General features: G+C 47.5%; 2 protein-coding genes across 3 annotated transcripts; one reads left to right on the forward strand and one right to left on the reverse strand.

The window, feature by feature from the left end:
- Positions 1–37,193: 37,193 nt before the first annotated feature.
- Positions 37,194–60,390, reverse strand: SRD5A1 (steroid 5 alpha-reductase 1). Its single transcript, XM_081053689.1, has 5 exons — positions 59,938–60,390; positions 48,024–48,190; positions 44,860–44,961; positions 42,893–43,043; positions 37,194–41,136 (listed from the first exon to the last, which is right to left on the reverse strand). The coding sequence occupies exons 1-5, from the start codon at positions 60,216–60,218 to the stop codon at positions 41,070–41,072; spliced, it is 768 nt and encodes a 255-aa protein (XP_080909815.1). The 5' UTR covers positions 60,219–60,390; the 3' UTR covers positions 37,194–41,069.
- Positions 60,391–60,568: 178 nt separating this feature from the next.
- Positions 60,569–86,764, forward strand: NSUN2 (NOP2/Sun RNA methyltransferase 2). Of its 2 annotated transcripts, none has more exons than XM_081053746.1 (19): positions 60,569–60,926; positions 61,042–61,199; positions 61,721–61,825; positions 64,614–64,719; positions 67,191–67,262; positions 68,403–68,487; positions 70,079–70,271; positions 72,039–72,113; positions 73,248–73,378; positions 76,005–76,078; positions 76,645–76,775; positions 77,159–77,255; positions 79,776–79,936; positions 80,248–80,340; positions 81,104–81,239; positions 81,972–82,052; positions 82,378–82,516; positions 83,729–83,768; positions 85,801–86,764. In XM_081053746.1, the coding sequence occupies exons 1-19, from the start codon at positions 60,825–60,827 to the stop codon at positions 86,093–86,095; spliced, it is 2,274 nt and encodes a 757-aa protein (XP_080909872.1). In that variant the 5' UTR covers positions 60,569–60,824; the 3' UTR covers positions 86,096–86,764. The 2 variants fall into 2 exon arrangements, with proteins under 2 accessions (XP_080909872.1, XP_080909871.1); XM_081053745.1 differs by having other exon boundaries at positions 60,718–60,926; positions 81,137–81,239.
- Positions 86,765–112,233: the final 25,469 nt, after the last annotated feature.

The raw sequence follows: 112,233 nt of genomic DNA on the forward strand, positions 1-112,233 counted from the left end.
CCCCGGGACCCGCGGGAGGGCGGCCGCCGTGCGCCGGGCCCCAGTCACGCTCCCGCCGCTGGCTCCGTGCTGCTGCGGCGGCGGCGGCGGCGAAAAGACACTGTCGGCGGCGACAGGGCGCGGGGGAAGGAGGGGGCGCCACCGCCTCCGCTCCAATGAGGGGCGGGGAGGGGGCGGGGCAGGAGCGGAGGAAGCGCGGCCTCCCGGGCCGGGCCGGCCCCAGTGCGCACGCGCAGCCGATTTCAAATCCTCACTAGACTCCGCCGCCTTGGTTACCGCGCCTGCGCCCTGGGCTCTCCTCGGTGCGGGTGGGGAGCGCGCAGGGTCGGGAAGATACGCGACCGGGCGGGGCCGGAGGGGTGGCGGGGCCGGAGGGGTGGCGGGGCCGGAGGGGTGGCGGCGACGTGGGCTCTTCTCGGCCACGCTGGGTCGCGGGGAGAGGGAGAGAAGCGCAGGTCGGGTCCCGCCCTCCTCCCGGCCGCGGCCGCGGGGACCACCCCCATCGCCGCGCGCCGGCCGAGGCGTCACTTGCGCGCGGGGGCCCGGGTCCCTCTCCGCCCCCGGGCGGCGCGGCGCGTGCGCGGGCGCGAGAGGCCGCCGCCGCCGCGGGGAAGTTTCCGCGCAGCCGGGTGGGGGCCTCAGATGCTGTCCGCGACAGAGCCGGCCGGCTGGCCGCCCGCCAGCCTTACGTAAGGGCCGGGCCGGCCCGACAGCTCTCCGCCCGCTGCGCCGGGGAGAAGACAAGATGCCCAGGTCCCCTGCCGTCCCTCCTTAGGAGCGCACGTGCAGCGCTGCCCCGCGGCCACTCGGGTCCGCTCGCGCCCACGTGCTGGCCGGGCGGCTGCCCCGGGGCCGGACCTGGGGGTGGCCTGGCAGCACCCTTCCGTGGGGTCTCCTTACCGACAAGCCTTCTGTGGTTTTTTTTAAATGGTGTGTATGCACAAAACGAAGTTCAGACTTCCAGGTCAGCTCTCCAGTGCGGTTTTCCCGACAGGCAAACTTGGCAGCGTTGCGTGTCAGAGAAACAGCCGGCGTACTTGCTGCCGGGCCTCCTGGCCGTGCTTGTTCAAGCTGGCACCACGTTGGCAGGACTCCGCAGAGAATTGCCGGCTGTTTGAGGTGCTGATGTCCGGACGGTGCTGAGCCTGGGTGGAGCCATGGAGTTGCTGGGAATGCAAGGCTAACCTCGTTTTGTGGGGTCCAAAGGGAATGCCAGAATGTCCTCGTGTAAATCTTGTGCCACGCCAAGCTAGACAGCCCGAAGGGACACGGCAGCCCGTGCCTATGCCTGGCCGCAGAGGGACCTGCTCCTTACCGGTCTGAGCCTGGAGAAGGCACTCCGGGCACAGGCAACTGCACGGACCCAGCCAGGCCCCACGCTGTTTGCTTGCTCCCCCAGCGCAGGGTGCGTTCCTTAGCCAACCTGAGCAAGGCCTGCACGGCCGCGTTGTATTTGCAATGCTCTCTTCCTGTCTATCCAGTAGACATGAGTGCACATTACTAAGCGCTTGACACTTCAAACATCTGTACCAACATGCAAGTGTGTTTCACATGCTAAGGCTTTTTGGCAAATGGTGTTACTTAATAAAAATGAATATTTCAGTTCACACTTTTTTAGTACTTGTACATGCAGAAATTATGACACTGATTAGAACATGTGCATTAAATAAACTACGGAAAATCACAAATAAGTCAAACAGTCGATATTCTGGAACCTTTTGCTTCCAGTGATTGGGGCCAAAATCATGACAGTCATCTCAGTCTCCCCTCTCTCCGTCACCAACGTGTTCTTGGCTCCACCTGCAAGAAACACTCAAAACCTAACAGCTTTCCTTCCCTCTATCCCCCTCCAGCCACCACTATTTCTAGCCTATTTTAAAACACTGCCTCCTCGCTAATTTCCCACATTCCCCACATTTCATTCTTCACACCGTTGGCGTTTTCTCAACACAGCAGCTTGAGTGATCCTTTTAAAAAAAGAAGCAGCAGTACTCATTAAAACTTCAGATCATGTCACTCGTGCTGAAAACCCCCCCAGTGGCTTTCTTTCTCACGCAGCCCTACTATGACCCGCAAATCCCTACACTGTCCAGTCCTTCTCCCACCTCCGGTCCTGGCTCCTCCCCTAACCCAGACTGCACCAACCACAGCACAGCAGGCAAGCTTCCTCCTGGGGCCTTTGTAGGTAGTGTTCCATCACCTGGGCTGCTTCTCCCCCAGGTATCTGCATGGCTCCCCCTCCATACTCCCGGGTCGTAGTGAAGGCTTTCAGGTGGCTCTAAACTACAAACCCAACCACCAACACTCACTACTTCCCTTCCCTGCTTTAGTTTTTCCTCTTAGTGTTTATCTCCATCCGTTTCCTAGAGCCACATAACAAAATAGCACAAACTGGGTGGCTTAAAACAACAGAAATGTGTTCTCTCACAGTTCTAGAGGTTAAAAGTCCAAAATGAAGCTGTTGGCATGGCCACGCTGTCTCTAGGGGAGAATCTGCGCCTACTTCCTCTGAGCTTCTGGTGTTGGGGCGATACTTGGTGTTCTTGACTCCAATCTCTGCCTCCGTCATTGCATGGAATTCTCCCACATCTGTGTCTCTTCTCCTTATAAAGACGCCAGTAATACTGGATGAGGGCCCACCCTGATGACCTCATCTTAACTTGATTACCTCTGCAAATGTCCTATTTCTAAAAAAGGTTACATTCCACTGGTACCCAGGGTTAGAACTTAATCATATCTTTCGGGGGACACAACCCCTCTCCACCATCTAATATAAATTATATTTATCTTTTGCATTATCTGTGTCTTCTCACCCCGATAGAACGTGAGTTCCACAAGCAGAATTTTTATCTGTTCTTTTCCATGCGGTGGGCCAGCTCAAGGACTGTCTGCCACATGGTAAGTCCCCAGTGAACACTGCTGGGATGACCAAGGGTTGACTGTCTGGCGACCAGGGGCCTTGCCAGCTTCCAGGACCTTGTACACAGGTTGTCATATTTTACTTCTTTTCAACATTTTAAGGTTTTCCCCCCTGTGGCTTCATGCTTCATCTCCTCTGTTAGCCTCTAGCTAATCCACTTAGTTCCATTCATCAGCCACCATTCAACTTCTTGTCATTAGATCTGGGATTTTGTTATTTATGTATTTGGTCACACATCTTTTTATGTAAGTTAGAAGGAATATATTTCTTAACGTAAATCAAAAAACAATACTGAGAGTGAACTGCGGTCCCTGAGACTCTGGGCAAGGAGGTCTTTCTCATCTATTTTCACGAATGAGCATTGTCCCTTTTTGGCTAAAACCTATCTCTCCCTCTCTCTCTTTATTTCTCTCATGATAATAGAGGAGGGGTAATAGGTTTTGCTGATCTGGGTCAGACACAGCCACTATTTCTAGCCTATTTTAAAACACTGCCAATCTTGGCTTACAGGTCACTTGTATGCTGCCGTTAGCTGGCAGGTGAACTGAAGGTAGATGGTCTAAAATGGCCTCACTCCCACGGCTGGCTGGCTGGCTGGCAGCTGGGACACGTGGCTCTCATTGTCCAGCCAGCTAGCTCCAGCTTGTTCTCAGGGTGCCTGAACAGGGTTTCAGGAGAGCAAGCAGACATGCACGAGTCAGAATTGGCATGCCTTCACTTCCTCACCATTCTGTGAGCCAAAGCAAGTGACGAGGCCTACACAAGATTCAAGAGGTGGGGAAACAGCCTTTACCTCTGATGGAAGGAGCTTCGGTCGTATTGCAAGAAGAATGGGATGCTGGGAGTGGAATAATTGGGACCCCAATGTGACATGAATGAGGAGGGGCAGGGACCCTGGGGTCCTGAGAGTACCTGCCAGGACCAAAGCCACTCCTCTCCAGGCAGCAGGAATGAACTACCCACTGAAGCTGGCAGAGACATCTTGTCTCATGAGAAACTGGAAATGCAGACGTGAGCCTGAAATTTGTTCTGAATTGTCAGCTCCTAAGTAGAAACTGGCCCCCAAGTCCTTTGTCTCCGCTGCCCCCCTCTGCTCTAGCTGGCAGAGCCCCAAGTCGACCCACGTATATTCATGGCCAGGTACGCACTGGCTACCTGTGTAGGAGGACACTTTCCTCAGACCAGAGGACAAATCATGAATCTGCGTCATTCCTGGAGGTCTTGTTCTCCGTGCCAGATGTAAGCACCACACGTAACTCCATCCTAGAGGACAAGACCTGCGGGAAACTCTCCCAGGAGAATAAAAGAGACACATGAGGGGAAACGCTCTTCTTCACCACTGGACACACTCATATCTGTGGAGGATGCCGTAGCCCTTGAAGTCAGAAGAGAGATGTGACCAACACGCTGGGGACTGGGTCCCATGATAGAAAGAAGATGCCCCCGATTGCCTCGCCAAGAAGCAGAACTGACCACACCAGAGCCGCCCCTCCAGACATCTTGGCATCTGAGGTGATAAATTCCCTTACTAATAGAGGTGTATTCTGGATGGGTTCACTCTCATTTCCCTCAGAAAGCACCATGATAAGGCAACGAATTCAGAAAATGCTAACATACCAGGAAAACCAGACTAGAATAGTCAGTGGGTTGTCTAGCTTGTGGATAATCTCTGGTCATTAGGAAACAAAATAATGTGATGGAAGAGAAAGGGGGCAGGAGAGAGAGAGAGAGAGAGAGAGAGAGAGAGAGAGAGAGAGAGAGAGAAGGAGAGAGAGAGGGAGAGATCCATCCATGCTGTGTCCTAACGGTTCTGTGTTCAGGAAGGGAGGTTTCCTGCAAAGGTGGAAGCTGAACTTTCTTGGCAGTGAGTTATTCTGTAAAATAAATGCTCTTGCTTCTGTCTTTAATGATGGAAACTTTCAAATTTATATAACAGTAGAGAAAATGTATATAATGAGCCCCTATGTACCCATTACCCTGCTTCCATAATTCTCACTCAACTCATGCCCACACTCATTCACCAGTATCCTTACCCATTTCCTCCATCCCCAGTGATGTTGAAGCTAATCCCAGATAATGTATCATTCATCCATGATTATTTCAGTATGGATTTCTAAGTGATAAACACTCTTGTTCTGAAACATAACTATGATATTATCACATCAAAGTATTAATAATAATGTCAATATAATCAGATATCTGATCCATTTGAATATCTTTTAAATTTTTAATTTTTTTTTCAAAATAAAAGTCTATATTGCTATTGATTGATTTGTATCTTCTAAGGCTTGTAATCTATGGATTCTTCCTAAAAAAAAAAAAAATTTTCCTATGTTATTGAAGAACCTGGTTCCCTAGTCCAACAGCCTGGATTTTGCAAATCTGTCTGTGTGGTATCATTCAACATGTTCCCTGTTCTCTCTGTTGTCTGTGCTTTGGTCATTGGACCTAGAGCCTTGATGGAATTCGGGTTGGTCTTTTAAAGGTAGGATGACTGCAGAGGTGGTACCTCTGCAGAGGTGGTACTTCCACCTGGAGGCTCCTGGCACCTGGTGTTCTCTTGGGGTGACATTAGCACCGTGGATGAGTGTTGCTTAAAAGCCTAGGTCCACTGTTTCCTCGGGGCTGAGTCATCACCTCCAAACAGCACAAGATCCCAGGAGTACCCCCTCTCATCTCATCTGAGAAGCAGAGGCGCCCTGCACATCGTCGGGTCTGATTTTCCCAATGAGGTTTCTGAGGCTTGCCTGAAACCACAGCCCAGTCAGGATGACTAGACTGGGGGGCTGAGCAAAGCACGTCCTGTGAGTTAGATCCCATACAATAGGAACCCCGTTACGTCACACGGAGCATGGGAGGAATATTCCTGTGGGAGGAATATGTAACAGAACTGGGGAGATGGTCTGCAGGGAATCCATAAACAGGCAGTCTCCAAATTATGCTTTGACTCTCTTTGTCCAAGGACGCTCCCTGTGACGCTGGTGGGTACATGTGGACCTCCACCAGAATGTGAACTCTGTGGGAAGGGGGAGGTTTTCAATAGGCTCCACCTCAAAAAAACACACACAAAACTACGAGAGGAGATGGATACTGTACTAGTCATTTCACTAAGTGTAGGTATATCAGATTACCGTTTCATACACCTTAAATATATACCATTCTTATTTTAAGAAAATAAACAAAATTGAATTTAAAAAAATTCATACGTGTTAAAAAAAATCTTGGTTTTTGAGAAAGCAGAAAATATATATTTCAAAATGCTTCAAAATGAATATTCAAAAATATATATTAGAGAGTATTAGAAGTCTGTGAACATAAAAAATCGTAAGCCTCAGTTTTCTGTAATATGAATATGTGTGAAAAGTCTTATTTTCTCACAATGTAAGATAAATCAAGTGTTATGTATGCATGTTCTCCATTTTAAATGTCTCAATAATGCATAATAAAAAAATAAATTAGTGGTAAATGTCTGGAAACATTTTTTTTAAAGGGCTCCACCTAGACTTAGAAGAAATAAGGTCATGTCTCCCCAGAGCTTCCTTCCAACTGGCTCCTCACCTTTCCTCATCCTCAAAGGAGGGCTCTGGCACACCTGCAGTGTGGGTTCTAAGGGCCCTCGATTTATGCCTTCATGTATCAATTAATAGTTTCATCGAGAGTAACAGAAGACTTTACTAAAAGTGGCTGTGTGTGTTTCCAGGACTGCCTGTAACCAGTTACTACAAACTGAGTGTCTGAAAACAACAAAAATCCACTCATAATTAAGGAAGCCAGAAGTCCAAGATCACAGCGTCAGCAGGGCCATTCTCCCTCTGAAGGCTCTAGAGGCGGATCCTTCTTGCCTCCTCCAGCTCCGGGTGGCTCCTGGTGTCCCTTGGCTTGTGGCTGCACCATTCCCATCTCTACCTCTGTGTCCTATGGTCTTCTCTCCATGAGACTCCTTGTGGCCTCTCCTCTTCTTATAATGACACCAGTCATTAGATTTAGGGACCACCCTAAATCTAGGATGATCTCATCTCGAGATCCTTAACCAATCACATCTGCAAAGACCCTATTTCCCAATAAGATCATATTCTGAGGTTCTGTGTAGACATGGATTTGGGGCGAGGGGACACTATTCAACCTCCTGCAGGGGCTTATATAAAGCAAAGAGTTACTTTTCTCCCCAAATCAGAAATCAGGAGGTAGAGGGTCCTTACCGTGGTGGTACAGCACCCCAGGATGTCGGAGCTGACCCATGTGACTCCCCTGGCCTTTGCACTATGGCAGCACAGCCCTGGCCATACGTCCACAGCCAAGGGCAGAAGGATGTGGGTGGAGGGATGTCTACTGCTCGTGATCCTTTTCATCAGGAAAGCAAAAATTTCCAAGAAACCCTCCCACCGCACTTCCCCTTCTATCACACTGACTGCAACTGGTTATAAAACATCCCTAACTGCAAGGGAGGCTGAAGTACTGAGACACGGAATGATCACGAATGGCCTGGACCAATCACGAGACGTGCTTGTGCTGGGCTTAGGGCCACACTGAAAACACTGGGGTCTGTTAGCCCAAAGGAGGTGGTGGGTATTACGTAGGCCCAGTGTCTACCACCCCCAATCTTTTCTGAATTTGGTCCTATAAGTTGGCTTCTGAGAGCCGTTTTTGACAAAATCTGGTTTCAGGTCAACATTGACTAAGGTGATCCCACAAAGATGACGTGCCTGTGCTTTCTCATCAGGGTGAGCAGCTGGTCCCTTCTCCCACGTGACTCCAGAGCGGTGCTTCTCCCAGGGCACACTGCCAATGTCTAAAGTCAATTTTCATCGTCACCTCTGGGGTAGTTTTTGAGCCCCTGCTTGGTCAGGCACACAGACGACCAAAATTGTCTCTGCCCCAAGTTCCCTCAGTGTAGAAAACACAGTGACGGGTTTGGTGTGTAGCTTATCGAGGGGTCCGGAGCAAGGGAGCCTGAAGGAGGTGTTGCCCAGAGAAGTTAAACCAACAGAGGGAGGTAGAGAGCAGGCAAAGGAAGGATGTTGTAGGAAGAGGCAAGGTGAAAGGGCCCTGAGGACAGAAATCTCCAGCGCCGCCTGTGTCCAAGCCCCGTGGGTGGCAACAGAAATCTAACGTGAAGCCGGCACTGCAGATCACAGCCAGGTGTGGAAAGACCATGTGCCACATGACAGCACTTGGATTTGCGATTAAAAGATTCACACCGAGGTGTGCTATGGTCTGACCTGTGTTTGAAGAGGCTTTCTCTGCCTTAGTGGACGGAATTGTGATGGGCATGGTCGAAGGTAGGGATAGAGGTTGGGAGGACATGGCCTGTTGAGAGAAATTGAAAATCAGTCTTGGGCAGAGGATTAGGTTTGGAAAGGCGTATTTAGGAGGAGGTCAGTCAATTAGGGTACCGCTGTAAGACACAGCCTCAAATCTCGGTGGCGTGGCATAGCCATAAGAACAGAATAAGGGTTTATTTCTTATTCATATCCCAGTCCAATGTGGGTTTGCAATGGGGCCTGGGTGTGGGGAGGGAGGGCTCTGGTCCACGCAGTCACACTGGGATGCAGGCTCTTTTGTTTAGAAGTGCTGCCATTCCCTAGGGCCTTGCAGTCTTCTGCTGGTTCTCTGCAGAGGGTCAACAGGAGAGGGAAAACTAGAACAGAGCGTCTTGCAGGAGGCTCAGGGGCCTTGCCAGGGGGTCGCCAACACATACGTTGCACCCACAGCCCAGTGGTCAGAACTCAGGCTCATGGCTCCACACAGCGTGAGGGAGTCTGGAAAGTGTGGTTGAGCTGAGAGGCCAGAACAGGAAGGAAATGGGTCTGGTTAACAAAGCATGACTCCACCACAAAATGCTTCAGAGTTAAAATCCCAGGGGCCCCATAATGGATTCCACGTGGAGGTGGCGGGGGAGGGTCTTCCAAGGAGCTTGGGCAGGACGCAGAGCCACCGCCTTAGCAAGGAAGATGGTGGGTCTATTTTCAACGCCCACAGAACACTTAGCACTTGCTGCCTATTTTACTGTGTGACCTGCGTTCCATATGTAGGAGAAATATGTATATTTGAGAGGCTTACTCTGCCTTAGCAGATGGAATTGTGATGGACATGGTTGAAGGTAGGGATGTAATATAAAAGGTTATAATGGATCTTATATAAACGGATATAAATCTAAGATGTAAAAAGACAACCTGAACGTGAAACAGGAAAATTCTCATTTTTCAGTATTTCTGCTTATCTAGTTAAGGCCCTTTTGCTTCGTTATTTCTTCTTGCTCCATGGCATTCGCCTTTACAACAAGAAGCGCTTACTGAGTGTTTACTTCACACACCAGATCCTCCGCTGGTACTGCCATCCCAGTCACTTCCTGCTGCTGGGGTCTGTCCCCAGGCCGCTCAGTCTCCAACTGAGGTCCTCAGCAGCCCAGTCCAAACCCTACTGCCATCACCGGAGGTGTCAGTAAACTATGGCTCTGCACAGGGAAGCAGTTCTAGGTGAGTAAACCCACACTGTCTCAGGGAGTTTGCTAAAACGTCCTTGTTTTAGGACTTGAATCAGGGCACACAGCTCATTCTCCATCTCAGATCTGTTTCTTTGGTTAAGAACAGGGACTACGGAGCCAATTTACTTTGCAATCGCTCTGCCATTCCTGATTGTAAAGCCTGGGACAAGCTGATTAACTTTGATGGCCTCAGTTTCCTTATCTACAGAATGGGGACAATAGTTGTAACGTGAAGATGGAAAGAACCAATACACATAAGTGCTTACCACAGTGACCAGCACAGCACCTATTCTACCTGTGTGTTCATGATATTGTTTCTCTGAGGTTCATACAGAATGGGGAATTCTCCTTGCATCTTTACCCTCCAGCTTATGTCCTCCATTAATTAAGGGGAAGACACAGTGGAAGGCACTGCTTCCTGCTTTTTGCTCTTGGTCAGGCTCCAATGCCCGCACTGATGGAAATGATTATCTTACTGCTCCCCAGGTCTCATGAACCGATGAATTTTTCTATTTCTCTAACAATTCTCTACTCCCAGCCGAATCCTCTGGGTGTCTGTTTTGTTCTGTTGTGCAAACTGGGACATGGAGAGAAGGCTGGAGGCATCTCTGTTCCCAATCGCTGCTAAAGCGTCCCTCGGGTCATAAGCTTCTGTTACCTGACATTTAACAACCAGAACAGACTTGAGAGCAGACTCAAGACCCACAGATATGTGTGTCTCTTATCACAGACCAAGGTGAGAGGTAAAGAACTGGAGGATTCTGACCCAATCAGTCAGGATGGAATTTGCATTCCGGAGCAGATCACCCTGCATGCTGCTTGACAAGGTAACTGGGCAGGGGGAAGAATGGAATGAGTCAGGGGCTATGGCAGTGCCACAGGAAGAGATATGGGTGCAGTTCCAGGCTGGTAGGGGTTAGGGGAACCAGTAGGCAGAGCCAGCATAGACTTAGCAGGTGGAGTCCTGTGGATGGAGTGGGGAGTGAGGCAAAGGGAAGAGCAAAGGGTCCACCTAGGTTGGTGGCCTGAGTGACTGATGGAAGTCTCCTTTCCCCAGATGGAACACACTGAGGGGAGCAGGCGGCATTCCCTTTTGGAAACATTGGGTTCGAGATGTCCATGGACATCCTGGAGAGATATCCAGGAGCCCGAGGGCTGCACAAGTCCTGCATTTAGAAGAGAAGTTGGTCTGGAAAGGCACGTCTGCAAGTGAACGCTTCCCTGATGGCAGGTAACCTGTGGCACCAGTGAGCCCACCCAGGGGTGGGGGGATGATGAGAGCAGCAGAGCAGGCTGAGAACGCTGGTCATTTGTCTTTGGAATTAGTTGCATGGCAGTTTAAACCTGTTTAAATTTCGCAGTAGATTTCAGACGTGTGTTGTCATTTTTCAAGGCCCTGTTCAATAAAATATTTGGGTAATTACTGCACTCGGGAAACTGGCTCAAGTCCACTGAGGCTTAAAAATAGTGAGTTTACAGTCCTGTGGATTCTTTTCTCATGACAGCGAGGCCTCGAAGGCCCAGCCAGGCCTCTGGGAAGCACAGGCCCCCCCTAGAGCTCCAACAGAGGCTGGACACAGACTCGCTGGCAGAGACCTTTCCAGTGGATTCTGTGCAGCCAGAGAAACAGATGTAGGTGGTGACTGGGCTCTCATTTGTCCACCAATCAACTGTTTGCTGAGTAAAAGCGCTCCTCATCATGTTGCCTTCCTTCTGAACTTGAGCCAATGAAAGGACAATAGCTGGAGGCCCCCATCACCGAGGAGAGCCACAGCCGAAACAAGATGCCAGGGCAGGTGGGAGAAGCTGATGACAATGCGTGTGTGACCGAGGGAGTCCCTTTCCGAGTTCTGAGTCAGTAAATGATGTCACCGTGCTTCCTTAACAAACCGCGAGTTGTGGAAAAGGCGTGACTTTCTCCACCAGCAAAGAAATGATGACAAGCACCAATGTTTAAGGAAAAAATCATAGGGGAGGATGTTCTTTACCACTTTTGTCCCTTCACTTATTTCCTTGAAGGGGAAGAGTGTTAATTTTAGCCATGAAGTGTCTTGGTGCAGCTCAGAAAATGTGGTCCTTCCATGGGAGTTTGAGGGCCTCCACCCCTGACTTGCTGATCTGGACTCTGGTTTATAATTGCGTTTCCAGAGCTTGGCCTTCCAAGGGGTGGGCTGGGTAAACAAATCCCCCTGCACAAAGGGGCTGAAGAAGGTCTGCTCCTGTGTGCGGGCTGTCCAGGCTGCATTCATCTGTCCTCACACAGATGCTTCAAAGGACAAAGGAAAACGATCCCTCAACGTGGTGCTGGAAGGGGTCTCGGGGTCGCCCCAGGGGAGATGGATGCCTACCTGGGTCCCCGGGGAAGGTCCTCACCCCCACGAGCAAAAGGCAAATCCTTCGGAGCAGGTGTTGATGTTCTGGGTAAAAAAATCTCGGTGGGACCAACAATGTGACAGAACATGGGCCATCTCACAGGGTATGAGTGAGCAGGCTCTTCTCCACCGACTGTTGTGAAGTCAGTTTGTAAGGGAGGGAAGCCGCACCGTGGGAACTTGCTGTTATTTTCACCGTGCCAATACACTGTTTTTCATTTGAGTGTCAGGTCATTGTAAGTTTACACACTCAGGTTCCATAATAAGCTCCCTCTGGCTGGGAACAGGGAGAGTGCCAACCCTACCCACTCTTGTATGGCAGAGCTCAACAAAGACCTGGCTGACAGTTGTGTCCTAAACCCAGTGTCAGTTGAATAAAAAAACTGACATTCAAAATCCTCCCAACTGGATCTGAACTCCAGACCAGCCCCACGTCCAACCACTCATGGCCTTGCAGAAGCCCGAGGCATCAGAACTCTTTGCTCACGGCCCCTGAGTGAGCCACAGGCTTTCCTGCCTCTGCCATGTGGTTCAGTGTGCACCAATTTTCTGGAAGGTTTTCTCAATGTTGTCTTTGCCTCTCCCAGTGCAACCCAAACCTTCCAGACCCAATCCAACAAAAACCTTCATCAAGCTATCCTGGCCACATCAACCAAAAGTGATAAAATTAGAAGGCAGTGTTTGTGTACGTGGATACTAAAAATCTACCTCCGTACATGGAGAGCAGGGAAAGACAGAAGGAAGAGGCCGGGCGCTCCGGTCTGGTACATAATGGAGTTTACTAAGGGAAATTTACCTACGAGGCATGTCTGGAGAGGCTGCAAGATGAGTTAGATCCCCACACGCTTGGCAGGTGCCAGAGGATGCTATAGGGTACAGGAGGGGACCAGACATAGATGCTACTGTGGGAAAGTACATGCTTGACCAGTCAGCACAACAACAGGGAGGGGTGCTGATTTACGTCAGAAGGAACATCAGTTACAAGCCGTCTCTAAGGGGGGGTTGTGGAAAGCAACCTCCGTTCTCACCTGGGTCTAGTTCAAGGGACAGACAGCGTCATGTCAGGGAACAGTTGTCGTGCAGGGGACCCTGCTCGGTGCGCCATTTGTCATGCAGGGCGTCCAGGGGGGTCTCTGGTCCCGCTCCCCACATAAGAACTCAGGACACGGTAAGGCCAAAAAGGAACACCCACGGAGCCATAGATAGGGGAGTCAAACCAATATATTCTCGCTGGCGGCTGGGTTGGAGACACAGAAAGCAGGATCTACATAATCTGCTTAACAGCAGTCCGCACTTGCCAGCCACCATCTTCTTGCTAGCCCCCATTCCTTCTGCTAGCATAGCCACAGCCGTTATATTAGTGGCCAATGGCCTACGGGTTACAGCTGACGGCCAACTAGCCACAGCTGATGACCATCTGATCACAGTTGATGGCCATTTACTACCCGAGCCAGCACCTTTCTATGTGAGGCTGAGAGCCTGGAAACTGTTTTTTGGGGCTTTGTCCCCACAACAGTCCTTCCTCCACAGGCAGAGAGGTTCACTGTCACTGGGAAAATTACCAGAGTGATTTTGAAAATGAATAATGGGCTTCCCTCATTGCCTGCAATTAGTTACTTCTTGCTCTACTTAAACTTTCACTCATTTACTCAGTATCCCAAGCAAACCGCCAGCTGGGTCACAGCAGGAGTCTCGCCTCCTGGGAATCTGAGCTCTTCCTGGGCCCCAACCCTTGGCCTGCAGGCAGGAGGCGCTCAGTACATACTGGTGCGGCTTGTATTTGCCCTCAGGCTTGGCTGCTCCTGTGTAATCAGGCAACCCCAGGGGTGGGGTGAGGGGTGATGTGCCCAATAGCAGCTGGGTATAGATCTTTTAAAAGAACCACAGAAGCCCCAAAGTAACCCGAGACAGACACTATTTACTTCCAAATGCTCTAGAGCTAAAGGAGGAGTCTGAGGACAGACACGCATTGGAATCTGTAAATATTCAGGGAGTAACCACTCCATGTAAAGGGTGCCAGGCTCTGAGCCAGCACCTTCCAGATGACCTCAATTAGGGAGAGAGAGAGAGTGGGAGAGAGAGGTTTTGTTCACACTGGTTTGAAAATGTAAGCACTTACTGACTAGTAATTAAAAGATTTAAATGTCACTTAATTAGGTAATATTCATGAATTCAGCTCAGTTGCTGACATGTTGGATTATCTGGGCGCTAAAACTTTCTAAGAAAATGTCACTGAGAGTGAAAAAAAATACTCAATTTATTTTGTCTTCATCTTTTGATCAATCAAATATTTCTAAACTGTATTTCCATTCCTTTTGAAATGGAATATGTGTTTTTTAATTAGAACACTACGTTTTATCATAAAGTTACAGTGATCTTGGCTAAGTTTTATTTTGTTTGTTTGTTTGTTTGTTTATTTGTTTTCTTTCTTCCCCAGAGAAGCTGGCTCTTTTTAGGACAATGCACTCTTTTTTGGACAATAAGGATTCCTTAAAGTTATATATTAATTCTGAACTGAATACCTGAACAATATAGAATGACCTCTTAGGTTCCATCTTCTTTGTCTCAGATGTGAGTCAGCATTCTTTCAGAAAAACAGAGCTACTGTTAGTCTGATGAGAATAAAAGACTTCTCCTGGGACTGAGGGCTTACAGGTGTGAGAGGAGCTAAGGGAATAAAGGTGGGTAAAGGGAGGTGGAGACCAAAGCAGCAGCCACTCACCAGCTCAGGGAAGCATCAGAGCTCGTACAAACGGGAGTTTCCAGGTCTAGCCTCTGAAGTGGAACTACTAAGGCGAAGCCATGGTGAGTCTAGTAAACTTCTGCCCAAGGGAGATGCTGTCCCTGGGTAACTGCCACGTGACCACAACCAAGTGCCTGGTGTGTAACCCACTTAGTGTGGTATTTTGTTACAGCAGCCCGAGCCGGCTAAGACAGCGTCTAAGGTACTTGTTACTTCCTAATCATCAGATGCCATCTGAATAATTCCAGGAATATAAGGGGTCAGTGTGATGTTTTGTAGGGTATCAAAATAATCAAATTCTCCACAGACTGGATTATGGCAGAGAAGGAAAGTGAACATAATTCTGAGGCAAGATTGTGATGACATGTTGTTGGCCATACCAGATGAGAGAAAACTTCTTTGAGCACTAGCAAATTAGAAAAAAAAATTAAATTAAAAAAATATATACATATATATATATATATATATATATATATATATATATATATATATACATATACATATATATGGGGTCGGACAGTTAGGTTTGTGAACGCATCCTAGAAAAAGTGCCGCATACCTCATTGCTGAATATCACTGCAGTCACCTTCCAAGTCCTCCCCTTGGGAAGCTATGCACTGATGCCAGTGCCTAGTCACCCTTCAGAGCAATGTTGGAACTCTTTCTGGAATGGCCATCAGAGCTGTCGTCATAGTACACTTGACGTCCTTAATGTCATCAAAATGTCTTCCTTTCAATATTTCCTTTATCTTTGGGTAAAGAAAAAAGTCATCGGAGGCCAGATCAGGTGAGTAGGGAGGGTGTTCCAATACAGTTATTTGTTTCCTGGCTAAAAACTCCTTCAGAGACAGTGCCGTGTGAGCTGGTGCATTGTTGTGATGCAAGAGCCATGAATTGTTGGCGAAAAGTTCAGGTCATCTAACTTTTTCATGCAGCCTTTTCAGCACTTCCAAATAGTAAACTGGGTTAACTGTTTGTCCAGGTGGTACAAATTCATAATGAATAATCCCTCTGATTTCAAAGATTAGCAACATCTTTGCAACAAGTTCACGAACTTGTCAGATCTTGTGTGTATGTATCGATCTGTGTATCTATATATCTATATAGCTATATGTCTATCTATACATCTCTATATCTATATCTACATCTAATATATGATAGTCTTGGTCAAATCGATAGCTACACATCAAATGCTAGGAGCTGTGTGGATACTTTCCAGTAAAATTACCATGTCTGGAAGAGCAAATGCGTTTGGAGTCACCATGTAATTAAATTTATGGTGTCCATAGTCCCGTTACCTTCCAAGAAGCCCCAGAAGTGAAGTAGGAATGTAATACTCTTGCAGGTTACTCAAAAAGAGTAACCTGCTCGAAGCTTACTGCAGAAATACTAAATGAGCTCTCTGAAACCACCTCTGTAGCTTTCAAATCTTTAATGACCACACTGATATCTGCAATCCACCCAGAGCCATGGCATTTTGTTGTTGCTGTTGTTTCTTGTCCTAGGAAAAGTTCCAGGACCTTCCACTTGTCACTTCCTTTCACATAAGCACCAGGGACCCAATATGCAGCTCTTCCAGGTGCGGACTGTGTGCGTTCCAATTACTGTCAGGTGCTGGGAAAAAATCTGCAAAGTGGCTCCTGAACCCCACTGTGGGACTTGGACTGAACCCTATTTATTATTTGACCAATGTGAGTCTTCACTTTGGTGAAACACAGGGGTGTTATTTCCACAAATTAGCGTCCATTCAGAGCCAGGGTCTAGCGAGCCACAAATCTAAGAATTTGCCTTTCTCCACTGCACTTCCACCCTACTGAATGGATCCTGTCACTTTGGGGGAAGGCTGGGCGGGAGATTCCCAGAATATACTTGTAGCAGAGGCACGGAATCCTCAGTTCTGCAATCATTTGTTTAATAGCTGTGCTCCTTTGGACTCTAGCTCCATAAACACATGTCTGCTTGGCTCACCCAGAGCCAAGCACAGTGCTGACACAGAGCGGGCACAAGAGTGCTTTCTGAATGCACGAACCAGGCTGTGGGAAAGAAACATACACAGCACTGAGCCCAACTCACACACAGGTTTGGAACCAAAGGCCGTCAGACTGGTCCTAAAGCGTGCCCAGGACCCAAAGCTGCATCTGTCTTCTGGGGTCCCTCTTGGTGACAGCCTGACAGCACCACGTCTTAGGTGTCCAGCATACTAACTAAATCTTGGCTATCTCTCCACATCTTTTGGTCGAAAACAGCTTCTTTCCCCACTATTTACCTCACTGGTTGCCACCTGCAGGTTCAGCCATCTCAGCTCCAAAGATGAATCTTGGCTGAACACAAAAAGGGTTAGAGAAGCAGCGGCCCCTCTCTGAGACGGAGTATCAAGTCACACTTCACATTCCTTTGACTCTGCACTCACCCCTCCTACATATTCATGGGAAGCTGGTGCCGCAGAGGCTGAGGCTTTGACTTAACCTGGATGGCAGTTTGCTGGCTGACACCCTTTTTGCCTCCTTCATCGGCCCCACTGGTCCTACCAGCCCCTCCCCACCTCTTGCAAGAGGCCCTTCTAACAGAATTCCCTGATATCATGCTCTGTAACATATTTTTAAATTCTTTTACTTTTATTCTGTAAAAGGTTTAGATGATCACAGAAAAGTTACAAAGTAGTAGAGTTCCCACATATCTTTCGAGCAATTATCAAGCCAGGAAACTAACACTGGTAGAACACTCTTCACTCAACTTGAGTTCATGTTGAAATTTCACCATCTTTTCCCCAGGAATGTCCTTTTACTGTCCTTTTACTGTCCCAGGACACCATTTTTACTGTCTTTTTACTGTCCTTTTACTGTCCCAGGACACCATCTTTTCCCCAGGAATGTCCTTTTACTGTCCTTGTACTGTCCCAGGATCCCTCATTCCGTTTAGTTCCATTGTCTCCTTAGTCTCCTTCAGTTTGTAACAGGTCCTCAGTCTTCCCTTGCCTTTCATGACCTTGATATATTTGAAGAATACTAATTAGGTATTTTAGAAAGTCTCTCAATTGTGTCCTGGGAAGTATTTTAAAAAGTAATATTGCATCACCTCATTTCTGGGTTAAAAGTCCTGTTTCCATATCACTCATAGAATAACATCTTAAACTTTCTCTCTGGGCATATGGACTCTCAATCATTTGGTCTTGCTGTCACGTCATTCTCTCCCTTCTATCCATGAGAATATCCCAGTTCTGCAGCCATCCTGGCCATCCATTTATTAACCATCCTGCAGTCATCCATTTATTAGCCCTCTCCAATAAATGTGCTCCAACATCTTTATACTCACTGCACCTAAAATCCCCTTTTCCCTTCCCCTTTATCTACCATGTGAACTTCTAATCATCATTCAAGACGATATTATTCAGGTAAGTAATGCTAGAAAATACAACCTCCCTCACGTTTAGCAGCTGAACCTACTAACAGTTCATTTCGTATTCACTCAAGGTCTCATGCAGATGTCCCTGGTTGGGTGGCTGTCCTAGGAAACTCTCCTCCAAGAGGTAGAAACATCTTGAGGTACCGCCATCCTTAACAAATGGCCTCTGAGGTCACTGTGGAAGGGAAGAAAAAGGAGAAGTGCACGTGGACGTGTGCTTGTTGGTTTGCTTGTTTGTTGGTTGGTTGGTTTTAACATAGCACAAGCCAACACAATGTTACATCATTTCCACCCACATTACGTGGTCAAAACTAATCATGTGGTCACAGCCATATGCAAGAGATTAGGGAAATGTAGTTTCCTGGATCCCAGAAGGAAAATAAAGCAGTTTAATAAAGTTATGGCTTTTCTCTCAGCTGGCCACCATTCTGGTCACCACAAATTGCTTTGTTTTCCTTCCCACATAATACATCTTATTCACCTTCTTTCCATGACAGAACTCAGACACATCCAGTTACAGCACCCAGCTCAGAGCCCAGGGTCTCTGAGTGGTGCTGGCCTCTCTATGAAGAGTTCCTTTTGGTCTGGTCTTCTGTGGTCAGAGATAAGTTACCTGCTATCACGGTTTCCTGATTTCCAATGTATAGAGGTGTATCTGGACAGGAGAACTGCATGAACCCCTTCCATCTGAAGAAAGGGAAGAATGGAAGAAGTCTCACACCCATCACTGGTCGGTAGATCTACTTTATTTCTGCAGGACAGGCCTGGTAATGTTTGCTTGCTCTGGACAGTGGGAGAATTGATTAGACCCTGCATTTGTTCTCTGGGACTCAGTGTTCATGGTCACAGACTTCCGCCTCTGAGGGCTCCTTCTTGGTCATTATTATGCACAGCCATATAACGAGGGAATTTGTGTTGTGTGTTGTCCTCACAACAGTACAGCTTTGGAAGCTCACTTCCTGTTTTGGAAAGCTTGGGGACTCAAAGTTTGTTTTTACGTCTCTAACAGTCTAAGGATATTTTGATCCAGACTCATGGTATTCTCGGCAGCGTAATCATCTCAAAACTACAGTGACGTCTGATCTATTTGTCTCCAGTCAAGTCCGGGTACCAATACCCATACCCCAGGGTGTTTCCTGGACATCATTCTAGAATCGCCTGTGTTTCCTTGCCCCTCACTTCTGTGACTCTTTCTCAACAAAACGGCATCCTCTTTGAGGCCATTGAACTTGAGTGGGACATCTTACATGCTTACCCATACCTTTACCCTGAGTCACTTTATTTTGCTCAGAAAGTTCACCAGAATTTTGTCAGCTCAAATTACTTTTTATTCCCATATTTTATTGTTTGGGGACTAGAAGCCGTTACCTTCTACAACCATACAAGAACCTGGATTTCTGGACTCTCTGTTACCTTTTTATTTCTGCTTAGAAAATGGCCAGTTATTTCTCTTCCTGTATCACCTTTCCAGACAGAGCTACCTCCGATTACAACACATTCTAACATTCCATTTTGCAATGACTTCCCTTGTGAGTACATAGTCATGGGGTCTGCCTTCCAAGTCTGTGCAGGTGACCATTTTGCCAAATGTTCTGTCACAACAACACAGATGTCCAGCCACCCAGCATGCTATGTTTCTTCCCAACCTCTTGCCCAGTTGCTAAGAAAATGGCCACATGTTTTTATTACAGCAGCAACCCATTGCAAGGTACCAGTTTCCATGGCGTTAAATGAATCATGCTAGCTCTTGCAAACAACTGGCAAATTTCAGCAGCTCAACAGAATAAGTTTGTTATTTCTCACCCACCCAATGGCCAGTGAGGATTTTCCAGCTCGCGCCCTCTCCTTCAGGCAGTGAGTCAGAGATTTGGGCAGTGATTCCTCCCGTCCTGGGATGCTGCTGTTTCCACGTGGCTCCAAATTTGTCACAGGAGAAGAGACAGAGGCTCAGGTGTGCACGATATTTTATGGGCTACCCTGGAAGTTCCATACATCACTTCTGCCCGCATTATCGGTCAGAACTACTTTCATGGTCCCACTTGGGTACCAGCGGGCTGGTAAATATCATCATCCTGGCTGCCTGGGAAGATGAGTAAATGGTTGACGATAGAATTGTCTCTGCCTCAAAGACCAATTTGAAACTTCACCGGATGTCTTTGAATCAGGCATTTCCCCCTCCACTTACACATGTCTTGTACGTAATGTGTATCATCGTATATACCACATTGTATTAAAAAATATGTTATTGACTTGTCAGGTAATGAGTGTCTCGGGACTAAAAACTGTCCTGTATTCATCTCTTCAGCACCTGAGCCTGGCAGTCTGCTTGGCACAGGGCTGGTGCTCAATGATTTCTTCTCAAGACAATGTTGAGATGGGAGGGAGGCCAGGCTCACAATGGACCTGGACAGTCTGTCCTTTCTACAGAGTAGGATGGGGTTTCTCTAGTAGGAAGAGAAAATTTGGGATTTTGGCATTCCCTTGGTAATTTTGCCTTTCCCAATGGATTATTCTCAACACACACAAAAGAAGTTCTCAATAAAGGCTATCATTTATATTTCTTTGAATAATATCTCTTGTCCTGTAGTAAATTGTTACATAGAATAGAAGAAAAAAGCTGGTAAAATATGGGCATCAGACATTCTCAGGACTCACGTTGCCATTCAGTACTGGAGGATGATGTGCCTGGAGTCTGTCCCCTGTTCACTTAGCACTGTGCCACAGGCGTCTCTGTGCAAGGAGCCCGAGCTAGAAACCCTTCCTATTCAGGCAGAACCACGACCAAATAACTGCTGGCCATACATAGAAATGTGCAACAATAGCCCATTTGTTTGCTATCAATCTAAGGAACAAAGGGCTCTTGGTGAGGTTGTAAGAAGGGATTCTGAGCAGCCCTGAGATGTCTCTTGGCTCCTGAGGAAGGCGTGTAAGTGTGGAGAAGGGAGCTTCTCAGGGTCCTGTTCTGTCCTACAAGATAGAGGAAGCGAAGCTGGCCACCGGGAAGATTGGGCCAGGAGCCGAGGCAGTGGTGGCAGCGGCAGCAATTGTCTCAGGTAGAGGTGAAGTGTCTTGAAAAAGACCTTCTTCTAACTTGCTCCAGAGTGCCACCCAAGCAGCCCCAGCCTCATCCCACCAGCCCTTAACTCTCCCTCCCCAGGGCCCTGTTTGCAAAGGGGATTTAGCTGTTCAATAGGCGCCACGAGTGTCCTAGCATGTGACTCTGGGGGACGTGACTCTGCCTTTGAGAAATCTGTCCAGCAGCTCACGGTGTTCCTGGCCACCCTTAGCAGGAGGACAGTGGCACAACGCCTGGGGAAATCAGAGCTTCCGAACCTGGAGGCTTGACAACCTCCGGGATGGGAGCAGGGCCTTACCACCTCCACACATTAGACCACTGGGCTGATCCAATCACGGGGATGAACAGTCTGTCCAGTAGAAAAAACGCCCTCTCTTTTCACTTCTGTTATTTTTTCTTTCATTAATAGACCACTCTTTGGAATAGTTTTAGGTTTAACAAAAAATCGAGTGGAAAATACAGAGTTCCCTTCCTCTCCCTACACAGCTTCTGTATTTATAACGTCTCCCATTCAAGTGGAACACTTGCGACAGTTGGTGATAAGTTAATAATATAATAAATAAAATTAAAGTACAATCTAAATAGCTTCTAAATTTAATAATTAAGTTAAAATTGTAAATAATGAATTCAAATAAATAAATAGAGGAAAATAATAATATTATAATAATACATTATTATTAACAAAAGTCCACAGTTTACATTAGGGGTGACTCTTGGTTCTATACATTCCACGGGTTTGGACAAATGTGTAATGCCATGTATTCACCATTATAGTGTTATGCAGAGTGGCTTCGTTGTCCTAAAAGTCCTCTGTGCTCTGCCTGTTCATCACTCCCCACCCCCGACCCCAGACAACCACTGATCTGTTACTGTCACCATAGTTTGCACTTTCCAGAATATCATAGAATTTGGAATCATATAGTGTGCAGGCTTTTCAGATTCGCTTCTTTCACTTCATAAGATGCATTTAAGATTCTTCCTTGTCTTTTCTTGGCTTGATTTCTCATTATTTTTGATCTTTGAATAATATTGCGTTGTACGAATATACTACAATTTCTTTATCCATTTAGCTATCGGAAGACATCTTGGTTCCCTCCAAGTTTTAGCCATTATAAGTAAAGCTGCTATAAGCATTCCTGTGCAGGTTTTTGTGTGGACATAAATTTTCAACTCATTTTAACTAGGCAAATAAACACCCAGGTGAACATTGGCTGGATTGTATGGTGAGTTTGTTTAGTTTGGAAGAAACTGCCAAACTATCTTCCAAAATGGCCAGACCATCTTGAGTTCTCACCAACAATAAATGAGAGTGTCTTTGGTTCCACACACTCACCAGCATTTAATATTATCACTGTTTTGAAATTTGGCCATTCTAATACGGTAGTTGTGTCATGGTATCTCATTGTTATTTTAATTTGCAATTCCCTGCTGTCACATGATGTTGAGCGTTTTTTCATATCCATATCATTCAGTTGTTTTATTTTCCCCCATGGGCCTAATAGAGATATTTCCTAGTCAAAGCAGAAAGAATTGGCTTATCATTATGGGAGAAAAATGTTTCTAGACCGATTGGGTTAAACATTCCCTTAACATATCTTTCAAAAGTGATGGGAAACAATACTAATGCCAACTAACATTTCCTTTTTAAGATGCTTTCAAATTAGAGAGCACAATGGGAGCTGAAAACAATAGGGGATAATTAATGCCTCCTCCCCCCCACCCCCCTCTCCATCCTACTTGGGAATGGAGTTTTCTCAGCCAGAAATGGAGTTTTCTCAGCCTTGTGGAGTTTTTGAGGCCAGATTTTGTTTCTTTGCAAGGGTGGGGGGAGCAACCAATCCAGATTGTAAAATTCTTTGCAAAGAGTTAGACACTAATTAATTTGAGATATTTCTACAGTCCTTCCTCCCACGTATATTTTAGACCAGACCAGCTAGATTTTAAGAGAGAATGGAAATCAGTACTTCATTGAGAAAATCAGCTTGTTTTTAATTTACTGCAACGGAAGAAGTGAAATTCAGTGTCTGCACTTGCTCCAGCCAATTCTCCATAAGCCAATATTTGTAAGGATATTAATGTATATCTATTAAGAACCACCATGTGTGATGCAAAAAGCAGAGAGTACCGGCTCTCTCCTCACCACGATGGGAAGACAGGATTAATACACAAACAGCAGGGAGAGCAAACGTCTGCAGATGAGAATGCAGCAGCCAGGAGTTTCAACGTCCAGCATGCCCAGGATACTGCAGCTGCTGCCATCTCTAGTTTGACATTGACAGTTGGAACCGTGTGCTCTGAGGTGCACCTCTGAAGAAGGAGCTGATCCTAGTGGAACTGCGTGACAGTCCGGTGGCTTCACTCCTTGATTCCCAGTGGGAGGCTGCCATGGTCAGGCCCCCCAATTCACAGCTTCGATTCTTTTTCTGCTTAAGCATTAGGAAACAGTGACCCTTCAGGTCTCCGAAATGGCTCTTTAAGTCAGTATTTCCAGAAATCTAGGCCAGATGCTTCCTAAATACACCCAGACATATAGAGCTCGGCCATGAGCTCGGCTACTCCTCAGCCTCACCCTGGCCAAGCTCTGAAGAGCATGACTGTATGAAGCGAAATGGGAGGTACAGTGTGTTTTAATATCGTCTGGGGTTTGTCTCTGGCCCAAGGACCCTCTGATTACTATGGTTTTCACTTAGCTCTGAGAATTACATAAAAATTCTCCAAATAGTTCCTCCAAAACACAGAGTATCAACGATCGCAGTCATTCTTCCTTAGCCAGCTAATTTGTAGACATTAAAGAACCCATTCTTCCAGTGTAATCTGTACAGCAATCTGGTTTCCAGCATCTTCCTAGAGGAATATAAAGAGGTACTCTGGCCAAGGGTGCCTGTGGCAGGTTTCTTCTTTTCTCAGGAGGGCTATATGTATAGTCTTCAAGAGCTCTAGAATACCACTTCCCCCTTTCATGTGGGGCAGAAACAATGCCTCATCATGCGTGGATGAAGTAAATGCCCAGTTCTCAGCTTAATGCTGAGACTTTCCTTCAATGCTCCACACTCTGGTCCACTAGGAACTGTCTTGTTTCCACATGTTAAGATGCCCTTCCCTTTCATTTCCTGGGGGGATAGTGCCAACCATCCTTTGAGAATTCATGTTCTCCCCCGTGGACAGACAGATGTTTAGAAAGACCACTAAGTGGCCGGCCCGGTGGCTCAGGTGGTTAGAGCTCCATGCTCCTAACTCCGAAGGCTGCCAGTTAGATTCCCACATGGGCCAGTGGGCTCTCAACCACAAGGTTGCCGGTTCAACTCTCCTCGAGTCCTGCAAGGGATGGTGGGCTGTGCCCCCTGCAACTAACAACAGCAACTGGACCTGGAGCTGACCTGCGCCCTCCACAACTAAGATTGAAAGGACAACTTGACTTAGAAAAAGTCCTGGAAGTTCACACTGTTCCCCAATAAAGTCCTGTTCTCCTTCCCCCATAAAATCTTTAAAAAGAAAGAAAGAAAGAAAGAAAGAAAGAAAGAAAGAAAGAAAGAAAGAAAGACCACTAAATGCTGGAGAATGTTTATATTGCTCCCTAAAATATATACTCATTTTACATAAAAACAGACTGCTTTAGGAGAACCAAGGATTGAAGAAGTAACAACATAATATTTCTATTTGTATTGTATTTGACAGAGATGAGGTTTTTATAAATGAAAGATGAACATTCTGAAATATTACATTTGAATTCCATTAGTCAGTGGTGATATAAATATGACTTTTCAGTCCTATTTTCATCAAGAAAAAGTAGAGAATGTCATTAAAAAAATAAAACCTGGGAAAGTGGTCTACTTCCAACCTTTCTAAACTGGTTCACAGCTGATTGATTAGATTACATCCCTCTGTGGAAAAGGTCCTCGGAGGTCAGCAACACTGTTCTGCTGACTTAGCAGTTATATTTATTTTCTTCTGACAAGTCAGCTTTTGAAATGACCTAAAGCTAGTAGGACAATATGACCTGAGTGTTCCACTGCTACTGAGGTTAGAATGAACGGACAAAAGGCCGTCGGCTAATGAACGTGGTCTGGTTCATTGTGAGGTAAAGATGGCGTCCTGACACCTGGATATTTGTCCTAGCTGTTCTGAAAAGTTTTCTGTCCCTGGTCAATTGTGGTTTTTCAAAAGAGCAAATCAATATAGTCTTTATAATTGTATTAGTTATCTCTTGCTGCATAACAATAGAACCACAAGCTTAGAGGTGTAAATAAAACGATGCCTATGTGTGTGACCTCAGAGTTTCTGAGGGTGGGGAGTCTGGTCACGGCTTCATGGGCTCCTCTCTGTACGGTGTCACCAGGCTGCAATCAAGGTCAGCTGGGCTGGCGTCTCATCAGAGGCTGTGCCAGGAAAGGACCTGCTTCCAAGCACGTGAGGGTATTGGCCGCGTGCTGTTTCGGAGGTTGTAGGGCTGAGGGCTTCAGATTCTTGCTGGGTGTCTGCAGACGGCCACTCAGCTCCTTGCTCCATTGGGCAGCTTCCCACGTGGCAACTGGCTTCTTCCAGGCCAGCTGGGGAGCATGTCCTCACAAGATGGGTGGTGCCATCTGTGCATAATATTTACATACCTTCCGGCTCCTTTGCCATAAAGAGATTCAATTATTAGTCTTATGTGGTAGCTTGACTGGGACACAGGGTACCCAGGTAATTTGATTAAACAAGGTAATTTGGCCTCGTCCAATGTGTTGGAGGTTTAAACAGGACAAAAGCTGGGTGAGAATTCTTGTGCTGTCTGTTTTCCAGCTGGGACATTGGTCTTCTCCTGCCCTCAGATTGGAACATATGCTCTTGGCTGTCCTGGTTCTCAGGCCTTTGGACTCAGACTGGGAGTATGCCACCAACTTTCCTGAGTCTCAGCTTGCCAGCGGCAGATGGTGGGGCTTCTCAGCCTCCATGACTGTGTAAGCCAGTTCCATATATATATATATATATATATCCTAATATAATAGATCCCAATATCCTATTGGATATATTCATGCCCTGGATTGATTCTGTTCTCTGGAGAACGCTGACTGCTCCAGGAGGGATCACACAAGACTGAACACCAAGAAGTGGGGATCACGGGACCACTGTCGATTCAGTCTGCCACAGTAACCCATCTTATACAGTTAGTAAATGTTACACTTACACATAGAAAAATGTCACTTTAAGAGAATAAGACGTGCCACCCCGGTGGCTCTGGTGGTTGGAGCACTGTGCTCCTTACGCCGAGGTTGCGAGTTCGATTCCCACATGGGCCAGAGAGCTGGGCCCTCTCCAGCTAAGACTGTGAACAATGGCTCTCCCTGTGGCTCTCCCTGGGCCGCTCTGCTGCCATGGGCTACCATGTGCTGCCAGGAGCGGCTGGTGGCCAACGTGAGTGGCCGGCAGCTGGCGAGAGCTGCCATGAGCTGCTGTGAGCTGGCGACCGACTGCCTCAGCCCCGGGGAGTGCAAGGCTCCTAATACCAGCATGGACCAGGGAGCTGTGTCCTACACAACTAGACTAAGAAACAACGGCTTGGCCTGGAGTTGGCGGGGAGGGAGAAGAAGCGGGGAAAAAAGAGCACAAGACAAGAAGGTGAAGGTACTTGTGGACTTAAAAAGGAAACAGTGCGCTAAGACCCTGAGACAGCGGAGTAGCTTTCTCATAACTGGGTGATTTCCATAGTATTTAGGTGCAGAGTTGAGAAGGCACCATACTGATACCTCCCAATCATGCAAATATTATCCTCTAACATGTGTTAAGCACATTCATGTGCCAGTGTCGCGGAACTTTCCAAATATTATTTCGCTTAATGCTGATGACTGTGCCAGGTGGCAGTGCCATTACAGCCTATTCCAGTCACGCACCACTTCATGATGGGGATGTGGTCTGAGAAGTGCGCTGGGCAATTTTGTTGTGTGCAGACGTCGGCATGCGTGTACACACAACTGGATGGTCCAGCCTAGTCTCCTGGACTATAAGCCTGTGCAGCCCGTTACTGTATAAAACTTGACAAGACTAAATCAAGCACAAGTGAAGACCGTGCGATTGACACTCAGCAGACACAAGATGAGTGAGAGTATGCACAGTGTAACAGGGCACACCATGTTACAGCAAACTTTTATAAGCAGAAAGAACACTCTACGATAATGATAAACAGGATAGGACAGTAAGCACATAAACCAGTAACATAGTCGTTTATTATTGTTATCCAGTGTCGTGTACTGTACTGTACATGGCTGTATGTGCTAGACTTCCATATGACTGGCAGCGTATTTGGTCTGTTTACACCAACGTCACCACAAACGCATAAGTAACACACTGTGCTACAACGTTAGGGTGGCTGTGATGTCACTAGGCGATAGGAATTTTTCAGCTCCATTATAATCTTATGAGGCCACCATCATACAGGGGGTCCTTCCTTGATGGAAACCTCACTCTGTGACACATGACAATATTATCCTTGTTTTGCAAAAGAGGAAACTGAGGCACAGGATTTAAGTGACTTTTTCAAGGTCTTGTGAGTAGGAAACGGTGGAGCCAGTGCTTTTGACTACTCTGTATGTCCTCCCACTCTGTGCTCAGCTGGGATTGGAGCCACGAGTGGGTTCCTGTAACAGAGAAATCTAGAGACGTCCTCTAATGAATGTTAATTCGTGCCCCTGAAACGCAGAATCCCTGCACAGGTTGGCACGTGATGGCAATCAGGACCAGGGATCTGGTGGAAGGAATGGGGTTGCACCAGCGCTGGGAGAGAGGCAGTTGGGCCCCAGCAAGGAATAGAGTAAGGTGGTGCGACCAGTGCTAGAAGCTGGGATGGCAGCACAGCAGGTGCCCGAGGACACCTGGAGATGAAGTGGCTCTGTTAGAAGGAGAGATCAGTGTTGTCCGTGTGACAAAAATTGCTAGTCAGAGACTTGCAGAACGAAAGCTCCAGCCGATGGCTGAGGCACGACGCATGGCGTCTTCTCTTGTGATGAATTTGGCTAAAGCCACTGACAGGTGTGGCCTCAGATGACCAGCATACCCGGGTCCTCAAGAAAAGAAGAAAAGAATGTGTTTATCTCCTATGCTGTCTCCTCATTTGCATCCATTTCATTCCCCTGCCCCTACCCCCCACCATGTTTCAAAATACAATTGAGTTTCTAAACTACAATTTAAATGTTTCAATTTTGTGAAAACTTGATTCAGATGAGTGTTTTAGAGATGGAAGTCCTTTGTCCAACCCCCAGCAGTGACTGCAAATCTCAGAGCATGGTTGCAAGCGAGCGACAGAGGTGGGCTTGATGTGCAGGAGCCCTTCCTCCCGCTGGGCCAGGGGAGGGACGCTGCTGCCTGACCGGCCTTCCCCACACGAGCTGACCCATTGGCTGTCCAGCTGTGATGCCAAGAGGACCCTACCAACAGTCAGGGAGTTCTAGAGATGGAATCAATGGGGCACCGTGGTCCAAACCGCAGTGCCTCGGAACCCAGAGCAGAATCCCCCAGATGCAGCAGAAATGGAAGTTGCTGGAGGAGTCTGATAAGGGACTCACCGTGATGAAACCTGTGCATGCTGCCAACAGAGAAGGCGACAGGGAAGGGGAGGCCACACCTGAGTCCCCAAGAGGCTAATGGTGGGGGAGGGCCTGGAGCATACACTGGTCAGCATCTGGACAAAGGTGGGCAGGGCTTGGCCACCACAATGGTCTGCGTGGAGGTTCAGACACCACTGAGGGTTGGAATCCTCTTACTCGGCCTTGTGCTTATTCTTGTCACGTTTTCCTACCAGCCATGACTTTAGCTACTTATCTGATTCTTGCCTGTCACTGTACCTGGGTAGGAGTGTCCCGTGTGCCCTCTGCCCCAGAACCTCTGACTGTGCTTGGCACACACCCAGTGCTTAGAAAATAGTGCTGAGTGCACCCCAGCCCAGATAAGTGTCCACTGAGGAGAACAAGGGCACAATACATTCTCTGTCTCGCTGGGTTTCAGCTTTGGCCAAGACAGTTGGAGGTATGGCCTTCCCACAGACAAACTGAACAGGTAGCAGACAGCAGGTGACTGAGGGCAGTAGGTTTCTGAGGGCAGAGTCTGGCTCTCAGGTGGTTTGGGCGAGAAGCAGGTAAAAGATGAAGAGAGACAGGGCCAAAGGCTACCAAGTCAGGTGGGGTTAAGCCTGAGGGTTCTGAGTAATGATGGAAACGGACGGTCTGGGCTGATGGAAAATCACCTGGGTTTCAAACAAATAAGGCAGCTGTCGATTGTGAGATGACTACTTGTGGAACACTGCCTGACTTCAACCCCTTCATGCTAAGCCGGCCCTTCCATCTGCCCTGCACAGTGTAACATTAAGGTATAACCAGGAGGCTGTGGTCAGAAAAAGGCCCGACATGTGACAGAGGACAAGCATGAGAAGCCTGCCCCTTCGAGCCCTGGGGATAGTGAAAGGAGGAAGGAGATGCTCTCTGGACCCTGGCGAAGGCGGGGGTAGGGCAAGGGTCAGGTGAACCTGGAGAGCAGAGTGTAAAAGGGCTTTTGGCCACTGCAGAGTACATGGAGTACAGAAGGCTGCGTGTGGGGAAACAGAAAGGTTCACAGGACTCCGCAGACACCAAGCGGCAGCTCAGAAGGAGCAGAGCTGTGCAGGGTGGCCAGGGTTCCCTGTGCTGGGTAACGAGCTGCGGGCTGGGTGTCTGGATGCCTCTGGTTCCCTGAGGACCTCACACCATGAGGGCGAGCTGTGGATGGGCAGAGTGTGCCAGGCGTCACTGGGCTTGCCCAGATAGAGTGGCTGGACCCAGGAGCAGCAGGGCTTTATCCGTGTGAGGCAGCCTCATGCCTGGGAGTGGGTGTCAGCACCAGGGTCCCACGCTGAATCCTAGCTGAGAGCTGGTGGCAGTGCTGGTGGGCGACACATGTTCAGAAGGGAGAAACAGTGGGCCCTTCCCAGGGACGTACAAAAAGGCTAGAGGGACTGGAATTAGCCTACACTACTGGATCTAAAGTCATGATTTATCTGGCACTCTGGGACTTCATCATCACCCAACGATACCCCCAGAGCTCACCCTTGGTGAAGCGTGTCAGGGCTGTGTCAACACTTAGAGAATACAGTCAAATAACAAAGCAGAGAGGCAGAATTGGGTGGGGTGGGTGGCAGACTGGCCCAGGCAGGTGCTTTAGCTTCTGCCAGTTGTTTCTAACCAAGATGGCCCTTGACAGGACACCCACCAGGCCACCGTGCACACCCACTAATTAGCTTCCAAGGAGACAGGGTTACAAGACTCTTCGGGGTCTGAAAACACAAGCCAGTTGTATTTGGCCACATACGAAACTTGAATGACCTCTAGCCAGAAGCGACACAGGCACACACTCGTCCATCCAGACTGTCCTCCCAAAAGCCCCGAATTTCGCTAGACCACTGGCCTATGTTGCCCCACCGAGGCTGACACTAAACCGTGGAGCTTTCCTGCTGTGGTTTTGTCATGTCAGTGAGCAGCAAGGCAGGAGCCATTTTTTTCATGTAACAAGTATGTTGTGAGCCCTGACTATGTCCCAGCTTCCCCACTAGGTCTCCGGGTGAATTGCAGCGGGAAGCCCAGTGTGGCTGCTGCTCTCCGGCAACCCAGGGCACGGGGCGAGGCTGTGGAGTGGGGGTAACGTGAGCCACGAAGGCCAGGCCGTCCTCACAGCTGCTCCCTGGCACCCCGCCTCCCGGGCCTGGTCAGCTTGTGTGAAGGGAACACTCAGCAGGTGAAGTCTACTGCTCATGCTAGCGTGCTGTTTAGGCAACAACTCAGGAAAATACAAGAGTTGAACGGCCATGAGATTTCTGTCTGGATGGGGATTTACCTGCAGAAAGTGGGAAGAACAGTTGACCCTCTGAACATTGAATGAGCTCATCTCCCGGCTGCTCTTATTTTACAATCTTTTTCCTCTTAGTAAATCAATGTTCTATGTAAATAAATAGGATATAACCATTTACTGTGTGAACAATGTAACATATTAACAATCAGCCTCCTGCTTTTGCTGAATTCGTATCTGACAGCCTCATGTACTGTCACTACCATGAGACGCTCTGCACGTGCTGCTCTGGTGGCTCAGGATGATTTGGGGAGGAATTCTAAGGCACATGGTAGAAAATAAAATAGAAAGTCCTCAGGTCCCTTTCCCTGTGATTTGGAAAGGATACATCTTTACAGGATGAGGCCACTTAGCTGTTGTGTTGTTTTTTTAATGAAAAAAATAGAGCTAAAATTTTGTTAATAAAGATTGTATTATTAGTTAATAATGTTTGCTTTTTCTGGTCAAACCAGTTTTTACTGTGCCTTAGAGAACCTCCACTGTGAGCAAACCTGTAGTTTGTAAAGTGTTTGAAGTAAATGTAACAATATTTGATTAAGGAAAGTAAATAAGTTATGACTTAGGAGAGTCACTGGGAAACTTTTCATAGTTTGGGGACTGCCAAATTGAGAATGAATTTTTATAGATTTCAACATGTAACATCAGAGTGCTATGAGAAAAAGCTGACTGATGCAGAAACCGGGGATCTCCTGGGTTATAAATCATTAAATGTCTGAATCATTACTTGACCAGCAAGTCTCTAGAAAGAACAAAGTAGGACAACTGTGCAGTAATAGTTTTTGTGTGTGTACTCCATTCTTTGTAGTGCCAAGTGCTGAAAATGGAACTATTTTTATTTATCCAAATCAAAAATGTATTTTCTTTTTAAATACAGCACTTTAAATCTACGTTATGTTTTGCCTGCCAATTTGAACTGGAATACCTTCTGGCATTATGGTCTATGGTCAGGGTGTGATAAACTGTTTTCAAGTCCTGTGGTATCGTATTTGTAATTCAGGATGCCATGCGATAAATACTTTTGAGCTTTGACAACGAAGGAATGTTTTCAGTAAGTTTACGTCCAGGGAAGACGAATGTTGAGACTTAATTTATAAAATTTGCAATGATATACTTATTAAATTCGCACTGTGAATGCTCTTCAAAGAACAAGCCAAAAAATTAAGAAATTCAGTCTTTGTTTGTAGTTAAGATTTCCTAAGCTTTAATAGAAATTCAGCTAAATTCAAACTTAGAGTGAAGAGGTTAGCAAAATGTTAGGATGTTCCTAGATGTACACCAACAGGGTTTTTTTTGCTGTTCATGATTAAATGGTGGTAGAAAAGTAAGACCATGAATTATTGCCCTTTAATTAGCATTAAATATTTGACAATTCCAAACAAAGGGAAGAGAGAGAGAATGAAAGAATACAAGAAGGAAAGGAAGGAAGGTGGGAAGGAAGAGAGAGAGAGAAAGAGAGAGAGAGAAGGGGCGGAGGGGAGGAAATTGCTAGTTTTCCCAAGGGGCCTGACGTTTTCCACGGCCCCTGTGATGTCTGTGTGAATATTTCAGTGGCTTCGTATCCTCACCAACACTTAGTATGTCCATGTTTAAGTTGCAGCCATTCTATATATGTGTGATGATATGTTTATGGTTTTAATTGGCATTTTCCTATTTGGCACAGGTACATCTACTTCAGTGAGGCGTCCGTTCCAATCTTTTGCTCATTTAAAAATATAGGCTTCAACTTCCACTCCCAAATATTTACCATGTCCACCCCTCCTCCCAACACTTTTCTGGTTCAGACAATCCTTTTCTCTGGGTTCCCTGCCTGTCTCCCTGCTTCTTAACCTGCCTCCTCCCCTCATCTTCCAGTACACGGGAGACATCATTCACTGTCTATGTCCCACGGGGTCATTCTCCTGCCCAGACTTCTCCAGGGAGCCCTGAATGACAGGCTCCTTCCATCCTCCTTCAGCTGCCACATGGGAACCTTCTCTGCGTGCTTCTCCCCTGTGTCTATCCCAGTCTCTTCCATTCCCTTCTTTCTTTTTCCCCCCACCAACATGGGACTAAGTGCAGTCCCAGGAAGCCGCCTTGCTCTTTCACTCCTCTGGCCTCTGCTGGTATGAATGGCCACCACCCAGGTTGTTATTCCCCAAATCCTATAACCTCTCTGAGCAGACTTGAGGGCCGTCTGTCATTTTCATTCCCCATCACGCAAACATCATATTGTATTTTCCTCGTACATCTATCTCCACACTAGGCCACAGCTCTACTGAGGACAAGCCTGCATTAGGCCTTTTACCCCCCTTGTCCATTTCAGTGCCTGGCCGCAGTGGACGCTCCGTAGATGTACTGCTTTCCTCCCTTGGGAGAAAGTGACACGGGATACAGAACCTATCCTGTTAAACTGCCTCATTCAGTTGGAGGACCTGACATGGAACCTCATGGTTCCTGAGCTCCTGTGCTGCCTCTGATCCCCCGCCCCACCTCCCCGCAAACAACAACCTTCACAGCAATGAGATGCCAGAGACCCTGGGCCCTAAGAACACGGGGCGCTTCGGGTGTCTGCGTGGAGCTCTCCATGGTGCTGGGAGCGGCCCTGTGCTCAGCCCTCTGCTTCCAGACACGCCTTCCTCACTGCCCATTCTCTCCTTTCCCCATTTACAAGGCCCTGGCTGCACTTTCTCACAATCTAGACTCCATGGCCCATTTCAGTACCCTTTCTTTAAAATTAAAATTTAAACAATACATAAAACTACAAAGCATAACAAAGCCACTCAGCATACGTAAATATTAATATTTGAAAAAAAAATTGCTTCAGATCTTAAACTAAACGAGAGAAAGAAGACAGCCATCACAGGATGCTGCGGTCGTCTAGAACCCCCTCCTCCTCTCCAGTCTCCTCTAGTCTGCAACGACAACCACACTCAGGGACTAAGGTACCCAGGCCGTACTTTTATCCTTTCACTACACATCTCCGTACATAGCACTGTCCTGGGTCTCCTCTCAAATCACAAACACTGTATTATCCTCCAGTGAACAGTTCTGCTGCTGTTTGCTTCCTTCCTACACTAGAAAAACAAATGGGCCTTCCTGTTCTGGTCTGAGCCTCATTTCCACGGTCACCTTCCACTGAAACTCTGATCCGCTTTTGTGGAGAGAACTGTCTGAAATCATCCAGGTGACAAAAGGATTGGAAAGAGCTTTTCTGGAACACCCATGAGGGAAATGTGTTTCACTCCCAGGGTGATCCTGTGTTTCTTGGTCTTTTAAAAATGTTTTTCTAGGATAGCCTTGATTTTACCTTCTACCTCTTCTACCAAATCACCAAATTCTTGTTTTCTAATTTCCTAGATTCATTATTCTTATATAATTTTGTACTGACAGCATCACATCATTTTGCGAGTGTAACAGCATGTTTTTTAAATTAGCTTTATTGAAATATAATGGACAATGAAGTGCATATATTTAAAGTATACAACTTGATGCATACAGCCATGAAACCATCACACGACCAACACAATGACCGTCAACCCCCAATGTTTCCTCAGGTCTTTCTGTAAACACCCCGGCCCCAGGCAAACTCTTCTCTGTACACCATCTGGATACACTTTTGTATCTGGCTGCTTGCAGGCAGCAGCATGGTTTTGGGATAGTCATGTCGGTGCTGGTATAGTTTACTCCTCTTCTAGTGCAGACTAGTAAGTATTCTTTGTGCGGATATAACGCTATCGGTTCAGTCATTTGCCTGTTGATGGATGATTGGATTGTTTCTAGTTTTGGGCCACTATAGATAAATCTGCTATAAATATTCACATAAAAGTGTTTGTTTAGACATATGCTCTCACATCTATGAGTAAAGTGTTTGGATCATATAGGAAGTGTGTGTTTGACTTGTTAAGAACATGTCACAGTGGTTTCCAAAATGGTGGTGCCATCTCACCTCTCCAACAGAAGTGTGAGAGGGCCCATGTCCTTGCCACACCTCGGTCATTCTTTTCTTTTTTTTTTTTAATTTTTATTGAAAAACAACTAAATTTCATCTGTGGAAGTCTTTTTTTTTTTTTTTTTTTTTTGAGCATTCACTTTTTCCGGAAAAGATTTTGCTGATTTCCTGTTAGTGTGTATGTGTGTGTGTGTGCGTGTGTGTGTTATCCTGGCTGCTGGCATTTGGGGGAGTGGACTGGGTGAAGGAGGCTACATATCCACCATTCAGTGTGCAGATTGTCATGTAATCAGCCTATTTTTAGACCCAAGACTCTTCTCCATGTCAGGGTACTGGGAGTCCTTTGTCAGTCTGCCAGGCTCCCGGTCTCTGTACCTGCAGTGAGTGCTGTGTGTTGAGGGGAGAGTGTCCCCCTGACTTCTGCCCCTTTGCAAACTAAGATTATACTCTTCAGCTTCTTCTCCAATCCTCCATGCACTTCCCATTGAAATGACCATGTTTCATGGGAAGCCCTATATAAAGAATGAATCATGAAAGAGAAATGCAATCCAAAGTGTTGGTCATTCTTTTTGTCATGCTGAGAGATGGGCAGTGGTTCTCACAGTTTGATTGGCAGTTCCCTAATGACTAAAGATGGTAAGTGTCTATGCACACACTACTTGTCCTTCATATGTATTCTTGGTGATGCATCTGTTCAAATCTTTTGCCCATGAAAAATTGTTTTAAAAGATTTGATTACTGAAATTCTTGAGTTCTTTATACATATTTGGATACAAAACCTTTATATGTGACTTGTAAATCTACGTCACTAGTCCATCCCTTCATTGCTGACTCCGGTGCACGATGGCCCAGTTTGTTCACTCACCTCTTGATGCCAACTCTCCCTGACATTATGATTTTTAAACATTTCCCTTTTGCTCCTGGAATGGTGTTTTCTCCACAGGCACTCATTCTTATTTCAACAGGTAGACTTTCTTAAGTATCCAGTGATTCTTGATCACTGTTTCACATTTTTTAAAAAAGCACCAGGAAAGCTTGAGTAGGAGCCTGAACGGGTGGGGGGGGGAGGGGAAGTCTGTGGCTCCTCGGCTGGCTCCCGTGCAGCAGGACGCAGGGAGCTAACAATTGTGTTGGAGGGTCCTTAAAGATCGAAGTGTGGAGAAATGCTTTTTCTTTCCTTTCTAGAATGCCAACATCTAGTTGCTCTGGTTCTCCCCAAATTCCTCATTTTTATTTATGAGAGCCCTCCCCCACCTCTTCTGCCCCCCCCACCTTTCCTTTCCTTGGGAATGGGTATATAGCTGACTTCTGAGCTTTATGTGTTGTTTGCAAAAGCAGGAACGGAGGGGACCCTCTTATCTGTGCTATGTAGACTTCCAGTTGGCCATAGTTTGAGGTGCACATTTCACTTCTCCCTTCTGTCAGCCCTGGCATTTAGGACCTGCTGTCTCAGCAGGGCACAGTATGGGCTCTCCATCATCACAGCTCCTCTTGTCCCCATTCCTACATACACTGTGGTTTGCTGCGATGACTCGCTCTCATTCTCTTTACAGGCCATTCCCTCCTACACCTCCCAATTCCTTTGCAGTGATTGTAGCGGTGCTCAGGATAGGGAGGAGGAGTAAACACATACGAGGTCAGACAATTAAGTTTGTGAACTCATCTTAGTAAAAGTGCTACATATCTCATTGCTAAGTATCACTAAGGTCACCTTCAAAGTACTCCCCTTGGGAAGTACCGAAGCTGGCACCTAGTCCATCCTTCAAAGCAATTCTGGAACTCTTTTTTCTGGAATAGCCATTAGAGCTGTCTTCATATTACCTTTGATGTCATGTCCTGAATGTCATCAAAACGTCTTCCTTTCAATATTTCCTTTATCTTTGGGTAAAGAAAGAAGTCATTGGGGGCCAGATCAGGTGAGTAGGGAGGGTGTTCCAATACAGTTATTTGTTTACTGGCTAAAAACCCCCTCAGAGACAGTGCCGTGTGAGCTGGTGCGTTGTCGTGATGCAAGAGCCATGAATTGCTGGTGAAAAGTTCAGGTCATTGAACTTTTTCATGCAGCCTTTTCAGCACTTCCAAATAGGAAACTTGGTTAACTATTTGTCCAGTTGGTACAAATTCATAATGAATGATCCCTCTGATATAAAAAAGGGATAGCAACATCATTGCCACTAATTCACGAACGTAATTATCAGACCTCATATGTTCAGGTCATCCTACTGAACTGGGAACTTTCAAATGTACTCCTAAAAAACATGAAAACTATTCTTAGTGTTGCATTAAAAAACAACAACAACAAAAAGGAAATCTCCTTTCCAAATCACTACAGGAAGTAAACAAAGGAAGTTGCAAACAAACAATAAGAACAGAAAACATGAGACAGAATATTTCAGTATCACAATTAGTGTGACAACTTAAGCTAACTTATTAAACAGCAAAGTCTATTTATTATGTTGATAAAGACAAAACAGATGACATTTAAAAACTTGGAATGACAGGATAGGAAAAGAAATACCAGATGAATTTTACCAACAAAAAACGCAGTATGGCAATATACTTATCAAAGTAGAATTCAAAGAAAGAAAGAATTCAGCAGGAAGATTGTCTTATAATGATAACAGGTACAGACTACATGGTGGAAAGTTTTGCAAAACAGCATTAAAACATAAAGCAAGGTGGCGGCCCGGTGGCTCAGGCGATTGGAGCTCCGTGCTCCTAACTCCGAAGGCTGCTGGTTCGATTCCCACATGGGCCAGTGGGCTCTCAACAACAAGGTTGCCAGTTCGATTCCTTGACTCCCTCAAAGGATGGTGGGCAGCATCCAACAATGGCCACTGGACCTGGAGCTGAGCTGCGCCCTCCACAACGAAGATCGAAAGGACAACAGCTTGACTTGGAAAAAATCCTGGAAGTACACACTGTTCCCCAATAAAGTCCTGTTCCCCTTCCCCAATAAAATCTTTAAAAAACAAACAACAACAAAAAAAATAAAGCAAACACTATTAGAAATATAAGAAAAATTTGACAGAAGAAAAATAAGATTGTAAAGAATTTTAACAATGTAATTAATGTTTGAATTAATAAACTATTGAATAAAGAGCATAAACTTTAAAAAAAAAACAATGATCTTGTTATTATTGTAAAAGGCTAGAGGCTACAAAGGGAAACTCAAAATCCACAAAGGAGAAATTTCATATAAATGATCTCTATCCACACATGCGAAAAAGAACAAAAAAACCTTTCAATAAAATCCCCAAGTGGTTGAAAAGTTAAAAGCATCATTCCAAACAGCAATTAGTTTCCTAAAAATATTTAGATCAAAGCAAACCTAAGAAGTACAGCTGGAGACTGTTTAGAATTATAATGTTAGGAACATTATTAAATGGAGGAAACGTAGTGAGTTTTATTTAGCAGAAACACGCAGCCTTAAAAGCTAAAAGTATGTTGCCACAAAGTGCATAAAGCACTCCTTTTAAGCAGTTATGAACACAGTATCTCCCCCAAATCAGAATAGTGAAAATAAAGTAAAAGGAAATATCATTAAACTAGGAAATACAGAGGAAATCACCATAATAAAACTTAGTTTACAGTAAAACAAAAGAAATAAACTTTGAAAATGTCTAATGAAAAAATAACTCACAAGATTAGAACGTTAGCGTGGACGTTGGCAAACCCTTTCCCATTTCTCATCTGTATGGAGCACATTTGAAAACCTCAAGAGACGTAGATGATTTTTTTTTAAAGAAATAATCCCAATGGCTGAAGTAGAAGACAGACCAATAACCACGTAAGAAAATAAAAGAATGCTCAAACTCACGAAACGTATTCCTGTTAAAAATCACACAGGAATCTTGATGATCACCTCTATCACCCAATATAGTTCTCGAATTTCTTGCTAATATAAAGAGAAAACAACAACAAAAGCAACAGCTTCAGATGCTGTAAAAGAAGAACTCAAGATGTTTGCAAATGATATGACTGCAGAGCTAGAGAACCTAAGAAGGACACAAGGAAAAGTCGGCATCTACAACTTCAGGAGCACGGCTGGCTGTGAGCAATGTAGAAACCTCAACAGCTTTGATTTGGCCTAGTTGTAAACATAGGTGGGTACACAGCCTGGTGCACGATAAACAAAGTATCCGGTATCTGAAAATAACCGTGGCAGAAACGCACAAGATTTACATGAAGAACATTGCAGGGCTGCACCGCAGTACGAACAGTGGATGTTCTGAAACGGTAATGCAGGTTTCAGGGCTAACCACGTGACTGTCTGAACCGCCAGAGGAAACAGGGTCAAAAGAACAAGGAATGAAGACTGACAGAAAGGACTGGGCTTTTAACAGTAACTTTATTCGTGTCCTTAATTAGCGTGATTGGTACAACGGCTGAGGAGTCACCCAGCCAGGAGGAAACGGCGGGCACTGACAAGACTGGATCCCTCCCACGTCAATCACCCACCCGGTGCCTGCTGGGAAAGCAGGGGCGGAGCACCGGACTTCCGGGCCCGGCCGGGCGGGACCGCAGCTCCGCGGAGGAGTCGGGCCTCCCGGGCCGCGCGGCCCAAGTCAGTCAGGACGGCCCGGCCTCTTGCGTTTTCCGGAGGAGGTCCGAAATATGTACTGCTCTTTATTGCTGTTTGAAGTGAGCATTTGGTCAGAAGAAGGGCCAAAGTTCGTTGAATAACATTTCCCCGCGAAAACACTTTTAGCGAAAACGACGCACGGTTGCATCAAGAAGTCTTCTGTGCCACGCCCTGCGGGGCTGCACCAGCCCACTGAGAATACAGGGTGTGCACGCAAGCTCTGAGGGAGGAGCCCTGCGTGGGGGGCGCGCCGGGGAGCGTGGGCCCCACGGACAGCACTGGGGCGACGCTGGAGGCCTCCTGCCCGGGCACGTCAGCGCGCGCGGTCTCCCACGTGCGCGCGGTCTCCCACGTGCGCGGGCTCCCACGTGCGCGCGGTCTCCCACGTGCGCGCGGTCTCCCACGTGCGCCCGGTCTCCCACGTGCCCGGTCTCCCACGTGCGCGGGCTCCCACGTGCCCGGTCTCCCACGTGCCCGGTCTCCCACGTGCCCGGTCTCCCACGTGCGCGGTCTCCCACGTGCGCGGTCTCCCACGTGCCCGGTCTCCCACGTGCCCGGTCTCCCACGTGCGCGCGGTCTCCCACGTGCGCGGGCTCCCACGTGCCTGGTCTCCCACGTGCGCGGTCTCCCACGTGCCCGGTCTCCCACGTGCCCGGTCTCCCACGTGCGCTTCTCCGGTTTCCACCTCTGCAGACGCGGCGCCGGCCAAGAGAACCGTCGGAGCCTCCCACGGCTCCACACCCCGCAGGTCGGTCCTGCCCGGCTTCGCTCCGCAACACCCGGCGGTGAGTGGGGCTGCACTGCTGCCGCTGCCTCGCGGACCTTTCCAGGGCGTCCAAAGTACGGAGTTCTGTTGCAAGATGCCGTTTTCCAATACTGTGAAGTACTTTAAAAAAAGCCTTTAAAAATTCTAGTTCTGCTTAGAAGGAAAAAAGGAAGAAAAGGCATCTCAGACCAGAGAACCCTGGAGACTGACGGCAAGTGACTGGAGAGGCAGGGTGCGGTGGGGGTGGGATTGCCGCTGAAAGGGGGGCCCATCCTTTTGGGGGGACGAAGGAGTCTGGTCCTGATGAATGCCCAGAGCCCTGCCCTGCCAGTGCGGTCACCTGAGGAGCCAGGCCGGAGCAGCCACCAGCTGCCTGTCATCCAGGCCTCACCTGGGCCGCCCGCGTCTCCTTTCTCTACCCCGTGCTCTCCGCCTACACAGGACCCACAGAACCATGATTTTCCCCGAGTCCACGGCCATACTGTGGGTACCCCCGGCCTCTCCGACCCAGCAGGATGAGACGGACTTTGGAGAGAGATCACACGTCCCCGGGGGCAGGGGACATCACCCTTGACCTTGAACCAATTGTTGTAGGGGTTGTACAAGGGGTAGTGGAAGGTTTTGGTCCATGGAGGCCATCGAAGACGGCACCTACATTCCGGTCTTGTGTACACTTCGCTGTATAGAACCCGAGCTGAGTCCCAAATCAGAGAGATGGAGTGCGGCAATTACCCAGAGTTCCAGAGCCCTGCCCTGCTGGCCGTGCGCCACTTCAACCTGCATTGACTAGTTTGTTATTTATTAGATTGCTTGCAAATGTGCTAGGAAAACAATTCCTAGAGCAAACCTTGGAAAAGATAAAAATTACTGAGAAATAATGCATTTCTATAATCCCTAGAGAAACATCATCTAAAAACTTGAAGTTGAACATAATTCCATTGACAATGGACCTAAAACAAAAATGGAATTAGAGTTTTTCTGGACTTTGGATAATCTTCAAACTTCTCAAGGTACCACCTAAAATAAGAAAAAAAGGACATTAAAAAAAGAAATAATTTTGTCACTAAACATTTAACAGATGCTAACAAAATGGACAAATTTTTTTATGACAAAGGAATACAGAGTATTTAAAAGTAGTAATGCAAACTTTGCCATTTCAGATACACAGTTTGATTTGGGCTATATCATGAAGAATTAAATATATCTGATTATAAAGCATGATTCACCAGAAGTGACCCATGTTATTCATCTTTATACTGGCAAGGAAAATCACTGACGTGTGACCAAGATGTGACCAGCCTGGGGGAAGCTATCTGTCCACACCCCAGAAGCATGCAGACTGGGGGTGGGGGGGGCTAGGAGAGCTTCTGGTGGCTCTGACAGTTCCCTCCAGTCCCCAGGAGAGAACTACCATGGAAAGGGCACCCAACCTGGTGACTCTCAGACAGACTTGGGAAAATGCAACACGGGGCCGACCATAATTTGGCCCAGCACTCGAGATAAACAGATATTTTCCATTTTGATATAAATTATAGCAATAAAGGCACACTTGCTTGTTTTGGGGAACAGGTAGTTGGAAAGGATGGAAACTAAGTGGATGGAGTAAAACTTTTAAATAATTTGACTAGATGAAGAAACTGGCAGAAGAAAAGGAGTTCCCATAAGCACAAAAGAATGCCAAACATTAAAAATCACAACTATAATAGCTATTTGTTAATAGGGCAGAAATATGACAACAGCACTCTGAAAGCGAATCAGCCAAGTCCTGTTGATTTTAGATTTTGGAGGAGTTTAGCGCTGTCACCCAGAGACACAGACTCCTAACAGACTGCCCCGTCTATTTTCAGATGCTGTTCTGTATACCCACAGGACATGTAAGGAAAAAAGTGCAGAGAAGCTGGCCAGTGGGCTTAGTGCTTTTCCAGAGCAGCAACAGGCTGCAGACAGTATTGTCCAGGGCAGACCGTGTGCACGGATGGCAGCAGTGCAAAGCCTGCTGACGTGCAAATACAGAGCTCAGGTACGAGTGGTTTTCACAGGCCTGCGCGGCCAATCGTCTGAACGTGTCTCCCCAGGTTCACGTTAAAAACCTAAGGCCCAAGCGGGTGGTGTAAGTAGGCGGGGCCTTTGGGAAGTGATGAGATCATGACGGTGGAGCCCATGAGGGGACGGGTGCCCGGATAAAAGGGGCCCAGCGAGCTCCTTGTTTCTTCTACCATGTGAGGACACTGCGAGGAGGGACTTCTGCGACCAAGAAGAGCCTTCACCAGAACTCGAGGATGTTTATGAGCTGTACCGTGATCTCGGGACTCACAGCCTCTGAACTGTCAGAAATGTTTGCTGTTCAGAAGGCCCCCAGGTCATGGTGTTCTTGTTCTAGCAGCCTGAGTGGCCGAAGGCAGCCCACTGGCGTGCAGACCACAGACCGCCAGCAAGTTTCTGAGAGCTTCCCCTAGACACTGCCCACTCGGGAGGACGTGCTGGCCTTGCACGCCCGAATCTCCTGCGGACATTCAACGTGACCATCGCATCTAGAGTCCAGCAGCGTCAATTCAAAGAGGCACAGAACAGGAGCTGCCGTGTGCCTGGGGATGCCTGACAGCTGGGTCGCTCCTCGGGTACCTGTGTGGTTTCGTGCTTGTTTAGCCCAAGTACGTGCGAACTGGGATTCAGCCACTCAAGTTAACATTAGCATTTCAAAAATCTAACCTAAAAGTCGGTACAGTCAGGTGAGAGCACCAGCTGAAAGTGCTACAGGTGTTTTAAAACTTACTGGTGATGCTGCCGTGCTCTGGAGAGCAAAACACAAAAGGTGAAGAGAGCGAAAGCGCCGCCTTGGACGGACCAGCTGGCCAGGCCGTAGCCGCACCACTCCACGACTTCTCCGAAGTAGTTGGCCGCACTCACGTATTCAAACAAGCCTCCTAGAGGAAAGCACAGAGTGGCAGTGCTCAGATGACAAAGGGGACGAATGCTGCCCCTAGCAGCCAGTGAAGACCTCCCTGGAGCACAGACCTGCAACGGGGAAAACCCCACTTCTAAAGAATTGTCATCAATGAAACGCATGCAACATGACTTGTTTTGCTATTTTAGATCAGTTTCTGGTACTAACTACATACCTGTATTAATACCTATCCATTTATCTGAATATAAAGTGCTACAGTTTTCATACACTTTCATATATTGCTTCACTAGTTAATGGGCCAAACTGAGAACACCTGGGCAAGGACAGAGACCACAGAATAACAATTAATGAACTAGCTTAGGTAAGATGGACCTGCACAGAGCTCTAGACCAAAAATTGAAAAAAAAAATTCATTTTCAAGGACAGATTCATTCATTCATTCATTCACTCATCAAACCTTCAAAAAGGAAGATTCATCAGGTCTACATAATGGGCCAGACCATGGTCCAAGCACTTGGGATGCGCCACGGATAAGGCACCCCTTCTCACCGCAACCCCCCACCCATATCTGGAACAGTAAACCCAAGAGTAAAAGTACCCCAGGAAAACCCAGGGTACAGCAGAGGGTGTGGGGTGCTGTGAGGAGCAGAGCAGGGCAACAGGCCTGGAAGGCCAGTGGGGGGGAGGGAGGTCCTGATCACAGACAGCAGCTGGGCAGGTGAGGTGTGGTCCAGGCATTTGGCAGAAGGAAGGCCCTGAGGCCAGAGAGCAGAGCTGCGCACTCTGCGGGCCAGCCCCAGGCTGGCGGTTGAAGCAAATTGAGAATCGGAGGATTTTGGTCCTTCGTTCATTGTGTTGCTGTTCACCTGGTATGGTTTCCCAGCAGCCGCGTGGAAGGGTTCAAACTGATCACAGCTGTGCACGTTCCAGCTCCACTGAAAATTTAGTTTCATGTACTGAATTTTTTTATTTTAGAAGCTCTATTGGTGTCTACCTCATATTTGCTTAGTCCTTTTTATAGTCTATCAGTCTTTGACTCATAATTTCAATGCCTTTTAACTTTTCTAAACATTTAAGTATCACTTTATAATGTTTCTATTAACTCTAAGATCTCAGGTCTCTCTCGTTTAGTTGTGCTGTTACTCTTGGTGCCGGATTTCCTCACCAGCTCAGCAACTTTCAAGTGTGGCTCTTATTACCTGGCACATGGTCCAGGTTAGGCTGAGGCCTAAGCTGAAGGCAGGTCCCTTTGGGGGATCGGGATGTATGCTGGCCGAGGCGTGTAGGTACCACCCTCCTAGGACTACATGGTCCTAATTCACGGCTTGTTCATGAGGTTTGTCAGACCATCTAAGTGGTAGGAGTTTGGGCTACAAACCAGCGTGAGGACAGCTAGTGGCTACAGATTCTTACAAATGTGCTCTAGATGCTGGCACTCACTCAGATTTTGCCCTCTGACTAATGACTTCTTTTCCTGGCATCACATTGATACACTTAAAAAGATTTTTAAAAATATTCACCCAACATTGTTCATTTTCAGAGGGAGGGTCAGTCAAGGTACCTGTTCTATAATATTGCTGGAAATGAAGTACTGGACACCCGTGCAAACCATGAATTCTTCCTCACATGCTCTTTCCAAACATTTAACAAGAGTTTCCTTTTTGCTTAATAACCATTCAGTTGGCCAGAACTGGTTCTTTTATCATTCTAATAAAAAAATAATCACAGTGACTGCTCTCAACAGCAGTGACTCACATTGCACACTACACTTTAGTTATTAGATCTGGTATCGCACAATGCTCTTTTAGAATACAGTCTCCATTTTCAGTACATACCCCTCGGTATTTTGTACCCAGTCTCCCCTGGCTTCCTGAGATTCCTTAGGATGTAATCTGAGTGGATGTTTATCAGCATGCCTACCAACCACAGGACAAAACCTGAAGGAAAAAATACACAAGAGCATTATGTTCATAAACTACAAAATTTATGAGCCTACGCCTGAGTGAGCGTCACCACTGTGACCCTTCATATCACTAGTATTAGTGCAACATATTAGCCATAATTGATAGTAAACATCATTATGATAAATACTGTCCGTTATTTAGACAGATAATTCATAAGCCCTGTTCTCAGGTATGCTCAAGACGGCTTGGTTTTTCTTATTAATAAATGAGGTGACCCATTCAAAATACTTTGACCTGCCGGCCTATGTTTTTAGCATGACTGGTATGATTAGAAATATGAGTTATGACTGGCACATGGCTCCTCAGCCCACAAGACTGACTTACCGTCACAACAACTTCAGGGTGTGAAGCATGATGCCCCTTCTCCCGGGAAGGAGGGCAGAGAGGTGACAGGCCAGGGTGTGTTCCATTATGACCAGTTGCACGCAGGCTGCTGGAGGGGTGTTGGTCCCCCCCTTTCTTTGTAGCCTCGGTTGAACATTTCATGCACATCCATGGTTTCTCCACCTTATTCTAGGCTCACTCGTTACTCTGCATTCCCAGGTCTCTCCATTCGCCTCAGCTCCCAACAAAATCTCCCACTGCCATTACCCAGCTCTCCCGAGACACCCCATAGCTTCCCGAATGTTTTTCCTCCCATTTGTAGAAGACTTCAGAGAGTTTTCATCACTTGAAAGAGACTTATTAGTATCCCATCAATTAATTCCAACAAGAAAAGCCAAAACGCCAAAATAGTGTTTTATGAAAGAAATAAGTTGAGTTGATAAAAAGAGCTAACTGAGACACTTAACAAATCTGAAAAGCAGACAGTGTTTAATGACAGCTTCCCATTCAACATCAAAGAAACGTTCACTTGGAATATTGTTATTAAACACTCTCCAATTTTCCCAGTGGCATTACGTATCTTTTCAGTCAGAACAGGGACACGTAAAGCTGGTGTCTGGTAAGGGTTCTGAGATCTGTTCTTTCTGATTTTACCACTGGAAGCATCTTTCTAAACAGTTCATACCAAGTTTTACAATGTGTTTTATAAGTCACTTATTGGACCCATAACTGTATAGTTAATTTGCTACCTTTTTTGTATTTCACTATGTTCCCTGTAGGTGATGTGGCCTCCAATTTGAGATTCCAGAAAGAGCCATGTTTTCAAAATCCATGCTTACTTTATTTTTCTTCTAAGGGACAAGCTCCCTTCACTGGCTAGATGGGCAAGAAAACGTATCTGTGCTCGTCTAAGCTAAACATTTAATTCCATTTTGGGGATCTTAAAGTCTTTGCATAAAATCTTTTAGGTGAATGACTTTTACTTCTCTGGAAAACTTTTTGTTAGGATATTATCATCACTATTTGCTTAGCTCTTCATGGTAACTGTTGTAAATATAATTAATTATTCATGTAATTTCATGTTTGCCTCCTTAAAAAAACTATAAACTCTATGACACAAATACAATACAAAGAAAGTAACCTAGTTTGTTTCCTAATTGGCCAGTGTTTTCATTTTTGATTCCTTCTGTTCCATTGCAGAGAAGCCAAGAGGTTCATATACAATTTATTGGCACCTTAAATTTTATGCCAGCTTCCAAGGTAGGTGACAAAAGTACCCCAACAATTTATCACAGAAACACCTCCTATGAGAATCACAAACACTAAAACCTTTCCTTGTTTTTTAGATGAAAAAGTCCCCTTCCTCTGACCTTTCCTCGCCCATTTGTGGGGACCAGTGTGGCCAGCCAGATTAAACCCCTGCTCTGCTACTTACTCAGTTTAGATTCTGGGCCAGCTGCTTAACCCTCTGACCTTCCCTTTCTCCTGCGAAAGGGTCCTTTCTGCCCTTGTCAGGACCTTGGGGAAGCATAAGGCACATGCACAGCTCCTGGCTGGCCGCCAAGCCTGTTCTTTCTCCTTCCAATGGTTGGGACAGAAGAGAATCGGGTAAGGAAGCAGGGAAATCAAGGAGATATTTGGGGGCAGTGTGAAAAGTAAATCATTTTGTCTAGTGTTTCGGGGAGGCATGGATGTGTGGAGCTGGGAAAAAGTCCTGAACAGCTTTCTCAGCCATCCTTCTTTGAGAGCTGAGGAAGCAGATCCCACGTCACAATTCTCAGGCGTGACCAGGGCAATGCCCTGGGAATAAAGTTTTAATTCACAGAAAAAAAATATGACTGAGAAAATGTAAAACTGCTTTGTTGGCAACCAAGTATTACACAAATGTTAGTTTTCTCTACTATTATACATCGATACAGAAAAAAAACCAAATGAAACGTAAGGCTACTTTATGGAGCCAAGGGCAAAGGGCTGTGGGACAGCTGGAAAATGTGCGGGACAATTTGATGCCCCTCAGTGCATGGCCATGGGGCAAGTCCCATCTGCATGTGCTTGAATTTCTGAAGACCAGGAGGATAAACTACATAAATACACAGAAGAATTTTCCTTGTAGACAAGGAAATGGCCCCAAGATCAAGTATTTTTCATGTTCTTGCAAATATTTTTGATGGCTGATGTTTGATTTTCATTTTTGTTCAGAACTTGGTTATAATTAGAACTTGAAAATATAACTTTACGTTGATAAAAATTTCAAATACTTCACAAATGTAAATGTTTACTCCATTTAGTACGATCATAAACGTTTAATGGCCTTGTGGGAAGATGACCCAATGCAACCTTTTCTCACCTTCCAGAAGAAACTGTAGGAGGTGTGGGACTCTCTTAGACTACATGGCCAGTCAGTGCCCAAGTCGCCTGAATCTTAAGTGGCTGCTCATTCTGTGGGGACTGTGGCGATTTGGGGGCGTGTGTTAAGAACCGGTATTTGTACTTTCAGTGTCTAGGCAGGTGAAGGTGCTGGGCTCCTGTGTCCTCTCCCGCTGCTGGACCACCCTGGGGCAGCCTGACTCCCACCAGCCGCCCCACAGCTAAGGCACGGACCCTCAGAAACTGTTCTCTCCAGAAGTGTGGGCTTTTTCAAACTGGAAAGGACTGGAAGGTGAAAAATGAAGTGATTAGAATGGTGGAGCGTGTCACTAGGACCTCCTCACCTGTTAGGAATCGGGGGTCAGTGACCCAGTCGTCATCATACACTGCATATTGGCTTAAGTATCTGCTTTGCAAATAGCCATTATAGGTACAGAATGCGAATGCCAGTACACATGCGAACACTGGCGTCGGCTTTCCTCCTCGGATCAGAAATGGGAAAATCAAGGACCTTAGGAAACAAGAAGCAGAAACAAATTAAAAACAACAACAATAAAGAATATCATTCCTGGGGGCGGCCGGATGGCTCTGTTGGTTAGAGCGGGAGCTCTCAACAACAAGGTTACCGGTTCAATTCCCACCTGGGATGGTGGGCTGTGCCCCAGGCAACTAAGATTGAAGGACAACAACCTGGAGCTGATGGGCCTTGGAGAAACACACTGTTCCCCAGTATTCCCCAATAAAATTTAAAAAAAAAGAATATTATTCCTACAATCCTATTTTAAGTGTCTTGGGGTTTTAATCTTGCTTTTGTGTACATAAGTCATTCTCTGTAACACTCACACTTACTTATTTACTATATCCCTTAAAAGCAGAATTTCTAGACAAAGAATTAACCATGTTTCAACAACGTATACCATAGTGCAAAAACCCAGGATTCTCATTATGCAGAACGTGAAACAGACACACTGAGTTAGAGAAAACTGAAGCTTCGAGAGGCTTGCAGAATCTCCACTACGCTGAAACTTATACTCGTTCTAGTCTGACCAGTACAATTTGGGGGACACCATTTTATCATCCATTAACAAGGTCCCCAGCTACCTGCACAGCAGACATTTTGCACACACTCCACCGAAGATGGGATTAAGACTCAGAACAGTCAGATCACCTGCTCAAAGCCACAGGGCTAGTGAGTGGCTGAGTGTCAGTGTAAATCGGGGGAATTGGAAGACCATGTTCTTCTGTTATATCACACTGGCTTAGGTCCACGCTACTGAAGGTTTACAGAAAGAAAATGTAAGAATGAGAAACTAGAAACTTATGAAGAAAAGATGCAAAATTTTATTTTGTATTAGAGATTTCTCTTTCAAGTCAGTGCAGACACAGTACTTTACAGAGGCGACATCACTACCTACCCTACAGACTTGAAGGCGATAAGAAACTATTATCAACAACTTTATGCCAATAAATTTGACAAGCTGGATGAATAGACAAAAATCTTTAAAAGACACAGGTGACCAAAACTGACCCAAAAACAAATCGACAGTTTCAACAGCTGTTAATGAAAGAAATTATGCAATTCTAGAAAAAGCAAAACTAGAGTCAAGGGAGGGGATTAACTGCAAAGAGGCACAGGGATGTTTAAGGGGATACAACTGTTCTGTATCTTGATTGTGACGACGACCCATATGCAATCATCAAAACTGATCAAACCATACAATTCAAATGAGTGAATTTTATTTTATGTAAATGATACCTTAAAACAAGGGAGAAACGTAAAGGCTGATTATTTGTTTCCATTCTGCGCCCCCATTCCAGGGAGAAAACATAATGAATTACCAGCAGGAATGGCGACGGCGTGACAGCAGTCACATGACATTGGCTGTGCGTCACGGCCTTCTTTCTCCACAGCCTCACTCGGCTCCTCGGGAGACATTCACATGAGTCAGAAGCGTTTTCAGGGTTCTCATCCTGTTTAGGCCAGTTCCCCCAAAGAGGACCTTGTACAGGTCTAGGGTGAAGCACCAGTGGGGTATTAGGCATCCACTGAACCACGACGCATGCCATCAGTGAGGCACTTACTCGCCTAGAAGCCACTGAAAAACAACAGGGGATCTCAGCCACCTCTCTCTGCATCTCACAAACATGGTGCACGGCTGGGCAGATGGTTGGTACAGTGCGCTGGCATCTGGGATGCAGGCTCACTGCAGAAGCTTGCACCGAACAGCAGGATTCGGTCTTGGTTAGGAGAAGCACGTGTGGCCTAGACCAAGGTGGGCTGCCTTAAAAACAGGCTGACATTGTGACTTGTGACGAGGTGCTGTCGTCAAGGTGTTGTTTCTCCCTGTCCTTGCTTCTTAGTCAGGGCCCAGGGCTCGAGTTATGCCAGAGGACACAGTCATCTCTGAAACAGTGGGGTGTCACTCCATTCCTGAGTGTAGACTCCAGCAGCACCAAGAGTAGGCAGCCTCATTTCTGAAGTAAGCCTAGGGGATTCTCCAGCCATGGGGAAGTAGGAAAGGGACCACAGGATGAGAACTTTTAGAGAAAACTTCCCTGGCAGTGAAGGTCTCGAGAAATTTTCCAGGAGGTAAATTGTAGCATAGAGCTGGGGAAGTGTTAGAATTCCGAGTTTGAAGAAATACAGAAAAAAAGAACAGGAAATAAGAATTGTGGGAGAGGCCAGAGCTGGACTTGGTTTAGAAAGAGGCCTGATAAACTGTAGAGAACGCAGTTCATAAGCTATTCGGACTGCTGACCTGAACAAGATCATGCTAAATTCAACAAAGGATAATAGGAATGCAGGGTCAAAAAGGGGAGGATTAAATCTAGGGAGCTTGAAATACACGGAGCAGATACTAAACGAAAATGGTTTCAGGAGATCTGGGCTCGATGGCACACGTGTCTGAATTATAGATGAATGAAGTGTTAAAGAAGCAACTCTGAAGAAACATTCTGCAAATGTGGCAGGTATTTCCCTGCAGGAGAATCATGTACTATGGCAAAATTTTGACAGACATCTCCCAATTCAGTTTCAGGTTCAGAGCTGAATTCTGAACGACCAGCAAACACTGGCTGGCACCTTGCAAAGGTGAAACTCAAACCTCTCATGTTTCCCTCACACCCCTTTCCTCCTCTGTCGCTGATGTTCCATACCTGTTCTAGCAACAGGAGTCTAATCAGGTGTCAGCACATCCAGCCCACCACCTGTTTTTGTAGAGCCTGGGCGCTAACAATGGTTTTTATATTTTTAAACGGTGGGTTGTAGATGGGAAAACATCCAGCCTAAGAAAAAACCTATGAGAGTTTATTTGAGCCAAACGGATGACAATTGCCTGGAAGCAAAGTCTCAACGGATTGAGAAATGCTTGGCAAAATGGCGGTTTGCAGCTTATGTTAGACACAGAATCAAAGGAGGAGGGTTACATGAAATCTATTGGTGGTAGATTAAGGGGCTGGGAGAAAGCAAAGTGGGGAAGTCTCTGGGACTGGCTAAAAGTAAATTGGAGAGACAGGTATTTCTTTCAGAGAGGTGGGTACGGGATAGTTATCAGTTCACTTTTTACAGCACATAGAGGTGGTAATCAGGGGACAAGAATAACGATGAGGGATTTTGTAGTTTCATGCTCTGGTCTGGAAAAAAGGGGTTATTGACATTCCCAGGATGTTATCTTATATGCAAAAAGATAACAGACAGGTTCACTTACAGTAAAAACTGACCTTTGTCAAGAAAGCTACAGGCTAAGGATATGACTTCCTGCCATGGCCCACCTTAATTAGGAACTTTTATGTTCAGAACGCCATCTCATGTGGTTATTTTCAGGCTCCTGAGCTTGTCAGGTTTCATATGTGGCCCCTTGTCCCTCCACAAGGTAAAAAAAAAAAAAAAAAAAATCAAAACACTATTTTACGACACATGAAAATCATATGAAATTCAAGTTTCAGTGTCCATAAATGGAGTCGTATTGGAACATGGCCCGGTCATCCGTTTACATATTGTCTGGGGGGCACTGCAGTGACCCCTGCAGACTTACGTGGCTGTGACAGGGCCTGTCGTTGGCAATCTAAGCCCTCTGCGTGGCTGCCCGGTACGGCAAACCGCTGTGCTGCAGTGTTCTGCGTGCCATGCATGTCCTTGCATGACTCAGTCCAAATTATTTTCATATCAACGATACTGGTTGTGTCAAGACAAGAGCCCTGAACTTGTCATGTTTTGAAGGCACAGTGGAGTTTGGGGACTTTTGTTACTGCATTAGAGGGTGAAGTAATGACACAAGAGCTGTGCCAAAGTCAGCATTTCCACCTATGCGCTCATCACAATACCCCCAACTCATAGGACAGCAAAGGTCAGAAAAATGAAGAGAACTGAAAACAAAATCTTATCAGGGAATTTCTTTCCAAAAGAAATGCAAATGAGGCCCCAACCACAGGCAGTTACCAAGTGGCTCATTTATTAGGCAAGCAAGGAAAGCCACACACCACTGGGAAGGAAGTTCCTTAGCAGCAGCAGCTAAAGGAATATGTCTAGGGGACAGAAACTTGTTGAACACGATGAGCCTTTCCTGTCAGAGCAGCTCCTTTAGAAACTGGGACACCAGGGGCAACGCCCAGTCAATTAACGAGGCAGAAGATGGAGTCAGCAGTCTTCCCCGGCTCTTGCTGGGCCCAAGATGTCACTGACATTGCTTAGTTGTTTATATGAAGGGTCAGTGCCAAGGTAGATGTGACTGAGGAATGAGGGTCTCTGAATCGTCTTCGTGGAACTAGAAATAAGAGGATTCCCAAAGAAGTTGCGGAAAGTCGAGTTCAGTACAACCCACAGTGGAATCTGCTAAGATGTTATAACGGATGGTGGTAAAATGTGTGGGACACAAAAATAGACCCATTACAAACTGACAAAACTTGTGGAGATGTAAGGTGTTTGGAGCTATTCCCTATACCATCGGGCACTTTGCACAATTTCCTGCCTGTGCCTGAACCGATTCTGGCAATAGTGAACTTGACATTCCCTCTAGACTTAACCCTATTTTGAACTCAGAGCTGAGACTAAAATTTTTCTTAATGAGAAAAATTGCCCTCAACCACTATTATTGAGTTTTGTAAGGCTTTGGGAATTAGCTTTTGCTGCAGACTTGATGTTTCTTAGTGAATTCAAGCCAAAACTATAAGGGGAAATACCACTTCATGTCTAAAACTCATATGGTGCAAAAGTCATTTCAACAACAGCTGACATTGTTTGAATCTCCGGTGACGTGGAACAGCTTTCTATGCTGTTAGAGTGGGTGAGGGCTCCACCCTCTCATAAATTTGCAGTGGAGATAATTTCTAAGCTCAAACTTAGAAACTCAGTTTTTTTGAACCTTGATTTCCACATTTCAAAAACCATTTCACAATAATTGTGGAGTTGCGACCTAATCTTCAATTGGAAGATAGAAATTTACAAAGTAATGACACTCTAACAGGCAAATATCGAGAAGAATCTAACAGAATTCCATAGATGCCTTTTAAGCAATGGATATGCTCAACTGAAATCATAAACTGGGGACGGGTAGCATTATTTGGCAGTGCCTACCCGTGTGAAGACATTCTCCAAGATAAAATCTCACTGCAGAGCAGCGCGAAGAGGTGAACACTTAACGATGGATTTCGGTCAAAGGAATACGAACTGTGAAGCCCAAGTAGGTGAAATGTTACCCCCCACCAAAAGGAGAAGTCCATCCTTCTCACTACACCTGTGCTACAAAAACCGCACTGAAGTATTACATTTTGAAGTTTGTCAATAAAAATTTTGTGCAAATTTGTTTTCTCCTTTGTGGTAAATAGCTATGCAGTAATCCCCTATTTTGTCTGTTGGCCCCCAAAGCTTACAGTGGAAACTATCCGGACCTTTCCAAAAAAAGTTGCCAATCCCTGGTCTAGATTAACACAGTACTATTATTCTGGAAACATCGCTTTGCCTTCCGTAGAAAGTGTCCCTGCTCGAGCCACCAGACGTGGGTTGCAGGCAGCCGCTGTGCTCCGGGGACTTCGTGTTCCGGGTGGGATGGACGCTGCATCCGTGTCCCCAGCTACGGCATGGAAGGAGCCGTAGTCACTTCCGCTCCAGCATATGCCCTGGAGGAACCTGAAAAAGGCATTCACGAAGGACTTCAGGAGAAGACAGACTTCTCTTGGGTCTTTTGGGAATGTCAGAAGTGGTCGTGACCCAACATAGCCTCAGAAAGGATGACGCAGACTTCTTCTGTTGCTCTCTGATCTCTGCCCTGGAAGTGGACAGCAGTGAGTGACCCTGAGGTCCATGGGCCTGGCCACAGACCCAAAAAGGTCAGGGGAGCAGGCCGGCTTGGGCAATGCTGAGCTCCAGGAGGAGGAGGTCTCCTCCCTCACCCTGCCCTGCGCCAAGGCTGAGCACCACCAGGTGGGCCAAGCACCCTGGCTCTGAGGACACAGGAGCCCAGGTCTTCAGTAGCCAGACGTCCAGATGCAGCGCACCTTCCAGAGGGGAGCGCCCTACTCCCGCGAGGCATCTTTGGGTGCTTTCTCCTCTCGAGTTATTCCCATTAGCTTTATTTATTTTCCTTGGAAATCCATGCAGCTGTTGTCAGAAAGGTTTCCCTTTGACTTGGGCCAATTAGGAACCTAATTAGAATGGGGAGGAGAGACTGCCTTCTGGGCATGACTGTTATCTGAGCTTTCATTTCATAGAAGCAGATTAAGGATTGCAGTGGAAGCCAGGTAGTTTCTCATGGTGAAGGCTCACCTAGGGACACGGGACCAGGCTCAGACGTAAGGAACGTGGCATGTCTGCTGGACAGATATCCGCAGCACCTATCATGACCCAGGGCTCGGGGTCCAGGCTATCCCAGTTACAGCAGGTCCAAATATTCAAAAGGCTTTTCTCACAGGTGGTCTCACCCAAACTCACAATCACCCTTCCATCTAGGAACTGTGGGAAATGAGCATTACCCATCTTTGAGAAAGGGAATTAAGTCAGAAGTTGAAAACCCCTTAAAATGAAAATCACTTGGAGAGTAACTACGAGGCACTTGGACTTAAAAATACTTTATTTGGGCAATGTGTTATAAATCCACTTTCTGTGGCCAGTGAGCTGAAGGATACAAATGAGTCAGGTCCTAGGAAGCTCCACAGCTGGTACCTAAGTCCTGGTACCTATGACATTCCATTGATGAGTTTTCTGGCTCATCAGAGTGGGGCTGGGACTGAAAACCCACCATTTTCCCACTTTATTTTCTTTCTGTTCCACATAAAGAAACAGATTTGCTTTTAACCAAGTGGTTTCATTCCCTGTGGAAACTTGCATATCTTTGTGTCTGCACGGCAACGGTAAACGTGGGACAGGTTTGACGACGGGGTGAGCCAAGGGCGTTCAGAAGCCAGAATCTCTGTGGACCTTCCCTGGCCAAGGGCAGTCTGCTGCCTGTTTGCTTTGTCTGTCTTCACGAGCTGAGGCACAGCATGGAAGTGCTTCTCATAGTTCCTTATCATGTTTCCAGTAATTGCTAATCCTGAACAACACGGATTGTTGTGACACTTCAACAATCCTATGGAACAGATTATCCTATGGAACAGATTAGGACCTGGAGGCTCAGAGGAACACGGTAGCTTGGGTGAAGGAGACTGACACTTGGAAACAATGGGCTTGAAGGTACACCTTCCCAGGTGTACCACCCACTACATCTTGAGGACTGGGAGAAAAGTAGGACCGGGGCCAGGCTGGCACTGCCTAACACTCCATGGCATATTAAATATTCGTCAGAAGTCCTTTTTATTACATGTAGAAACTAAGCCAGAAAAATATTATGTTAAGTGACAAAAGTGGGATATAAGATTTTCATGTGTTTATGTGTATATATCCTTACTGCTTAGGAATAAAATGATCAAAAAGTTATTAAGAACAGTGAAAGAGATGGGAATGATGAACCAAAATATTGTCAGTGTTATCTCTAAGTGATGGAATTACATGTGATTTTTATTTTCTTCCCCGAATTTCTGTGCATTTTCTAAGTTTTCTACAATGAGCCTGTACCTCAACTGCAGGTTTGTTCGCATGCACTGTTGACAAGTATTTTAAGTCCTGGTACCTATGACATTCAAAATAGACCAGGTGAACAAGAGGGAGAAATGGGATTGCTGGGGCTGAAGGCCTGACGTTGCTTATTGGAAGGGCTCAGAGAGAATCAGGCAAAATTAATAAACAAGCAAACACACAGTATCTATGGGTAATTTTCTGAATTCTAAGGGGGTAAAGTATTGTATAAGCATCCAGGAAGAAAAATGAGTCACCAGAAAAAATAAAAGTCACTAACCTGGCCCACGTGTCAATTCGCAGAGCAGTGGTACCAGGGCTCTGAGCTGCCACCCCACTCTCGTAGCAGTGGATTTCTGCCTGCTTGAAACCATCTCGCTGGTGGACAACCACCGTGCCCACCTACCACAGGTGATCTGCTCAAAGGGGAAAGACTCAGGGAAGGCATGACCTTCAGAGGTCAAAATGCAGCCAACCGCTTGTAATAACTATTCTTGAAACATTTAAAGTCAGATTTCATGTTTCACATCTGCTTAAATCCCACAGTACACTACAAGAATTATCTCTTGATACGTTTACCTAACAAACTGGAATAGGTATTAACACCCCAGATTCCTTGCAGTGACAAATAGGGCATTCACTGAGCACAGGATTTCACTCTCAAAATAAAAGCAACCAGACATCATTTCCCAGGACAACCTACAACGTCGCACCCCCACGTTTGGGGAAAATAAAATATCTAATTTGATGATTTGGGAGTAATTTTGCTAATACCAGATTTAATTATTTTTAAATGATTATAACCAAGAGTGGTTGTAAATTTAATAACTGACTTTATGACATTTTTCTCAACAATTTCAGATCACTAAAATCCACAGCACTTTCTAGATCTGGGGCAGTTCCTTTTACTTGTTGTTCCTTCTATACAAGACTTTTTTGCAGTGATGACCAAACTGTGCAGACCCCAATAAAGCCACGTACTTAAAAATGCACCTTGTGCTTTCAAGGCAAGGTTAGGGTCTCAATGAATATTTCACTGTCAATCTATACTTTTGCATTTCTTTCTCAGATTACTTGAATCCACAAAGCAAGGGTCAAGGATTCTGTGTGCCCCTCACCCCGTCCAGGTCTCTGCTGTTTTTAGGGTTACACATGCCACCTTTGAAAGTGAGGCTGGGTCAGGATCTGAGGGGTCATTAACAGAACTACGCATGAGAAACAATGCACATGAAGCCCTCGAGGTTCTCTGGCATCATAATCAGAGGAAATGGCAGAATCGAGATCCTGCCAGGTCATGCATGTGGCTGAGCACAGACCTTGTGACGGGTGTCAGGAAGAGGAGACCTCTTCGGTTTTTAAGTCTGTAATCTGGGGGCCATTCAATCCCCTCCTTCTGTGGCCCCCAACTAAGTCATGGTAAAGATGGTGACACTGCGTGCTCCCGTGGGACTTAGTTGTTTGTCACGTATTAAAAACAGTCCCACATATGTCCTTCGCCATCCACCAGGAACTGCTCAGAGCCCTGGCGTGTCTCTCCCACAGCGGTCCCCTCTTGTCCTTCATCAGGTCTCCCTGCCCTCCCTGGTCTTCTGCCAAAAAGCTCCTGCAGACTCCCCACAATCTGTCTCACTCTCCTTGACTCCTTAGAGCATACCTTGTCTCTGTACCGCCAGTAGTGAATACAGTGCAGGTACATGAATCAATCCTTAGTAAACATCTACAGCATGAATACATACACATGTCCAGTTTTCCCCTCTACTATAAGCAAATACCCCTTCCCACTGACCCTGGGAAGCCCTCCATCTGTCTTCAGTCCTCTCCTGTCCCTCAAGAGGCTACACCTCACCCAGAGCAGGGCCTGGCCTCCCTCCTCAGAGCTCAGCACAGGGCCTGCAGATACCCGCCAAACTCTGGGAGCTGCCACCCACACGGCCTGCTCAGCATCCCTGGAGCGTGTCCCCTGGCACGTGCTTCTCCTGCGGCCAGCCCCATTCGGGCACCTGTCACCTGCAGTGCCCTGACAAATGAGGGACTCTATAAATGTCTCCCAGCTCAGCGGCATGGCTTCTAACAAGTGCTAATGCTGCTGGCGCTTCTGTTCTCTTCCAAGTGCTTGCTCACTTAGGTCAGATGACCGTTTAATAAATTAGTTGCTTGGGTAGAATGGAAAATGTGTAATTTGGACATCGTCAATGTCCCCAAACCACACAGGCTATGTGTATGGTAAAATGTGCAACTTAAAAAACAAACAGAATAGCCCAGCAGTTTAAAAAACTACACCTGACCCAGTAGAGCCTCAGGGGCAGTTTCTAAAGCTACTGGTCTAGGCACTGGGGGCTGTCATCCCAGCAATCCCTATTCTGAGGGCCTTGCGTAACACACCTGAAAGTTGGGTGTACGGGCCTCGTCTGTATATGATGATCTATTCAAGTTCTATCACTTTAGCCGGGACTTTGCCCTTTGGGAGGCTGTATTTATTCTCTGATTCTTCCATTACAGTGAGCCTAGAAACAAACATGATGCCTTCAGTTCAAAAGCTTCTGCTCCAGGCTTTCAAACAACACACTGTAAAGTACTCCCTTCCTTTCCAATGCCATATCTTCAAAATTCTTTATCACCACTCAAGGCTGCAGGAGCCTGCATGAATGACACACAGAGTATGTATATGGACATACAAAATGGTATTATTTAACGTGTATTGAGCATTCAGACTTCCCAATACCTTGCAAGCATTTCACGGAGTAGTCTTTGTTTAATGCCAATCCCACAGGCTGGCACCATCACTGTGTCTGTTTCATAGCTGTGCCTGCAGAGCAGCTTGGTAACTTATCTCAGGTCCCCAGTGATGGGGCTAAGATAACACCTGGCAATCCGACTCCAGAGCTTGCTTTTAGCCACTAGAGAAACAGACAAACACAGGTTCTGGTATATGTATGGAGAAAGGTATATAGAATCGAGGGTTCTGCTGATACTCAAATTGCAGTCGTGCTCAAATCCATTGAAAAAGAATGGGACAACAACTTTGCTTAAGGGAACACTCTCGGAGCATTGGGAGCACGGGGCTCAGAAGCTTTGTTAAACACTGACTCTGCCTGTTTGAAGTCCCTGCATAGAAGCAGATGAGGACACAGGGCACCCAGGACTTCCGCGTCCTGATAACCGCCTGGAGGAGAGGCTTAGAGACAGGCAGGCAGACACACACAAACCCACTCACGCTTACTTCTTCCTACCTCTCTATGCAGTGGGTGTTGTCAGGTGGGCCTCAGAATCAGAGCGGTCCAGCAACCTGCCCATACTCAGAGGATAGGTGGACCCAGCTCTCCAGGTTGCAGAGACCATCCTTTGGAACTGCGCAGCCTTGTAAAATTTTAATTTCCAGCTTTTGTTCAGCCATTTGGTTTAGCTGTGCAGAAGCTGAAGCCTTATGACCTGGAGAGAGCCCCAACTTAAAGGAAGAACTTGACGATATCAGATACAGCCTTTTAAAATTCTTCACAAAACGCAAAAACCTTGGAAGTCATCTTTAAGACTTCAGATGTGTTCCAAGACATTGCTTGGAAAGCCAGTCCTGGGCTCCCTGCCTAATGTGGAGGCGAAAGCCCCAGAAGGGAGCTATTCCTACCCATGAGGATTGTAAAGGGGGACTCGCCAAGTTCTTTCAGGAAGGCGGCTTTCCAGGCGATCGCCGGGCCAGGAGAAAACAGCCCCACCCACAGTAAAGATGCCCAACTGGAAAGGGTAGAAAAGGAGCCAGATATGATCGCCTAGGGGGGTTCCCTTTGGCCAGAGACACTCTGGTGTTGGACAAAGCCCAGGATTATTATATGGCGAGCAGTTTCTAGGTCCAAGTTTTACAAACAAAACAAAACAAAACAGAACAGAACAACCCCCCCAAACCTTTTCTATTACCCCCTGTACATCCTCTAAAGCCTTCCTCACTTTTCCAGACTGATTTTTGTTTAGAAGCTAACTCCGTGCGCCAGGGGACAGAGGGAAGCGCCCAGGGTGCAGAGGGAACCGCCGGGGCCTGGGGGTGGGGGTCCCGCAGGGAGAGGGGCCCTGGGGCTGGGAGCGCAGAGCGACAGCACCCGGGACAGCCGGGGAGAGGGGCGCCGGGGAGGAGGAGGGGGCGACAAAGGAGGGGCCCCGAGGGAGGGCGAGAGCGGGGGAGGCGCCGCACAGGGGGCCGGGCCGGGGTCGCCGGCGGTTACCGTTGCGTGTAGTGGACGACAAACATGGCCAGGAGGATGCGGTTGGGCCAGCGGCGCAGTCGCTCGGCGGCCGTGGCGACGCTCACGAGGAGCGGCACGGCCAGCGAGGGCAGCTCCTGCACGGCCCAGGCGGTGGGCGCCGCCAGGCTCCGGGCCGAGCGCCGCGCCGCGTAGCGCCCGTAGGGCGAGCCCCGCCGCGTGAGCAGCACGTAGCACAGGACGCCCAGGGCGCCCTGCAGGTAGGCGAACGCGTCCAGCAGCCGCCGCTCGGCCAGCTCCATCGCGGAGGACGGCGGGCGCGCTCCATGGCCCGGCGGCCGCGGCGGGGCACATATAGGGTGGCGGCGAGGGGGCGGGAAGCACGGTTACCTGGGGCCGGAGCCGACGGCCGCCGCCCGGGCTGCGGGCTGCACACCTGCAGCGGCGCGGAGGCGGCCGCTGCGCCGGGGCCGCGGGTTGGACCAGTCAGCGGCGCGCGCGCCGGGCGCTCGGGGCGGAGCCGGAGGCGGGTCCGCGGGCCTCCCCGCCCCACCCCCGCCGCCGGAGCCCCGCCCCCGGGCCCGCGCGCTCGGCGCTGTGCGAACGCGCCGCTTCCGGCTGTCCGCTCGGCTGCCTGAGGTCGCGCGGGAAGCGCTGGGAGCCGGCGCGGAGACGCTCTTCGGGCTGCGCTGGGAAGCCGCTCGCCCCCTCGGGCTGTCAGCGGATGCCGTCGCTCGTTGTTTTCGGGCGGTACGGGTGGCGGCGCTTTCGGCTTCCTTCTTGAAGGCGCCGCGGGCCCGGGAGCAGCGCAGGCGCAGACCCGCCGGGGCCTCGCGCCGCAGCCCGGAAGTGCGCGGCCCGCGGTGGCGGCGCGGTGTGTGCGGGCCGTGTGCACGGCCACGTGGGCCATGGGGCGGCGGGCGCGGGGCCGGCGCCTCCAGCAGCAGCAGCGGCAGCGGCAGCGGCCGGAGGGGGCGGCGGACGGCGCCGCGGGGAAGGGCGACGGGGCGGTAAGAGCCGGACGCGGGCGGGCGGGCGCCCCGCGCGGCCTCTCCTGCCCCGAGGCCCGGCGCGGGGAGGGGGCGGTTCCCCGGACCCTGCGCAGCTGCCCCTCCTCGTTCTCAGGGCTGGGAAGGCGGGTACCCCGAGATCGTGAAGGAGAACAAGCTCTTCGAGCGCTACTACCAGGAGCTGAAGGTCGTGCCCGAGGGCGAGTGGGGCCAGTTCATGGACGCGCTCCGGGAGCCGCTCCCGGCCACGCTGAGAATCACTGGTTACAAAAGGTGGGGGCCGTGCCCGCGTCCCCTGGGGAGGTGGGGTGGGGGCGCCCCGGGGAAAATCTAAGCTCGCCGTGGGCCGCGGAGAAGTGCGGCCGCGCTCGGTCGGGAAGCGCGGCGCGTCCGCCGCGTGGGTCCCGGGTCTGGAGGCGTCGAGGGAGCGGCGCGCGGGGCCCCGGGGACGTGCGGGCGCGGAGCAGGCCGACCCCGCTGCTCGGGAGCTGGGGAAGCGCACCCTTCGGAACTCGGGAGCGTTGAAGGCGGTCCCCAGCTTTTGTGACGCTGCTAGTCTTTTCTCTCGTTTTAAATGTTTGTGGTTACACCTTTCCAAGACGAACTGCAAGTGAAAATGGAACGGTAGGGATATGTAGGAGGGAAGGAATGCAGTTCGTATTGCATTTAGTTGATCAGCTTTTAGCAGGGAAACAACGAGGATTGTTTAAGTTTCGAAGGAGTAAAAAGGCAGCAATTAAAGAATGTCTTCTCTCCGTGCAAAGATAGTTTGAAACTTGCTTATTTTTTAATAGCCACGCCAAAGAGATTCTCCACTGCTTAAAGAACAAGTATTTCAAGGAGTTAGAGGACCTAGAGGTGGATGGTCAGAAAGTGGAAGTCCCACAACCCCTGAGCTGGTAGGTACAACAAGGCTTCGTGCTGTTGGATGCTTCTTTGGGATTTTAACAGCATTCTGTATGATTTGGGTTCCTGATACTCAGCGTTTTCCATTGTCAGTGACAGCTGCGTAATAGTCTGATTGTGTAAACATTTATTCAATCAGATTCACTTACCAGGTATGGGATACCCATGAATTTCCCAGCAGCAAGTAAAGTGGAAACGTACCAAGGTATCTGATGATTTTCTGTATTCCTCAAAATGCAGAAATAGATCATATTTTGTTCTTAAGCTTTTGATACATAGTGGAATAAAATTCAGGAAAGTGTTTGTGGGAACCCTGTTTTGTAGGAGTATTAAGTATAGGACTTACAACTTGGGCAGATTTCACTTTTTCTTTTTCCTAGACTCAGAACTCGAAGAAATTATCCTAAAGACTTCTTATAAAAGTGTTATTTTGACAGTTGTTTGTGGAGAACACCTAATTGTCATTCTGTGTGTTCTTTTTAATGTCTGGATTGAAGATGATTTCTCATAGATGTTGTATGTATTTACAGAGCTTGATTTTTCCTTAATAATGTTTGAGGTGTAAAGGTGTCAGTGGAGGTTTTAATTGATCCTCAAAGACACAATAATTTTCCAAATAGGACTTTAAAGACTCAGGAACTAAATTTGAATTACATTGCTGAAAAATTAAATGTAGTTCTTTGAGATTATTTTTCATGTTAGAAATCTACAAAGATTTTAAACGTTTGTTGGTTTAAAAAAACTTTTTTAAGCTATATAAGAAACATTTTTTTATTCATTTTAACAGTCAGTTTTATCTGAAAGTTCTTAGGTATATTTTTCCTAAGATTGATAGCTTACAAAATGTTAGTTACTTAGAGTAGAATTTTAGTCTTGTTAGGATAAATTTACATATTTAGCTGTTAGAAATTTCGCTCTAAGGCACATAGGGAAATATTCACTCAAGTTATATCTAGACAGCTTGTGTGGATTTGAAAAATGAAAATTCAGCTACTTATAATAAATTATGATGTGCAGAATTCAAATTATTGATGTTGGTGATTTTGGCAGGGTGATAACTCACGTGATTGTCTGTCATTACTCGCAGACAATTCAGGGTTGCTAGAATTATATAAAATTAGGTGTTTAGCTATTTAACCTGGTAAAGATTGCAAGGGGAGAGCAGATTTTGTGGAATATTATTGGTGCAAAGGTAATTGCAGTTTTTGCAATTTTTGACCTTTTAAACTGCAGTTACTTTTACACCAACCTAATAATAACAACTAAAGCCAAATTTGAGGTCACCCCTACCATTTCACCTCTAATAAGGCCAAAGGGAGTATTTAAAACTAAAATCTTTCTTAATTGCCAGGTAAGTGTGATTGTATTCTGTTTTTATACTGGGGGTGCCCCCAAAAATGTACACAAGTGGACACTTTGGTCAACGTTGCTCAAGCAGTCGTTCACCATAATCAGAAGTGTCTGGACGCTGATGGGAACCACTCTGAGCACCTCTTGTAATTGCAGAAGTCAAACGTGACTTGTATTCATCTTTTGTTATCAGTATAAAGTATTACAACTTTAATAGTTTTTTTCCTTTCTTAAAATGTGTATACATTTTTTTGGCACCCTCTGTATTTTTGAAACAGGTTAAATATTGAAGAAGCAACCAGGCATAAGAAATAGAACCAAAGCACTTGGGACATTTGGAGGTTGACTGAACAGATTCAGCCAGTTTAACTTTTGTCATTTGGTACAGAGAACTTTTCAGATGTATCTCGTGTCATACCTGTTGAGCAGTGTCTTAAAATCTTAACTTCTGTGGTGGTTTCTGTCAAATAATTATTGAAAATTTTCAAAGCAGTCAAATGTATCATTTCCACACTTTCTGGTTTCATTTTCATGGCTGTGAACTCAGCTGCAGTTTGACATGGAAACATTGTGACCTTGCATTGTTAAATTGAGCTTATTAAAACACCTATGATTTAATAATTGCTACAACTGAAGATTTTTATCACCTGAGTGCTGTGTTATATGCTTACTAGGCTTTGGGTTAATTGAGAATGGCTCTGTGTGTCATATCAGTGTACTGATCTGTGTAATTGGTGATCAGTTGACTGGAGCAAGACAGGTTTAAAAAAACACGCATTTCCTGATCAGTGACGTCATCATTTATAGCAAGTTGAAATACAGTCACAGAAGTGGCAGAAGATGTTTCATTCTTAGGTCTGTATAAATAACAACCTAGGAGCTCAAATTAATGCATTGGCAGTTTCCGAGGGTATTTGACATATAAAACATTTCAGTACATTATTGAACTGGTTTGTTTTAGAAATAGCGAAAAATGTAGTAAGATTGTAGTCAAATACTAGTCACACATTCTGATACCTCCCCTACCACGATGTTTTGATTCCACGTGATCTGCACTCGAAGAAATTTGTTATCTGACGTCTTTTTTTCGATGACCTCAAACACTGTTAACTGACCATCCATACTGAAGAGCAGAGGAGTATCCACTTTTTCTTCGGACCTTGAGCATTCCTTGTGGTTTTACAGTGATACCATGCGCGTGTGTCTCCTGAGACCTCCCAGGCTCCCCTGTTTCCGCCTGGGCCATGATACAGTGCAATCACGCTCCGTACGGCCCGGGGACATCCTGCAGGGTTGGCCGACTGGCCTGGAGACGGTCGTGGATGAATAAGTGGAAGAAAATACGTGTCTCTTGGTGTGTGACCTGGGTCAGCAAGAAGTTAAGAGCTCTTTCATGCATATGACCCATAGATGTCTTCTTTCTTTGGTCAGGTATCCTGAAGAACTTGCCTGGCACACAAATTTAAGTCGAAAAATCTTGAGAAAGTCTCCACAGTTGGAAAAGTTTCACCAGTTTCTGGTTAGCGAAACCGAATCTGTAAGTAGAGTTCTTTAGATTTGTTGGTTTGCTTAAAGCTTTAAGTGCACATTAGTATCAGAGTTATAGTTGAACCATACTTGTCACTGGGAGTGATCCAGGAAAGGCACCTTGAAGTGTATGTGCCACTTTAATGTGTGATTGTTTATATAGCTGTTCCTTGTTGGGCGGGCTAATGAATTTAATGGAGAATACCATCACAGTTGTCAGCCTGAGTGTTTCTGGCTACTCCTGGGTTTGGGTGGCTACAGAACTGGGGCACCCACAGCACCCTGCTCCATAGCCTGCCATTCAGGAGACGACCGCTTTCTTCTTAGGTGCACAGTGCAGCTGCTTGTCCGACCGAGAAAGTAATATGGTTTTATGGCTGTGTTACTTTCCTAACAGGGAGACTTTTAAACTTGTTATCGTTTCTATTTTTTCTTGTTTCTGTATTCCACCTTTGCCTAAACAAACAAACAAATAAACATACATACAAAAAAACACCTAAATGGGGTGGGTTTGGTTCTCCTAAAACAACACCGTCTTCCCCCTCTGGGTTTCTTCCCATCCCAGATTCTGACGTACAGTGAACCTTCATCATTATGATCACTGCACTTTTTACCTTTAGCATCAGACTTTTACCAACAAAATAGCTGTTTTCTCACGCAATACATGAAGTTTGGCTGTTGTAAGCTTTGCTGTTTCCTTTGTATTCTTTGGAATTTTTAATAGGCTCACATTTAAAATCATAATTTCCTACTATTATCTAATCTCTTTCTAGCCAAGGAAACCTGTGTGTCAACAGATGCTAATTCTTTTTTCAGTCTAATGTCCCCACGTGACAGAATTAACGTGCCTCGCATGTTTCCTTCTGAAGCCACAACCGAGTTAGAAACCGTCCCCTCACCCAGTTCTGACCTTGACCCACAGCTCTTTCTTGCCATGGCAGCTGCCTGTCCATTTAGGTAACCTGGTAAACTGAGCTCCTGTTTGCCTTGCTTTCCAACCCTCCGCCCACCCCTCACCCCAAAAGTTAGGAATAAACAGCGAGTGCTGCCACATTCCTGGTTCTATACTTGGACCAATACAGGGAAGGGTTCCCTCACTCAGCTTCAATCGAGATGCAAAGTCAGATAAAGATCAACAAACTGTTGGAGAGCAAGTCAGGTTCACAGAGCAGCGGGTTTATGGGGAGTGGAATGATACACACATCAGGGTACCTTGTGAAGAGCCAGATTTTGGTGGCTTCCAAAGGTGGAGGAGATGGGAGTTTCGCGTCCATAGCGTATATCGCAGGGAACCAGTCTCATTTTTGATGAGAAGTCAAGCAGATAAGATACTGTTTGGGTTGTTCAAAGCTGTCTGCAAACCCGCTTCAGGACATGTTTATGAATCAGTACTAACTGCCGGGATGTGTGGGTCAAGGGCCGGATGTCCCCATCGCAGTCCAATGCTTAATGGAAAACGTGGATGAAAACAAGACAGGCTATCAGAATCACATGTGTAACCCAAAGCATAGAACCAGTGTGCCCAGTGAAGCAGTCAGGATTCAGCCTTCACACGCTCTTTGCTGGCCCGAAACCTATCAGATGAAAGCTAGCAGGTGTGAACGTACAGCCTGTGTTTAGGTTCTGACAGTCAGGTGCACAAGTGATGGCTATTCACGAACCAAGGACCGGGCTGTAATGGAGCGGAAGCCTGGGAGCTGATGTTTTATAGCCATTCCCCCACCCCACCCCCATTTAAAGAATCCATTCTTCAGGTTGTTACAATAGAGTTGTGATTGAGGCAAGGGCTGGACTTCATCGAGAACATGTCTAAATCTGAACAGGCAGTTTAGCAGATGCCCGGGTCAACTAGCAAAAATCGTGAGAACAGATGATTTACTGAGGAATTGGAGACGATTTATCTTTGAGAAGGAAAGGGGAGCACTGGTTGATGTCTCTCCCCATCTTTCTGAGAGGCACTTCTGAGGACTGGAAAGCAGACGTGGGCTGTCCCTAAAAACGGGGAACTAAGTAATAGGAGTTGCAGTCTCAGCTGAGGGAACAGCTTGCCAGCGGTGACTTTCCTGTGCCCCCTTCGATGGCTTCCATTGCCTGAGGGGGTTCAGGGGCAGGGTGTCTCCCAGACGTGCTCATCTGGCTTCCGGGCGTCCTGAAGGCAGGGAGATGGGAGGATGTGAGCTTAATCCTTTCTGGTGTCAGATTTCTTTTATAAAACAGTAAAACGTAGTATTACACCTGCACATCTTAACATCCTACTGATAGGTTTGGTATTCATGGTCATCCTTACTTGGCCTCTGGGGAGCAACCACCTACTCACTAGTATAAAAATCTGTCCTAATGTTTGTGTGGCAGTGCTAACTCTTGTTCCGTGTATGAGTCGATGGCCTTTTGCTGTGGCATCTGAAATTTGAAATTTCCAGTATTGAAATTTCCTGCCTTTTTTAACGTCACTGCTGATTTTGAAACATTTTGTTTTCTTAGGGGAATATCAGTCGTCAAGAAGCCGTTAGTATGGTCCCACCGCTGTTACTCAATGCCCAGCCTCACCATAAGGTACCGTGTGCGCCGCAGGGAATCGTGCGTGGGCTGCTATCAGCGGCCCTGCCTCCGTTTGTTGAGACCTTTGTTTCTCAATATAATGAATCCTCCTTTGTTTTATTATATTATTTGTTTTCTTTTCACTTTGGATAAAGTAGAAAGGGATAGATGGTTCCGTTTAGGTTTCTTTGCATTTTTGTCCTATTTAATTTTGACAAATCACTTAACTATATTCCCGTTTAAAGTTTGTTTTTTAACTTATTTATTTACTACACAGGTTATTTTCAAGGGTCTTGACTGACTAAATCCGATTGAAAATTAGAATGAACACTTGTTATATGCCGAGCTCTGTTCTGTGCTATTGACATAAATTGTGTTATTTTTTAAATTTTTTTATTTTATTGGGGAAGGGGAACAGGACTTTATTGGGGAACAGTGTGTACTTCAAGGCTTTTTTCCAAGTCAAGTTGTTGTCCTTTCAGTCTTGGTTGTGGAGAGCGCAGCTCAGCTCCAGGTCCAGTTGCGGTTTCTAGTTGCAGGGGGCACAGCCCACCATCCCTTGCGGGACTCGAGGAATTGAACTGGCAGCCTTGTGGTTGAGAGCCCACTGGCCCATGTGGGAATCGAACCGGCAGCCTTCGGAGTTAGGAGCATGGAGCTCTAACCGCCTGAGCCACCAGGCCGGCCCAAATTGTTTTTTTACCCACACGTCCCTGTGAGGGTGGATGCTGCTGTCCCCATGTCTCCAAATGAGGAAATGGAAGCAAAGAAAAGTCGAAGTCACTGGCCCAAGGTTGCAGGGCCAGGCAGTAGCTGAGTTGAGATTTTGACCCCAGGTAGCTCTGTCCTTGGCAGTATGTTACAGTGCTTCTCACACTTAGTATTTTTTCACTCATCCCTGAATGTGTCGCTTTCCTTGGTTTCTAGTGCCACCTGAGGAGAGAGGAGGGGCTTTCTCACTGTCGTTTGGGGCCTTCTACACAACGGGATCCCTATCAGTTAAATGCATCACGTTGTCAATTCATTCTATAAAGAAATATAGTCAGGGCTTAGAATAGAAATCAAGTACTAGAATGACTCGAGTTGTTTTAAATTAAATGTAGAATGTTTATGTTCTTAAAATAAACATATCAAGTATTTATTGCCGTTTACTAGATCTTAGATATGTGTGCAGCTCCTGGATCCAAGACCGCACAGTTGATTGAAATGCTGCATGCCGACATGAACGTTCCTTTTCCAGGTATGCACTGGAGTGGCTCTTTGGAGGATAGGGACGCTGCTTTGGTGGGCTGTAGGCGAGGGAACCCTTACAACATTTCCTGAGCCTCTGAAAGCAGAGCTGGACAGTTTGCACGCTGCTGTCATTGGGGCCCTAACCAGTACGCCCGGGACAAGGAGCCTTTAGCTAGTGGAGATTTTGTGTTTTCTGCAACAACAAATGGTCTTCATTAAGCCGTAGTAGATTTCGGTTTCCACTTGAATTTTCAGTTGTCACAGTCCACATTGTGGGGTTTTGTTCCTGATTTGATTACTTACTGCCTTGGTGAGAGGCAGCGGAGTATAGTTGTTACGAGCTGAGGTGGACTCCTGAAGTTCCAATCCCACCACCATTTGCAAGGCGAGTTGGTGACGTTATTAGACGTCACGTATGAAATGAGACATCAGACCTGAACTTGGGGGATGTCGTATAAGATTGCAGAGTGCTCAGAGAATGGCAGCTGTAATAGTACCACTGATGCTCCTTCACGGGGATTGTTTTAAAGAAGTGAAAAATACTGTTCCTGGTGTTTGTTAGCCGTTTAATAATTTCGTCTAGCTTTATCCCCTCCTCCTTCCTTTTGTGTGAGCCAGCTGCTCTAATTCCGTTTTAGTTGGCATGTTTGTTAGCTGCGTTTTTTAAAAGTCCTCTTTTCTGTAATAAACATCCTTGCTAAAAGGATTCTTATTTTCTCCAAATTGTTAGTAATGAGCCTCTTATCAGCCATGTTTTACATTTCAAGCTGTTTTAAAAGAGAGTGATTGATTATAACATGTTAGTAGGCAATTTGCCTTTATACTGAAGGTGAGAGAGGAACCAGGAGAAGAGGGTGGCACCCACGGAACGTCCCAGCAGTGGTCCTTAGCCAGGACGGGAGGTGGCACCCAGGGAACGTCCCGGCAGAGGTCCTTAGCCAGGACGGGAGGTGGCACCCAGGGAACGTCCCGGCAGAGGTCCTTAGCCAGGACAGGAGGTGGCACCCAGGGAACGTCCTGGCAGAGGTCCTTAGCCAGGACAGGAGGTGGCACCCAGGGAACGTCCTGGCAGAGGTCCTTAGCCAGGACGGGAGGTGGCACCCAGGGAATGTCCCGGCAGAGGTCCTTAGCCAGGACAGGAGGTGGCACCCAGGGAACGTCCCAGCAGTGGTCCTTAGCCAGGACGGGAGGTGGCACCCAGGGAACGTCCCGGCAGAGGTCCTTAGCCAGGACGGGAGGTGACACCCAGGGAAGGTCCTGGCAGAGGTCCTTAGCCAGGACGGGAGGTGGCACCCACGGAACGTCCCAGCAGTGGTCCTTAGCCAGGACGGGAGGTGGCACCCAGGGAATGTCCCGGCAGAGGTCCTTAGCCAGGACAGGAGGTGGCACCCAGGGAAAGTCGTGGCAGAGGTCCTTAGCCAGGACGGGACCTCCCAGCGACTCCTTGTTTTCCAACACTTACGTCATCCTGCAAAGCCTTATGTTCGGCTCAGGTTGGGTAGACATTGCTCTCAACTGCCAGCCTAGAGGTTACTCGTGTCAGGAAATTGCCCCACTTGTGCTGCTTTTCCCTTGACACTGCAACTTGATGTTTCCAGAGGGCTTCGTCATCGCGAATGACGTGGACAACAAGCGCTGCTATCTGCTCGTGCACCAGGCCAAGAGGCTGAGCAGCCCGTGCATCATGGTGGTGAACCACGACGCGGCCAGCATCCCGAGGCTCAGTATAGAGGTGGATGGCAGGAAGGAGGTCCTCTTCTACGATCGCATCCTATGTGACGTCCCTTGCAGGTACCGATTCCCAAGCGGCCAGAAAGCCCAGAATCCACCAAGGAAATAAGTCATGTACAGACCAATGAGCTGCACACATCCACAGTTAGACGTGTGACTCCAGCGACTTGTATAAAGAGTCGGGGCCTCTGTCAGAGGAGACACTCGGGGTTTCAGTGACACACAGCACAGCAAAGCAGAGTGAGGATGCAGAACAGAGGTGCGCTTTGGGTGAATGGTCTAAAAGGAAGGCCTGAGAGAACAGGCTTGAGAGGAAAAGAGCGTCAGCTCCCATGTGGTGTGTGGCAGAGGCCACTGCCTGGAGGGAATTCCTCACCCCAGTGTTTCTGTTGGCACCAGCGAGTGTGGAGAACACCCTCATAGAATAAGGCACATTGGGTTTTATGGTCTTACGTTATCAGCCAATGAAAACAGGACTGCAAACCTTTGAGAAATGCATTTGTTCACATGCCTTTCTTCAAATTTTACATTTCTTCAAATTTTACACGTAACGTTTTAGATTTCTAGAGTTTACCTTTAAAAGAATTTCATGGCATAACTGAAGAACCCGAGTTTTTCCAAAAAGAAACAAGTCAGATGAAAGACAGTTGTTAAGTTGCCATCGCAGTGACGTGGGAGATTGTCACAAGGCTGTAATAATACCTTCTGAACTCGGGAATTTGTGGACACTAGAGTGCAGAAAATGCCATGGAACTTGTTAGCATTAAATGTGGTACTTAGGATACATCAATATTAAATTCATCTTGTTTAAGTAAGTGGTGGGTTTTCTGCTAGGGGCAGAGCTCAGTCTGAAAATTAGCTGGGAGCACTGAATGTGGCTGAGTCTTTAAATACCTGGAAGAATTTTCCTTTGAAGTAAATTTAAAATCGGTCATGAATTATATTCCTTTTTTTCTGGTTTGTAGTTTTCTAATTTTCCTTTGGATCAGCTATTTCCTACCCCATGTTCTTTGGATCAGCAGTGTAACTTGTCTCATATTGTGGGGATGAGGGGCCCTTATGAGCAAGCACTAAGTTGGGAGCTAAGGAAACCCCTGAAATTAGGGTAGAATGTCAAGCCACCGCCATACAACTGAGCGACATCATTTGAAAATTATCTAACAGGACATTTCCGTCCTGTGCTTTTTCACCTCAAGAATGTGTGACTAGACCAACAAGGAGAATTAAATTTTATAGAGAGAAAGCCAGAGATACAGGAATTACGCCAGAAAAACTGGGTAGCTAAAATTGGGCGTGGACAGAAAGATTAGGGGAGCAAGTCTGTTCTAAAATTTACATGGAAAAAATGTCCACTAAAAAAACTAGAAAATAAGAATATTTAACTGATATATGGGAAATTTTTGGTAAAGAAATTAAATTGGCTTAATTAAATTTGCTGTGGAAAGTCCTTTATGTTTGTCATTATTCATGTATGTGTACGATCAAAACATCTTAAACGTGTTTGTTGTGTCTCTCCTAGGTCTAAAATTTAGCTTTGCTGGTATTTTCCTCAAATGGAAGCAAATTGCCATCTCTAAGTGGTGAATGAGGTTTTCTTTGCAAGTTTCTCTCCTTACTAAATTCAAAATTGAAGTATCATTAAAAAGTTGAATGTGTTAGTGTTCCCAGAACAGCAGAAAGTTGATTGCAGTTATTGAGAATTTAGGTTGTTTTCTCATTGGTGTTTATAAAGTAACACCTGTTTTGTAATTTAGCTTGAATATGACGTTTGTTCAATGAACCATCTATCTGTGGAGAGTTCAAGTATTTAAATGTCTTTCTTTCCAGTGGAGATGGCACCATGAGGAAAAACATTGATGTCTGGAGGAAGTGGACCCCCTTACACAGCTTGCAGCTGCATGGGTGAGTGAGGTGTGCGGCCCCACAGGCAGGCTGTGGCCAGGAGATGGGGAAAGCTTCCGGGGGCTGCCCAGCCCAGTTTCCAGGACTGGCATGTGGACTAAGGCAGCTCATGGCTGCCTTCACCGTTCATGGGAGTTTGTAAAAGAAAGTGTGATAAGCATCACACAATGTGCGCACCACATTGTGTGTACACTTCAGTTTGTGTATGTATCACAGGTAGTTGTGTTTAGACCCTTTAAGAGTAGCAAACTGAAGATTGTAAACATTTCAGCTATACATTTATCAAAAATGCCTTCTATAAAAATTTCCAGTGACACTTCAAACATGTATTTTTCATGAAATAGCCATTTACCTTACTTCCTTACCAGTCTTGCTCCTGTTTTCTGTTTTGTGTTGAATTATTTTGTTTAACATTTTGATGTCAAATATTTTTTCTCTTGAAAGAAAACTTGGAAAATTTTTAAAAGAAAAAACAAAATCTTGTAACTCAAAGATAACTTCTGTAATATCTGGTGTATTGTGGTTTTCTGTGCCAAAGGATTTTTAAAGTACATGTTTTCAACAGTTTTGATTGTGCATTCTACAGAACTTCGCATTTAACATTAAAATTACACATTTTTAGGTGTAGAGCTGTGGATGATCTAAGGGTAAGAATGAATATTAACCACTGGTAATTCTAGCAAGAACATTGTTTTTCTTAAATACTTCACACTGTTTTTGTGAAACAGGCAATAGGATTAGAATGTCTTAAAGGATACAGATTGTTCATAGAAAAGTCAAATATTTGTCCAAGTATGGAGACTTTTTAATAGTGAAATTCACCTAATATTTTGAATTTTATGCTTTGTTTATTGATATGTTGGAAAAGGTACACAGAACAGCCAAACCAATATTTATATAAATAAATGCATTTTTTTTTTAACTTGAAACATCTTATATAGGTTTATTTTAATTTCACTTAAAACTTCACTTTAGGTTTTTGTTTTTTGGTTTTTAACGGGAATGGTTCATTTTACCTGGAATGTTTTGTATTTTAATTGTAAGTCCGTCATAAGAACTTGTAACAAATGTGACGTGATAGGTGCTGATGAGGGACATGCTGTCTCACTGTGACCTAGTATATCCCACCCTTAGCTTACAGCTGCGGATTGCAACGCGGGGCGCAGAACAGCTTGTGGAAGGCGGGAGGATGGTGTATTCTACATGTTCCCTGAACCCCATTGAAGATGAAGCGGTCATAGCATCTTTACTGGAGAAGAGTGAGGGTAAGCCTGCTCGACGAGTAGTAAAAGTCCATACTTTTCACCCTTTTATTGCTATAGTGTATATTCCTGTGGGCGTTTGTTTATATGATTAGCCTGTAAACCCTAAAATGAGCTATACCTAATTGAAAACATGCTTACATGTATTTTCATATTTCATGAATCATGAGCCTTGCCCATTTTATTTAAGTGTGAAAGATCACGTCTGATGCTTATCCCACTTTTTTTCCAAATGTAATTGTGGTAAAATACATAATAGTTGCCATCTTAACTGTATTTAAATGTACACTTGAGTAGTGTCAAGTGTGTTCACATTGTTGTGTCGCCAATCTCCTAGAGCTCTTCATCTTGCAGAACTGAAATTCTGAACCCTTCAGGTTACTCTCCAGTATCCCCTCCCCATGGTTGTATTCTGTGTCTGCGAGTGTGACCACTGTTGGTGTCTCATGTGAGTGTGTCAGAGTGTTTGTCGTTTTGTGTCTGGCTCATTTCCCTGGGCTGGTGTTCTCGGGTTTATCCACGCTGTAGCATGCGTCACTTTCCTCCCTTGTTCAGGTGGAATACTTTCCCATTGTGTGTGCGCTCCACGTTGTGTGTATGTAGTCATCTGTCTTGGACACTTGGCTTGTTTCCTCATCTTAGCTCTTGGAACAGTGCTGTCGTGACCGTGGCTGCACACACCACCCTTTGAGGCCCTGCTTTCAGTGCTGGGGTTGTGCCCAGAGGTGGGATTGCTGCCGACAGGACAGTTCTGTGCTTGAAGACCTTTCGTACTGTTTCCCGCAGCAGCTGCTCCACCGTGCGTTCCCACCAGCAGTGCACAAGGCTTCCACGCGCCCACGTCCTTGCCTTCCATGGTTTGGATAGTGGTCCTCCCAGTGGGTATGAGGTCTTAGAGCACTGCTTTATACTGAGGGATGGGCAGACTCGAAAATGTTCTGAAACAGCAGTTCCCATCATGTTCTGATGCAAAGTATTCTCATGGTTTCACTGAAGTGATAACCTTTCCCATCATCTTCTCCTTAAAGCAAACAGTGAGGAATTTCAAACTTCCAGAATAGAATGCTACCAAGTTTGCTACACACATGCGTATGACATTAGTGGAAACATAAATATTAAAACGAGTGTGCATTTCCTGGGACGTACGGTATCCATAGTAGGTTCTCAGTGGTTGATGGGTCAGTGCTGTGGATCAGGCCCCCCTGTTCACCTCTGTTCACTTCTTACCCCCTGTTCACTTCTGTTAGACCAGAAGTGAGTGTGTCGTGTTTGTTTTTGTTGGTCTACAGAAAGGTGTGGTTTCTGAGTGCTGTTCTTTGTGTGGTCCTAATCTCCACATTTTTGGTACTTTATTTCAAAAGGCAGCTGAAGGGAAGGACTGTGGCTGATGAAACTCAATAGTAAGTTAACTCGGGGTGTCCAGCCCGGAACCTGTTTTGTTCCTGGACAGGTGGACTCCGGTGTAGGTTTTGCTGTGACAGTCTCCGGTGGCCTGCGGCTGTTTCAGACCACACTGGAGACATAGCTTCATCGGGTGGTAGACCTTTGCTGGGCTGCGTACGTGACAGTTGCTGGTGATTGTGGCTGGACGGGTGCGGTCCCCACCTGAAAGTGGCCAGACATTTAGCTCTAGGACGGGCGGTCAATAAACATTCAGTCTACACCCGCTGGGCCAGCGTTGGCGGCTTCTGACCCAGATGCTGGCGGGAAGGCGCTGCTGACTGCTGGACGGTGTTTGAGAAGACCAGTTTCCATGAACCTGCACTATTATTTAGTCTCACTTTGAAAAGGAAGACTTCATGCATACTAGTGGAAGGCAGGGCCATGCTTCTGTCACACCTGTTACCGCTCGACGCCCCTTGGGGGTTCTCTGGCCTTGCTTTGGCAATTGTCCGAGTGTCCCTGGCTCCTGGGCTTTGTGGGCGGGTCCTCCTCTGAGGCTGTTCAGTCTGTATCGTGGTCAGTTCGGGTGGAGGTTTTCCGGCCCCGTCTCAGGGCTCCTTGTAATACTGCTGCTGCGGACACAGTGGTTTTCAAACTGCACTGGTGCCTGGGTGGGCAGTTTTAGAAAACTAACTTGGGCCTAAAACTGAGTGTTCAAAATGTTCCATAGTTCACTTTCGATGTTGCTTTTTGGTTCTGGAATGTTAGAAAGGCCCGAAGACCCGTGTCATCAGCTGGGGAGTGTCTGGAAACCCAGGAGCGGACCACAGGCTGGGAGCCTTGGCCATGGAGTCGGTCTTGGGTACAACCTGGGACTCGGCAGCTTCTTCCTGTTTCAGCAGCTTTACTGAGCTCTTCTCATTTCCGTCCTGTGACAGGCTCTTGTTTGAAGCGTACAATTCAGTGATCTTGACGAAATTTACTACATGGTTGCATAGCCCACACTAGTCCAGTTTTAGCCCATTCCCATCACCCCAAGCAGAGCCCCCTGCCCATTTGCACTCATTCCCTGGTAGCACCCACGCAGGGGTCATTAATGTGCTTTGTGTCTGTGGTTTTGCCCTCCCTGGACATTTCTGTACATAGAATCATGCGGTCAATACTATGTGACCTTTTCCATCTGGTTTCTTTAACTGGGCAGAATGTGAAAACGTGTTTTGTTGTTGTTGTTGTTTTGGATACATAGGTGCCTTGGAGCTGGCTGACGTGTCGTGTGAACTGCCAGGATTGAAATGGATGCCTGGACTCAGGCACTGGAAGGTAACCTTTCTGTGAGGACCGCTCAGAAGGGCAGGTACACCTTAGCGACTTGTTGGAGTCATCAGGTCGCAAAGCAGCCGGGGTAACTTGGGTAATGCTGTGTTTGGTTATGCAGTTTACAATCAATTTCAAAGTTACATACAGATAATAATAAATGTGTGATTATACATATTTTTCGCCGGCAGTGGAATAGTTTTCCTGCCTTTATTCTCCAATTAGAAATCAACTTTGTTTACTCTCATCCCCATAAGTACATTTTTTTTAATTGGCTAGAACTCAAGCTTTGTTTCCAGTATGAAACAATTCACTTTACAGTTTTAAACCAGAAACAACCCGAGGCTTGATTGTTTATTTTTTTAACCACGTGGCAAATGCTTTTTTATAAAATGATTGTCCTGTTTGAGTCATAAAAGAGTATCTCATTTTATCTTTGCAAATAGTCTTCCTAGCTTTGGAGGAAGTGGGAGTGGCCATTTGTCAGGTTTGAGAGCTTGTACCCGGGCACCCTGTGATTTTTCTTACGATTCGATAGAGCTGGTGATTTGGATCCCGTCCTCGTTTTGCAGGTCATGACGAAAGACGGACATTGGTTTGCAGAGTGGGATGAGGTTCCTCACAGCAGACATACGCAGATTCGGCCAACCATGTTCCCACCCAAAGACCCGGAGAAGTTACAGGCCATGCACCTAGAGCGGTGGTGAGTTGGTGGGGCCCTCCATTTGGGGACGATGGGAGGTCAGGCCCTCGGGCATCCCTGTGAACCTGGGCCGTGCCCGCGGCCAAATGCAGGTATGTGACCTTTCCAACACCAGCCACTTCTCCATGCCCGTTAGCTGCTGGCATTGAGCCTTTGAATAACGACGTGGTCGGAACCTGAATGGTCATGCACTGGGTACTGAATTAACTGTTTACACATTGCACATTGACCGTTCCGTGAGGGAGGCCTGTGTGGGTGTTTCCAACAAGACATGCCTTTGCTATCACAGGTCATCTTTAGAGTATTTGTCTTAATGTTTAATACTAAAAGAATGTGTTTTGGAGCAGTTATACAGTGAGAATTGTGTGGTGTGTTTTTTTCAGTCTTAGAATATTACCACATCATCAAAATACTGGAGGCTTCTTTGTGGCCGTATTAGTGAAAAAGTCTTCAATGCCGTGGAATAAACGTGTACCAAAGGTAAACGTCTTCCAAACTAACAGTGTGTACCATGTCATCTCTGTACAGTTAAGGCAGGAGCTGACAGGTCAGTGGAACGTTTTGTGGGAGTGGAGACGGCTGAGCCTGAATGTGTGTGCGGGTGGGATTCATTTAAATTTTGAGTTCGCCAAACAAAAAGCAATTTCTTACAAGGGATAGATAGGTGGAAAAGGCAGACTTTGGGGAACGCATTTCTTCTACATCTTAAATTCAATTCTTTAATAAAAATTGAAAGGAAAAGACTTAAAGAGCGCTCTGTGGCGCAAAAGCAGAATGCCACCCCCAACCCCTAGCTGGCTCTGAGCTCTCACTCCCTGTGGGTGGGTTCAGTTCAGCTTCTTTTAGGTCGACAGAACTCGGCTAACCTCCAGCCAACCCGTTTGCACCTTGGCCCTGAGCGATAACGACAGACTGTCCAGGCCTGGCTGAAGGAAACGTGTAGGGCCTGACCCGCTGTACGCAGTGAGACTGCCTTCTGGGTCCTGGTTGAGAAAGGGCCGCCTTGGGAGTCCTGACACACAGTTGCGGTTTAATGTGCTGTCGTATCTACCAGCTGGGCGCTGCTTAGGCTCTGCCTCGGCCTCCTTAATCGCAGTACATGCTCTGCGTCTGAGGGTCTGTATTCCTTTCAGATCCAAGCTTAAAAGTGAGCACAAGTGATGCTTAGACTGGAGAAACAGTAAGGAAGCAGGTTTCTGGGATCTGGTCGGTCCAGACTACCACTGAGTGAGCCTCACACCGTACACACGTGATGCACCGTGGGGGGCGTAGGCTGGGCTTAGGCTCCAGAGCGTTTCCCTGCCAGGGCGAGCCCCTAGGTTTCTTGATGCTGCTTGGTCCCCAAGTCCCTGGTCTGGAGCACGAGAGCTGTGTACGCTCCGTGCAGTGTCCCCACTTGGGACCAGTTTTCTTGAGCCATGTTTAAAAAGGAAACATGGAGAAAGTGAAATTAGTTGTAATAATGTTTTATTTATCCCAGTATATTTAAAATATTTCCATATAATAAAAATAACAGGTTATTAATAAGGCATTTTATATGCTGTTATAGTTTTCTAAAAGAGTGTGCACTTTACACTCAAAAATATATCTTACGTCTTAGCTACACTGGCCACCTTTGCAGCCGTCATACAGCACATATGGCTGGTGCCCTCTGTGCCACAAGGCACAGGTCTAGAGCCTGCTACACATATGTGCACTTTACATTTACTTGCATTTGGAGCTATGTTGACATTTTGTCATGTAGCTGGTTACGTAGGTGCTTAACCTACGTCAGGGGGTTTTGAATTTTTCCTTCAGCCTGTCTCCTTTGATGTGGTGTCATCAAAATCTTATCACTTCTTCCCTTTTCTATTACTCTATCGGTTCCTCTTCATTTCGTTGAGGACATATGTTTCGGTCACCTGTGCGGCACCCAGCTTGGCTCTCCTGGGGCCACGCCGATAACAGATTCTTCATGTTGGGGACCCCGGCAGGTACTGAAGTGAAGGCATTAGATGCGGATCTAGGATTGGCGTCAGGGAGAAACACGCGGACGTAGGGCTCCTGCTGTTTGGAGGGAGGCAGCAGTCGGTCCTTGAGAAGGAATACAGCTTGGTGGACAAAGGGCCGTTTGAGACGCGCTCTGAGAAAGGAAGGCCGTGCTTCCGGAAGCGCAGCTGGGGCAGGAAGGGTGGGCGCCGTTCTTGTCAGGAGGTTTGTGGGGGGGTTCGTTGTTTGCTGTTTTTCACATTTAAATAAATTATTCTCTGGGAGGCAGTGTTGTATAGTGTTGAAAGCTCTGGGCTCTCACCGTATGGCTTTGTGGACTCGGGGACACAGCTTTCTGCACGCATATGTCTTCATGGGGACTGGCGGTTAGCACTGTTACCAATCTTGTGACTTGTTAGGACACGTGCTTTTAAATAACTTTCATATAAGATTTTTATATAAGATACATATCAACATTTTAATATAAGTAAAACATTTTCCTCATTCTCAAAACCAAATTTACGCAGTTCAGAAGCTCAGGACACAGTAGGTGTTTCCTTGGTCCCTGGAGGTGCCCTCTTCTGGTTTCCAAGCCGTTGCGCCAGGTGCCCTGAGGTTTCACTGTCCTTCCTTATGTTGCAGTTGGTCGTGGCCTTGTCTTTTCAGCCCTCTCCCCCCAACCCCAATATTTAAGGGATGGCGGTGATTCATTTGTGTCCCTCAGCGTGCTTAGCAGAGCAGGTGCGAGCAGTGTTTCAAATAAGACAGGCTGGCATTGTCGGCCCCACTAGGAAATGGGCAGCCTGTGCTCTCTATGACAGTAACATGTGCTTGGTTTTAACCTCAAGAAAACGTGTTCGTGAGTTGTTGGTAATAGATCTCAAATACTTGGTTTAAAAAATTCTGTTGTCTTTTATGTAGAAAGTGTTGTGGAAAATAGCTCAGATGGATTTTTTGAGCTCGGTGTTTAGTTCTTTGTAGCAGCATAAAGCAGGTTGAACATGGGTGTCATGGACTTGTTCCCTGTGACAGCTGCAGGGGGACGCCGCGAAGCCGAGAGCGCCTGTGCACCCCAGCCCTGCGGGGCCCTCCGAGCTGGACAGCAAACCAGTCCCTGGAATGGGCGACGCAGAGACAGCTGAGCGAACTGAGGACTTAGAGAGTAATGGAAATAAGAAAGATGGCGTGTGTGGGTAAGAAACGGGGTTCTGCTTGAGCCCCATGTTCTAGTTCTCCCTGGCGCGCAGACTGACGGGGTCCCAGAGCCTTCCATGCTGGGGGTGGGGCTGTCCTCCCCACACAGTCAACGTCAGTGCCGATGAGCTGACGCTGTGCGTGCATGTTGCCACCTGCAGGGAGAGTCTGGAAGCCAGCAGAGCCTGCGTGTGCAAAAGCCCGAGCTGCACAGCGGGGCGAGGGGAGGGCAGGAAGGGAGGAGGGTGCTGTTGGCAGTGAGTGTTGTTACCCGGGTTCCAGAGCCCTGACCGCATCCCACCCCTTTCAGTCCTCCACCATCGAAGAAAATGAAGTTGTTCGGATTTAAAGAAGACCCGTTTGTGTTTATTCCTGAAGACGACCCGTTATTTCCACCTATCCAGTAAGCATTAAGTCAGCCTTTTAATTGTTCATTTAAAGACATTTGCTCGGGTTACAGATTTGTAACCAGTTACATTTAACCATAGGTTTTTATTTAGCTGTATATAGCATTATTTGCCCTTTTTAATTGCATGTTAGAGTGGATGCAACTTTAGAGTGTGTTTACTGAACGCTTTCAGGGGAGCGGCAATCAGAGGAAGCCTGCTGCCCCCAGGCAAAGATGATAGGGACGTGAAAGAACCTGGGCTGTGATCCCGAAGGGAGTTGACTTATGACCTCAGAGGCCAAGGCCGCCTGACTTTGCCCGGGGCAGGAAATGAGGAATAGCAGGTCTGGGGGAAGGCGGGGGAGCCTAGCGGGGCGTTTTCAGGCAGAGCAGAGGACAGGTGCTGAGGGTAACTGTCAGATTCTCTCCTGTTCATTACGTTTAGGTATGTTTACCATCGTGGTCACGTTGTCTGGTGGGCAGCTGGTCCTTTGCACACGTTTGTAAGAATCCCTCCCTGTTAAAATGTCTCCCAAGCAGTGTGGTGGTCTTGGGTCCTTGTCAGTGGATAGTTCAGGGAGAGAACTTGTCTGTGGTTGTGCACGTTGGGCCTTGGCCTCGATGTGCCACCTGAGGCGGGTTAAGGTTCGAGACGCGCGTCCACAGCGGAGCTCGACGGCGCTCCAGTCACCAGCTCTCGTCGGGGAGAGAAGCGTGCTTAGACACAGTCTGTTGGATTTGGAGCTCTGCTCTTGGAAACAGCCTGCCTTGTTTCTAGGAAGTTTTATGCCTTGGACCCTTCCTTCCCGAGGATGAATTTGCTAACTCGAACCACAGAAGGGAAGAAAAGGCAGCTCTACATGGTCTCCAAGGAGCTGAGGAACGTGCTGCTGAACAACAGCGAGAGGATGAAGGTACACGGGAGACGCACCTGCGGCGGCTGCGGCATGAGGACGCCTGCCCAGGTCCCCCGGGGAGGGACTGGTCCTCCGCGGCTCCGTGTCTGTGATGGCGCGTGCTGTCACGGCCTGCGCCCCTTCTGTGCCGGTGTCACCGCACTGTGTCACGGGGGGAAGGCGCAGAGGGTCTGGAGGGTCTGACGTGGCTCCTGTGGCCTTTGCTGTTACTTGTTTGCACGTTCTGCAGTTTGCCTGCTTGAGGCCCGTTTTCATTTGCTTTACTGTTTTCCCAACTCAGGTTGCCCTTTGCCTGTGTCATTTATGGCATTGCAGCCCCAAGTGTGGGCTGCAGGTCCCAAGGTCAGCGTGTTTTCAGAGCAGTCCAAGCACGTTCATTGCCTTTTCTCGCTCTCTGGTCTCGCGTGTCCACTGGGATGTCCAGGGTGACGGCATCCTTGCTCCTGATCGCCCGTGGAACGTGCTTACGTCTTCCTGTGTTTTCGGGGTTTCCTGGTTTCCGTCTCTTGTAGTTGTTCGTTAGTATAAGCCACATAAACCAGAGCCATCAGAGAGGATCAGTCGGGCCGGGAGAACCCCTGGGAAGCCCCTCTGACTGCAGAATTTTCCTGTTCCTCTTCCTTCTTTGCAGTAGCTACTAAAAACTGCCTCCTCGTGGTGGAGGGATTATTGTAATCGATTTCCCTGATTTACTTCTATGTGTGTTTCATCCTGTTTTTTCACTTACAGGTTATTAACACCGGGATAAAAGTCTGGTGTCGGAATAACGGCGGGGAAGAGTTTGATTGTGCTTTCCGGTTAGCACAAGAGGTGACTTGGGGACTAGACGTGGTGGCACAGGCCATGAGCAAGTGGGACACAGTCCGCGCCAGTCAGTGTTTCTGAGCCAGTCTGATGGGTCTGGGAGCCTTAGCCATGCTGGCGCTAACCCCCCTTGGAGTGGTTGAGCTCCCCAAGGGCGCGTTGCCTGCTCTGGGGGACTTTGCCTACGTATTACAGATTGGATGCAGGCGCAGTTGTGAGGGGGCAGGCAGACATGGGCCTGGGAAAGGTCCCGAGGGCACTGACTGCTCACTTTATACTGGGAAGGGGGTAATCACTTCCATTCATAATGGTGACCTCTTTGTTCCCACAGGGAATATATACGTTGTATCCGTTCATTAATTCAAGAATTATTACTGTACCATTGGAAGATGTTAAAATTCTGTTAACCCAGGAAAATCCATTTTTTAGAAAACTTAGCAATGAGACGTATAGCCAAGCCAAGGACATGGGTAAGCAGTTTGACTTGCTGAGAGGTTAACTTGTCCTTGTAAGGACAGTGCAGAAGTGGGTGGTCCCTTCTGTTGTGTCTTTCTCGATCTTATGTTCAGTGCACTGACTGTCAGTTTCCAGAGGGCTTTGTGGAAACATGTCTCAGTGTGCTGGGGCTACCCGACTTCCCCAGACCCTGCTGGGGGCCCTGTGCCACCCAGCCACCTGCCGTGGTCTGCAGGGATTGGGGCCTGGCCAGCTCACCAGCCAGCGCTTCATGCCATCTGCCCACCACCAGACGGCGGCCAGGAAAGGGCCCCACATGGAAGCAAAAGAAAGGGGGGCTTGGGTGTGTCTTCATGAGGCTGAGACCACGCCCCCAGCACAGGCTGTTGGCTTGGTTTGGCATTTTAATCAGTCCCATGAACGTAGAAGACGCAGTCTTGCCAGCAGTTGCCACGGCTTCTCTCGGCAGCTCAGTGGGTTCTGGTCACACTGATGCTTTTATATTTCAGAAACCACCCCTTCTAATCACTCCAGTGCTCTTTTCACCTAAGAGCACAAGAATTCCACCGATGAGTCTTGTTTTTCTTTTCACTCTTGTTTATTTTTGTTGTTCAGTATTTCTGGCTCATGTTGATGAAAACTGAACAAATCCATTATTGCGGTTTTATGACCTTAGGTCTTATGCTTAAAGCTAGAGGCCTCAAGAACCTGAAATAGGCTGTGTTGAGTCCGTCTCCTGTTGTCTCCACAGGTGTAACCACAATTTAAAGTAGATTATTTTAAAGGGTAAAGGAACCGTTTGTACTTGTTTTTCTCTTTCAGTCTGACATTTAGATGATTGCAGTATACATTTTGACATTTTTAATGTGTTGTTTCCTGCTGTTTTGGGGAGCTGGGGCAATTATTTAACCTTGATGTTTGAGACTTAACCACTAGCTTGTCCTCGCCCCCCTGCGTCTGACAGCCTTGCCGAGTAGCCTCCGCTGAGCCCTGGTGGTCTGACTGGCCCTCTTCCCCACTGTCCCCAATCACTGTCTTGACTGTGCCACCTGGCTTGGCTGGCTGGTGGCGTTGTATGTTTAGAAAGTCCTTTCTCCAGGAGATCCTGCAGACCAAGAGTGTAGATTATTTGTGTTCTGTCGCCGTGATTCTGGGCACATAGATGTGCTCACCAAAGGAGTCTGCTGACTGGAAAGCTTACCAGTGCTGGTCTGTTTCTCTTGCAGCCAAAGGGAGCATCGTCCTGAAGTACGAGCCGGACCCTGCGTAAGTGACACAAGCAGCCTGTGTGCATGTGTGCTTGCGTGTTCGGGGCGGGAGTAGGACAGCAGGTGACTGAGGACGGGACAGGGCCAAGTGGTGCACGTGGAGTCCCTTTCGGGTGCATTGGAGCAGACGAGGTGAACTGGGCAGTGAAAGGATGGGAGCGTCAGTGATGGCTTTGGGTGTTTGCGCTGAGCTGTTGTCTCCTAAAACACGAGGGAAGAACTAGGAAGTGAAAATGCAGGAATAGTCATCAGATTGGCTTGGGTAGGTAGCTAGGTAGAAGCTTGGGAATTGAGGAGAAACGAAGTTCCAGGTACAGGCGTTTGGGATTCCTGAATGGCTACATCCTGTTTAAAGCCCTGCGACCTGATGTGGCAACTGAGGAAGACAATGTCGGTGGAAAAGAAGGGTCTGCCGGTTCTTGCCCTCCAGAGAAGTCAGTAAAAGTGGGAGCAGCATGGGAGGTGGGAGATAAAGCAGGAGAGAATATTGCAGAAGCCAAGGGGAAAGTGCTCTGGAAACCCAGCTGGGAGAGAAGACAGTGCCCCAGGTGGAGAGTCCAAGAAGGCACTCGGCAAGGGCCAGGGGCTAGGGGTCGGAGCGGAGAGCTGGTGCAGACGACACTTTTGAGATGTTTGCTGTGAAACGATGTGTGGGCCCTTCCCGGCTGAGTGGTTGGGTCAAGAGGTTTGAAGTGGGAGGTGCTGCTTCTGTACTGACAGGAGGACCAGGGCAATGGGAGAGGCCGTCAGGGTCTCGGGAATGCGGGTGGGTTTACACATCATTGGGCAGACCTCCAGTGGTGTTTCTCTCGGGTTTTAAATAACAGTACTGTGGATTGCTATAGGAAACTTTAGGACATTTTAAAACATGGATTTGCTTTTCCCGATACAAACACTAGTTTCCGGTAGTTAAAGTACGCTGGTGAAAAGGCAGCTTCAGGAGTTATTACATTGGAAAAAGAGAAAATAGGAGTTGGGGAATTTCTTGTGTTTTTCTCTCGGGTTTTGTTTTTGTTTTTAATCAACTTACTGTCCATAGTGCTGTCCCTAGTGCTTTTCCGTAGGGAAAGCACTATGGAAAGGTACTGCTGTGTTTCCCTCTCTTTTTAGTAGTTTATTTCTCTTTGTTCAGGCCCTTCCATTATCTTTTCCTGTTTGTTACTTAAAAATGTAATTAAACCTTTACTCTGTTCATCGCGTCCTTAGCCCCTGATGCCTCACATCAAGTAGGTTTGGGAATATGTTTAATGAAACAGGGCCTGTAGGAGCCTAAAAACTAGACCAGAGTCACATTTCACATTTGAAAGAAATCAAACAGCTTCACACGTAGCAAATGGTGATAACGTGTAGTACGTGGTAAGCGGCACCGAGTAATACAGACAGTAACTACTGTGTCAGTTGAGGAAAGGGGAGTTGATGCGCCCTGCGAGCAGCCAGGCATCTCTGTAAGGTGGGACTGAGCAGAGTAGAGGAGTCCGGGAGGCTTTGGACCCGGATGACACTCCTTGCTGGAAACAGTGGGGCACGGTGTTTCCCGAGGGGTCGTATTGTTACGTGAGTGGGTAACCAAGAAGAGGTAGGGTCCCTGAGACAAAACTGGGGAGCACTGAGTCGCAAAAGGATGGGCGGCCCTGGGTCCCAGTCCTGACATTCCAACCTGCTGGCTGTTATTTGGGGCTGAGGTACCTGGCCTTCAGGGAGCCTCAGTCTGTTCTTCTGTAAAATAGACAGCAGATTGTGAGGGGCAGTGAAGTAACGGGTCGGTGGGATGAGGCGTCACAGATAGGTCTTCACGTATGAGAAGAGTAAGTGTAGAAATTCTCACGTTGAACGTGTTGTGGGAAATCTTAGAGCTCTTAGACAGAAAAACTGGCCAACCTGAGGATGCTGATAAGATTCAGAAAACCTCCCTGGGATCACAGACTAAAGTGCCTTCCGGTGGTTTAAGGGTAGATTCTTTCGGAGAGACTGCAGAGCTTCAGGTGCAGTTATGAGCTTCCACTGCTTATACGAAGCCGTTTTGATTGTAGGAAACCAGATACACTGCAGTGTCCCATTGTGTTATGCGGATGGCGGGGAAAGGCCTCAATTCGAACTTTTGTGCCCAAGAATGAGAGGCTTCATTATCTCAGGATGATGGGGCTAGAGGTGTTGGCGGAGAAGAAGAAAGAAGATACCGTTCTGATAAATAAGGGTGTGGCCGGCTCTGCGCCCCCGGAGGATGAGGGGAGTGCCGAGCAGGCTGCAGAGCCGGCTGCCAGTCCAGACGCCAGTCCAGACGCCAGCACAGGCAGCAGCCCGGCGGGGGCTGCCCCACCCCGGTGAGCAGGACCAGGCAGGCCCTGGGGTGGGACCCTGCACAGGCCCTGCCGTGGGGCGCACCCACACCCCGAACACCTGACCTGAGAAGACGGGAGCTTGGCAGCGTGATGGAAGCATCCACGAGGGATCTTGGGACTGCTTTCATACGGAGCGAAAGTAAAGGATTGTTCTAGCGGGTTAGGAGTCGCTCATTTCCTTTGTTCTTTGGCGAAGCTGGGGCGGCGTGCCTGGTGTAGGCAGTAGATAGACTTTCACAGTTGAAGTCTTAACTTCCATCAAGAAATGCAGCTGCCCTTGCAGAAAGTTTCAGGTCCCTTCTATTACGCCTACATTGGTGTTAAAGTCCAGTTTTTCTTTTCATTATTATTTATAGAAAGAATCTATTTCTCCTTAGGAAGTCCTAGGGAAACTGTACGGGCAGCTTACTAATCGCGTGTTAAATTGCACATTAGTGGTGCGACATTCGTATTCAGTGGGGTTAACATCTGAGGTCTCAGGTGGCTTCTGTGCCTTTGTAATAAAGGGTAAAAGAAACGTTACAAACTGTATTGTGACTCGTGCACTCATGAGGGTTTTACGTGGTTTTATTGAATGGAGTGCTTTGCAATTTTAATTTTTAAATAGGGTTTGGGATCCTTGGAACACTTAAGTAAAGAGTTACTAATGATCCTGTGTATGTGTGTGTGACTTGGTTCATCTTCAGGAGGCAGAAGGAACAAACTTATTTTGGGTAAATGGAAATGTTGGAATTAAAGCATTCTTAGCTAGTAAAAGGAATATTAATGTGAAGTCGGCCCTCGAGTAACATGAGTCCTTTGGTGTGAAAGCCTCTTCCTGTGTGTTCACCTCTTGTCATCCAGAGGGCGGTATTACGGCCGCAGCTGCAAAGACAGATGGGCAGGCACAGGTTAGGTGAGCAACTTGTGAGTCTTCGGGACTGAATGGGCCCTCATCCAGCAGGAGGAGCTGAATGACCTTCAGTCAGTCACTTAGTACCTGCTGCGTGCCAGGCAGGGCTGGGGGGTGGGGGGGAGCTCATGAAGACGGGCGATTTCAAGGTTTCAGAAACAAGTAGAGAATGGTGGACCTTTGTGTCCCTGTCACCTAGCTTTCACATTTATTAACACAATCTTATTAATACATCTCATTTCCCTACCACATCTGTTTGTACTATTTTGAAATAAATTGCATTCGATAACATTTTAAAAGACGAGGACGCTTTTTTAAAAATAGCCTCAATAACTTCACACCAAAACCTAACAATTCCTTAATGTTAAATAGCTTACGTGAAATATGTACACACTGGAAACTGTAAGACGTGTATGCAGTATATTGAAGAAGTATATTGAAGACAAATAAATGGAAAGATATTCCATGCTCGCAGGTTGGAAGAATTAATATAGTTAAAATCACCATGCTGCCCAGTGTGAGCTACAGATTCAACGTAATCCCTTTCAAAATTTCAGTGGCACTTTTCACAGAAAGAGAAGAAACAATCCTAAAATTTGTATGAAACCACAAAGACCCCTAGTAGCCAAAGTAATCTTGAAAAAAAGAATAAACCTGGAGGCATCGTATGTCCTGGTTTCAAACTGTATTTTCTTAGAAAGCTGTAGTAATCAAAACAGTATGCTGTTGGCATAAAAACAGACACATAGATCAATAGTACAGAACGGAGAGCCCAGGAATAAATTCAGGAATAAACCCAGGCATATATGGTCAATTTTCAACAAAGGAGCCAAGAATATACAGGGGGAAAAGCACAGTCTCTTAAACAGTGTTGGGAAAACTGGACAGCCACATGCAAAAGAATGATACAACCTTTATCTTACACCACACACAAAAATCAACTGAAAATGGATTAAAGACTTCGCTGTAAGACCTGATAGCAAAACAAAAAAGCGAAAATAAGCAAGTGGTACTGCATCAAACTCAAAAACTGCTATGCAAAGGAAACTTGAACAAAAGGAAAAGGCAACCTATGGTATGGGAGAAAATGTTTGCAAACCACATGTCTGTTAAGGAATTGATACCTAAAATACACAGGGAACTCACAACTGAATAGCAGAAAAATTTGAAAATGGGCAAAGGACCTGAATAGCCATTTTTCCAGAGAAGACGTATAGATGGCCAACAGGTCATGAAAAGGTGCCCAGGCTCACTAATCAGGGAAATGCACATCAACCACAGCAACATCACCTCACAGCTGTCAGAATGGCTGTTAAAAAGATAAATGCTATCCAGGATGTGGAGAAAAGGGACGCTTGTGCACTGTTGGTGGGAATGTAAATGGTACAGCCACTGTGGAAAACTATGAAGGTTCCTCAGAAAGTTAAAAACTACAATATGATCCATCACTCCCACTTCTGGTACATAGCCGAAGGGAACGAAACCAGTATCTTGAATAGATATCTTCACTCGTGTTCGTAGCAGCATTGTTTACAGTAACCAAGGCATGGGAACAACCCAAGTATCTAGATAGACAGATAAGATGTGGGAAATACACACAGTGGGATATTACTTGGCTGTTAAAAAAAAAAAAAAAAGTCCTGCCATTATGACAACATGGATGGACCTTGAGGGTGTTATGCTCAGTGAGAGAAGTCTGAGAGATACCATGTTTCCCCAGAAATAACACTTAGCCAGACCATTAGCTCTAATGCATCTTTTGGAGCAAAAATTATATAAGACTCAGTCTCAAATTAATTCTTGTTCCAAAAGATGCATTAGAGCTGATGGTCCGGCTACATCTTATTTTTGGGGAAAACACAGCATGGGATCACTTACCTGTGGAATCAGAAAGAAAGAAAGGAAAACAGGTTAAACGCAAAGGAGTTCTTAGTTCTTGAGTTTCCTTCCAGGACTTATTTAAAGTGGTATCTCTGGCCCTACTTGGAGATTGTTTCGTCTGAACTCCGTGTGGGTCCAGGTTGGGAGACCTTTGGTCTAAGTGACCTTAGCTCATCTATAATGACAAATTGTAACCCTTGATTTTTCTTTGCAGTAAAGGTAGCTAACATTTGTTTAGTTGAGGTGCTTTAGAAACCTTATTTGGAGTAGTTGCAACAAACTATCGGCACGGGCAAATTGTCAAGACCAGACAGCAGAGCCGAGGCTGAAATCCAGCCTAATTAATTACCATGGACTCATTTGGACAACAGAGCACCCTGTTTTACACAGATCTCTGACACGTAAGCAAGCCAAGGCCTGGGTGATAACAGACATCTAGCAGGACAATGCCTGAGCACTGCAAGCGGTCTTTAAGTGACGTAGTGTCATTGACTGGGGTCAGGCAGGGTCTGAGCAGGAGAAACCACACCTTCGGACAGGAAGATGTAATAGAAGTACTGACTGGAATGGGGTGGGGGTAGAAAGGGACTGGCTAGTGAAAAGTAGAGAATGCTGCAGAACTTAGGAATGACAGAAAAACAGCTGTTACCCAGGGCTGAGACAGCACCTGCAGAGGAATCCCCCGATCTGTTGGGAAGGGTGTGAGCCCGGCTCACTGCGTGGCAGGTGTCTGTCAAGGCTGACCTTGGGAATCCACCCTCTAGCCCGCTGGGATAATCTCTATGGAGAGGTATTTCAACAGAGACAGTCTGCAGCGAGAGCTTCAAGGGGACACGGGGAGATGGGGGCCGCTGTGTGCCGCTGGCCACCATACTCTGCAGGGGCCTGGCCCCGGGAACGGGCAGTTGGGCAGCCTGGAGACCCGGGGCAACAGAACCAACCGCAAAACCGTGTCTTCCTGCACCGTCTGTCTGGTGCCCTTTACTGACGAGGCACAACATGGTCGCCGTTGGCAAAAGGTGTCTCGGGCTCAGATCTGTTTTGGCAGAGCAGGTACTGATGGATGAACATGGAGCCATGGGACAGCAAATTGGGAACTGGCGTGTGACAGTCCATCCAAAAACCTCATGGAGGGAGGTCATGGTTACCCCCACTTACAAGAAAACTGAAGCAAACTAAGGAAGCAGACATCACAGAGTAACTGACAAAGCCAGGATTCTAATTTAAAAACGTCTTGACCGAGAGGAGCCGAGCCTGGACTTCAGTGGTAAGTGGGGGTTGCAACAGCCACTTTTTAGGCATCATTTTCATGCCTTTAACAGCTTTTCAAAATTGCCAGAAATGAGCAAACTCCAGAGGGACAAATGTGAAATTTGAGTGTATGTTTTCATCTTAAAATGAAGGCTATTGAGAGCCTCCGAACTTTTTTGTCAACTGTAAATGTAGGAACTTTTCAAAGTGGAGGGTAATCAGGAGGGTCTGTCTGGGTTGAGACGGATTGAATCCATGCATCTCATTTCACTGCCTTCCACGCCCCAGTAATAAAACAGTAATGACATTTTAACAAAAGTAACGGGTGGGGAGTACAGAAGCAGTATGATTTTGGAAGTGGCAAGGCCAATGGACAGGTGGTAATAATAGAACCGAGAGTGAAACCCTAAACCAGGGTCGAATAGCCCAGGAGTCCACTGCTACACAGAATTCTCAAAAGGCTCAGATCTGGCTGAGCAGGGTTGGCCATGGCAGTTTGAGAAGCAGCTGATCCCTAGAGCTGCGTCATCTGTACTGCCAGACAGGGCTCTGGGCACGGAGGGCCTGAATGCCACACGGCAGCTTGACTCGGCCGAAGCGACTAGGACCGCACACGTGGCCCTTCCCTTGGCCCCCACAGTGCTTGGGGCAGCCAGACCTCGGTCTCCAGAAGTTTATTGGAAGACGCTCCTCGGGGGAGCCTGTCCAGCTCCAGAGAAAAGACCTAAAAATAGTGGCCTCGTGCCCCTGAAAAATGATCACTTGCATCTCCCTGAGAGATGACGAGTCGCCCTGGCAGTGCTGCCAACACTCCTTGTAGCCCCTCGCTTAGAATAGAAAGGCAAGGATTGCCAGAAACCTGGACGCGTTGAATACAGGGATCAAAGTGAACAGGAGAACGCAGCTAGAAAGGAGCACAGACTACACAGGGAGAAGGAAACTTCATAAAAATCCCTTTTATTAAACACAAGCTGGACAATGATGGTATATAGCTAAGCCTGCTGGGGCAGTTTAAAAAAATGTTCTGAATGTGAATAGTTACACTGCAAGTTTTTTTCCTCCAATTTTACCAACGTTTTAGCAAGGGGCTTCGCTCCAAAATGTGGGCATCGCAGAAGAAAAGAGCTTTGGCCGAAGAAATGTTTCTTGCCCATAACGGCACGTCTGAAGTAGGCCCACCCATCAGGAAATGGTTCCCTCATTACAGGTGGGCGAAAAGGGAGACACGTTTTTCACTTGAAGCCCACTGTTCCCCTATGAACCTTGAGATACCTACTGAGAAGACAAATTCCTGAAGAAAAAAAAAGGCAACCATCCATCGCTTTGACCCAGCAAGCCCACTTCCTAGACTTGGCAGATGTGCAAATGGTTATTCCAAACGTCATTGTATGCAACACTGTTTATTACAGCAGAAAACTGGAAAGACCCTCGATGTCCAGGCCCGGGGCTCTGGGGGACATGAGGGACAGCCACACAGTGGACAGTGCCACCGTCGGAAGGGCTGCAGGAGCTCGCTCAGGGCTGGAATCCAGGGATGGCCAAGAATGGAGTAAGAAAGGCAAGCTGCAAACAAGTGTGTTTACTCCACAGTTTGTGTGAGCAGAAAGAAACACGCGGAGACATGTGCAAGTGCTTTTGAATTAGGGTAAGATAAGTGGGAGGGTACAGACGACATCACCAGTGTTGGTTGCCTTGGGGGAGGGGCTCTAGGTGGGCAGAGGCCAAGGTCAGGATAGAGATTTTGGATATTAAGCCATGAGTGCGCTGGACTCCACAAAGCGTAAGTGATGTGGAAAGGTTACATGCACAGGTGGGTCCGCAGGGCAAAACTTAGTGGGTACCCATGACGTCTGGATCAGACCTGTTTGACATGAGTGAGCACAGACCCCTCCTCGGAGCCTTTCTCAGGAAATGGCTGCCTGGGCTGCCCTTCTGCCCTTGTTCATGGACAGCTTGGTGTGGAGGGTGGGTGCCCGGCCGCAGGAGGCAACTGGCCACATTGAATTCTGGGTGTGCACCCTCCCAGGACTGGTATTCAGGCCCTTGGGGCGTGTGTGTGTGCGCGTGTGTGTGCATGTGTGCGGGACCTGGTGACTCCCTCCCAATGCCTGGAAGGAGGCACACGTATTTCTAAGGTTCTGGAAGACGGCGACTTCCTCGTTGCTGGCACTCTTCCTGGGCCAGGAGGCCCGACCATCTCTGGGAATGATGGTTCGCGAGGGGGACTCAGACTACATTTGGCCTCACAGCCTGAGTCAGTCATTAGTGTGCAAGGATCACACACTCGGAAAAGGTGCACAGGTCACATCCAGAGGAAACAGGCTTGACCTTCCAAGAGTCCTCGCCCAGGGGACTCTCACTGGACGCACTTGATTCATCCAGCGAGTTGTGACACCTGTGAAGAGTCCAGCAGGGAAGTTCATTGGACTCAGCGCCCAGGGTTTTTCCTGGGGGGTGGTCACATTGGCACCCTCTGTGATTGCAGACTTCCACGAGGAAAGCGGGTGCTCAGTATGTTGTTTGCATCCACAGTTTAGCACAAGGAACCTTCCTTATCAGTTAGGATGGGGAGGACATTCCAGAATGTTCTCAGCTTTGCACTCAGGCCTGCTATGCCACTCTTGCCAGCACACCTGTGTGCCCTGGCTGAGTCACCGATGAAGTGAGTGCCAGGTTGGAGAAGCCAGAGGCTTAGGCCTCTCGGTGATTTCAGGCGGGGCTCAGGAAGCATCTACCTGGCGGGTGGTCCCCCCATCGGCTCCTTACCAACCTCCGCTGAGCGCCTGCTGACACAGGCTACAGGGTGGGCGGCGTGGCCCCCGCACCTGTGAGGAGGGGGAAGCAGGAGGAAGGTGTCCCAGGGATTCGGCCACGGCAGCGCCGGGTGTCTCTGCCCCCGGGGACGCGCTAGAGAGAGGAGGGACACTCCCGGTGCAGTCCTGGGGGGTGTCGGTAAAGCAGACGCCCTTACCCGGCACAATGCATGTGGCACTCAGACATTCAAACATCAACTGCGGAAAATTCAGGTCAGAACCCCCCGGCGGGTGGAGTTACGTAGGAGCCCTCCTTCCGGCCTGGGGCACCCCACTCCCACCCGCGCGGGGCGTGAACCGAATTCTGCAGGAGGCTGAGAGTCAGGGAGACGGGCTGTTTCACGGCGAAGGTTTGAGACGTTTCGGAACGCCGGGAGCTCCGGGTGGGGAAGGCGGCCGCCTCTCCTGCTCGGCCGTCTGGAAGGGGCGGAGGGGGACGCGAGTGTCCGGGGCAAACGCCCCCACGCGTCCGCGAAATGGGGGTCTGGGCTGCTGCCGGGGTTCCTCGCGGTAACTGACACCCAAGGCCCCTCCGGTCCGCACGCAGGCGCTCCTGTCACCGGGCGGCTCGCGAACCCGCGTCTCGGGAACCCACGCGGCGCTGCAGCGGGAGGCGTAGCCGCGGGGAGCGTGCGGGGCCGGCCCTGTCCCCGCGTGGCTGCCCCGGGCTGGCGGCGCCCAGCTCCCCCGCGGACGGGACGGCAGGGGGCAGGCGCGAGCCCCGTCCGGGCGGCCGGGTCGGGGGAGGGACCCGGGGGTGTGTGTGTGTGTGTGTGTGTGTGTAGGGGGGATTTAAAGTCAGCTGCTTTTTACAATCTTGAAGTGGGGAAGGCTTTAAAAATATGACCCCAAACCCAGAAACATGAAAGGAAAGATTCATAAATGCAGCTATATAAAAAAATCTATATAAAAAAACCCCAAAACCTATAAAATAGTCAAGACAAAAGACAAATTGAAAGCCTTGCAAAATGAAAGGGCAAAGTTCTCTGATAAATACAGTGCCTCCAAATCAAAAAGAAAAAGACCAACAAACAAGAGAAATAGGGAAAAGATGCAAATGCTAATAGCCAATAAACATGGGAAGTACACTTTCTCGCACAAGAGGACACGCGTGTAAGCAGTGAGCTACGACTTGTCTTTTTCCCTGTCGCACTGTATTGGTGAGGCTCCTTCACACACTGCTGATGGGGCCACATGGATTACACTCTGGATGGCAGCTTCACATCCCTGTCAAATTTAAAGTGCCCATGTCCCTTCACTTGGGAATTATAATTCCAGGAACTTAGCCAACAAATATTTTGGTGAGTGTGAAAGGATGTGCACGCAAACTTAGTCATTTCAGTGTAGTAAGAACAAAGGATTGGAAACCTCTGGCTAATAGGAAATGGATGAAATAGATCATCATGTTTCCATAATGGAATAGTACTATGCTGTTGCTAAAAGAATAATGTCGTTTCATATTTACCGATGTGATTCTCCAATATGTGTTGGTAAGTGCAAAACAGTGGGTGCAGAATGGCCCAGATCGCCTGCCAGCTTTAGACGTTTGCACTTTAGAGATGGATACCTCTGGAAGGCTAGATACCCCTGGAACTTGTGCAGTGCTTGTCTCCAGGGAGGAGACAGGGTGTCTAGAGGGCAGGAATTGGAGGGGAATGCACTATATACTTTTAAATTTTGTTTTATGTACATGGATTGCTTGTTAAAAAAAAATAGAACACTTAAAACTAATAATGTTGCTATGGATTGAATGTTTATGTCCTCCCAGAATTAATATGTTGAAACTTTAATCCCCAACATGATGGCCTTTCGAATGGGGTCTTTGGGAGGTGATGCGGTCAGGAGGGTGGAGCCCCATGATGGGATTAGTGCCCTTAGAAAGAGACTGGAGAGCGCTTGCTTCCTGTCTGTCATGTGAAAACACAGCAGGAAGACAGACGTCTTCAAGTCAGGGTAAGAGCCCTCACCAGAACCCAACTATGCTGATACCTGATATTCAACTGTGAGAAATAAATGTCTGTTGGTTAGCTGCCCTGTCTATGATCTTCTGTAGAGCAACCCAAGCTTAGAAAAAAGTTAACTCCTGTGACAAACCATTTCATGTAACATGTAAGGAAAGGCGGCATGTGGGAGGTGGACATAGCTTTTGCCCCTGCTTTGGAACAGATCCCTCCTTCAGCTGAGCCTCCGATGAAGGAATTGGCTTGGGGTTCAGAAAAAACGTCTTCAAACTCTACAACAACCACTCAGGCAGTTGGATGTTCACGTGGAAAATGAGACTCATTCTGGTTTCCTATACCACACTCACGCCGAGTGCCTGCTTCTGAGTCCAACGGTGGGTGGAATTGTGTGTACTGTTGCACTGGTTCCTTGCCCCTTGGAGGGACATTGAATGCATATGACAAGTTCCTGTAGCGTGTGCACTTATCATGCTATCCTGTGGTTCGTCAGCCTCCTGGCTGCCTGAGCCTGGCCTGCGATGGCTTGTCTGGACAACCACAGGCATCAAGCTCATCTGTGGGCCCTGCCCACTGACGCCGCAGACTGGGAACAGCCCGGCAGTGACTCAAAATGAAGTAGGATGGAAGCTATTGCAGATTCATTAGAACCACAGGACCCGGAGCCACAGCCCTGCCCTCACTGGCTGACCTGCTGCCCAAATCCACGGTGCCCATTAACCTCACTGTGATGATGGACATTGGCTGTTGTGCCAGGTCCCTCCTTGAGCCAGGACTGGCGTGCGGTATGGGTGAGGGAGACCTTCCTGTTTTACAGAAGAAAACTTTGTTCTTTCTTCTGAGGATGAGCACATGCTGACATTCCAGCAGCTTCCCAGGCAAGCCCACAAAGAGTGCTCTTTTTGGAAGAAAGAGTGGTGTTTTGAGAAGTACTTTCAGACCTGGGAATGCTTTGAACAGAGAGTTCGCTCAGTTCCCCGTCTCCCCATGGTGGCATCCTGGTGACAGGAGGCAACTTGGAGAGCCATATAACCTCAGCCTTTCCCCCCCCAGCCCCTCCACTGCTGTGTGCCTTTGGGATCATTGCCATGGAGCGTCACCCTCGGACCAGCCTTCCTGACAGTAGCTGAAGCTGTCACCCAGGTGTGGCACAGGCACACACCACAGGTGTTTTGCTGTACTGCACTCCTAGATCAGCTTTGGAAGGCACGCGGCATTTTCCCAAAGGAACAATGGGAATAACAATAGATGGTACGACAGGATTGGGAGTCACCCGTTGTACCAAGACATCAAATAAATCATGGCTAAAACTAAACAGATGTCATGAAAATGGAAATATGACAACTCTAAACTTCTTTAATCACGGAAGAGACTGTCATTCTCTGCCGAGACAGAGCTCACTTTGCCCTCCTCATCATTTATATAATAGGTGAGAAAGTGGCATTCTGGATAGAGAAGGGCACTCATGCAAAGTCACAGACCTGGGACAGTGGGCAGGAGTGTGAGACATACATGCACGTCTCCTGCTCCAGACACAGAGCCATTTCCACGCGGTACCTGGCTTCCAAGTGAAAGTGTGCGGTGCTTAAATGCAGGAGGGCCCATCCTCCTTAGACCATTCTCCTTCCCTCCTTCCCGCCCCTCCTTCCCTCCACAACTTACATGCCCAGCACATCATATGGTGACATGTGATCAGGATGGCTGGCGAGAAGGCAGGCATGAGCTCTGCCCTGTGGAGTTTACCACTCAGTAGAGATCTTTACTATGCCCCTCACATAGCTCACCCAATTTCTGAGATAGAAACCCATCTGTCTTCTGTTGGGTGCTATGTGGAGAAAGAGGCCGTCTCCATCCATGTCCAGACTTTGGCACATCTGCCTTGGTACTTTTGCTTTATTTTCTTAAATTTTATGGGGGAATATTGGGGAACAGTGTGTTTCTCCAGGGCCCATCAGCTCCAGGTCATTGTCCTTCAGTCTAGTTGTGGAGGGCGCAGCTCAGCTCCAAGTCCAGTCACTGTTTTCAGTCTTTAGTTGCAGGGGACACAACCCACCTTCCCATGTGGGAATTGAACCAGCAACCTTGTTGTTGAGAGCTCGTGCTCTAACCAACTGAGCCATCCAGTTGCCCTTCCGGAAGCTCAGTGGCAGCTGGCTGTCTTCAGTCTAGTTGTGGAGGGTGCAGCTCACTGGCCCATGTGAGAATTGAACCGGCGACCCTGTTGTTCAGAGCTCATACTCTAACCAACTGAGCCATCTGTCTGCCCCGGCACTTTTTCCCTTTGTCTTTGTTCCCATGGCTAAGGCCTTTCTTTCTTCACATCTTGACCCTCCCCAATGTTTACATCTTCCAGAAGTGTGGAACCCCCAAACTGGAAGTGTTTTCCACAAAGACCTGACCGGACCTGGTAGGAGAGGAAGAAACTGAGTGCTTGTGTTGATTTATTTCAGTTCTATCAACATATTGGTTTTTCAGGCACTTCTCTGCCATGCAATGTGCCAGGGACTGGAGTGTAAAGACACACAGACCCTCACCCTGTTCTCCTAGCACTCCGTGAAGGGGGGCTCCCAGTAGAACTGGCCTATCTGAGTCAGGTGGTGGTAGCACCAAGGTGGGAGCACCAGGGCTCCCCGCCCAACATGGGGTTCAGATTTGTGTAAAGTAATGATTCACATGCTAAGTGTCCTCTACACAGCAGCAGTCCTCTACCCCCTTTGAACTCAGCTTTGCTTTTTAATTTTGGATATGTTATCATCGAAATAATAGTTTTTATATGTTACTCTTTTGTCTCTTGACCAATCAATTTAATTTAATTTTGATTTTTTATTATAAAATATTACAAGCATTCAAAAATGGGGAGAACAGTACAAGGAACCCTCCTCAGGTACCTATCACGCAACTCCAACAAGTAACATTGGGCTGATCTTGTAATGGCTACACTGACCCTTCCCCCTAACACACACACACACACAGACACGCACACACACGCACACACACGCACACACACACACAGACACGCACACACACGCACACACACACGCACACACACACGCAAACACACCCCTACCTGCTCTGGATTATTTTAAAGCAAACCCAAGACATTCATTTCATTCATAAATTTCTAGGAAAAAAATAGATGCATTTTCTCTTAACACCCCATGAGATGACTTTATCACCTAAAAAGTGTACGACACAGAGCTGAATCCTGTTGTGCTCCAGTTAAAAAAAAAAAAAAAAGGCCAGGATCTCAGCAGCTGTAAGGACACGTCACACTGCTACTGTGAGTTCCCAGGAGACCATCAGCTCCATGAGGGCCTGTCAGTCTGTGCACAACTGGCTGTGTCTCTGCAGCATGCACTGGGGAGGCTTGGCACATCCTCCCCGAATGACTGGGGATGTCCTGAAACGAGCCATTTCCTCTCATTTGCACAAAGCCCCTGTCTTGCCAGGCTGCATGCCCACCCCCTGTAAGGCTCTACTTTCTGCTCTAATAAGCTGAATATCGCTTCAAGGCAGTAGCACGAATCCTAATTTTCATCTTATTACGATTATTCCCGAAATGATTATCCAGCCGAGTGGCTCTCCCCTGGGCTGCCCATTTGAGTCACCTCAGTAGCTCTGAGAACACCAGGGGCCCCAGACTGCAGAGTCACATGACCCGTCTGGGCCCCTCGGGATGATACAGGCTCATTTTTATCCCTTCTGTGTTCCACAGTAAAACCTTCTCTTTCCCAGCAGGCTGTATAAGCCATGCAGAGAACTCAGGGGGCACTCCTAGGCTCCCCTGGTTATTGTAGGTTGGACCAGATTTAGGGGGACGTCTTACAGACACAGGAAGGTGTGGTAGGCGAATTCCAGGACGATCCCCGAGGTTCCCATCGCCTGGTGTGCATGCCCTTTAGAATCCCCTCCCTGGATGGCAGGCAGAACCTGTGACTCTGATGGCATGTCATGCTCCTGAGTAGGTTACACCCATTCTGTCTTCTCAGCCCATGCTGGCCTGGACAGTAAAATCCAGGCTTCTGGTGACAGCTCAGTGATGGCCGGAAGGGCTCTGGGTCCTGGTCCTTCCACTGCCAGCTCCTCCTTCTGACTTCCAAAGATCGCATTCCTCCAGCTGCCACCTCGTCACCGCACCACAGCCTCCCTCCCCACTGCTCTCGTGGACGTCAAGGTCGGTCCCGCTGTTGTGTCCTCCTGGAATGTCCTCGTTCCCTTCTTCCCACTGGGAAATGCTGAGGATTAACTGCACATCGTCACAATTAATAACACTTGCTGTTTCAGAGTGAACATTTGCTGAATGTGCTTGATGCAACTGGTATTTGGCTAGAAATTTCCTTCTCAAATATTTGACGTCTTTCTTTACGTCCCTGTTTATAAATGACAAACTAACGTTTGGGGAGGTTTAGTAACTTGCCTAAAGGGACCGCACTGGATTCAAAAGTCTACAGACCTGGGCAGTGTGGACTTCCGGGGACACTGAGGCAGGAGCAGGTCGTCAGAGAGACAGACACAGGAGCCCAGAGAAGAGCTGCACCTGAACTTCCCGGTCCCACCTCTGTGCCAGCCTAACTGCCTTCCGTTGGTGATGTCTGCGGAAATCCAGTACCACTGCCTCTTCTCCCTCACACTGGAGCTAAAATGCGCCAACTCTGTCGTAGCAAAAGTGCCTTAAATACAGTCAGCTGTGTAAATGTCTCATCCTGTAGTTTGCGTTTCTTTCTTTTTTCTTTTTTTGGCATGAGAAATTCCTATGCATTTCCAATAGGCAAGGGGGAAAAAAACCATAAAAGCAAACTAAAACAATTCCTACTGTCCACACAAAGCAATTAACGTGATCATTTGTTGCTTACCCATGCAACTTTTTTCTCTATCTAAATATTTCAAGAAATATTGTGATCAGCACCTACTGTTGTGTGATCTGCCTGAGCTCTAGGTCCCTCACATCTTTGTAGAGCTTTCTTTTGGCGGCCACATAGACTTCACTGAAGGAGTGAACCGTAGTTTATTCAGCCTCCTGCTGTCCACTGCCGGTATTGCTTATTCTGTGATCAGCACAATTGTTACCACACAGAAATAAGTCAGCAGTTGACAAATACTCACTGGTTGGTGGATTGACAGACCCGCCCATTAGAAAGATGAAGGTCTTCGAGACTGCTTCATGGAAAGAAAAGCTCAGGTTCTTATGTGCCAGCTCTTCTAACACTGGCTGAAGATTAGACCCACTTAGGGGCCTTTTAATAAATACAATGGCTGGACCCAACCCCGGAGATTCTAATTTAATTGGCCTGGGTGTGCCTCTCATAGGCATTAAGGAAAACAACAACAACAACAAAAAAACCAACCAAAAACTCTCCAGGTGATTCTACTTTTAAGCCAGGGTTAAAAAACACTGAAATAGGCAGTTTATAAAACAGGTACTTGACTACATCGTGATAATTTATAAAATTCCCCTCTTGCTTCTTTTTGAACCCCTTCCCATCTTGCTTTCTGAGATGGCCAGGTTCACTTGAGTAAGCCAATCAGGGGAGGCAGAAAAGTAACTTATTTGAGAGACCTGTTCTTTGCTCATGTGATGAGCCAGGAATGACCTTGAATCCCAAAATAAACCAGGATAGTGCAAGAAAACCAAATCACAGGCTCATCTTACTTATGAAGACAAAATATTAGCAAACTGAATGCCAGAGTGTAAAGAAATGATGATAGCTTAGGAACTGCCTATGAATGTAAGGAAGATTTACTATTGGAAAATCTGCAAATTATCATTGTTTGGATAAAGAAAACCATCTCAGTAAATGTAGAAAAGGCATCTGATAAAATTAACCATTCATGATGAAAAATAAAAGCTTTCTTATTAAACCAGGACAAGCAGTAAATGTTCTTAATCTGATACAGGGTCCCTGACAATAACAAATCGAATCATTCTAATGATGACACATCGGAAGCATTACTTTAAAATCAGCAACAGTACAAGAATGCCCCATTATGTTTCTTATTACATACAAAAGAGATATGATCAAAGAAAGGGAAATTTGTCTTAACTGCAGATGACACGATCATCTACAGTGATAACACAAAAATCTATGAATTAGTAGAAAAACAGGTGCTTAGCAAGGTGGCTGGATACAAAAGGGATATACAGAAGTTAATATCCAAAAATGTATAACAGACAAAAATCTGTAAGTTACTTTGGAACAAATCTAAGAAATCGTTTGTAAAACACACACACAGAAAACCAGTACACACAAAGATATTAAAAAAGGACCAAATACATGGATGGATAGCCTCTGTGTATGAATAGGGAAACTTAATGGCATAAAAATACAAGTCCTCTTCAAACAGACCTCTAGATTTAATGCAACTCCCATCAGAATTACAACAGGATTTTCATGAAATTGATGCCTGAATTCTAACACGTGTAGGGAAAAATCAAAAGACTGAGAATATTCCTGAATATTCTAAAGAACAAGGGGGAGGAAGATTTGTCTGTAGACATCGTCTTATCATGAAGCTGTAGCAATTAAGACCATGTGATGTTGAGACATGGGTAAGAAATCAACCAATGGGCGACACAGAAAACCCAGAAACCGAACCACAGATGCATGGCCAATTGATAAATGACAGAAGGTGAGATGGGACATCATTGGTTGAAGGGGAGGCTGTTCAGTAAATGGAACTGGAAAAGCTGGTTTTCCATTGCTCATAGAGAAGAAAGTACATGGGGTCCCTATCTCATGCCATATACAAAAGTCAACTCTATGTTGATCAAAAATAGAAACAAAACTTTGAAATTTTTAGGAGAAAATATAGATTTTTTTTCTGACTTTGACGTAAGAAAAGCTTTCTTAAACAATACACAAAAAGCCTGCACTGATGAATTTGGCAAGCTTGAAAAAAAGAGAAGGAATTCACAGCACATGTAACTAACATAGACTATATAAAGCAAAGTTATACAAAGTAATAAGAAAAAGACAACTGAATTAAAAACAAATGGATGAAGGACATGAACGGGTATTTTGAAGAAGAGAAAATACATAGGGTCAATGAACTATGAGGAGATGATAAACCTTAGTAGAGATCAGGGACCTGCCAGTCACACAGTGTTATACTGTTGCACACCCATGTTTGATCAGCAAAATTATGAAGCCCGATAGAGCCAAGTATTGGAGAGGAAGTGAATCAAAAGTATATTATACATTGCTGGTGGAAGCATAAAGAGTTATAACTATTTTCGAAATCAATTTGTAAATCTGAACATTAGCATATCCTACAACCTGGCAACCCCATTCCTAGGTACACAGCTAAGAGAAACTCTTGCAGATGCAGGTAAGAAATATTGAACAGGAATGCTTGTAGCAGTGCTGTTTCTAATAGCAAAAACTGGCAACATCCCAGATACCTACATAGATTGGAGTCTGTTCACACAATAGGCTACCATATGGGGGTGAAAAGGAATGAGCTACAGAAAACACGGATGCCTTGTGGGAACCGAATGCGGGGTGAAAGCAAGTCACAAAAGACTTCACATAATATGAGAACCTTTTTATATAGTTTTAAAAAACACACAGCTGAACAAAATATGTTCAGGCCTACATGTGTCTGTCATAGTGTATTTTTTTTAAAAAGCAAAGAAATGAAGAATCCCAAATTCAAGATAGTTGTTGCCTCTGGGGAAAGAGGCAAAATGATAATGGGGAAAAGAGTGCCTATGAAGGTGTCAGTTATCAGCCATGTTCTCATCCTTGGTTGGCTGGTGAGTTCAAGGTCATTCATTGTATAACACAGACAGACACATACACTAACAAAGAGGGCATGCATGGACCAGTGATGGTACCAGAACCTGAATCGAGGATTACGCAGAGACCCCAATTCTGTGCATCTGAGGTCCAATTTTTTTATTGTTTAAAGAGAAAAAGGGAAAAGAAAAACCTTAGCTTAGGTGAACTATCACATTGCCAAGAAGCTCAGGAATAAATGAACCGTTCATGAACATTGTGGGTTGGCCTCAGTTTCCAAATCTATCTTCCAAGATGGACAGACGTCTATTCTTGATTCAAGGGGTACATTGTGAAAGACTGAAAGATCTTGAAATATGATGCTATAAAGTCTTTCAGACAATCTTGATTACCTCCATCCCGAGCAAATACACCATTTTTTTTTCCTGTGCTGTTCTAGAACGTAGAGTCTGCACGGAGCCACCATGCAGCTGTCAACAGCTTCCTTGAAATTGTTTTGGTTTTGTCTTTCTGGCAAAGGAAGTAGCATTGTGTTCCCAAGAACTTGGAGACGAGGCTCAGAGTCCCTGCTCTGTAAACACCCACTCTTTGAAGAAGTCCCTGCAGACAAGGAAAGAACTTCCTTCCCAGACATTAAACTGTCCCTTGCTTGTTCCTGCCCTTGAATGACATGCTCTCACCCTCTGTTTGAGGTGACTGGCTTTTCTTGTCAAGTAAACACCAATTGCTTGGCATTAGGAGGTCTTTTCCACAGGGTGCTATTAACCCAGCTTGTATTCATGTCTGCATTTATCTTGTGTTTCGCTCTAACTTCTATTCTATATTGAAGTTATTTATAATAATTCTCAATTATTAAAGCAACTTGTTCATATGCAAATACCAAGCAAACAATTTTATGTTGCTCAAAGAGAGAAGCTGGCAGAAAATATTGTAGTAATGAACCAACTAAACAGACTCACAGAGGTATTTTTATGAGTAGCCTTCAGCGCATGTGTTGCAAATGGACAGTTTCAAATTCAAAGACCCCTTCAGTGATCTGGCTTCTCTCTGCTCAAGCACACAATGTTCGTGGTGCTTAGTGGCATCTCTCAAAAGAGACTCAAAGTGATAAAAAAAAAAAAGTACTGTGTTTTTGCGAAGAAGAGGCACAACTTATTAGTATTAATAAGACCTGAATACGCTTGTGTGGAGATGGACAGGTGGTGAGCTATGACTGCACTTTCAACAACCCTTATTACTCGTTTGTTCCAGTTATTGCTGAATATCTGATCATCCTAAACTTTAGGAGCTTGAGGCAAAAGCAGTGCCTTCGTTGTTGTTTTTATTCATATTAGTGGCCCTCGTCCTCCTCCTTTAGAGGTTGACTGGGCTCAGCTGGGCGGTTCTTGGGGTTTCTTACAAGATTGCTCTCAGGTGGCAATTGGAACGGGCATCACCTCAAAGGTGTCCCCACTCACACATCTGGTGGTCGATGCTGGTTGTTAGCTCAGACCTCAGTTGGGCATCAGCCAGAACATTCCATGAGGCCTCCCCATGTGGCCTGGACTTCCTACAAGCATGGCTGCTGGGTAAAACCAAGCTCCAGGGTACAGGAAGGAGGAGCTTCCTCTTTCTCAAGGCCTGGGCTTGAAATCTGGCACTCGGGTCACGCTGTGGCTCCATCGAGGGGAGCACAGAAGGGAGGGACATGGGGCCTCCAGTGAAGGAGGTGTTTCCACAGGGGCTTAAGATGGAGAGGGCTTCTAAGTCGCCAGTGAAGGGACCCCTTCTAGTGGCTGAGTAACTGGAATGCTGCATGGTGTTTGGGGGGGGAGCATGAGCATGGCAGCCAAAGGCTCTGGTTTGATCTCTTCAGCGAGCTGAGGGCTTCGTTCACTCACTCAGTGCCGATTTGGTGAATATGCTGGGCTCTGTGCCAGATGCTGGAAACACAGCCGTGACGGAACACAGAGCTGCTCCAGGTGGCCCTCAGCTGCTTTAAGTCTAGCGTGTGAGAAGACGGTTATCCTTGTTCCCAGCAGGTGACTTCGATTGTGCCTGTGACTGCCCAGCAGTGAGGCGTCCAGAGCTGGCAGCGGGGGTGACTTTCCGGGGAGGTCCTGGGAGCCTTTACGGAGGCTCGGCCTGGAGGGCAGTTGGCTGTGGCCCTGACGCTCCTCCTGACACAGCCGCATCCTAGTCAGCTTCTCTCCCGGCAGCATCATCCCATGGTTGAAGGTCAGAGGCTCCCAGACTGACATGAAAAACCAGGACACTACTGAGCAATGAAGCATGGAGGTGGCCATTTAGATCAATGAGCCAAACAGAAGGTAATAGCGAAGCCCAGAGTCCCTCAGTGTGACAGGTGAGAGGCAGCAGGGGCCGGCCCCCCAGGGCTCCACTTGCTCCCCAGTGGCACCAAGTGGGGCAGGTGGATCAGCACAGACCTGGAAAAGCCTCTTGGTGCTGAGGAGGCTCAAACCCATGGTGCCTGCCTCCTTATGGCCCTGGGGGCCAGGGGCGGAGAGAGGGAGAGCTAGGAGAGGAAAAGCGTGGCGTGGGAATGAGGAAAGTGCTTCAGCCAGACCCCCAGTAAGGAGGTGAATGGAGGCGCCAGGGCTAAGAATGCACGTATGTGCGTGAGCCTGTCTTGCTTAGGAGCCTCAGCCCTGACTGCAATTCCCTCCAGAAAACCAGGCGGCACGTGTGTCATGCAGGGTCTCATGCGGGGTCTCAGCTCCCGCTCCCCACATAAGAACGCAGGACGTGGTGACGCCAAAAAGGAACACCCACGGAGCCATAGGTAGGGGGGTCAGACCACTATAGTCTCGCTGGCGGCTGGGCTGGAGACACAGGAAGCAAGAGCCAGACTATCCGCAACCTGCCGTCCACTTCTCTCTGCCACCCAACCTCACTTGCTAACTGCAATCCGCGCTTGCTAGCTCAGCCCCCATCTTCTTGCTAGCCCCCTTTTCCTGCTAGTGTAGCCACGGCAGTTATATTAGTGGCCCATGGCTCACTGATTACAGCTGACGGCCAACTAGCCACAGCTGATGGCCAGCCAATCACAGTTGACGGCCATTTACTACCTGAGCCAGCACCTTTCCACGTGAGGGCGAGAGCCTGGAAACTGCTCTCTGGGGCTCTGTCTGCACAATGTGTTAGCCACTAAGTCTGGTGTGGGGGCAGCTCCCCACGGCCCACTGGGCAAAGCCTTGCAGCCTCCTGTGGTCTGGCCTGCAAGACCGCGCGTAGAACCAGGGCCTACAGCTGGACTCCTCAGCCGCCAAAGTGAGATTGGAGCGGTGGAGTGGAAGGGAAGGAGCCTGGCTCCAGGGTCCACGTGGCAGCACTCCCCCCACCTCAGGCAGGCAAGACCCGGGGTCCCCCCAGCACCCCTGTCCCCAGGAGATGGACCTGCTTCCCCTCCAAGTCCTGCCTCCTACCCTTCTCTGGGAGGTGTGCTCCAGAGCCCTCTTTCTTTGGATTTTATTAATCGATTTACCACCTCCCCACCCCCAAACCTCCCCCAGCATCTTTCCACCAGCAGTGTGACTACTACTAGTTTGCCTTCTTACAAGAAGGCAAACTAAAACGTTCTTTCTCTCCGTCCACCTGAGAATGTTGCCTGTAGCCACTGCCCACCCTTCCCAGCCCTGTTCACTGCTCAGCCCGGGAGCCTGGCATCCCTTCATGTTCGGGGCAGACGATGCTGCTTGCCTCTCCGGGGTTCCTCCCCAAGTCCTTACCAATGGAAACCCAATTTTATCTGAGGCAACACTATGTCCCTTGAAAAAATGAATGTTCTCAGTGCTCTGTGCAGCTAAGGTGCGAGGGACGCTGACCAGCCCATGTGCAGCCCTAGCCCATGGAGAAGCAAAAAGGCCAGCGGGGTTCCTCCCCCCAGGGCTTTCAGAATTTGGGGGGGCGGGAGGGGAAGCTGAGCTCTCAGCTGTCAGGGTCTCCAGCCCAAGGGCCTCCTTGCAAACATCCCTGTCCATTCATCACAGGAGGCCCCAATCACGGGGAGAGGGTGACAGGGTCCCTGCAGGGGTTTGGTGACCGTTCAGGTTTCCCCTCTTTAATTTGTTGCTGTCTTGGACTGTCTGAGCCACAGCTAGACTCCCAGGGACACTGGGCTTTCGAAGGCTTTGCGGGGAGAAAACCTGCCAGTGAGTTCCAGCATCGTTGCTCTTCAGAGCGTTAAGAGCCGGCCGTGCTGTCCTTTCTGCCAAGAATGCCACAGGCTCTTTTAGAAAAACAGCTCCTCTTGGCCAGAGCCCTGGTGTCTAGACAGCAGGCTTGCCAAGACCCCGGGCCTGCATCAACTAAATGCGGGAGGTAGCAGGCGGCTTTGGATCAAGGAACAGCTCTCAGTGCTGACTCACCCCAAACCCTCCAGGCCAGACTGGGTGCCCTGGAGGGCTGCCTCCTCTCTGGGGAATGACACCCTCCTTCCGTGTGTGCGAGGCACCTGACCACACTGCAGAGCTCAGACTCCCCACATTATCAGGGAGCCTCTGGACGCCATGGCTTGTTTTAGGTTCAGCCAGAGTGGGTGGATGCAGGAGTCCCCAGGCCTGAAGGCTGGCTCCCTAAGGAAGGGTTAAGAGTGGGAAACGGTCATTCTGTGGCTCCAGCAGACTCAGACGCAGAGGAGGCAAGTGTGGGTGCTGGGGGCTGGGACCTCGTCCACTGCCCGGTTCCCCCACGGCTGTGCTGTGCTCAGTCAGGGCCCCACCTGACACCCCCAACCCCCCAGGACACGCCTCCTCCCTCGCAGAAGGCCCCAGTGGGACATTGCAGGCAGCTTCCTTATGGCCCAATGGGACGTGGGGGAGGGAACCCCATCCCCCTTCCTGGGCTGGCCTGTCCCTAAGGGCACCCACAATGTCCCAGCAAGCCAAGACGCAGACGCACCTGGATGAGACCAGCGGCAGGTTACGGATGGGAGGCCTCGTGGCTGTCATCCAAGGGCCGTGCTTTGGGGGAGAGTCGTACCACAGCTGAGTCACAGCTGGGACAGCATGGGCCTCGGCCACACGGGTGTGTCCCTGCTGTAGGGACTGCTGACTGCTGGGTGCCAGGTACTCGGCAGGCACATGTGGTCCAGGTTAGTGTTTCCGTTTCCTTCCGATAAACACCCAGAAGTGGGATTGCTGGATCACATGGCAGTTCTACTTTTAATTTTTTGAAGACCATCCTGTTTTCCAGGGTGTTCACACCAATTTACCTTCCCAGCAGCAGGGCACGAGGGTCCCATTTCTCCACATGCTCGTTTCCATCCTTTCTGGCATCTCACTTTTCTCTGTTTTCATTTGTCACACTGGAAATAGGTGGGGGGTGGCCTGGCAGCAGGCCTCGAGTAGACGCTGGGCGCTGGCCCCTCTTCCTAGACCTGTGGGAATAAAACAAGTGAGATGGACCCGGGCATCTGCTTGTGCTGCCTGCTGTGTCCCGTCCGGCCCCTTGAAGATACTGATTACTGCAGGGCCCTTCCACTCCGCCACCATCCAAGGGGGTGGTACAGAACTAGTGAGAGAACATCAAAGAGAGCTGTTTGCTCAGGAAGACACATTCTTCCCTTGACTTACTAAGCTTTGTTCACAGCTGCAATAGGAAAGGAAGATTTACACGTTGGAAAATGTGGCGGCGGGAGGATTCTCTGCCCGCTCCAAGTGTCCAGTTTCTCTACTTTCCTCTGCTGACGTTTTGTAAAATGTCTTCGGAGAGGGCCTGCCATGACCTTGGCGGAGCCGTTTTATTCGTACTCAGCATATTTCAAAGACTTGACAGATGTAAATGCTTTGCGATAACTTTTTTTTATTTATTGCATTCTTAGCAGAAATAAGTTTCTAAAGATCTGTGTCTGTGACCTTCAGCACACAGCTGAGAAGGCTGGGGTGGAAGCTGGGATGGCTCGTGCCAAGTCAGAAAGCAAACAGTGACACGGCTGAAACTTGGGCTCTGTCCCTGTCAGGCTCATAAATCTATCTGCCACTTCCCAAGTGCTTCCTGCCCAAATCTGGAAAACATCTCAGACTAATGGGAGAGGCCTGCAGATACGTAGATTAAATGCTTGTAGGTGAGGACGAATTTCTTCTCTCACTCCAGCTTTCAAAATGCTTCAAAGCCATTCTCTCATCATTACCGTCCAGCAGCTTCACTGCTGAGTGCATTCTGGCTGTGGGCTAATTCAGTCTCCCACTCCAGCGCGCTTTCTCCCCTCCCACTGTGCACCGTTATGTACTTGGGGGCCCACGGGGCTGACAAAGCCCGGTGGGAAGGGAGGAGGATTGACGTAAGCGCAGGCCAAAGTCTGATGACTGAGACGCCACACTGTCGTGCATGACGGTCTGCGGGGTCTCAGCTCCTGCTCCCCACATAAGAACGCAGGACATGGTGAGGCCAAACAGGAACACCCACGGAGCCATAAGTAGGGGAGTCATATCACTATATTCTCACCGGCGGCATACGCCTCTCTGCAATCCGCTCTTGCTAGCCCCTATTCCTTTCTGCTAGCGTAGCCACAGCAGTTATATTAGTGGCCAGTGGCTTACGGGTTACAGCTGATGGCCAACTAGCCACAGCTGCCGGCCATCTGATCACAGTTGATGGCCATTTACTACCCGAGCCAGCACCTTTCTATGTGAGGCCGAGAGCCTGGAGACTGTTTTTTGGGGCTCTGTCCCCACACACACCCACAGCCCAGTGGGAGTCTTCTTGTCGCCCATGACCAGTGTGTCACAAGATTCTGCCAATGCTTCGCTGACATGACTTTTTAAAATATCTTTATTGAGATACAATTCACATACCAAGCAAACTTACCATTTCAAGTGTAAAACTCAATAATCTTGGTATATTCGGATATATGCGACCGCAGTCAATTTCAGCACGTCACCACCTTAGAAACGAAGCCTGTACCCATTGGCTGTCACCTTCCTGCCCCCCAACCCGCCCTGCACACCACGAATCTATGTTTGTCTCCATAGATTTCCCTGTTCTGGCCATTTCATATAAATGGAAACACACGATATCTGTCCTTTGTAACTGCTCTTTCATTTAGCATAATGTCTTCAAGGCTCCTCCCAGGTGCAGCCTCTGTGAGAGCTTGTTCCTCCGTAGGACCAGGTAACACCACTGTGTGGACATGTCACATTCTGTGTATCCATTCATTGCTTGGTGGACACTGTGTTGTTCCCGCCTTTTGGCTGTTGTGAATTGTGCTGCTGTGAACTCTCACGCACACTTTTTCATGTGGACATATGCTTTCATTTTTCTTGGGCCTGTACGTAAGAGTGGCATCGCTGGGTCATTGGGTGACGCCATGTGTTTCAGCATTTAAGGAACTCTCGGATGGTTTCCTGAAGTGGCCGCACCAGTTTGCATTCCCACCAGCAGGGTATGAGGGCTCCAGTTTCCCCATGAAGTGACCTGTAATCACATCAAGCACTGTTCCCATGGCCAGCATCTGAGCTGTGGTCCTCAGTCCCTGCCGTGGTGACTGCCATCCTCACCTCAGCACCCGCCCTGCGGCCCCTGCTGCTCCAGGAGGCCCTCCCACAGCAGAGCTGCCCCCCCGCCCCACCCTGGGTAAATGGCAGCCGGCCAGTCATGGTCTAGGTCACAGAGTAGGTCTATAACCCAGGCCAAGACCCTGCCCAGGTCACCCCAATTCTGCCCTTTGCAGCTGACCTCTTCTCTAACATGAACCTTCACCTCTAGCCCACCCTCAAGGTCACTGTGTGATGCCTGCTGGGAGATCCAGCCCCAGGACAGGATATTCCTACCACCCCAGAAGCCCCTTTCTTCCTTCTCCCTGTCTCAACACGCCTTCCCCCAAAGTAAGTTCTCTCCTTGCTTCTAACATGGGAGCTGAGCGGTGACTACACACAGTGTGTAGCCTTTACATTATTTCTTGTGTTCCCTCTGCCCTTGGCCCCTAACTTGGCCGATGGCGGTGTCCACCCTTTTCTACGATGATCAAAGGCCATTCCCCATTCTGTCCCAGTTCACACACCATCCCTTGTCTGTGAGACTTCGCAAAACTACCCACCCTCTCTCTCTTCTCTGAATTTCTACTGCACTTATCTCTACCCCACCATTGTGCTGTTAATTATGTGCCCTCTAATATTATTGCACAAAGTTACATGGAGCTATGATAGTTTGGGTCTCCTGTATACCATGGCGACCCCCTTGCAGATCGAGAATTCCCATGGAAACTTTTCTCCTGTCACAGTGACAAAAATGAATATAATAATCTTCAAGGAGTATTTATTAGTTGGATTTCACCATGTGACATCAAAACGAGCTGAATGTTTTTTATGGAAGAGCTCCACATAGAGCACTTTACATGCTAGTAAACAAACAAACCACTGGTTGTTAACTGATTTGGAAGAACCACTACTGTCGGCACCAGCCTGGTCTATTGTCATGGAAGGGGGCTCAGATCCCAGGTGAACCCTCCCATACTTACGTCCAGCTGGGGCTGAGGCCCAGCTCGAAGTCAGGCTTGGCCCAGCTGAGACAGCCGGGAACCTCAGCTCACTGCCTACTCCCCTTCAGGAGCTCAGGACCCCTGCTAAGCCGCTCCCGGTTTGGCCTGGCTCACGTACCCCGCCCCCGCCTCACTAAGCTCCTGTGCCCCAGCAGCTCCCCTTCTTGTGAGTCCCCAAACACACCACATGGCTCCCCTCCGCGGCCTCTGCCCACTGTGCCACCTCCTGCAGAGCCCCTGTTCCTTCCCTCATCAGTCACCTCTTCAGAGAGACCGTCTCAGGACAGCCTGGCTGTCATGGCCCCTCTCCCAGGTGTGCCTGGTGCTCGCTGCTGTCTAATCTTTCTCTTGTTTGCTCACCTACCTCCCCCATCCCGAAGGGAAGCCCCTCCCTGGGACCCAAGCCTTGTCCCCGTGCCTGGTCCCTGTGTCCTGCTCTCCATCGTACCCACAGCGCCTGCAGCACCTGCATATGGCAGGGTCACGTACGCTTGTGGGACAAATAAACGATTCTGTGAAAGCAGCCAACCACACACTGCAGTGATTTGACTTCTTGGCCGGAAGAGGAAGTGGAGCAGAAAAGTCCGTGAGGGCCAAGGAGGGGCTCCTAGGCACAGGTCACATTCACTGACACCCCAGATGCCAAGCATTGCTTTAGGCACTTTACACGGATTAGATGATTTAATATGAACAGTAGCCCTCTGCAGAACTCATCTCAGCCTCCTCTGACAAATAAGGAAGCTAAGGCACAGAGAGGTCTAGACACTTCAGGAGGTCACACAGCAAGTGGTGGTGAAGCCAGACTCCAAGCCTCGCTGTCTGCCTTGCCGTGCCCCCCCCCCCCCCCCCCCCCGGCTTCACCTGCTTCCTTGTTCATGAACTCAATCAAAGCATAACAAATAGGAAGCCGTCCCCGGTCTGCAGTTTTGTCCCAGCCAGCACTGGGAGGCTTGCCCGGCATGCAGCGCTGCATCCACCGTGCATTTCCATCTCATCGTTGGTTAAAAATGGAAATTCTGCTGTCGGGTTAGAAGGAAGCCGAGGCCGGCAGACACTGCTAGTCTGGTACCCTCTCCTTGCTGTCCTGGGAGAGTGAGGCTCCTGCACCACCGGCCCC

Source organism: Rhinolophus hipposideros (assembly GCF_964194185.1).
Source record: "Rhinolophus hipposideros genome assembly, chromosome: 7".
Classification (NCBI taxonomy): domain Eukaryota; kingdom Metazoa; phylum Chordata; class Mammalia; order Chiroptera; family Rhinolophidae; genus Rhinolophus; species Rhinolophus hipposideros.

Excerpts from the sequence above, each read along its gene's own strand:
- SRD5A1 (XM_081053689.1), bottom strand. The coding sequence starts at position 60,218 with ATGGAGCTGGCCGAGCGGCGGCTGCTGGACGCGTTCGCCTACCTGCAG. Across the intron at positions 48,191-59,937 it reads GTCGTCCACTACACGCAACG|GTCCTTGATTTTCCCATTTC; the intron begins GTAACCGCCGGC and ends TTGTTTCCTAAG. Across the intron at positions 44,962-48,023 it reads TGACCCCCGATTCCTAACAG|GTTTTGTCCTGTGGTTGGTA; the intron begins GTGAGGAGGTCC and ends TTTTTCCTTCAG.
- NSUN2 (XM_081053746.1), top strand. The coding sequence starts at position 60,825 with ATGGGGCGGCGGGCGCGGGGCCGGCGCCTCCAGCAGCAGCAGCGGCAG. Across the intron at positions 72,114-73,247 it reads CACAGCTTGCAGCTGCATGG|CTTACAGCTGCGGATTGCAA; the intron begins GTGAGTGAGGTG and ends TCCCACCCTTAG. Across the intron at positions 76,776-77,158 it reads GCCATGCACCTAGAGCGGTG|TCTTAGAATATTACCACATC; the intron begins GTGAGTTGGTGG and ends TGTTTTTTTCAG.